Here is a 128347-nt window from a genome sequence, read left to right as displayed (position 1 = left end):
TCTCTCTCTCTCTCTCTCTCTCTCATGCTAGCCATGTCAAAGTTCAAAAGAAACTTGTTCCAAATATGGTCAGGCCCGCATGTTGGCCAACAAAACAATTCAGAGACAGCATGTGTTCCCAATTCTACGAGCCACATTCACATTCACATTCACATCCACATCGCATTAGTGGCCACTGCCAGACAACGGGTATTTAAATCAATCAATTGGATCAAACCCATTGAAAGATATTCTTTTATTCGCCATTATTCCTCTCCATTGAAAGCTGGATTATACGGGGAAATGGTTCGACTTCGTTAACCCTAGGCTGGGCTTTGCTGTGCATTTCAGAGAGTATCCATAATAATACACAACACGAGTCAACAAAGTTTTCGTATAATTCCACAGGCAGTAAAAAAGAAATAAACAAAGAAATATGAATATATATTATTATTCTCATTTTTTTTATTATATTATATTATTATATTTATTCCCATCTGCATGAAATTTAATCATTAATTAAATTTAAATTAACATTCATACATTCTTAGTTGAAAATAGATACAACTCGTACTACGATAATCGAATTAGGAATTCGAATATCCAATGGATATGTTCGAACATGTGAAAGGAAGTCCGGTTTGCTCTACATACTCGTAGATTCTCAGTTCATAGTACGAATATTATTCTTAGCTCGGTTGAAGTATGTACCATGTACAGATTGCAGACAGATATCAAATAAAAATTATACTTTGAGAGTATTTATTGTTACAACCTGTGAACTATGGGCAAATATATCGATTACCCTTTGTGTAATTTTTGGGATCTTTTCCATTCTTATATTTGAACAGTTTTTCATCCAAAATAAATAAATAAATCTTCTTGGCTATAAAATATTATTTCAACGAACTAAATTTCTGTAAATATATATTCAAATTTATCGCTAAGCTATGCTTCAAATATTAAGTATACGACGAAATCATTAACCCAGAAAATTATCCCAAAATCACTTATTACATTTAACTGTTTTATACCCGTACTAAAAAAAACGGTTAAATTCAAGTCTGAGTTACCAGGCGCACAGAAATCAGCAGAAGGTCGCTGCTCTCTTTAAATTCTCTTTTTTTCTCGTTTCTCTTTGTATTTCGTTGCTCTCCTGTTTCGCTCTACTTTTTGCCATTTTCTGCCTCCACTTTCCACCGCTCAAATGGCAGAAAACCGTTAAATTCAAATCTGAGATACCAGGCGCACAGAAATCAGCAGAAGGTCGCTGCTTATTTTAAATTTTCTTTTTTCTTGTTTCTCTTTGTATTTCGTTGCTCTATTTTTTCGCTCTACTTTTTCCCACTTTCTGCCTCCACTTTCCACCGCTCAAATGGCAGAAAACCGTTAAATTCAAATCTGAGATACCAGGCGCACAGAAATCAGCAGAAGGTCGCTGCTTATTTTAAATTCTCTTTTTTCTTGTTTCTCTTTGTATTTCGTTGCTCTCCTTTTTCGCTCTACTTTTTCCCACTTTCTGCCTCCACTTTCCACCGCTCAAATGGCAGAAAACCGTTAAATTCAAATCTGATATACCAGGCGCACAGAAATCAGCAGAAGGTCGCTGCTTTCTTTAAATTCTCTTTTTTTCTTGCTTCTCTTTGTATTTCGTTGCTCTCTTTTTTCGCTCTACTTTTTCCCATTTTCTGCCTCCACTTTCCACCGCTCAAATGGCAGAAAACCGTTAAATTCAAATCTGATATACCAGGCGCACAGAAATCAACAGAAGGTCGCTGCTTTTTTTAAATTCTCTTTTTTTCTCGTTTCTCTTTGTATTTCGTTGCTCTCCTTTTTCGCTCTACTTTTTCCCCTTTGCTGCCTCCACTTTCCACCGCTCAAATGGCAGAAAACCGTTAAATTCAAATCTGAGATACCAGGCGCACAAAAATCAGCAGAAGGTCGCTGCTTATTTTAAATTCTCTTTTTTCTTGTTTCTCTTTGTATTTCGTTGCTCTCCTTTTTCGCTCTACTTTTTCCCACTTTCTGCCTCCACTTTCCACCGCTCAAATGGCAGAAAACCGTTAAATTCAAATCTGAGATACCAGGCGCACAGAAATCAGCAGAAGGTCGCTGCTTCTTTAAATTCTCTTTTTTTCTTGCTTCTCTTTGTATTTCGTTGCTCTCTCTTTTCGCTCTTCTTTTTCCCATTTTCTGCCTCCACTTTCCACCGCTCAAATGGCAGAAAACCGTTAAATTCAAATCTGAGATACCAGGCGCACAGAAATCAACAGAAGGTCGCTGCTTTTTTTAAATTCTCTTTTTTTCTTGTTTTTCTTTGTATTTCGTTGCTCTCCTTTTTCGCTCTACTTTTTCCCACTTTCTGCCTCCACTTTCCACCGCTCGAATGGCAGAAAACCGTTAAATTCAAATCTGAGATACCAGGCGCACAAAAATCAGCAGAAGGTCGCTGCTTTTTTTAATTCTCTTTTTTCTTGTTTCTCTTTGTATTTCGTTGCTCTCCTGTTTCGCTCTACTTTTTCCCATTTGCTGCCTCCACTTTCCACCGCTCAAATGACAGAAAACCGTTAAATTCAAATCTGAGATACCAGGCGCACAGAAATCAGCAGAAGGTCGCTGCTTTTTTTAATTCTCTTTTTTTCTTGTTTCTCTTTGTATTTCGTTGCTCTCCTTTTTCGCTCTACTTTTTCCCATTTCCTGCCTCCACTTTCCACCGCTCAAATGGCAGAAAACCGTTAAATTCAAATCTGAGATACCAGGCGCACAGAAATCAGCAGAAGGTCGCTGCTTTTTTTAAATTCTCTTTTTTTCTCGTTTCTCTTTGTATTTCTCTGCTCTCCTTTTTCGCTCTACTTTTTCCCATTTCCTGCCTCCACTTTCCACCGCTCAAATGTCAGAAAACCGTTAAATTCAAATCTGAGATACCAGGCGCACAGAAATCAGCAGAAGGTCGCTGCTTTTTTTAAATTCTCTTTTTTTCTCGTTTCTCTTTGTATTTCGTTGCTCTCCTTTTTCGCTCTACTTTTTCCCATTTCCTGCCTCCACTTTCCACCGCTCAAATGGCAGAAAACCGTTAAATTCAAATCTGAGATACCAGGCGCACAGAAATCAGCAGAAGGTCGCTGCTTTTTTTAAATTCTCTTTTTTTCTCGTTTCTCTTTGTATTTCGTTGCTCTCCTTTTTCGCTCTACTTTTTCCCATTTCCTGCCTCCACTTTCCACCGCTCAAATGGCAGAAAACCGTTAAATTCAAATCTGAGATACCAGGCGCACAGAAATCAGCAGAAGGTCGCTGCTTTTTTTAATTCTCTTTTTTTCTTGTTTCTCTTTGTATTTCGTTGCTCTCCTTTTTCGCTCTACTTTTTCCCATTTCCTGCCTCCACTTTCCACCGCTCAAATGGCAGAAAACCGTTAAATTCAAATCTGAGTTACCAGGCGCACAGAAATCAGAAGAAGGTCGCTGCTTTTTTTAAATTCTCCTTTTTTCTTGTTTCTCTTTGTATTTCGTTGCTCTCCTTTTTCGCTCTACTTTTTCCCATTTCCTGCCTCCACTTTCCACCGCTCAAATGGCAGAAAACCGTTAAATTCAAATCTGAGATACCAGGCGCACAGAAATCAGCAGAAGGTCGCTGCTTTTTTTAATTCTCTTTTTTCTTGTTTCTCTTTGTATTTCGTTGCTCTCCTTTTTCGCTCTACTTTTTCCCATTTCCTGCCTCCACTTTCCACCGCTCAAATGGCAGAAAACCGTTAAATTCAAATCTGAGTTACCAGGCGCACAGAAATCAGAAGAAGGTCGCTGCTTTTTTTAAATTCTCTTTTTTTCTTGTTTCTCTTTGTATTTCGTTGCTCTCCTTTTTCGCTCTACTTTTTCCCACTTTCTGCCTCCACTTTCCACCGCTCAAATGGCAGAAAACCGTTAAATTAAAATCTGATATACCAGGCGCACAGAAATCAGCAGAAGGTCGCTGCTTTCTTTAAATTCTCTTTTTTTCTTGTTTCTCTTTGTATTTCGTTGCTCTCCTTTTTCGCTCTTCTTTTTCCCATTTGCTGCCTCCACTTTCCACCGCTCAAATGGCAGAAAACCGTTAAATTCAAATCTGAGATACCAGGCGCACAGAAATCAGCAGAAGGTCGCTGCTTTTTTTAAATTCTCTTTTTTTTCTTGTTTCTCTTTGTATTTCGTTGCTCTCCTGTTTCGCTCTACTTTTTCCCACTTTCTGCCTCCACTTTCCACCGCTCAAATGGCAGAAAACCGTTAAATTCAAATCTGAGATACCAGGCGCACAGAAATCAGCAGAAGGTCGCTGCTTTTTTTAATTTCTCTTTTTTTCTTGTTTCTCTTTGTATTTCGTTGCTCTCCTTTTTCGCTCTTACTTTTTCCCATTTCCTGCCTCCACTTTCCACCGCTCAAATGGCAGAAAACCGTTAAATTCAAATCTGAGATACCAGGCGCACAGAAATCAGCAGAAGGTCGCTGCTTTTTTTAAATTCTCTTTTTTTCTCGTTTCTCTTTGTATTTCGTCTGCTCTCCTTTTTCGCTCTTCTTTTTCCCATTTCCTGCCTCCACTTTCCACCGCTCAAATGTCAGAAAACCGTTAAATTCAAATCTGAGATACCAGGCGCACAGAAATCAGCAGAAGGTCGCTGCTTTTTTTAAATTCTCTTTTTTTCTCGTTTCTCTTTGTATTTCGTTGCTCTCCTTTTTCGCTCTACTTTTTCCCATTTCCTGCCTCCACTTTCCACCGCTCAAATGGCAGAAAACCGTTAAATTCAAATCTGAGATACCAGGCGCACAGAAATCAGCAGAAGGTCGCTGCTTTTTTTAAATTCTCTTTTTTTCTCGTTTCTCTTTGTATTTCGTTGCTCTCCTTTTTCGCTCTACTTTTTCCCATTTCCTGCCTCCACTTTCCACCGCTCAAATGGAAGAAAACCGTTAAATTCAAATCTGAGATACCAGGCGCACAGAAATCAGCAGAAGGTCGCTGCTTTTTTTAATTCTCTTTTTTTCTTGTTTCTCTTTGTATTTCGTTGCTCTCCTTTTTCGCTCTACTTTTTCCCATTTCCTGCCTCCACTTTCCACCGCTCAAATGGCAGAAAACCGTTAAATTCAAATCTGAGTTACCAGGCGCACAGAAATCAGAAGAAGGTCGCTGCTTTTTTTAAATTCTCTTTTTTTCTTGTTTCTCTTTGTATTTCGTTGCTCTCCTTTTTCGCTCTACTTTTCCCCATTTTCTGCCTCCACTTTCCACCGCTCAAATGGCAGAAAACCGTTAAATTCAAATCTGAGATACCAGGCGCACAGAAATCAGCAGAAGGTCGCTGCTTTTTTTATTTCTCTTTTTTCTTGTTTCTCTTTGTATTTCGTTGCTCTCCTATTTCGCTCTACTTTTTCCCATTTCCTGCCTCCACTTTCCACCGCTCAAATGGCAGAAAACCGTTAAATTCAAATCTGAGATACCAGGCGCACAGAAATCAGCAGAAGGTCGCTGCTTTTTTTAAATTCTCTTTTTTTTCGTTTCTCTTTGTATTTCGTTGCTCTCCTTTTTCGCTCTACTTTTTCCCATTTCCTGCCTCCACTTTCCACCGCTCAAATGGCAGAAAACCGTTAAATTCAAATCTGAGATACCAGGCGCACAGAAATCAGCAGAAGGTCGCTGCTTTTTTTAAATTCTCTTTTTTTCTCGTTTCTCTTTGTATTTCTCTGCTCTCCTTTTTCGCTCTACTTTTTCCCATTTCCTGCCTCCACTTTCCACCGCTCAAATGTCAGAAAACCGTTAAATTCAAATCTGAGATACCAGGCGCACAGAAATCAGCAGAAGGTCGCTGCTTTTTTTAAATTCTCTTTTTTTCTCGTTTCTCTTTGTATTTCGTTGCTCTCCTTTTTCGCTCTACTTTTTCCCATTTCCTGCCTCCACTTTCCACCGCTCAAATGGCAGAAAACCGTTAAATTCAAATCTGAGATACCAGGCGCACAGAAATCAGCAGAAGGTCGCTGCTTTTTTTAAATTCTCTTTTTTCTCGTTTCTCTTTGTATTTCGTTGCTCTCCTTTTTCGCTCTACTTTTTCCCATTTCCTGCCTCCACTTTCCACCGCTCAAATGGCAGAAAACCGTTAAATTCAAATCTGAGATACCAGGCGCACAGAAATCAGCAGAAGGTCGCTGCTTTTTTTAATTCTCTTTTTTTCTTGTTTCTCTTTGTATTTCGTTGCTCTCCTTTTTTCGCTCTACTTTTTCCCATTTCCTGCCTCCACTTTCCACCGCTCAAATGGCAGAAAACCGTTAAATTCAAATCTGAGTTACCAGGCGCACAGAAATCAGAAGAAGGTCGCTGCTTTTTTTAAATTCTCTTTTTTCTTGTTTCTCTTTGTATTTCGTTGCTCTCCTTTTTCGCTCTACTTTTTCCCATTTTCCTGCCTCCACTTTCCACCGCTCAAATGGCAGAAAACCGTTAAATTCAAATCTGAGATACCAGGCGCACAGAAATCAGCAGAAGGTCGCTGCTTTTTTTAATTCTCTTTTTTTTCTTGTTTCTCTTTGTATTTCGTTGCTCTCCTTTTGCGCTCTACTTTTTCCCATTTCCTGCCTCCACTTTCCACCGCTCAAATGGCAGAAAACCGTTAAATTCAAATCTGAGTTACCAGGCGCACAGAAATCAGAAGAAGGTCGCTGCTTTTTTTAAATTCTCTTTTTTTCTTGTTTCTCTTTGTATTTCGTTGCTCTCCTTTTTCGCTCTACTTTTTCCCACTTTCTGCCTCCACTTTCCACCGCTCAAATGGCAGAAAACCGTTAAATTCAAATCTGATATACCAGGCGCACAGAAATCAGCAGAAGGTCGCTGCTTTCTTTAAATTCTCTTTTTTTCTTGTTTCTCTTTGTATTTCGTTGCTCTCCTTTTTCGCTCTACTTTTTCCCATTTTCTGCCTCCACTTTCCACCGCTCAAATGGCAGAAAACCGTTAAATTCAAATCTGAGATACCAGGCGCACAGAAATCAGCAGAAGGTCGCTGCTTTTTTTAAATTCTCTTTTTTTCTTGTTTCTCTTTGTATTTCGTTGCTCTCCTTTTTCGCTCTACTTTTTCCCACTTTCTGCCTCCACTTTCCACCGCTCAAATGGCAGAAAACCGTTAAATTCAAATCTGAGATACCAGGCGCACAGAAATCAGCAGAAGGTCGCTGCTTTTTTTAATTCTCTTTTTTCTTGTTTCTCTTTGTATTTCGTTGCTCTCCTTTTTCGCTCTACTTTTTCCCATTTCCTGCCTCCACTTTCCACCGCTCAAATGGCAGAAAACCGTTAAATTCAAATCTGAGATACCAGGCGCACAGAAATCAGCAGAAGGTCGCTGCTTTTTTTAAATTCTCTTTTTTTCTCGTTTCTCTCTGTATTTCTCTGCTCTCCTTTTTCGCTCTACTTTTTCCCATTTCCTGCCTCCACTTTCCACCGCTCAAATGTCAGAAAACCGTTAAATTCAAATCTGAGATACCAGGCGCACAGAAATCAGCAGAAGGTCGCTGCTTTTTTTAAATTCTCTTTTTTCTCGTTTCTCTTTGTATTTCGTTGCTCTCCTTTTTCGCTCTACTTTTTCCCATTTCCTGCCTCCACTTTCCACCGCTCAAATGGCAGAAAACCGTTAAATTCAAATCTGAGATACCAGGCGCACAGAAATCAGCAGAAGGTCGCTGCTTTTTTTAAATTCTCTTTTTCCTCGTTTCTCTTTGTATTTCGTTGCTCTCCTTTTTCGCTCTACTTTTTCCCATTTCCTGCCTCCACTTTCCACCGCTCAAATGGAAGAAACCGTTAAATTCAAATCTGAGATACCAGGCGCACAGAAATCAGCAGAAGGTCGCTGCTTTTTTTAATTCTCTTTTTTCTTGTTTCTCTTTGTATTTCGTTGCTCTCCTTTTTCGCTCTACTTTTTCCCATTTCCTGCCTCCACTTTCCACCGCTCAAATGGCAGAAAACCGTTAAATTCAAATCTGAGTTACCAGGCGCACAGAAATCAGAAGAAGGTCGCTGCTTTTTTTAAATTCTCTTTTTTTCTTGTTTCTCTTTGTATTTCGTTGCTCTCCTTTTTCGCTCTACTTTTTCCCACTTTCTGCCTCCACTTTCCACCGCTCAAATGGCAGAAAACCGTTAAATTAAAATCTGATATACCAGGCGCACAGAAATCAGCAGAAGGTCGCTGCTTTCTTTAAATTCTCTTTTTTTCTTGTTTCTCTTTGTATTTCGTTGCTCTCCTTTTTCGCTCTACTTTTTCCCATTTGCTGCCTCCACTTTCCACCGCTCAAATGGCAGAAAACCGTTAAATTCAAATCTGAGATACCAGGCGCACAGAAATCAGCAGAAGGTCGCTGCTTTTTTTAAATTCTCTTTTTTTCTTGTTTCTCTTTGTATTTCGTTGCTCTCCTTTTTCGCTCTACTTTTTCCCACTTTCTGCCTCCACTTTCCACCGCTCAAATGGCAGAAAACCGTTAAATTCAAATCTGATATACCAGGCGCACAGAAATCAGCAGAAGGTCGCTGCCTTTTTCAAATTCTCTTTTTTTCTTGTTTCTCTTTGTATTTCGTTGCTCTCCTTTTTCGCTCTACATTTTCCCATTTGCTGCCTCCACTTTCCACCGCTCAAATGGCAGAAAACCGTTAAATTCAAATCTGAGATACCAGGCGCACAGAAATCAGCAGAAGGTCGCTGCTTTCTTTAAATTCTCTTTTTTTCTTGTTTCTCTTTGTATTTCGTTGCTCTCCTTTTTCGCTCTACTTTTTCCCATTTGCTGCCTCCACTTTCCACCGCTCAAATGGCAGAAAACCGTTAAATTCAAATCTGAGATACCAGGCGCACAGAAATCAGCAGAAGGTCGCTGCTTTTTTTTAATTTCTCTTTTTTCTTGTTTCTCTTTGTATTTCGTTGCTCTCTTTTTTCGCTCTACTTTTTCCCACTTTCTGCCTCCACTTTCCACCGCTCAAATGGCAGAAAACCGTTAAATTCAAATCTGAGATACCAGGCGCACAGAAATCAGCAGAAGGTCGCTGCTTTTTTCAAATTCTCTTTTTTTCTTGTTTCTCTTTGTATTTCGTTGCTCTCCTTTTTCGCTCTACTTTTTCCCATTTGCTGCCTCCACTTTCCACCGCTCAAATGGCAGAAAACCGTTAAATTCAAATCTGAGATACCAGGCGCACAGAAATCAGCAGAAGGTCGCTGCTTTCTTTAAATTCTCTTTTTTTCTTGTTTCTCTTTGTATTTCGTTGCTCTCCTTTTTCGCTCTACTTTTTCCCATTTCCTGCCTCCACTTTCCACCGCTCAAATGGCAGAAAACCGTTAAATTCAAATCTGAGTTACCAGGCGCACAGAAATCAGAAGAAGGTCGCTGCTTTTTTTAAATTCTTTTTTTTTCTTGTTTCTCTTTGTATTTCGTTGCTCTCCTTTTTCGCTCTACTTTTTCCCATTTTCTGCCTCCACTTTCCACCGCTCAAATGGCAGAAAACCGTTAAATTCAAATCTGAGATACCAGGCGCACAGAAATCAGCAGAAGGTCGCTGCTTTTTTTAAATTCTCTTTTTTTCTTGTTTCTCTTTGTATTTCGTTGCTCTTTTTTCGCTCTACTTTTCCCCACTTTTCTGCCTCCACTTTCCACCGCTCAAATGGCAGAAAACCGTTAAATTCAAATCTGAGATACCAGGCGCACAGAAATCAGCAGAAGGTCGCTGCTTTTTTTAAATTCTCTTTTTTCTCGTTTCTCTTTGTATTTCGTTGCTCTCCTTTTTCGCTCTACTTTTTCCCCTTTTCTGCCTCCACTTTCCACCGCTCAAATGGCAGAAAACCGTTAAATTCAAATCTGAGATACCAGGCGCACAGAAATCAGCAGAAGGTCGCTGCTTTTTTTAAATTCTTTTTTTTCTCGTTTCTCTTTGTATTTCGTTGCTCTCATTTTTCGCTCTACTTTTCCCATTTGCTGCCTCCACTTTCCACCGCTCAAATGGCAGAAAACCGTTAAATTCAAATATGAGATACCAGGCGCACAGAAATCAGCAGAAGGTCGCTGCTTTTTTTAAATTCTCTTTTTTTCTTGTTTCTCTTTGTATTTCGTTGCTCTATTTTTTCGCTATACTTTTTCCCACTTTCTGCCTCCACTTTCCACCGCTCAAATGTCAGAAAACCGTTAAATTCAAATCTGAGATACCAGGCGCACAGAAATCAGCAGAAGGTCGCTGCTTTTTTTAAATTCTCTTTTTTTCTTGTTTCTCTTTGTATTTCGTTGCTCTATTTATTCGCTCTACTTTTTCCCACTTTCTGCCTCCACTTTCCACCGCTCAAATGGCAGAAAACCGTTAAATTCAAATCTGAGATACCAGGCGCACAGAAATCAGCAGAAGGTCGCTGCTCTCTTTAAATTCTCTTTTTTTCTCGTTTCTCTTTGTATTTCGTTGCTCTCCTGTTTCGCTCTTACTTTTTCCATTTTCTGCCTCCACTTTCCACCGCTCAAATGGCAGAAAACCGTTAAATTCAAATCTGAGATACCAGGCGCACAGAAATCAGCAGAAGGTCGCTGCTTTTTTTAAATTTTCTTTTTTTCTTGTTTCTCTTTGTATTTCGTTGCTCTATTTTTTCGCTCTACTTTTTTCCCACTTACAGCCTCCACTTTCCACCGCTCAAATGGCAGAAAACCGTTAAATTCAAATCTGAGATACCAGGCGCACAGAAATCAGCAGAAGGTCGCTGCTTTTTTTAATTCTTTTTTTTCTTGTTTCTCTTTGTATTTCGTTGCTCTCCTTTTCGCTTCTACTTTTTCCGATTTCCTGCCTCCACTTTCCACCGCTCAAATGGCAGAAAACCGTTAAATTCAAATCTGAGATACCAGGCAGCAGAAATCAGCAGAAGGTCGCTGCTTTTTTTATTTTTTTTTTTCTTGTTTCTCTTTGTATTTCGTTGCTCTCCTTTTTTCGCTCTACTTTTTCCCATTTCCTGCCTCCACTTTCCACCGCTCAAATGGCAGAAAACCGTTAAATTCAAATCTGAGTTACCAGGCGCACAGAAATCAGAAGAAGGTCGCTGCTTTTTTAAATTCTCTTTTTTTCTTGTTTCTTTTTGTATTTCGTTGCTTCTCCTTTTTCGCTCTACTTTTTCCCATTTGCTGCCTCCACTTAGATTTGAATTTAAGTTTTCCATTTGAGCGGTGGAAAGTGGAGGGCAATGGGAGGGCGAAAAAGGAGAAAAACGAAATACAAAGAAAACAAGAAAAAAGAGAATTTAAAAAAAGGTAGCGACCTTCTTCTGATTTCTGTGCGCAGTTGAATTAACGGTTTTCGCCATTTGAGCGGTGGGAGTGGGAAAGGAAGAGCGAAAGAAAAGGAGAGCAACGAAATACAAAGAAATCAGAAAAAAAGAGAATTTAAAAAAAGCAGCGACCTTCTGCTGATTTCTGCCCGGTATCTCAGATTTGAATTTAATGGTTTTCTGCTTTTTGAGCGGTGGAAAGTGGAGGCAGCAAGGGAAAAAGGAGAAAAAAGGAGAGCAACGAAATACAAAGAGAAACAAGAAAAAAGAAATTAAAAAAAGCAGCGACCTTCTTCTGATTTCTGTGCGCCTGGTAACTCAGATTTGAATTTAACGGTTTTCTGCCATTTAGCGGTGGAAAGTGGAGGCAGGAAACGGAAAAGAAAGCGAAAAAGGAGAGCAACGAAATACAAAGAGAAACAAGAAAAAAGAGAATTTAAAAAAAGCAGCGACCTTCTTCTGATTTCTGTGCGCCTGGTATCTAGATTTGAATTTAACGGTTTCCTGCCATTTGAGCGGTGGAAAGTGGAGGCAGCAAGTGGGAAAAGTGAGCGAAACAGGAGAGCAACGAAATACAAAGAGAAACAAGAAAAAAAGAGAATTTAAAAAAAGCAGCGACCTTCTTCTGATTTCTGTGCGCCTGGTAACTCAGATTTGAATTTAACGGTTTTCTGCCATTTGAGCGGTGGAAAGTGGAGGCAGGAAATGGAAAAGAGCGAAAAAGGAGAGCAACGAAATACAAAGAGAAACAAGAAAAAAAGAAAAAAGCAGCGACCTTCTGCTGATTTCTGTGCGCCTGGTATCTCAGATTTGAATTTAAGTTTTCTGCCATTTGAGCGGTGGAAAGTGGAGGCAGCAAATGGGAAAAAGTAGAGCGAAAAAGGAGAGCAACGAAATACAAAGAGAAACGAGAAAAAAGAGGATTTAAAAAAAGCAGCGACCTTCTGCTGATTTCTGTGCGCCTGGTATCTCAGATTTGAGTTTAACGGTTTTCTGCCATTTGAGCGGTGGAAAGTGGAGGCAGAAAGTGGAAAAAAGTAGAGCGAAAAAACAAAGCAACGAAATACAAAGAGAAACAAGAAAAAAAGAATTTAAAAAAAGCAGCGACCTTCTGCTGATTTCTGTGCGCCTGGTATCTCAGATTTGAATTTAACGCTTGTATGCCATTTGAGCGGTGGAAAGTGGAGGCAGAAAAGGGAAAAAGAGAGCGAAAAAGGGAGAGCAACGAAATACAAAGAGAAACGAGAAAAAAAGAGAATATTAAAAAAAGCAGCGACCTTCTGCTGATTTCTGTGCGCCTGGTATCTCAGATTTGAATTTAACGGTTTTCTGCCATTTGAGCGGTGGAAAGTGGAGGCAGGAAATGGGAAAAAGTAGAGCGAAAAGGAGAGCAACGAAATACAAAGAAACGAGAAAAAAAGAGAATTTAAAAAAAGCAGCGACCTTCTGCTGATTTCTGTGCGCCTGGTATCTCAGATTCGAATTTAACGTTGTATGCCATTTGAGCGGTGGAAAGTGGAGGCAGAAAATGGGAAAAAGAGAGCGAAAAGGAGAGCAACGAAATACAAAGAGAAACGAGAAAAAAGAGAATTTAAAAAAAGCAGCGACCTTCTGCTGATTTCTGTGCGCCTGGTACTCAGATTTGAATTTAACGGTTTTCTGCCATTTGAGCGGTGGAAAGTGGAGGCAGAAAATGGGAAAAAGAAGAGCGAAAAAGGAGAGCAACGAAATACAAAGAGAAACGAGAAAAAAAGAGAATTTAAAAAAAGCAGCGACCTTCTGCTGATTTCTGTGCGCCTGGTATCTCAGATTTGAATTTAACGGTTTTCTGCCATTTGAGCGGTGGAAAGTGGAGGCAGGAAATGGGAAAAAGTAGAGCGAAAAAGGAGAGCAACGAAATACAAAGAGAAACGAGAAAAAAAGAGAATTTAAAAAAAGCAGCGACCTTCTGCTGATTTCTGTGCGCCTGGTATCTCAGATTTGAATTTAACGGTTTTCTGCCATTTGAGCGGTGGAAAGTGGAGGCAGAAAATGGGAAAAAGAAAGCGAAAAAGGAGAGCAACGAAATACAAAGAGAAACGAGAAAAAAAAAGAATTTAAAAAAAGCAGCGACCTTCTGCTGATTTCTGTGCGCCTGGTATCTCAGATTTGAATTTAACGGTTTTCTGCCATTTGAGCGGTGGAAAGTGGAGGCAGGAAATGGGAAAAAAGTAGAGCGAAAAAGGAGAGCAACGAAATACAAAGAGAAACGAGAAAAAAAGAGAATTTAAAAAAAGCAGCGACCTTCTGCTGATTTCTGTGCGCCTGGTATCTCAGATTTGAATTTAACGGTTTTCTGCCATTTGAGCGGTGGAAAGTGGAGGCAGAAAATGGGAAAAAGTAGAGCGAAAAAGGAGAGCAACGAAATACAAAGAGAAACGAGAAAAAAAGAGAATTTAAAAAAAGCAGCGACCTTCTGCTGATTTCTGTGCGCCTGGTATCTCAGATTTGAATTTAACGGTTTTCTGCCATTTGAGCGGTGGAAAGTGGAGGCAGAAAAGTGGGAAAAAGTAGAGCGAAAAAGGAGAGCAACGAAATACAAAGAGAAACAAGAAAAAAAGAGAATTTAAAAAAAGCAGCGACCTTCTTCTGATTTCTGTGCGCCTGGTATCTCAGATTTGAATTTAACGGTTTTCTGCCATTTGAGCGGTGGAAAGTGGAGGCAGGAAATGGGAAAAAGAAGAGCGAAAAAGGAGAGCAACGAAATACAAAGAGAAGCAAGAAAAAAGAGAATTTAAAAAAAGCAGCGACCTTCTGCTGATTTCTGTGCGCCTGGTATCTCAGATTTGAATTTAACGGTTTTCTGCCATTTGAGCGGTGGAAAGTGGAGGCAGAAAATGGGAAAAAGTAGAGCGAAAAAGGAGAGCAACGAAATACAAAGAGAAACGAGAAAAAAAGAGAATTTAAAAAAAGCAGCGACCTTCTGCTGATTTCTGTGCGCCTGGTATCTCAGATTTGAATTTAACGGTTGTCTGCCATTTGAGCGGTGGAAAGTGGAGGCAGAAAATGGGAAAAAGTAGAGCGAAAAAGGAGAGCAACGAAATACAAAGAGAAACGAGAAAAAAAGAGAATTTAAAAAAAGCAGCGACCTTCTGCTGATTTCTGTGCGCCTGGTATCTCAGATTTGAATTTAACGGTTTTCTGCCATTTGAGCGGTGGAAAGTGGAGGCAGAAAATGGGAAAAAGTAGAGCGAAAAAGGAGAGCAACGAAATACAAAGAGAAACGAGAAAAAAAGAGAATTTAAAAAAAGCAGCGACCTTCTGCTGATTTCTGTGCGCCTGGTATCTCAGATTTGAATTTAACGGTTTTCTGCCATTTGAGCGGTGGAAAGTGGAGGCAGGAAAATGGGAAAAAGTAGAGCGAAAAAGGAGAGCAACGAAATACAAAGAGAAACGAGAAAAAAGAGAATTTAAAAAAAGCAGCGACCTTCTGCTGATTTCTGTGCGCCTGGTATCTCAGATTTGAATTTAACGGTTTTCTGCCATTTGAGCGGTGGAAAGTGGAGGCAGAAAATGGGAAAAAGTAGAGCGAAAAAGGAGAGCAACGAAATACAAAGAGAAACGAGAAAAAAGAGAATTTAAAAAAAGCAGCGACCTTCTGCTGATTTCTGTGCGCCTGGTATCTCAGATTTGAATTTAACGGTTTTCTGCCATTTGAGCGGTGGAAAGTGGAGGCAGAAAGTGGGAAAAAGTAGAGCGAAAAAGGAGAGCAACGAAATACAAAGAGAAACAAGAAAAAAAGAGAATTTAAAAAAAGCAGCGACCTTCTGCTGATTTCTGTGCGCCTGGTATCTCAGATTTGAATTTAACGGTTTTCTGCCATTTGAGCGGTGGAAAGTGGAGGCAGAAAATGGGAAAAAGTAGAGCGAAAAAGGAGAGCAACGAAATACAAAGAGAAACGAGAAAAAAAGAGAATTTAAAAAAAGCAGCGACCTTCTGCTGATTTCTGTGCGCCTGGTATCTCAGATTTGAATTTAACGGTTTTCTGCCATTTGAGCGGTGGAAAGTGGAGGCAGAAAATGGGAAAAAGTAGAGCGAAAAAGGAGAGCAACGAAATACAAAGAGAAACGAGAAAAAAAAGAATTTAAAAAAAGCAGCGACCTTCTGCTGATTTCTGTGCGCCTGGTATCTCAGATTTGAATTTAACGGTTTTCTGCCATTTGAGCGGTGGAAAGTAGAGGCAGCAAGTGGGAAAAAGTAGAGCGAAACAGGAGAGCAACGAAATACAAAGAGAAACAAGAAAAAAAGAGAATTTAAAAAAAGCAGCGACCTTCTTCTGATTTCTGTGCGCCTGGTAACTCAGATTTGAATTTAACGGTTTTCTGCCATTTGAGCGGTGGAAAGTGGAGGCAGGAAATGGGAAAAAGTAGAGCGAAAAAGGAGAGCAACGAAATACAAAGAGAAACAAGAAAAAAAGAGAATTTAAAAAAAGCAGCGACCTTCTGCTGATTTCTGTGCGCCTGGTATCTCAGATTTGAATTTAACGGTTTTCTGCCATTTGAGCGGTGGAAAGTGGAGGCAGCAAATGGGAAAAAGTAGAGCGAAAAAGGAGAGCAACGAAATACAAAGAGAAACGAGAAAAAAAGAGGATTTAAAAAAAGCAGCGACCTTCTGCTGATTTCTGTGCGCCTGGTATCTCAGATTTGAATTTAACGGTTTTCTGCCATTTGAGCGGTGGAAAGTGGAGGCAGAAAGTGGGAAAAAGTAGAGCGAAAAAGGAGAGCAACGAAATACAAAGAGAAACGAGAAAAAAAGAGAATTTAAAAAAAGCAGCGACCTTCTGCTGATTTCTGTGCGCCTGGTATCTCAGATTTGAATTTAACGGTTTTCTGCCATTTAAGCGGTGGAAAGTGGAGGCAGAAAGTGGAAAAAAGTAGAGCGAAAAAATAGAGCAACGAAATACAAAGAGAAACGAGAAAAAAAGAGAATTTAAAAAAAGCAGCGACCTTCTGCTGATTTCTGTGCGCCTGGTATCTCAGATTTGAATTTAACGGTTTTCTGCCATTTGAGCGGTGGAAAGTGGAGGCAGAAAATGGGAAAAAGTAGAGCGAAAAAGGAGAGCAACGAAATACAAAGAGAAACGAGAAAAAAGAGAATTTAAAAAAAGCAGCGACCTTCTGCTGATTTCTGTGCGCCTGGTATCTCAGATTTGAATTTAACGGTTTTCTGCCATTTGAGCGGTGGAAAGTGGAGGCAGAAAATGGGAAAAAGTAGAGCGAAAAAGGAGAGCAACGAAATACAAAGAGAAACGAGAAAAAAGAGAATTTAAAAAAAGCAGCGACCTTCTGCTGATTTCTGTGCGCCTGGTATCTCAGATTTGAATTTAACGGTTTTCTGCCATTTGAGCGGTGGAAAGTGGAGGCAGAAAATGGGAAAAAGTAGAGCGAAAAAGGAGAGCAACGAAATACAAAGAGAAACGAGAAAAAAGGAGAATTTAAAAAAAGCAGCGACCTTCTGCTGATTTCTGTGCGCCTGGTATCTCAGATTTGAATTTAACGGTTTTCTGCCATTTGAGCGGTGGAAAGTGGAGGCAGAAAATGGGAAAAAGTAGAGCGAAAAAGGAGAGCAACGAAATACAAAGAGAAACGAGAAAAAAAGAGAATTTAAAAAAAGCAGCGACCTTCTGCTGATTTCTGTGCGCCTGGTATCTCAGATTTGAATTTAACGGTTTTCTGCCATTTGAGCGGTGGAAAGTGGAGGCAGAAAATGGGAAAAAGTAGAGCGAAAAAGGAGAGCAACGAAATACAAAGAGAAACGAGAAAAAAAGAGAATTTAAAAAAAGCAGCGACCTTCTGCTGATTTCTGTGCGCCTGGTATCTCAGATTTGAATTTAACGGTTTTCTGCCATTTGAGCGGTGGAAAGTGGAGGCAGAAAATGGGAAAAAGTAGAGCGAAAAAGGAGAGCAACGAAATACAAAGAGAAACGAGAAAAAAAGAGAATTTAAAAAAAGCAGCGACCTTCTGCTGATTTCTGTGCGCCTGGTATCTCAGATTTGAATTTAACGGTTTTCTGCCATTTGAGCGGTGGAAAGTGGAGGCAGAAAATGGGAAAAAGTAGAGCGAAAAAGGAGAGCAACGAAATACAAAGAGAAACGAGAAAAAAAGAGAATTTAAAAAAAGCAGCGACCTTCTGCTGATTTCTGTGCGCCTGGTAACTCAGATTTGAATTTAACGGTTTTCTGCCATTTGAGCGGTGGAAAGTGGAGGCAGAAAGTGGGAAAAAGTAGAGCGAAACAGGAGAGCAACGAAATACAAAGAGAAACAAGAAAAAAAGAGAATTTAAAAAAAGCAGCGACCTTCTGCTGATTTCTGTGCGCCTGGTATCTCAGATTTGAATTTAACGGTTTTCTGCCATTTGAGCGGTGGAAAGTGGAGGCAGGAAATGGGAAAAAGTAGAGCGAAAAAGGAGAGCAACGAAATACAAAGAGAAACAAGAAAAAAAGAGAATTAAAAAAAGCAGCGACCTTCTGCTGATTTCTGTGCGCCTGGTATCTCAGATTTGAATTTAACGGTTTTCTGCCATTTGAGCGGTGGAAAGTGGAGGCAGGAAATGGGAAAAAGTAGAGCGAAAAAGGAGAGCAACGAAATACAAAGAGAAACGAGAAAAAAAGAGAATTTAAAAAAAGCAGCGACCTTCTGCTGATTTCTGTGCGCCTGGTAACTCAGATTTGAATTTAACGGTTTTCTGCCATTTGAGCGGTGGAAAGTGGAGGCAGAAAATGGGAAAAATAAGAGCGAAAAAAGAGAGCAACGAAATACAAAGAGAAACAAGAAAAAAAGAGAATTTAAAAAAAGCAGCGACCTTCTGCTGATTTCTGTGCGCCTGGTAACTCAGATTTGAATTTAACGGTTTTCTGCCATTTGAGCGGTGGAAAGTGGAGGCAGGAAAATGGGAAAAAGTAGAGCGAAAAAGGAGAGCAACGAAATACAAAGAGAAACAAGAAAAAAAAGAATTTAAAAAAAGCAGCGACCTTCTGCTGATTTCTGTGCGCCTGGTATCTCAGATTTGAATTTAACGGTTTTCTGCCATTTGAGCGGTGGAAAGTAGAGGCAGCAAGTGGGAAAAAGTAGAGCGAAACAGGAGAGCAACGAAATACAAAGAGAAACAAGAAAAAAAGAGAATTTAAAAAAAGCAGCGACCTTCTGCTGATTTCTGTGCGCCTGGTATCTCAGATTTGAATTTAACGGTTTTCTGCCATTTGAGCGGTGGAAAGTGGAGGCAGCAAATGGGAAAAAGTAGAGCGAAAAAGGAGAGCAACGAAATACAAAGAGAAACAAGAAAAAAAGAGAATTTAAAAAAAGCAGCGACCTTCTGCTGATTTCTGTGCGCCTGGTATCTCAGATTTGAATTTAACGGTTTTCTGCCATTTGAGCGGTGGAAAGTGGAGGCAGGAAATGGGAAAAAGTAGAGCGAAAAAGGAGAGCAACGAAATACAAAGAGAAACGAGAAAAAAAGAGAATTTAAAAAAAGCAGCGACCTTCTGCTGATTTCTGTGCGCCTGGTATCTCAGATTTGAATTTAACGGTTTTCTGCCATTTGAGCGGTGGAAAGTGGAGGCAGCAAATGGGAAAAAGTAGAGCGAAAAAGGAGAGCAACGAAATACAAAGAGAAACGAGAAAAAAAGAGAATTTAAAAAAAGCAGCGACCTTCTTCTGATTTCTGTGCGCCTGGTATCTCAGATTTGAATTTAACGGTTTTCTGCCATTTGAGCGGTGGAAAGTGGAGGCAGGAAATGGGAAAAAGTAGAGCGAAAAAGGAGAGCAACGAAATACAAAGAGAAACGAGAAAAAAAAGAGAATTTAAAAAAAGCAGCGACCTTCTGCTGATTTCTGTGCGCCTGGTATCTCAGATTTGAATTTAACGGTTTTCTGCCATTTGAGCGGTGGAAAGTGGAGGCAGCAAATGGGAAAAAGTAGAGCGAAAAAGGAGAGCAACGAAATACAAAGAGAAACAAGAAAAAAAGAGAATTTAAAAAAAGCAGCGACCTTCTTCTGATTTCTGTGCGCCTGGTAACTCAGATTTGAATTTAACGGTTTTCTGCCATTTGAGCGGTGGAAAGTGGAGGCAGGAAATGGGAAAAAGTAGAGCGAAAAAGGAGAGCAACGAAATACAAAGAGAAACAAGAAAAAAAGAGAATTTAAAAAAAGCAGCGACCTTCTGCTGATTTCTGTGCGCCTGGTATCTCAGATTTGAATTTAACGGTTTTCTGCCAATTGAGCGGTGGAAAGTGGAGGCAGCAAATGGGAAAAAGTAGAGCGAAAAAGGAGAGCACCGAAATACAAAGAGAAACGAGAAAAAAAGAGGATTTAAAAAAAGCAGCGACCTTCTGCTGATTTCTGTGCGCCTGGTATCTCAGATTTGAATTTAACGGTTTTCTGCCATTTGAGCGGTGGAAAGTGGAGGCAGCAAATGGGAAAAAGTAGAGCGAAAAAGGAGAGCAACGAAATACAAAGAGAAACGAGAAAAAAAGAGAATTTAAAAAAAGCAGCGACCTTCTGCTGATTTCTGTGCGCCTGGTATCTCAGATTTGAATTTAACGGTTTTCTGCCAATTGAGCGGTGGAAAGTGGAGGCAGCAAATGGGAAAAAGTAGAGCGAAAAAGGAGAGCACCGAAATACAAAGAGAAACGAGAAAAAAAGAGGATTTTAAAAAAGCAGCGACCTTCTGCTGATTTCTGTGCGCCTGGTATCTCAGATTTGAATTTAACGGTTTTCTGCCATTTGAGCGGTGGAAAGTGGAGGCAGGAAATGGGAAAAAGTAGAGCGAAAAAGGAGAGCAACGAAATACAAAGAGAAACGAGAAAAAAAGAGAATTTAAAAAAAGCAGCGACCTTCTGCTGATTTCTGTGCGCCTGGTATCTCAGATTTGAATTTAACGGTTTTCTGCCATTTGAGCGGTGGAAAGTGGAGGCAGCAAATGGGAAAAAGTAGAGCGAAAAAGGAGAGCAACGAAATACAAAGAGAAACAAGAAAAAAAGAGAATTTAAAAAAAGCAGCGACCTTCTTCTGATTTCTGTGCGCCTGGTAACTCAGATTTGAATTTAACGGTTTTCTGCCATTTGAGCGGTGGAAAGTGGAGGCAGCAAATGGGAAAAAGTAGAGCGAAAAAGGAGAGCAACGAAATACAAAGAGAAACAAGAAAAAAAGAGAATTTAAAAAAAGCAGCGACCTTCTGCTGATTTCTGTGCGCCTGGTATCTCAGATTTGAATTTAACGGTTTTCTGCCATTTGAGCGGTGGAAAGTGGAGGCAGCAAGTGGGAAAAAGTAGAGCGAAACAGGAGAGCAACGAAATACAAAGAGAAACAAGAAAAAAAGAGAATTTAAAAAAAGCAGCGACCTTCTTCTGATTTCTGTGCGCCTGGTAACTCAGATTTGAATTTAACGGTTTTCTGCCATTTGAGCGGTGGAAAGTGGAGGCAGGAAATGGGAAAAAGTAGAGCGAAAAAGGAGAGCAACGAAATACAAAGAGAAACGAGAAAAAAAGAGAATTTAAAAAAAGCAGCGACCTTCTGCTGATTTCTGTGCGCCTGGTATCTCAGATTTGAATTTAACGGTTTTCTGCCATTTGAGCGGTGGAAAGTGGAGGCAGAAAATGGGAAAAAGTAGAGCGAAAAAGGAGAGCAACGAAATACAAAGAGAAACGAGAAAAAAAGAGAATTTAAAAAAAGCAGCGACCTTCTGCTGATTTCTGTGCGCCTGGTAACTCAGATTTGAATTTAACGGTTTTATGCCATTTGAGCGGTGGAAAGTGGAGGCAGAAAATGGGAAAAAGTAGAGCGAAAAAGGAGAGCAACGAAATACAAAGAGAAACGAGAAAAAAAGAGAATTTAAAAAAAGCAGCGACCTTCTGCTGATTTCTGTGCGCCTGGTATCTCAGATTTGAATTTAACGGCTTTCTGCCATTTGAGCGGTGGAAAGTGGAGGCAGAAAGTGGGAAAAAGTAGAGCGAAAAAATAGAGCAACGAAATACAAAGAGAAAAAAGAAAAAAAGAGAATTTAAAAAAAGCAGCGACCTTCTGCTGATTTCTGTGCGCCTGGTAACTCAGATTTGAATTCAACGCTTGTATGTCATTTGAGCGGTGGAAAGTGGAGGCAGAAAATGGGAAAAAGTAGAGCGAAAAAGGAGAGCAACGAAATACAAAGAGAAACGAGAAAAAAAGAGAATTAAAAAAAGCAGCGACCTTCTGCTGATTTCTGTGCGCCTGGTATATCAGATTTGAATTTAACGGTTTTCTGCCATTTGAGCGGTGGAAAGTGGAGGCAGAAAGTGGGAAAAAGTAGAGCGAAAAAAGAGAGCAACGAAATACAAAGAGAAACGAGAAAAAAAGAGAATTTAAAAAAAGCAGCGACCTTCTGCTGATTTCTGTGCGCCTGGTATCTCAGATTTGAATTTAACGGTTTTCTGCCATTTGAGCGGTGGAAAGTGGAGGCAGCAAATGGGGAAAAGTAGAGCGAAAAAGAAGAGCAACGAAATACAAAGAGAAACGAGAAAAAAAGAGAATTTAAAGAAAGCAGCGACCTTCTGCTGATTTCTGTGCGCCTGGTATATCAGATTTGAATTTAACGGTTTTCTGCCATTTGAGCGGTGGAAAGTGGAGGCAGAAAGTGGGAAAAAGTAGAGCGAAAAAATAGAGCAACGAAATACAAAGAGAAACGAAAAAAAAAAAAGAATTTAAAAAAAGCAGCGACCTTCTGCTGATTTCTGTGCGCCTGGTATTTCAGATTTGAATTTAACGGTTTTCTGCCATTTGAGCGGTGGGAAATGGAGGCAGAAAGTGGGAAAAAGTAGAGCGAAAAAGGAGAGCAACGAAATACAAAGAGAAACGAGAAAAAAAGAGAATTTAAAAAAAGCAGCGACCTTCTGCTGATTTCTGTGCGCCTGGTATCTCAGATTTGAATTTAACGGTTTTCTGCCATTTGAGCGGTGGAAAGTGGAGGCAGAAAGTGGGAAAAAGTAGAGCGAAAAAATAGAGCAACGAAATACAAAGAGAAACAAGAAAAAAAGAGAATTTAAAAAAAGCAGCGACCTTCTGCTGATTTCTGTGCGCCTGGTATCTCAGATTTGAATTTAACGGTTTTCTGCCATTTGAGCGGTGGAAAGTGGAGGCAGGAAATGGGAAAAAAGTAGAGCGAAAAAGGAGAGCAACGAAATACAAAGAGAAACGAGAAAAAAAGAGAATTTAAAAAAAGCAGCGACCTTCTGCTGATTTCTGTGCGCCTGGTATCTCAGATTTGAATTTAACGGTTTTCTGCCATTTGAGCGGTGGAAAGTGGAGGCAGCAAATGGGAAAAAGTAGAGCGAAAAAGGAGAGCAACGAAATACAAAGAGAAACGAAAAAAAAAGAGAATTTAAAATAAGCAGCGGCCTTCTGCTGATTTCTGTGCGCCTGGTATCTCAGATTTGAATTTAACGGTTTTCTGCCATTTGAGCGGTGGAAAGTGGAGGCAGAAAATGGGAAAAAGTAGAGCGAAAAAGGAGAGCAACGAAATACAAAGAGTAACGAGAAAAAAGAGAATTTAAAAAAAGCAGCGACCTTCTGCTGATTTCTGTGCGCCTGGTATCTCAGATTTGAATTTAACGGTTTTCTGCCATTTGAGCGGTGGAAAGTGGAGGCAGAAAGGGAGAAAAAGTAGAGCGAAAAAAGAGAGCAACGAAATACAAAGAGAAACAAGAAAAAAAGAGAATTTAAAAAAAGCAGCGACCTTCTGCTGATTTCTGTGCGCCTGGTATCTCAGATTTGAATTTAACGGTTTTCTGCCATTTAAGCGGTGGAAAGTGGAGGCAGAAAGTGGGAAAAAGTAGAGCGAAAAAATACAGCAACGAAGTACAAAGAGAAACAAGAAAAAAAGAGAATTTAAAGAAAGCAGTGACCTTCTGCTGATTTCTGTGCGCCTGGTATCTCAGATTTGAATTTAACGGTTTTCTGCCATTTGAGCGGTGGAAAGTGGAGGCAGAAAGTGGGAAAAAGTAGAGCGAAAAAGGAGAGCAACGAAATACAAAGAGAAACGAGAAAAAAAGAGAATTTAAAAAAAGCAGCGACCTTCTGCTGATTTCTGTGCGCCTGGTATCTCAGATTTGAATTTAACGGTTTTCTGCCATTTGAGCGGTGGAAAGTGGAGGCAGAAAGTGGGAAAAAGTAGAGCGAAAAAATAGAGCAACGAAATACAAAGAGAAACAAGAAAAAAAGAGAATTTAAAAAAAGCAGCGACCTTCTGCTGATTTCTGTGCGCCTGGTATCTCAGATTTGAATTTAACGGTTTTCTGCCATTTGAGCGGTGGAAAGTGGAGGCAGCAAATGGGAAAAAGTAGAGCGAAAAAGGAGAGCAACGAAATACAAAGAGAAACGAGAAAAAAGAGAATTTAAAAAAAGCAGCGACCTTCTTCTGATTTCTGTGCGCCTGGTATCTCAGATTTGAATTTAACGGTTTTCTGCCATTTGAGCGGTGAAAAGTGGAGGCAGAAAGTGGGAAAAAAAAGAGCAACGAAATACAAAGAGAAACAAGAAAAAAGAGAATTTAAAAAAAGCAGCGACCTTCTGCTGATTTCTGTGCGCCTGGTATATCAGATTTGAATTTAACGGTTTTCTGCCATTTGAGCGGTGGAAAGTGGAGGCAGGAAATGGGAAAAAGTAGAGCGAAAAAGGAGAGCAACGAAATACAAAGAGAAACAAGAAAAAAAGAGAATTAAAAAAAGCAGCGACCTTCTGCTGATTTCTGTGCGCCTGGTATCTCAGATTTGAATTTAACGGTTTTCTGCCATTTGAGCGGTGAAAAGTGGAGGCAGAAAGTGGGAAAAAATAGAGCAACGAAATACAAAGAGAAACAAGAAAAAAAGAGAATTTAAAAAAAGCAGCGACCTTCTGCTGATTTCTGTGCGCCTGGTATATCAGATTTGAATTTAACGGTTTTCTGCCATTTGAGCGGTGGAAAGTGGAGGCAGGAAATGGGAAAAAGTAGAGCGAAAAAGGAGAGCAACGAAATACAAAGAGAAACAAGAAAAAAAGAGAATTAAAAAAAGCAGCGACCTTCTGCTGATTTCTGTGCGCCTGGTATCTCAGATTTGAATTTAACGGTTTTCTGCCATTTGAGCGGTGGAAAGTGGAGGCAGCAAATGGGAAAAAGTAGAGCGAAAAAGGAGAGCAACGAAACACAAAGAGAAACGAGAAAAAAGAGAATTTAAAAAAAAGCAGCGACCTTCTGCTGATTTCTGTGCGCCTGGTATATCAGATTTTAATTTAACGGTTTTCTGCCATTTGAGCGGTGGAAAGTGGAGGCAGAAAGTGGGAAAAAGTAGAGCGAAAAAATAGAGCAACGAAATACAAAGAGAAACAAGAAAAAAAGAGAATTTAAAATAAGCAGCGACCTTCTGCTGATTTCTGTGCGCCTGGTATCTCAGATTTGAATTTAACGGTTTTCTGCCATTTGAGCGGTGAAAAGTGGAGGCAGAAAGTGGGAAAAAGTAGAGCGAAAAAATAGAGCAACGAAATACAAAGAGAAACAAGAAAAAAAGAGAATTAAAAAAAAGCAGCGACCTTCTGCTGATTTCTGTGCGCCTGGTATCTCAGATTTGAATTTAACGGTTTTCTGCCATTTGAGCGGTGGAAAGTGGAGGCAGAAAGTGGGAAAAAGTAGAGCGAAAAAATAGAGCAACGAAATACAAAGAGAAACAAGAAAAAAAGAGAATTAAAAAAAAGCAGCGACCTTCTGCTGATTTCTGTGCGCCTGGTATCTCAGATTTGAATTTAACCGTTTGAAAGCAAAGATGGGGACGGTCGGTCGGTCTCCTGACTCAACAAGGAGTAGATCCATGTATTCGTATTAAGAATATAGTATTAAAATCGTTGGATTATCACCTAATAGCTGACGTGGATGAATCGATCTGGAGAGTTATCTCTTGCTGCCCTTATTTTGTGCCCCAGCCTAGCCTGATCTTCCGCTATAAAACAGCACCGTTTATTTCGTATTTAAAGATGAGCCCACGTAGCAGACCCAATCTAATCAGATTTTATGTGGGGCATCGGCATCTGTCCGATGGCCGCTTTCACTGACTTCCTTCGACTGCCCATCGAGCGGTGGTGTGGCCCCAGGGGATGTGATTAATTTATGTTTTCTATTATTTTGTACTCTACTCTACTCTCTCTCTCTGTCGCATTTTGGCTAATCTAATTTATGTTATTTTTGCGTCAATTATTTAAATTTTCCAGAGCTACCGTTCCCGATGTAACTCCCAAGGCATCCATCGCGGCTGCGGCTGCGACTGCGGCAACGGCTACGTGGTCCAGCATTTCAGATGCGGTCCAACATATTTGCGGCCCATTATGTGCGACATAAACAAATGTTTTAATAACCAAATTATGCAAAGAGCAGAAGCGAGCGTCTTCAGCATCACCACAACCATCACAACCACCGGCCCAAGAACGCAATGTATTCATTAGCACTGAGCAGGCGGATGAGGCGGAGGCGAAAAGCGCGAAAAAGGAACCCAACCAACAACAAATTGCGGCGAACGTGGCCCAAGAAGTTATTTCATGCTAATGGAAATGCATAAAAAATACATAAATACTCATTAGGCCCGTGTGTGAGTGTGGGTCTGGCTGTCTGTCTGTACGAGGGGGGACGGGGCGGGGGGTCTTACGAAGAAAGTCACCCCGCGACTCGCCGAGGTCATCATCTCATCTCATCTCTCACCTCCGGGGTCAATCTATTAGAAAGTTACTAGGGAAAGTTCTATATTCGGACCGAGTCTAAGAAATCCGTTCTCGGAATTGGCACAATGATCCACTTGTGGCGAAAATAGAAATCGCTGCAAATGCACCATAATTATTTCTTTCTGGGTGAGCGGTGCTTGGGAAGCTCACATGAACTAGTTCTAGCCCGGCGAACAGAGCTCTAATGTTTGCCAAATTTTAAGAGAGTCGATTTTTAATATAATTTTAATTTTAATTTAAGCCCAGAAGACCAAACGTTTTATTTGAATAGAAGATGCCCCATTCAGTTTAAATTCTACTAAGAACGAATGTTTTTATGCACCCAAGTCTGAGTAGCAGATGTCCAATTGGCAACATGAAAGAAGCGGATACTTTTTTCAAACAGAATAAATATTTAATGACTATTTTCATTTATTAATCACATCAAGAATTTAAGTCGGAAGGAACTAGCTCTTCGAACTGCTCTTGGCGGCTATTAAAATTAATATTCATTTTGCCTCAGCCGAATATTTCATGTGAAAGAAAATCATTGGATTTGTATACATATTTTGCTTGGAATTGATTAGTTTTAATTTAAATTTAACATGATAAAGTTCCAATAATATTAATATGGATTTTTTTACACCCAATGAATCTATTAGAAATTGTATGACCAGCAGTATAATGTTTTAAAAAATTACAAAAAAATAACGAAAGTAAAAAAAATTGCACTGAAATAAATTTAGAACATAATATGATATTTTATTATTTTTTGGGCATGGTGCGTTGCGCATTTTGGAGGATTTTTATTCTATATTGCCTAAATATATACCATTCCCGATCTGCATGAGTAGGTGTATTGATATAGAAGTGATAGTATAGAAGTATAGAAGTGAATTTGCAACTCTTTTGTACAAATTGGTCAGATTGGACCACTTGAATTGATAAAGGAACGATCGGTAAAAAAAATTGGTTTTGTAAAAAAAAATTGCTCAATAAATGTTTTCACATAACAATACTTTTCTGAGATCCGTTACTACGGGTTAAAAAATATGCTTAAATTAAATATAATTCTGATTGATTTACACATGTGTAAATAATGTTTAACTTGTGTTTAATTTAAATGTAAAAACTTTAAAATAAATACAGTATATGTACTTAATTGGTAGCAATTTTAATCCATGAAATATATTTAAATCAAATATTTGCGTCAGTTTAGAAGTCGTATCACAAACATAACTGATACATTTTTCGCTCAAAATGTGGCTATAGAGCCACATAAATGGAAAGCCTCACAAGAGGCCATAAAACGATGGGTTATTTAGTGTAACTTAAGTGGATTGGAAAGAGCTGTGCCCATTTACTTGTTTACAACTAAGTGGCACAACAATTAAGCCAAATTAATTCACAATATTTCGATAGTGTCGCATTCCCATCGCGCCCAGCCCGAACTAGTTCTTTGAATTATTGTTGAGTCTAATCACGGTTTCCAGATGATTATCCGAAGCTAAAAAGATGGCCCCCGATCGACCTGCGACCTGCGGTCAACAAACGACAAATTGATTTACAGCCCCCAGCTGGCCCGCGGAGAGAGCTCCGTTCGTTCGTTCGTCCGTTCGTTCGTGCCGTCCAAGAGCTTTGGCGCTGCTCTCCCACCACTCCACGGGAGACTGTTCAGTGGCTCTCCCGCTCTACCGCTCAACCGCTCTGCCGCGTGCCAGCGGTTTTTGGCTTTCAGCGCTTTTTGGCTCTTTTGGCAATAAGTGATTCTAGACGGCACATAAAAAGCTCGGGTCAGCGCGCACGCTCAAACAGTTCAGCAAAAGATACGTCTGTCTGTGGACCCCAACGAGGCGAGCGAACGAACCCCAAAGATACCTCAAATATCTAACTCCAGTGTGTGTGTGTGTGTGCGTGAGAGTGTGTGCATGTGACTGACAAGAACCAGAACAAACGCAGCGACAACTACAGAGACAGAGACAGATACAGCGACAGTTACAGCGACAGTTACAGAGACATGGCCAAGATCGTGCTGTGCCTGTGCCTGGCCCTGGCCCTGGCTATGTCCCAGGCCCAGCCCCAGGCCCAGTCCCAGCCACAGCCACAGGCTGCGGTTCAGACCGTCACCGAGGCGCCCGTGTTGGTGGAGCAGTCCACCGAGTCCCCCATAGCGGATATGGCCCTGATTGGTAGGCAATGAGCATCCCCACAGCCGCATCCCCGAACCAACTAATTTTTTTTCCCCTCTGTGTTTTTTTCTTCCCAAATTTTTTTCATGTGCCAAAAAACCAAAACCTTGTGAATGTTTTTTTTGTTGTTGTTTGTTGCTTGATCTTTTTTTTGCTGTGATTATGAAAATGTGCACAGAGGATGCACCCATGGCGCCAAAGAGCCCCACGGAGAAGCCGCCGGTGGCTGTGGAGGTCGTGGAGCAGCCGCAGCAGCAGCTGCAGCAGCCCAAGGCCGAGGAGAAGGCCGCCGTTCAGCCCCACACAGTGGCGGACTTCATCATCCATCCACTGATCGCGTTCAAGCCACGGCAGTCGGCGCTCGATGAGCTGCAGGGCAAACAGGCGAATACCGGCGGCAGTTCCTCCCCCGCCTCGCCGGGCACCTGGCTGTTTGGCATGAATCCCGCCCAGGGTCTGGGCTCCTCCTTCTCCACGCTGGCTGGCTCCGTGTCCGGCTGGTTCAACGATCGCCTGGCCGCCGCCGGCCAGCAGCTGCCCGGCCTGGTGGACACACCCGTGCGGGAGTCCACCACCACCAGCAGCACCACCAGCTCCACAACGACTCAGCGTCCCGATGTTGTGGTCCGTCTCCAGCAGCGTCCGCAGCGGGGACAGCGTCCAGCCAATGGCAATGGCAACCGGAATGGCAATGGCAATGGCAATGGCAATCGTCGCCAGCGTCCCAATCGTTTCAACGATCGGCCCAACAACAGCAACAACAATCGGCTGGACGACTCGTTCGAGGATGACTACTACGACGAGGATGACTACTTCCAGGGCAACCGCTTCGACGAGGAGTTCGACGACGAGGAGGCCGATGACTTGGCCCTCAACGACGAGCAGTCCCTGGAGCAGTTCGAAGATGAGGACGAGCAGTCCGTCGAGCAGCAGCAGCAGAAGCGTCGCCCCCAGCAGCAGAAGCCGCGCCGCAAGCAGCAATCGCAGCAGGTCAGCTCTCAGCGCAAGAAGGTCACCCAGCAGGAGTCAGTGGCTCCTGCCCCAACGAAGCGTCGCCAGCAGCAGGCACAGAGCAAGCCCCAGCAGCAGCAGCAGCAGCAGCAGGAGGATGATGATGAGGAGGCCGAGGATGATGATGAGGAGGAGGAGAACGACAACGAAAACGATAGCGATAGCGAGAACGAGAACCAGAGTGTGGACGATGACAGCGAGGAACAGTTTGTGGCAGTGCCAGAGCCGGCATTGTTCGGTCAGTCGGGCACGCGTCGCTCCCAGAACCAGCCCAACTTCATTCAGCGCGGCCAGCAGAGCCTGATCAGCCAGATCCGGCAGTTCACCCGTGGCCAGAGCCCCGGCGAGCTGGGCACCGTGCTCCGACGCACCTCCCAGTCGGGCGGTGGCTCCGCCGGTGGGTCCCTGAAGGCGCGTCGGCCCCAGCAGACGACACTGCTCGTCAACCGCAACGGACAGACGGTGTACGTGGCCCCAGAGCTGCTGAATCTCGGCGCCGCCTACCCGTACGCCTACGTGCCCAGCCAGGCCAAGAAGCAGCGCGTGCCCGTGGGCGCCTACCCCCAGCCGCCGCTCACCGTGCCCATCCGGCGGCAGGGACGGCCCACGCAGTACATCACCATTCCGTGGAGCCAGCTGGGTCTGTCGCCGCCCGAGCAGCAGTCGATGGTCTCCCTGGCCGAGGGCATCCAGGCCCAGCCGCTGATCCTCAACATTCCCCAGAGCGCCATCAATCCGGTGCGTGGCTCAGCATCCGCCACCCAGCAGCAGCAGCAGCAGCAGCAGCAGAAGAGGAAGAAGCGTCCCCAGCTGACGGCGTCGGCGGTGCCCCTGCTGGCCGAAGCCTCGCTGATGGACATCTTCCAGCCACCCCAGATCCCGCCCTCCCGCACCGGCTCCACCAACAAGCCCATCGCCAACCAGCCCGTGCTCATCGCCGCCAAGCCCGTGAAGGCCGCCGGCAACTCCGGAGCCGCTCTCCTGCCCACCCGCATCCGTCCGGGCACCATCGTGGAGAAGGCGCCCGCCGTCGAGGCCATGGCCAGCGAGATGCAGCCAGCGAGCGTGGAGGCCGGCGAGCAGAAGCAGAAGGAGAAGGAGATGATGGTGCCGCTGGCCGTTTCCACGGAGGTGCCCCTGGCTGGCGCTCAGGCCAGTCAGGACCAGGAATTCATCCTTGTCGGCGATGACGATGAGCCGGGTCTGACGCGCCATGTGCAGCCCGCCTACGGAGATGCCCGCTATGTGGCCTATGGCGACTTCCATCCCTACTTCGATCTGCTGCACCAGAACCGTCGCTTTGCCCTGCGCAAGAGCGGACGCTCCCTGGAACCACAGACCGAGCAGAAGTTGGTTGAGCAGGCTGCCAAGGGGGAGCAAACGAAAGAGGAGCCCATCAAGGAGGTAGCCAAGGAGGAGCCAGCCAAGGAGGTAGCCAAGGAGGAGCCCATCAAGGAGGTAGCCAAGGAGGAGCCAGCCAAGGAGCAAGAGCAACCAGCAAAGCAGGAGGAGCAGCTCCCAAAGGAGGAACCGAAAGCCGAGTCCGTCGCATCCGATAAAGTCTCCGTCTCCGAATAATTGTAGCGTTACGAGAAACGAAAAGACCTAAGAATGAATCAAGAAATGAATAATGAATAATGAACAACAAAAAAAAAAAAAGAAGAAAAATAATCAACCCAAAAAGCGATTTTCAATCCACGTGAAACTTCAAAACGAAAAACCAAAAGAAATAAATTTTTTTCTATTTTTTTTTGCGTGTGTTGTTGCCTGAGAAAAAGCCCAAGTCGTAGAGCCCGCCGCCCCAAAGAGATCTGAGAGAAGAGAGAAATTGATTAGCATAATTTCAGGTATTTTGTGTTCTTTTTGTTTTGTTTTTGTGTTTTGCCAGTTGAAAGTTCAAGCCGAATCGGGGCCAGGGCATTGTGTTGTTGCTACTCTTTGCGAAGTCGCTCCAATGGATTGCGATGTGTGATAGTCGCGTCAAGTGCGTTGACCCTGCGCATAGAAGACGCCAAAAATGTAGATAACAAAACGATAACGATCCCCATCCCATTCCCCACATTAATATTAATGGGGCTCGGCTTGGCCCGTGCGCTTTGACCGATTTATATTTTGTGTTTTCATTCTTTATTCTTCACCTTTTTTTTTTGTTGTGTTCGTTCTTTATTGAACGTAATTAATTCCATAATTAATATTGGCTTGGAACGAAAGGAGAAAGACCTCGCTGGAAAGGTCATGCATAATTAATCCGATAGATCTATTCACTATGCGATTTATGCACAGATTAATGCCGTTAACCAAGCGATGTGATGGGATGTGATGGCATAACGGTAGGGTAGGCCGTGTGGGTACAGTTGCGCGCAGCCAAACGCTGAGTTTGGCTTTCACAGCGCAGCAGCGCAAATAATTCTTTTAAGCTGCTTTTGGGGAGTAAAGTGTCATAGCAGCCAGCTAGGTGATATAGGATATCTGGCAGCCAATTTCGCAGCATTGAAAGCTTTGAGCGAAGGAGCGAAGGCCATGAAGATCGAAGGGAAGAGCTTTGAATAGAGAAAATAATTTGCGCAGAAAAGTTCAGTGCAAGCTTTAGCTCAGGAATACTTCAGGCAGTTGGGCAGTGGCAATATCGACTTGGCTTCCAGGCCCAGCACACACACACACACACACACACACACACACACACACACACACATACATAAGAAATTCTTTTGCAGCTCTGCTCACCGTTCACACCAATCATGATGAACGAGCCCCGAGGGCAGCATTTAGCCCTCTGCCGGGACCGATCCGAGACTCGAGCATGGCCCCCCCTCGGGCATGCACACTCAGTGCTGGATCGGAATTTGCATAATCATGCTACGCCTGTTGAGGCGGCAATCATTGGGACAGTATTAGGCCAACATGCGAGCTCTTGAAGAGCTTCGATCTGCGCAGCCGAAGCCGAAGCGAGGCCCATAAAAGAGCGTTGACAACATTATTCCATTCGTCACAGAGGGCGACTGGCCGAGGGCTGGGGGGTCATTATCTCTCGGTAAATTAATAATTCTATCCCAAAAGAAACAAAACCAACAAACAAAAAAAAATAGGGGTGAACGCTCAGCCAAGTGGTCGGTCGGTCGGTCGGGCGGTTGCTGGAACATTATTTCCAATTTCGAATTTGGAATTTGAAATCTCATAAAGAAATTCAGCGAGCCGCCTAACAGTAAACATTCATTCTAATTCATATTCAGATTGAGATTCATGCATGTGCAGATATATGTAGATATAAATTCGGATTCGGATTCCCCAACGAAGAGGTCACCATCCAAATTGGTTTTCCATAATTAATTCCCGATGCTGTGCGAAAAGAACCCGCTTTGAGTCTCTGTCGCTGTCGCTGTCGCTGGCTCTGACTCTGACTCTGGCCCGGGCGGCGTCCATTGAACTTTCAACTTTCTGCGCGGTCCGCAGCATCGACTGCGACCCCATCATCGGCATCGGCATCGGCTTCGACTTGCCCTGCCCAAAATGTTGGGCCATAACTAAGGCTTTAATCAATTTATTAGCCATTTGGCAGAGCCGGACAGCAGCTTTCTTTGTGCCGTTTCTTTTTGCATATGCTTCGGCCCGTCCCAGGCAGACGACTATTGGCCGCTGTGACCCCGAGACCCGACCCCACACATTCATATGGAAATTAACTCCAATTCACCTCACCGCTGCCCGTTCGCATTAGAAATTTCTAAGATGCGGCAGTTTTCTCCGACGACTGTTGCCAAGCGGATTTGGCTGAGCCCAGCAGCCAAAATGAATCCGTTCTATGCCATTTCAGGAATGTCTCTCAATTGAAGGCTGAATAAAATATATTTCGATCAAATATTCTGCTTGTGCGGTTTAATTTTGGGCAGGGCTGTGGCTGGGGTGCCGCGAAATTGGCGATTAGCTTACAGATCGGATGGTCCAACAATTCTACAAAGTGGAAGACAAACATGAATCTGTTTTCAGCACTCATGGAGGTTAATTAGGATATTTCTTTTGTATTCCTGTTCCTATTCTTAGATCAAGTGCCAGAGTCCAGCCAGATTAATTATGCTTATGCGAGAAGCAAATACGCAGTTGAAATATTAAATATTCATATAGTTCAACGGTGTAGAATAATGCCAAGAGATCGCTTCTGCGACGCCCTTCCGCCTCGGCTGGCAGTAGGAGGAATAACCCCAGAAATAACCTCAGCTGATTGATTTCCCATCGTAGAACCCTCATCGTTATTCAAAGTGCATATTTTGATATGAATGGCGGATGATTTAAGGTCACTCTCATACGTGATAACAGCCCGAAGAAGCTGCTGCCACTGCGAGTATGTTGGTTAAGTCTCCGCCTCAAAAATAAACATAAATTTATTGCACAGACCCACAAAGAACATGAAGCGATGCGGGGCATCAATCCATACGTATTTTGCGGCTCTGAATGGGAATTCCAGGTCAATTAATGATCTGGTTTTGAGGGAAAATATGCAGAAAAACACAGGCATAGATATTCAATAAACTTGCGATGAAAACCTCAGGTAAGTCACAAAATCACCTCTTCCTAAGTTCGTTTTTTATGCTTTCAGCTTACTTAAGAGCCTCAAAAGAGTTCGGAGTGGCACCCCTGGAAGTTAGTTGGAGACAATTGACAATACGGATGCTTGACACGAGACCAGAAGATCGGCAGACTTGGCCTGTTGCTGGCCTGCAGCTCAGAATTTGGGCTCCCAATCCTCTAGACTAGCCACAACCAGTGCCCATGCCCATGCCCGTACCCATGCCCATGCAGATGATGATGAATCCTCGGATCTGGCATTTCCCGGCCAGCACCAAGCTGATCCAAATTGGGGGAATGTGAGGGGAAGCCATTACCTTGCAAATCTCTTAGTCTTAGCTAATCGGAGCTACTCTTATTTTTTTTAAATACTTTTTATTGTAATCAAGATTATAATATATCGAAAATAAATAAAATACAAGAAATATTTAAGTGCTTCACAGAGTGTGCATCTACGACTATTAAAATCTTGATCTGTGAGTATAAAATAAAATCAAACCATCGTTTTATTGAAGTGCAAGGTATATTCGCATTCCAAAAGCTATCTGCAGTTGTATCCCTTGTTGGGTTCATTGCATGGGAAACGGGAGTCTGAGGCTGACAGCCCAAATTATGCTGAAGATACAGATCTATTGGTGGCCCAACTTGAAGGGAACATAGCGTCTCAGGTCTGGTCAATAAATACACAAAATCAACACAGTTTCCATTCTATAACCGTGCAAAAATATATTTTAAAAAAGTTTAAAAAAATTGATTTAATGAGCGGTAATGGATTTCTGCCATCTTTTATATGCTGGAAAGTTTTTTGTATCGCTGCTCTAAAGACAGAAAACAAAATGAAGCTTATCTACAAGAATTTGTCGAGCAAAAACCACAATGAAAACTCTTTAAGCCCCTTTGTCACTGAATAGAACCATCAATACACTAAACAAAAGCAGACGTACATGCATAGATAATATACGAGCATATGTACACATCTATTCGGTTCACGTTACCGTCAGTATTTGGCCTGCCCTTTGATAGAGACCATCACGAATACTTAATTCTCCCATTGAGGGCCTCAGGGGCAATGGAATTCACTCCACAGATTATAATTAGTGCAAATATCTCACATTGCGGTGCATTTCAATCAGGAAGTGTCCGAGATACGAGTACCTGCAGATCTGTAGCGTCGGATCTGATCTGTACGAGTCAGCCGATTGGGAACGAAACCCCAGGCAGCAGCGCCAAAACATAGGATTCTGCCCCGTGCTACAGAGTGATATATAATACACACCTATCAGCAGCCATTCAGCAGCCATTCAACAGTCCATCTAAGCCCTTTGGAGACGCTCAATTGTCGAATGTTTTGCGACTAATCTTAGGGTGTCCATAAACCCATTGGCACTCTTGGTCCCTATATTTTTGCTTTGTCTCGGATCATTTTCGATCGCTTTTTCTGGCTATTCCTGCCGGTCTCCGGTAATTTCTCTTCTTTTGTATAAGCCATGATTGCAGGTCTCCTCCCTTAAAGCCTCCCCCCTGGCTGGAGCCAGCTGTGGCTGGGCTAACTTTGGAAAAAATAATTCATAATTCAAATAACAATAACAATGAGGGGCTATCAATCAGCGGAGGGAGGTTTCTGCTTGGCAGTCGCTCGCAAGGGGGTCACGGTAGCCACACGAGCAGCGTGCGAACACTTGGCGGCACATCTTGGCCATCTTGGCTTCGTGTCTCTGGAATTTGTGGTGTGGTAACCCAGGGGGTTGGGGGGCAGAGCAGCGAGAGAGCACTCTTGAGCAGTATATGATCGGTGGCCTGGGCTGGTGCCCCAGCAGTTTCACATGCGTCGCTGACCTGGGCAGCAGGTCCATGACTCGGCCCATTGATTGGGGAGGCTCTCATGGCTTGTGGCTTGTGGCTTTGGGCTTGTGGCTTTGGGCAACTCTATTCTTGGATCTTGTGTCTTGGATTTCTATCGTCATTTCTATCGGTGCGTGTCTCTGATTGTTTTGTCATTAGCATGACGCTGGAGTTGTGGCTGTAGCTGTAGCTGTGGCTCTGGCTCTGGCTTTAGCCCGTGGGTTCATCGGCGCGGATTTGGGTCTCTGGTCATTTGACTTCAACTTTTGCTTATTTATTCAGCTCGAGCCGCAGCTCTTTCTTTTGTTTTGGGGTCACTGAACCACATTTATACCCATCCACCAAATATTTTCAATCTTTTCTTTTCCTATTCTCGTTTTATTTTTCTTTTTTTTTTTTTCTTTTTTTTTTGTGCTGGTCAAATTTCGCCACTTGAAATTATGCCGACATCGACCGCAATTATGCCCAATTCTGAATATTCAGAATATTCTGATTCCATCTCCATCTCCATCTTTCTCTTCTCTTCGCTCTCTCCTATTCCAGAGGCCAGAAGAGTTCTTTCGGCCGGCGGCCAGAACTTTTTCGCATAAAAACCTAATGCCATCGCAGCGAGCTGTACAGTTCTCTGGAACTTTGCTTACAATTAGGACCCATCCCATCCCAACCCAACCCAACCCACACACACAATTGCTGATCTGCCACTGAGGATCGCCCACGCCTTCCACCGCCACTTGCACATCCACGCAAAATGTCCAAGTGTCTTCTCGCCGCTCTCTTCGCACTGAGCTGCCTGCTGGCCTTGGCCCTCGCCGAGCCACGCCTCCAGCAGCGCCAGCTCCTCCGCCAACAGCAACAGCAGCAGCAGCAGCAGCATCCGTACTTATTCCTGTCCATACCCAGGGGTCTGCCCAATGCTGGTGCCGTTGTCAAGGGCTTTGAGATTGTTGAGGAGGCCGATGACGATGACAACGACGACGACGATGCTGTGCAGCCTGTGCCCCAGGACGATGATGACAATGACGATGATGAGGAGCAGCAGCAGCAGCTCAGCGACGATGATGAGGATGAGCTGGAGCACCAGCTGGGCCTCAACTTTGCCCGCCACGGCCAGCTGGTTCTCCTGAACAGCCAGAACCAGAACCAGAAGCAGAACAAGAACAACTTCCAGGAGGACGAGGATCTCGAGGACGATGAGGACGATGAGCCTGTCCAGGCGCTGGCCAATCTCCGCAAGACGCCCAGCCACAGCCTCAACGGCCAGCAGCTGCTGAAGAACGCCAAGCCCACCCAAATGGTGATCCCACGGGATCAGGCTGGTGCCATCATGGTGCCCGACGGCATCATCGAGATCGAGGGCCAGAGCGTCATCGATGAGAAGACTGGCAAGGCCGCCCTTCTCGTGCCCCGTGCCGCACTCGATGCCATTCCCGACGGCGCCGTTGTTGCCCTTATGGAGCGCTCCGCCGCCTCCGACACCGACTCCGATGCCGTTGAGGAAGAGCGCGCCAATCGCGTCGTTGTGCGCCGCCGCAAGAATAACGGACGTCGCAATGTGCGCCGTCGCGGCTCCAACGGACAGCGTCGTCGTCGTCGTGGCGGCAACCAGAGACGCCGCACCGGTGGCAACCGTCGCCGCAACGTTCGTGTTGTCCGTCCCAGTGGCAACCGGCAGCGCGGCCAGCGCCGCCGCGGCGGTCAGGTCGTCCTGCAGGGCTAAGGACGCCTTTAGATCGATCCATCCCTTCTCCGACGATCACCGTCTCTATAGTATTATAGTTAAGAGCTAAGCCGAACCCCTGCACCTGCAACTGCAACTGCACCCGACCAGAAATATGCGAACAAAATTGATTACGAAATAAAATGTGATATGAAAATAATTGTTGTTTATTTATTTATTATTTATTTATTTAATAGCTTACTACAAGGCTTAAGCCTTGATGATTATTTTTTATTTTATTATTTATTTATTTATTTTTTATATATTTAATAGGCTTTTTATAAGGCTTAGACCTTATAGTAAGTGATGATTATTTTTCATTTTATTATTTATTTATTTTTTATTTATTTAATAGCTTAACTTACTATAAGGTTTAAACCTTATAGTCAGGGATGATTATTTTTTTATTTTATTTTATTATTTATTTATTTATTTATTTAATAATTTAATACAAGGCTTAAGCCTTATAGTCAGTGATGATAAACTAGCAATGTCTGCTGTGGCCTTCAGCCAGATTAAATGTAATAATTTGACAAATGTGTTTTTCATTTTTAGAGTAGACATAGACATTTTTTTGTCTCTTAAGACTTGACAATTAAAACATATTGTATGTACATTTTATTTTTAAATAAATAAAAAATGAAATCTATTATTCGTATACATAACTGATGTTTATTTGTCATCCCATTCCATTGTGGAGGAGGAGTGCTCACACTTTGTCCAAGCTACTAGTATTTATTTTTGGATTGCACACAGATGGCATATTTTACTTACAAGAAAGTAGACTGTGCTGCAGACATTTTACACCTTTTAAAGGAGAGTTATTATGGGCAGTCTTTGTGTTGTTTATTTGCACAACAGAACCCTACAAGTCGGTATGCAGCTTGGCTGTGGGTACAGCTTATTCGCGGATTGCCAACTTGTTGTATTTATTTTGGAAATCTATTCAGGGAAGGACTTTCCCTTAGCGGCCCTTACCGGCCCTTACCGGTCACGACTTTCCACAGTTGCAGGTTCTGAGCTACAGTTTTGCTTTGAGTCTGAGTCAATTAATTATAAAATTTATGCACAAAATTGATGCCTAAAATGAATCTTACAAATTTAATGTTTGAAGCCAGAGCAACGAGGCCTTCAAGCTGAAGTCTGAATCGATTCATGGACTGATATCTAAGCTGGCAGCAAAGTAGTTGATCTGTGGAGGATCTGCTGGTAAAATATAGATTTTATATATTAATGGTACCTATATTTATGTTACTATGGCATCATTCTAATAGATTAATTGGGGTAACGAATTATGCGCTAATCCCATGCTGCATTAAATTTTTACCCACATTTCAGAGGCTGCATAGAGAACCTCTTATTAAATTTGAGGAGGAATTTTAATTTTATTAACACTTCCGCGCCGGGGGCTCCGAATAAATATCATCTGAGAACTTAAAGAAAATATTCATTATAATTCATTAGAAAATATGTAGATCTCCTCTGTAGATTGCCCTTTGCGATCACTTGATCGATCACTTGTTTCTAAGTCTAGAATTTATATTTCTTTATTTCTAATTATATTATAATTATATTATAGTTAAAGCAGGTGACACAAGTCATGTGCTGACCTGAGCTTTACGTTCGCCAATTAGTTTCCATATCGATCAGCAGCAGGACTGGTCAAACCCTTGAGAGTTCCCTCTGACTATTGGCACAGTCACAGACCGTTTGGCTTCGGGGATACGAAATAATAGTTCTGAAATAATTGCAATGAAGAGGAAATACGAGTGCCACCGCTGGCATGGATATGGATGGACTGTGGCTGTGGCAGTGTCCGCAGTGTGCGCAGCTAAGAAATCAACTGAGTTTTTCTTCTGTCCGACAGAGTCAAGTGCGAAATATATTTGGCCAGCTGGTAGGCAGGGGTCAAGCTCTTCTTTTGGTTGCCGTTCTCCCAAGTTCTTCGACGCTTTACAAAGTTGAGTTCTCAAATCTGACGTTAATCAATCATGGAAAGATTGTTTTGGCAAGAGAAATGTGGGGAAAATTAGCATAAGACTGTTGCTGCTGCTGCTGCTTTTGCTGCTTTTGCTGCTGAACCATGAACCATGAACCATGAGGGGGGGCCTGTTCTCTTTGACCCGCCTGGGGCTAATAGCTCCTCGGCCCACTGCTAATAGCCCTGCCAATGGCGGGGTGGACGAGGAGAGGAGTGACGGCCATCGATCAACGGATTCTTTTTTGACCAGAACTCTGACTTTGACGGGCTATATAATCGGCGGACACTCGTCAGTTGTCAGTCAGTTGCGAGTGCAAGCTCAGAGACAACAAGTAGCCATCCCAGCCAACCCAGCCAAGCATCCCCCACCAGGTCCTTGCCACCAAGAGAACGAAAAAGAAAGCCGAACCATCCCAGCAATGCACTGCCTGCTACAGCTGAGCTTGGCGCTGGCGCTGTGCGCCCTTCTGGCCCCGCCAGCCACCCTTGGTAAGTCCTGCCCCGAGCGAGCCAAAGGCTGACACTACAACCCTTGCCATCCCATCCCATTCCATTCGCAGCCGAACGCCGTCAGAGCTACCGCCTGGGCGTGCGCTCCACGGGCCGGCACGAGAGTGGCCAGCCGGAGGGCAGATTCACTTCATCCATAGCCAACAAGTTCAGCTCACTGAAGGGCACCACGACAACGACCACACTGACTCCCACTACGACCTCAGTCACGACCACGCCGACAACGTCAGGCACCTCCTCGCCCACAACCTCGCCCACCACTTCGCCGGGCACATCGTCAGGCACCTCGACCACAACGTCCTCGCCCACATCGGCGACAACGGCACCGACGACCAGGCGGGCCTTCGGCAGTGGCATCGACAACGAGGGCTCCTACGAGGAGCTGGCCCGTGCCTACGATGACGAGGACGAGGATGAGGAGCAGCCGGGCAGCGGCAAAATGCAGGACGACGACGACGACGACGATGGCAGCGATGACGACGATGACGAGTTCTATGTGCTGGCGCCCGGTTCCGGCCACAATGCTGTCCAGCAGGGCGGCGGCGGCGACAACTCGAACGCGGCAGCAGCCGTGGAGCGACCCACCGAGCTGCAGTGGCGCCAGTACCAGGTGGATCAGCGCAACCGTCGGCGCATCCAGCGCCTGCAGCGGGAGCACAACCAGCGGCTGCGCGCCCTGCTGCGCCGCCAGCGGCTCGCCGATCGGCGCAATGCGAAGCGCGTGCGCCGCATCCAGCAGCAGAACCGTCGCCGCTCCACGCGCCGCAATCGTCGCAATCGCAACCGCAGCAAGGCCCAACGCCAGCGTCGTCGTCGCAACAACCAGAGCCGCCGTCGCCGCGAGCAGAGCCAGCGCCAGCGTCGCCGCCAGCGCCTGAACCAGCGTCGCCGTCTGCGCCAGCTGATGCGTCGTCGCCGTGGCGGTCGTCGTCTCATCCGTGCCTAGGCTCCGCTCCCAGCCCCCAGCCCCGCCCCACTTTGACCCACCCAGCCAGCGCCTGAAATAAAATGACTTTGTATGCAAAACAAAACAATTTTTTTTTTTCCTCAATGGAAGATTTTCAGGGATTAGAGACTGGGGAACGAATGGGGGGAGATTGCATTGGGTTAAGGCGGTACTTGGAGAGAGAGAGGAATTCCTCCTCACCCCAACTCACTTGGTCTTCTGCTACAGGACCGTTGTGGTGGAGATTGCATTAATATTAGAGGAATTTTTTTTTTTTAATTTTTTTTTTTTTTTTAATTTATTTTTATTTTATTACAAAGAAGATCTCTCAGAGCAGGGATGATCAGGGGATGAGTTTAAGCACGAGTACGACGTACGATCTTCATTTTTTATGTGGATATCAGCGATTGCAGGAACTAATTTGTAGCTTTCAATGTGGGCAGCATATGCCCACAAGAGTGTCCACGAGTGCCCAACCGAAAGACACATTAATGGGGACTGTTCGACGGTTGCTGAACGGTTGCTTTACGGTTCTCTTGGGGTCAGTCCGAGCGGTTCATTGACATCGACTACACTTTCGCCCTTAGGTGTTAGCACAGTCTGCGGCAGTCTGTGGCAGTCTGAAGAAATTCTGACTCCATTGCCATCTACGCCATCTCAATGAATATGCAAATGCTAATCGATGGATCGATTCGCGAGGGGCTATGCAAATGGGCAGCCCATCCGATCCGATCCGATCGCTGCTGAGGTTACGAGATGGTTCTGGCCAAGGGGTCAACAGATTCGCCGCCTTGGCTCTGGCTTTGGCTTTGACTTTGGCTGTGGATTATTTATGGCCTTATGCAAAACGACTTACATCGACTTGGGCTTTCTTGGGCCCTTTCTTCGGACCAGAAACAGGGCCCCCGCCCTCCCAGCGCTGTTGCAGGTGCCATCTCTTTCCCACTTGAGGGGGGCATGTGCGATTTGTTGCTGGCCAGAGTTACAGCTGGCGGGGCAGGCGAAGGGCGGTGTAGGGCAGTGTAGGGCATCGGCGTTGTAAGTTGGTGACATATAAATATGCCAGGCTGGGCCCTTCCAAGTCAGTCACATCGAGCTCAGCAATCGAGAGAGATTCGCACAGAACAGTTTTCGCCCCAGCCGCAGCCAAAAGCCCCATAACAATCGTCCAGGACATGCATATGCTCAAGGGATTACTCGTAGTGGTCTGCCTGGCAGCCATTGCCAGCGGTAAGTTGTGACAAACCCCCGCCCCGCCCCGCCCCGTCATCAAGGCAACCCTCTGATTGAAACCACTTACAGCCAAGCCCCACCAGGCCAAGAGCGGCCAGAGCTACCAGCTGTTTGGCCGGCAGCAGCGCGATGAGCCCGCCGCCCAGGGTCGCCTGAGTGCCACCCAGCTGACGACCATCCTCAACAGCCTGAAGGGCAGCGCCAGCAGCACCACAGTGGCGCCCACCTCCACCAGCCCCACGGGCACCACCACCACCACCATCTCGCCGCAGTCGCCCACAACCACCACGAGCACTTCCACCACCAGCCCCACAACCAGCCCCACTGCCACTGGCACAACATCGCCCACAACCACAGCGGGAACCACCCGTCAGCTGGGGGCCAGCGATGACGACGCAGCGGAGGAGGAGGCGGAGCACTTCAATGACCACCAGTTGGCCGGCTTTGAGCTCGACGACGATGAGGAGCAGGACGATTCGCAGGTTGTGGCCGCCGCCGCCGCCCGTGCCACCCGCAACAGCTCCAGCCGCCGTCGCCAGAATCGTCTGCGTCGCCAGCGCCGCCAGCAGCTGCGCAAGCAGAACCAGCGCCGTCGCCGCCAGCAGCAGCAGCAGCAGCGTCGTCGCCAGAAGCGCCGCCAGCAGCAGCAGCAGCGTCGCCGCAAGCAGCAGCTGAATCGCCAGCGCCAGCGTCGCAACCGTCGCCAGAACCAACGCCTCACCAAGCGCTTCCGCCAGGCCACGCCCAACAGGAACCGCCGCATCCGCGTGCGCAACTAAGCCACCCACAACCCCCCAATGGCAGTCCAGTGTAATCCCCCCCGTCTACGAATAAAAAATATACCAGCCACAAACTTTGCAACGGGTGCTAACAATGGGAGGGAACTGATCCAAAGGGATCCCTCACTGATTGACAGCTCAGGAGAGCTCAGGACAGCTCAGGCATTGGGCTCATCAGGGGCAGCTCATGGCATCAATCAAACAGGTGGGGATGTGTCTTCAGAGTCCTCTCACGGCCCTATCTAATGGGTATAGGAAAAGGCTCTGCCGCTCTCTCACAGTGGCTGGGTTCCGTTTAGCCCACGCAAACGCACTGCAAAGCATGTGAGTGTGTGCGTGCGCAGGCCTTCATGTGAAACGATTTGCGCCGCTTAATGCAGTGCAATTAAATCACAGAGAGGGCGGCTCTTCGCCATGTACCACTTCTCCAACCAATGCAATTAAATCGCAGAGAAATAACTCAATAAATTCGCAATAAAAGCGGCAGTTCACACTGACACTTGCTGGCGTTGTGGTGCTCGATTTGAGTTGATAATTCCAGGTCACAGATCGTGTCAGATGTGTGCGGGCCACACCAGCATATTTCCATATGTAGTTCAGCCATCAGTCAGCACTCGGACACAGTTCTAGCCACTGGAGCGAGGGTCAAACTAGTTCAACCACAAAGGGGGGCGCTGGAAGCCCCAAATTTATGCAAAAACTTTGTTTAAAATTTGCAAATTCGCGAAAAGAAATGATAATGAGAATTTGTTGGCGCTGATATTTGCAGACTCTGAAGGCTGAACCGAAGCGTTCTGAGTCCGGGGTTCGGGTATATAATCCCGAGTGGCCGCTGGCAATGTCACAGTCAACCAGCGACCTTCCCTCGGGCAGAGCAACAGGCACAGCAGCAGCAACAGCAACAGCAGCAGCCCCCCTCGAGCCAGAGATCCACAGAGCAGTTCCAGCGGAAAAGGATTAGCCCCCCCCCACGACACCAAGTCGAGCCATGAAGTTCTTGTGTTGCGCTTTGCTTTTGGTAGCCACAACATGCCTGACCCAGGCGGCCGGTGAGTGACCCTTTTACGCACACCTGACCTGACAGCACTTGACATCAACGTCCATCGTCGGGTTCCATTTTCCATTCGCCTTTGCAGTGAGACGCAGGGATGTGGAGAATGCCGGCCAGCCGCGATACCGTCTGTTGAAGCAGCCCAGCCAGGGGCTGGAGGGCCGGAGTCTTAGCCAGCTGCTGGCCCTGAAGGGCGGCTCTTCGCCATGTACCACTTCTCCAGGCACGACAACCACCACTATTGGGCCAACGGGGCCAACAACAACCACGGGCACTACTTCTACCTCTACAGTACCAACCACCAGTGGTACTGGTTCTACTACCAGTGGGACTGGGAGCACGAGCACTGCTCGTGCCTTTGCGGATTCGCCCCACGACGCTGCCCAGGAGGATGACGACAACAACGACGACGACAGCGAGGACGAGAAGTATGTGGGCGCCTACAGGGCCAGTGCCAGCGCCGGCGCCGACTCCGATGAGGACGATCTGGACGATCTGGCCAACGAGGAGGATGGCTTCGGTCCGGTGGTCGGCTACCAGTTCAATCGCGCCAACTCTGGCCTCCGTCGCGGCAGCAGCAGCCAGTCTGGCTCCAGCTCCGGCTCCCAGGTATCCAACAGCGCCGTCCTGAAGGAGTTCGAGCTGCGCCGCCAGCAGGACGAGAACAAAGCGCTGCGCCAGCGCTTGAAGGCAATGCGCAGGCGCAACGCCCTGAACCGTCGCCGCAGCCAGGCCAAGCGTCGCAACATGCGTCGCCGCCTCAACCAGAAGCGCCGCACTCAGGCCCGTCGCAACCGTCTCAGCCGCAACCGGTCCAACCAGCGCCAGCAGGCCGCTCGCCGTCGCCAGCGCCGCAACAATCAGCGTCGCAACCGCCGCAGAGGCAGTCGCCGCGGCTAGATCCGCATCCCCATCCGCATCCGACACTTTGACCTGTATCCAGTGCTGAATAAATCGAATATGACAACAACGAAACTCTCTCTCTCTCTGGTCGAAAAAAAAACAGGCACCCCAAGCCCGAGGAATCCTTCACTTCACTTCATCCATTGATCCCTGCTTGGGCACATTTACTTGGGGAGGGGACCCACTCGGAGTCGATCAATATAGGGAAAGGGTACTGGAAATATCTACCATCCATGGAATACCATGGCATAATCACCGCAAATTTAGTAACAATCAATAGAAGGGGGGAGCGGCCAAGCGTGCTGTCTGTGTGTGGAGTGGAACGGTTGTGGGGAAGCAATTTATACTGGGACGACGGGGTCTAGCATGTTCCACTGGTCAAAGAATATTTTGTAGAGCTGCAACTCGCTCAGCTCGGGCTTTAACTGCTCCCTGTCCTCCCTCTGTGCCGGCCTGAACAGGCGCGCTAGCAGGCTGCCGCCTGCTCTGGACTTTGCCAGTGCGGGATTCAGCTCCAGAATGCGCTCCTCGCTGTCCACCAGGGCGAAGTTGTAGTGCACGTCCATGCCGATGGAGGTGTGGCGCACCGGCACGCCAGCCTTCCACAGCTTCACGATGACCGGACCGTACACCCAGATCATTCTGGTGCTGGCGATGATGCGCACCTTGACGCCCCGATCGTTGGCATCGCTTATGAAGGGGCCCAGCTCGGGTATGCTCAGCGACAGCAGCGCCACATCGATGGCCACCTTGGCCCGGTCCATGCACCGCCTCAGGTCCCGCCTCCAGCACGACTTGCAGCACTCAATGATCGGCTTCAGTTCCGGCCAGCGGCTCGGCACATTGAACACGACCACGCCACAGGAGGCCAGCTCCGCCAGTGCGACCCTCCTTTTGCACCTGCCCTGGCTGCGCTCGTTGACCAGCTTCACCCTGCAGATCAGATCATCGATTGGAGAGCTGTGCCCAGCCACTGCTGCCTGAACTCACCCAACGGGCAAATACCGCGCAGCCCTTTCCAGACGGAGACATCTCAAAAGCAGGTGCAGGGCTCGCAAGAAGCTGTGGCCAGGTGTCGGTTAAGTCAGTTGGGGGCGGAGGCAAGTTCTTCTCCGTCCGGGCATCTACTTACATGTGGCAACCAAAGGCAATGGCATATCTCGCAATTAGCAGCATTTTGCTGCAGAAGAACAACCAGAAGGGAAGGGACAAAAATATATATATCGACATGAAGCCGATTCGAATGTTGGAACTTTGGATTATGGGCAGGGCGGAGCAGGGCAGGGCGGGGCAGGGGGAGCTGTGTGACAAACGAATTAAAGGGAACTCGATGCCAGCAGAAATACTCGTGTATGAGCCGTGGGGTGTGTGGGGTGTGTGGGTGTACAGTGTACACCCTTTGACCCGATTTTGTTTGGCAATTAGAAATTCGTTGAATTTGTTTTCACTTTTCGAGCCCGTGGAGTACCCCTCCGCCTGCCTGCCCGCCCGCCTGCCTACCCCTGTTTAGAAAGCGAGCCTCCAAATAAATCTGCGAGCCGTTCCGCTTAGCTTCAGCCAGGGGGGACTGGGACTGGGACAGGGTCCGCAAAAGATGAACAAGCAGAACGAGAGGTTGACGATGACGATGACGGTGAAGAACTTTGCTGAGCGGGCTCCAAAATAGCTGCAAGGCAAAAATACCAAAACGGAGACTGAAATTCAATTCAAATTCAATTGTGAATTGAATGAATCTGCGCGAATGATGGGCCTGTGACTGTGACTGGAACTGGGCCTGGGCCTGGTCTGTGGGTCTCTCTGGGGGTTTAGCTGCCGCTGCCGCTGCTGCTGCTGCTGCTGCTGTGTGTGTGTGTGTGTACATAGGCAAAAGTACACACACATCGTGTGGCAGTGCCGTTGACTCCCTTGGCAATTTACCGTTGCCCAGAGCCAGTTGTGGAGGTACTTTAAAGTCATTTGCATTTTGGTTTCGGGTATTGGATCTCGGCTCTTGGCTCTTGGGTTTGTATAAAAGGCATCCAGCTGGGGCGGTAATGTATCAAACATTGATTACCCATCCGGGCGAGCACACACGACTCCACCTCCACCTCCACCTGCACCTCCACGAGTCGACGCCACCTCCGTTCGGGCTGCTAGAAAAGTTCTCTGCCACAGAGTAGTTTCCAAGTGAAAGAAATGAAGCACCAAGTGTCGCTCCTGGTCCTGCTGGCTGGCTGCTGCCTGCTGGCTGCTGGCCTCGTCCAGGCCGCTGCCGGCCCGGAGAAGGCCAAGTCGACGGCACAGCTGCTGAAGGCAGCCCGCCGCAGCTCCTACTTCAATGAGCCGGCCCTGGCCAAGTTCAGGTCCAACGATGCCGAGCTGGCCGCGGCCCTCGACCAGAAGGCCGACCAGGATAAGCTGAGCCTCGGCGGTGCAGCTGGGGCGGCAGCAGCAGCAGCAGCAGCAGCTCCTCCACGGGCACCAAGGACGCATCGAGTGGACGGCTCTTCCTCAAGAAGTTCCTCATGTTCAAGAATATGTTCAGCAGCAGCAGCCAGCCGGTGATCCCCATCATCATCACCGGAGCTGGCACTGGCACCACCGGCACCGCCACCAACACGGCCAGTCCCACGGTGACTGTCACATCGACGGGCACCATTCCCACGGCCACGGGCACCGTCACCACCTCGCCGACGACCACTGGCACGACCGGGACCACTGGTCGCCAAGGGGATGGCATCGCCTATGGAGCCGATGCGGAGGAGGACGATTCCGCTGATGCGGATGAGAACCAGGCACAGGCCCAGGCACAGGGCTATCCCGGCGCCCTGGCAGCCAATGCCGAGCTGCTCGACGAGCAGGCCCTGGAGGCGGCCCTCGCCGCCGGCGCCCAGGAGTACGAGGTTGTGACCGATGCCGATGTCCAGGGCACGGGTGCCGTTGCCGGTGCCGGGGCCGGGGCCGGGGCCACCGAGAGCAAGGCCACCCAGAACAATATGATCAATCTGCGGCGCAAGGGCGCCCGCCGGGGCCAGCAGATAAGCGTCCGCATCCCACCCCGCTACCGTCGCTACTTCAAGAACGGCCAGAAGGTGATGCTGAACACCAACCGTCGCCCCAACAAGCGTCGCGTGGTGAGGAAGCGCCTCCCCAACAGGAAGCTGCAGAATCGTCGTCGTGTGAACGGAGGCGGCAATAAGAAGAGGATCAATAACAACAGCAACAGGAACAAGAACAGGAACAAGAACAAGGGCAACAAGCGTACACGCATCACAGCCGTCTAAGCGGGTTATCCCCCCCCACACCCCCCCCACGAAGCTCCAGCGGAGATCATTGATCCCCTTCCCCACACACATATATATATATTTTTTTTTTCTAATTTATTGTAGCTAATCTTTAATTTGAAGCCTCCACACACTCTTTTTGGGCATACACAAGACAAAATAAATGAATTCCTTTTGAAAAGTACTCGAACTGGCACTTGACCCACATTTGGGAATCATTTTGGCAGCTCACAGAATGATGTGGCTGAAAATACATAGAGACATACATTACATATGTACTTATGTATGTATGTATATGTATGCCCCCGCAGGCATACTTTTCGTATTTAAGAGAGTGGCCCGCCTGGGGCTGAGAACAAACATGGATTGCCTGCCGTTCCGCCAATTGCTGATCTTCTCGATCTTCGTCGTCGCTTCATTCGATGGCAGCACAGCCGGCTGCAGTGGTGGCAGTGGTGGCAGGCTCCGGCTGAGAGCCAGCGATGTGGCCCTGGCAGAGGCACAAATTGATCTCAGCCAGCTGAGCGATAAGCAGCTGCGCCAGTTGCTCCAACAGCTGGCCGCTCTGCAGCCAACCAAACAGGAGCAGCTTGAGCTAGAGCTAGAGGAGCAGGACTTGCAGCAGCAGCAGCAGCAGCAGCAGCAGCAGCAGCAGGAACTTGCAGCAGCAGCTGGACTTGCAGCAGTATGAGGACGATCATCGGGGCAGCAGTGGAGCCTGGAACAGGGTGCAGCGCATCATACGTCGCCAGCTGGTGCGCATACCGAAGCGTTATCTGAAGAAGCTGCTCCGGCAGTTCGGACTGGCGCGCAGCAACGAGGCGAGCAATGTGAGAGCTGTGACTCGGGTGCACCAGGCCGATGAGTACTATCTCATACCGCTGGAGTAGCTAATAAATAAATACAATGATGGCCGAGACGAGTACTCAATATGGAATAATTGTTTTTGTTTTGGGTGTTTTTTGGGGGACATTTTGTTGGTTCAGAACTGAACTTCTGCCGCTGATCTCTGCTCATTCTCCTCGTTCTTATCGTTCCAGCTGTTTGCTAGCCGAAAGCTTAGCTAAGCTTTGGTTGGTTCTGTAGTAAAGCTGCCCAGCATAAAGCTCGCCCAAAAGCTCGCTCTCTCTGCATCTAGCTCTCTCTCTCTTCATTCTGTCTATTATCTAACCCAAAACAGCTGATCAGCGATAACGATAACTAATTCAAGCAGAAATCAATCCGAGTGGCGTGTTGTGTTTTCCGCCTGTTTTTTTTTTGTATTATTAACAGCAACTGCAGCTCGTGGCATAATGACCGGCGGAATACTTGCGGGAAAGGTGGCACTGGTCACAGGTGCGTGTGGCAGCAGTTTTCTTTTCTTTTGTTTTCTTTATTCCTACTCAACCCCGTTGTACATTGCAGGTGCCGGATCGGGCATAGGGCGTGCCACCTGCCGCCTGCTGGCCCGCGACGGAGCCCAGGTAATTGCCGCCGATCGCAATTTGGAGTCTGCCAGGGAGACGGCCAAGGAGCTGGGAGCGGAACGCGCCGCCGCCCTCGAGGTGGACGTCTCCTCCGCGACGAGTGTCCGTGGCGCCGTGGCCGAGGCGCTGCTCAAGTTCAAACAGGCGCCCAGCATTGTGGTCAATTCGGCGGGCATAACGCGGGACGGCTACCTGCTGAAGATGCCCGAGCGGGACTTCGACGACGTGTACAGCGTCAACTTGAAGGGCACGTATCTGGTGACCCAGCACTTTGCCAAGGCCATGATCGAGCAGCAGCTGCGGGGCGGCAGCATTGTCAACCTCTCGAGCATTGTGGCCCGCATGAACAATGTGGGACAGGCGAACTATGCGGCCACCAAGGCCGGCGTCATCTCCTTCACGGAGGTCGCCTCCAAGGAGTTCGGCAAGTTCGGCATTCGCGTCAACTGCGTCCTGCCCGGCTACATTGACACGCCCATGGTGGCCGTTGTGCCGGAGGCCGTCAAGCAGCAGGTGGTGCAGCGCTGTCCCCTCGGCCGCCTGGGCCGGCCCGAGGAAATCGCCGAGGTTATTGCCTTCCTGGCCTCCCAGAAGGCGGCCTATGTGAATGGCGCCGCCATTGAGGTCACTGGCGGCCTCAAGTGATCCCACACAGCAGCTGGCTGCGACTAGAATTTTGCATTTATTTGTTATAACATTCAGAAGTTGTTGCATTCTTAATAGAACCGACCTTGTGATGATCTAATCTAATGATCAGCGCGTAATCTCTTTAATCGCCTCACAGCAAAGAAACCAATCAGCCCATGAACTGAACCCATCTGCCACCTGCCTCCAGCCACCTGCCACCTGTTGCTGCTCTGCTCTAATTGGAGCGAACGTGCGGCGCGGTGATCGTTGCACCGCCATCTATGGGCGTGCTTCTGTACTACTTGTGGAGCTTTCAAGAGCTGATTAACAGCACAGGCGAACAGTTCTGTTAAGCAATGGACACTTTAACAGTGCTGTGCTCTGTTAAATGTTGGACTGCGTAACATTAAAGATCCAATTTGTTTTTGATATTTATGTACACAAATATAATTATTATTATTATTATGTTATTAAGTGATTAAAAATAAAAATATTCAAAGGAAATACTTCCACGCTGTTTTTTTTTTATTTTGTTTTAATTGCGGGCATGCCCATTGCATACTTATAGGCCGCAGTGCAAAATAAAAGTAAATATTGGTGCATAAATACATACATATGTGTGCATTTACACACCACACAGATGACATCCACAGATACTGCACTCGAACGATGGAAAAACAGATCTCCATTAAATGATAAAACAATTAAAGCCGAAAATCGATTTAAAATCGATTTTTTTGCATTAGCACAAATCATTTTTGTTTTATTTATTTTAGTATTTTTGCAGGCAGCAGGAGACCAGGCAAGTATGAATTATCTCTGGTTGGGGCACTTAGATATATCCATGCCGGTAGATAAGTAGCTGGACAGTTTTAATTACTTTCTTGTATTTATTATTTTATTTATGTTGTGGCAATTATGATTCGAATTCTAGATTCGAACTCTGATTTTAGTAGACGAGCTGAAATAATAATCTAACAGTCAAACTCAAACTCACTCTCTCTCACTCTCTCTCACTCTCTTTCCTGTTTTGTCTATCCTTTTTGTGGGAGCCATGAAACCACCTTGATTGCCTCGGGGCCCGTGTATCCATCGAAAAGCGCGACCCCGACCCAGCGACCGAGCCAGCTACCGAGCCAGCGACCATTCAACCACAAAAGGACCATCGAAGTGGGAAATGGAATGTGTGACACGGCTTGTTGTGGTCATTGGGGTGGCACGGGCTCCTTTTGTGGGTGGTGTGCATGTGGATGTGGAACCACCGAAATGTACAATATTAATATATTTCACAATTCCCCAGCTGCTAATTAACTCAGTCGGAAAGCGTAAACATGCACACACACATATCTAGATACAAGGCTGTCAACTGACACATACATATGTGTGTGTGTGTGTGTGTGTGTGTATTTTTTGGGGGTGGGTGAGGTTGAGTGATGAGGGGTAGCTGCAGAGTGTAAAGGGGTGGCAAGGGGATCCTGGAGCTGTGGTCGTGCGTGCAATTTAAATAATGAAGACATTTTATTAATTCAAGAAATTCAACTCGCCCATACTTGAATACGACCCAGGCAGCCACCCCCTCCGCACACACACACACACACAGAGAGAGATACTTCCTAGATAGACACACAGACACACGCGTGGAGTAGCAATTACAGCGGCAGCCCAACATTAAGCAACCTCCAACCACACAAAACTTGCCAGGCATTTGGGGTTATGGCCCGGCCTCAGGCCACCCAACGAGCAGCCATCAGGCAGACACCCACCCCCCCAATGGCTTTCTGGTGCGTTTCCCATTTCCCCTGCTTCGTTTTTAGTGCATAGTGAAAAACAAAACATTTGCTAATCATATAAAGGGGGTGGATGGGGTGGATGGGGTGTGCAAAAGTCCCGGCATGGCCTCTACCTCACTCATAGCCGTCTCTCTGTGGCCGTCTCTTTCCAGCAATTAACAACGCAGTGCGACACAAGTAGCGACGACAAGCCAACACTTGAGCCGTAAACCAGACCCACACGACCCCAGGAACCAGGAACCAGGACCCACAATTCTCCCAGACCCCCCATCCCCGGCTCAGCAGCACCGACCCAAGACCAAACCCACTCCATGCGACAGCCCCAGCCCCAGCCACTGGCACTGGCAGTGCCTTGGCACTTGCCATATCTCATGTTAATGAAATCGTAACTCTTCGTGCGCCTCGTGTCCGTTTTTTGTCCCCTCTGCTGTCTCTGCTGTCTCTGCTGTCTCTTCTGTCTCTTCTGTCTCTTCTGTCTCTGCTACTGCCAAGGATGATTCCCCTAAAAAGAGACAAAAAGAAAAGCTGAAGCTGAAGCTGCGGCTGAGACTCCGAAAAGGATGTCCTCAGATCGCATTGCTGCTCGGTGATTAAAGCGATGAAAGAAATGCGCACGAATACTCGTACACCGGACAATGGTAGACTGGCAACGCTCTGAGATTGGAGCAGGAGGAGCAGCTGAGCAGGAGGAGGAGGAGCAGCAGGAGGCAGGCGGCAGGAAGTCATGTGCGAACAAAAGGTGCCACAAAAGATGCCAACCTGTCAACGGTTCGAACAGTAAGTACTCGGATGGTGAACCGATTGAAGGCTCACAGAACTGGCTCCCTGCTTTCCATGCTTTCCAATTTATTGCCATTTAAATTCCTCTTAATTCCATTCTTTTACAGATCTTTGTCGATCCGAATCGATCCAATGGCACCGATTTCTGCCTTCTATATCTTCCTACGTGTGTCCTGCGCAAGAGAGAGAGACGAGAGAGACGAGCCTTCCTTTTTGCAGTAGCCTCTTTGCCTCAGGCATGTCCTTCCTTGGGAGCTTTCACTGTGCTCTGCCAGCTCCCCCTAGCCCATAGCCCGAAACTCTTTTCGCCCCGTCTACGTGAGTGTTGTGCGGCCTGCGATCTCACGTGAGTTCAGGTTGCAGGTGTGCTCCCCGAAAACTATACGGGCAACAAAGAAATGCTAATTAACACAGCTAACCGCAATTGCAACTTCCTACTGACTAAGTGCACGTATGACCCGAGACCCGAGTCCCGAGTCCCGAGTACCGAGTACCCACTCCATGCCACTCAATTTCCAGCCACCCTGCCCGCCGCACACCCCCACCCAACATGTGTGACAGCTTCGAGGGTCGCTCTGTGACAAAGGGCAACTAATTTAGTTTAATGGGCGTCGTGCGCGACTTTGTTGCCACAGCCGCAGAATTTCTTGCGGCCAACACTCGGGCCCCCCCCTCCCCCCCGACAGTGTGTGGGTGCTGCATGGACTGCTGGTTTGGGGTGGGGGTGTGGGGTGGGTGTGCTCTTGTATGTGTGTGTGTGGCTCAGAGCTACCCTTACGCACTCTCATTAAGCATTTTTAGTCGAGCTTTGCGAGCCGTTTGTTTGCATTGTCAACTCTGACCCCCCACCCACCAGCCCAGAACTGCGAACTCCGAAAGAGAGAGAGCGGGAGAGAGCTGGAGCTGGAGCTGGAGCTGGATGGAAATGGAAGTTCGACTTCGACTGGCCATAAATTAACACACACATGGCTGGTGGTGTTGCTGGTGTTGGTGGTGGTGCTGGTGCTGCTGCTGGCAATGGTGGCCTGCCAACATTTTAATTTCACTTTTGTTTGTTTGATTTTTGGCTTTTTGCAGTTTGCTTGACAGTTGGCCCGGGCCCAGGCTGGGGCTGGGGCTGGGGCTCTGGCTGACCGGGCAACTCAACTCCCTTTCCGGTCTGTGTCCATGTCCATGTCCATGTCCTGGTTCAAATTAAAAAATGTTTTTTCCCGCTTATTTGTCTTTGGACTTGGACTACCAGCCAGTCAGCCAGCCAGCCAGTTGTTGGTGTTTGGCCCCAGCGCTTTGATGTCAACTTCCGAATGATTTTTCCCACTTGGTATGAAGTTTCTTTTTTGTTTTGTTTTCAATACATTTTATTTAACTCTTTTCTTTCGTGTTTAACTTGGTGTGTGTGTGTTTTTTTTTTTGTCATTTCTTTTTTTGTAGCCTATTTGTTTTTATTTTGTTTTTATAATTTGCATTTTGTATACGTACACGAAAAAAAAACACTTATATTTGTTTGTCGCTTAATTGGCAAGCGAGCTATCCACAAAATACTCGTATCCATGATAAATACATATAGCAAGACAAAAAAAAACTAAACTGGATTTTTTTTTGTTTTTTTTTTTTTTGTTTGAATTACAAGAATTAAAAACACTTTTCTTGCTGCCATTGAATTGTTCGCTTATCAAAATATAATGCTTAGAGTCTATGCAAAAAAAATTGTATGTATGTATATATAAGTGTGTGTGTGTGTATGCATATACTATGTATGTAGAGCTATATGTATATATGTATGTATGTATATTTAAGTATATTTAGTTATGTAGATGTGTGTATGATTTTTTTGTTTTTTTCGTTTAAGCTACAACTAGGATAATTAGACCGTTATACACTTAGAAGTACACTTAGCAACGACAATTGAACTGACGAATTGAATACATTTTCTTCTATCTCTTAGTTAGCTGCTTGGGCAGGGGCGTTGTGTGTCGGTGTGTGGGTGTGTGGGCGTGTCATAAGTTAAGGCGACTGTCAAAGATCTAACATCTTTCATTTGTAAGTAGGTTTATCTCTATCGGCATATCCCTATATCGAAATACTTAACGTACGCTTAGTTATAGCTCCACAAAAAAAAAAAAAGTATTCTATATGTATTTAATTATAATATATATATAATATTTAATTTAAAAATGTAATTGATGCGAGCGCCGTGTCTGGCGCTGCTACTACTCCGACTTAAATACTATCAGGTACTTTGGCATATTTTTTCGCTTAAATACTACTATCCACTCAACTGCATTTCTCTCTGTCTGTCGCGTCTGTTTATATATACATATGTACTGTCTATACTCTATGTAGATTTTATAACATTTAGCATATAAGTCCATGTGTAATTGAACTCTTTCTGTTTCTGTTTCTGTTTCCTATTCATGATTTTTTTTGTAATATATTTTTTTTTGTGTAGCATTTCCTGGGCATTTGTTTGAGGTGTGGAAAATGGTTTCAAATAATTGTATTAAATATTCCAGATAGATTTATATATCGGTATTTAAAGGGTAGAATAGCTGGGGGGAGGACAAGATAGAAGTGAATCATAAATTGATGAAAGACAGCAAAGGAACTGGAACATAATCAAAGGAAGAAAACAGGTACAAGCATTGAAGATATAAATAGATAAAATAAAGGAAAGATACATAGATGGAGTGCTAGATATTTCCAAAATATGTGTGCTTAGGGAAGAGACTCTGCCATCTTCCATCTTCCATCTTGAATTCCAATTAATTATGAAATGAACCCTTGAACAAATGCCCTCGCCTTGCCGTTTTTTTCTTTTTTCTCTGGGAAAACTCAACAAGTTTCCCCTGCAGCCAACTATTTATGTATTTTTTAAGGCGTTTCTTAACACTCTCCCTCTATCGCTCGCTCTCTTGTTCGATTTGTAAATGCCTAACACTGATTCTTTGAAGCTTAGTCTCTGTTTAGATAGAACTGCGCTTAGCCTAGGTTGCAGCCGAAGCGCAAAGCACACTACGGCTCGAAAAAAGATCATTCATCACCTATGCTAAAGCTAAAATACATTCCATTATTATTCCATTCCATTAGGGCTGGACTGGAGATACCGATTAGAAAACGAAGAATTAAACGGATGCCAAGGGTGTGTGGTGTGTGTGTGTGTGTGGTGTGAGCTCTCTCTTTCTCTCTCTCTCTAAGCTAAATCTTTAAGTTACTCGATTCGAATTTTTGGTTGCTGAAAAATCTTCCAATGGCGCTTACGCCCCAATCTTACCCCATTGAACGATCCAGGACAGGCGCCGGCTAGAGCACAGCATAGCCCTTAGTGTCCTTTGAGATCAGTCTTCGAGTGGGCTGCTATATCCATCGCCTCGATCGCACTTAGACCGCTGTGGGTGGCGGCAGCAGCGAGGAGTTGGAGGAGCGCAAATAGGGATTACCGTAGATGGCGCTGTAGCGCGGATCCACGCTCAGGGCCATCGAGCTGGGCACCACCACATGGGTGGTGGTGGCAGTGCTCTGGTTGCTGCAGCTGCCATTGGGCGAGGAGCTCACCACCGAGGCCGTCGTCGACTGCAGACTGGGCAGACCGTTCTCCTGGCGTATCTCCCGGGATCCGATGATGCTGCCCGTCAGACTGCCCCCGCTGCTGTTGGTCAGGAAGGTCATGGGCAGGCTCTGGCCGGGCGGCTGTTGGTGGTGCGCTGGCTGGTGGCTCTGCTGCGGCTGCTGCTGCTGCTGGTGCTGGTGCTGATGCTGCTGGTGGCTCTGCTGCTGCTGCTGTAGCTGCAGCTGGTTCTGGTGGTTGTTCTGCAGGATGGTGGAGCTGCCATTGGACTTGGTCGAGCACGTCGTCAGATACTGGGGCGGCGGGCTGTAGTGGGTGCTGTAGTCGCCGTAGGGCACATATCCCCCGGAGATGTCCACCTTGAGGTCGCTGTAGTTGGAGGTGCGGTCGCCCGGCTCCAGCTTGCAGCTGACTCCGCCGTTCTTCGTTATCTGATGCTCGCTGATCACGTCGGCGGGTGGCAGTTTGGTGCGCTTCTTGCACCTCAAGTAGACCACCACGAGAATGGTGAGCACCAGCAGGAAGCCCAAGGCCGAAGTGCCACCCACAATTGTCACCAAAAGGGAAACGCTCTCTGTGATGGAAACAAAAGAAAACGGGGAAACGGTCGCAGATGAGTAAGGGAATCGCAAAGAATTAAAAAAAAAATATTAATTTTTATGATCTTAAAATAAAAATTGATTTATGAATTTCATTAAAAAAAAATCAGAAATAAAATATCTTATTTTCATTTTGTATTTTTCTAAAAATGCATTCTAAACGAGAAGGAATGTGCGAGTCGCTTCTGGGGACGCGACTCTACTTATACCCGTACTCAGTCAGCATAGAAATTTGTGAGCATGGACAGACGGACATACAGACAGAGACTCGGCTATTGATGCTGATCAAGAATATATATACTTTATGGGGTCGGAAACGTTTCCTTCTCTGCGTTGCACACATCCACTTTTACCACAAATCTAATATACCCCTTAACTCTTTTTTGAGTACGGGTATAAAAATTATTATAATGTAAAAAATTAAATAAAAAACCTATTGTTGTCCCATTAAATTTAAGCTAAATCTAGTTCAAAATTATAATTATATTATTTGGCATAAATAAATAATACAAATTGAAACTATCTTTTTTTTTAAATTTGGTTTAACAATTTAAAAAAAAAAACAATTAAAAGCTTGAACAAATATTTGTTCTCAATTTGTATTTTAAAAGTTAAAAAAATATAAGTTTGTCCTGTTGCAGGATGCCCCTTGAGCAAGGACACCATTTTCGACTTTTTCGACTATTTTTGTTTTTGTTTTTAACTCGTAAATATTATTATGCGTGGTCAGTGGTAATTTTTAAGTCTGGGCTTAATCTGGGTACTCACTCTTGGCTTGCAGCTGTATCTCGGCGACGTCGTTGCCGTAGTCGTTGACCACCGTGCAGTTGTATTTGCCGTAGTGATAGGCCTGGCTGTCCCGGATGATGAGCGTGCTCTTGACGCCGCCGGGCACCGCGTCCACCAGTATGGAGTAGTCGTGGCCGGACTCGGAGCTGATCTCCTGTCCGTTGAATGTCCAGGAGACATGACGGGCCCGGGGCACGCTGCTGGCGAAGCACTCGATGCGCGCGGTGTCGCCCACCAGGCCGTACTGGGTGCGCTGGGAGCCGATGGCCGGGGAGCCCTTCAGGTAGACGTAGGCATCCGCGGAGATCTCCGCGTAGCCGGGCACATTCACCTTGCAGTAGTAGCGTCCGGCCGTCTCGTTGCTCACGCTGAAGGTGAGATTGGTGCTGGTGCCGACCACCCGATCGCTGGGATGCTGGATCCAGACAATGTCCGGCTGCGGATTGCTGTCCACCTCACAGCTGAGCGACACAACACTGCCGATGTCCGCCTCCAGGGATTGTGGCCGTTGCCGGAAGCTGGGTGCATCTGTTTTGGCATTGGGTATGGTGGATTGGGAAGATGGGAGAGATGGGAGAGATTGGAGATGATGTGGGCTTCTGTCTGGGGTAAGAGGGCCGTGTGTACTTACAGCTTATGTCCAGGGTCTCGCTATCCTCGCTCTTGCCCACGGAATTCTGCACCTCGCACTTGACAATGGCATCGTGGAACTTGCGCGTCACATTGCGTATGATCTGCACAGTGAAGAGGGACAGCAGAGACAGAGAAAGAGACAGAGAGAGAGAGAGAGAGATATCTGGTTAATAGAGAGCTTCAGCTATGAGCTAGCAAATTGTGGGAACGTTAGGCCTTTCCGGTGCAGGCCTAACTGGTTCCAATAATTGCTATCCGTCCCCCATCCTGGCTTGGTTAACATTATACAACGCAGCAACAGTGGCAGCAGAGGCAACAGCAGCAGCAGAGGCAACAGCAGCAGCAGAGGCAACAGCAACAGCATTTTTATCGCAATAGTTGCTCTAATTATGCGCCTCGCTTCTGGAATGTCGACCAAGACCAGGCATTGGTAGGGGTATGGGGTACGGGGTACGGGGTATGGGGGTACCATGGGAGCGGAGCGCCACTTACCATCTCAGTTTTTTGACCGCCTATAATTGGTTCGTCGTTGATGTACCAGCGATAACGGACATCGCTGGGATTGGCATCTGCCCGGCACTCGAGTCGCACCTGGGCATGCTCCACAATCCGCTGGTGGGTTCCCATCGAGGAGGAGCTGCCAGCGAGACCAAGACCGAGACCATGGCCGCCTCCTCCCATCACATTCACCTTGACTTTGGGCGCATACTTAACCTGTGATGGAGAACGAGAGAAAGAAAGAAAGAAAATCGAAGATGACGTTAGTTTTTCGGGGGGTTAAGTCAATCAATCGCACACTTGAGGGGCGCCACTCGAGGGCTTGACATCTTCGTCAGGGATTTGTCAGCTGTGCACACACCTGACACTCAACACTATGACAAGTTGGGGGCTGCCGATGCCGATGCAGATGCTGATGCTGGGCTCTGGGCTCTGGGCTATGGGCTGTGATGATGGGACCTTTTGTTTGGCTTGAATCATGCCTCACTTTCACACTCTGATGGCTGGCATGGCCTGATGGCCTTCGCCTTTATGCTTGAGGATGAATTAGCCCGTCAGTGTCCATGTCCATGTCCAACACAAAAGCCCCATTCAGGTTACCGTTCTGGGGCTCAGATTGGGCGGTTGGGCTGCAGAGGGGAGGTCTGCATAAATGGGTTTCCGCATCATGCTCCCATCACGTAAAATTGATAGTAGGCTCAGAGCCAAAGAGCCATGGAGCCATGGAGCCCATAGCCCATAGTCAGACGGCGTTGACTGCGACGCGTCAGCGTCCATAGATAAGGCTGCCCCCCCGAACATCAGGCACAGGTTGAGAGCTGCAGGGTGCAGGGTGCACCCCTCCTACCCCTCTCGGACATGCAGAAAACTGCAATGACCTGTGGGAAGGGACCTGTCTGTGGGCTTGCAGGCCTTTGCTTTTGCTTTTGCTTTGCTTTGGTTTGTGATTCAGTGGGGGTGGGTTCAGGGTGGCTCAGGGGGGTTTCGTTTGGTTTTTCGCTTACCTCGACACGTATTTTCGCCGAGCGATAGGTGCGGTCGGCTGTGTTCTGTGCCTGGCACGTGAAATTCGTGTTGTGGTGCTCCTTTTTCGGCGTCAGCCGGAGCACCGACTTGGCGGTGTAGCGGCGCAGATCGGGCAGCGGTATCACCGTGTACTCAATGTTATCCGTTAGCACGTTGCCCAGGCCATCAATCCATGTAATCTGCGGGGGATGGGGGGTGAAGCGAGCACGGGCCACGCATTGAAATCAGGTTAGATCAGGCTGGTTACGCGCAATGTACACATGCGGCTTGACTTTGGCTGCTGCCACATGCCACATGCCCTCAGATTCAGACTCAGAGTCAGAGTCAGAGTCAAACTCACCTCAGCTGCTGGCTTGCCGCCCACAGAGATGCACTCAATCTCCACCTTGCGATCCTCGGTGGCATAGATGACATCGCCCTGGGTTATTTTCGGTGCCTCCGGCGGCACCAGCACCGTCAGGCCGGCGAATGTTGACCGGATGGCCGGCTGGCCCTCGGGGCCGGGACTCACTTGACACTGGTAGCGCGCATCGTCGTCCAGCATCACCGGATAGATGTCCAGCGAGTAGTCGCCCTCCTCGTCGCTGCCCACCATCGCATACCGCTCGAAGCCGCTCAGATCCCGCGAGGTGCCCAGCCCGAAGTCGTCCTTGGTCCATTGCAGGGTGCCCTGCTTGTTGATGACGCGGCAGGGCAACGTGACGCGTGCCCCCACCACGGCCGTCTGGTCCTGGGGCTCCATGGCGAATCGCTGGTTCTGATAGCTCGTAAAGGGCGATGCGTGGGCCGGCATCGCCACTGACGTCAACAGCAACAGCAGCAGCGGCAGCGGCAGCGGCAGCATCATCGCGTGTGTCTGCTGCATCGTGGGCGGCTGATGCGTCATCCGCGTGGCTGCAACAGACAGAGGGGAGAAATGGCAAACATTATTGCGGTTGAGTTGCTGTTTGTCTTGGATTCGCGCCCTAAAGGTTTCTATGGTTTCTTAAGGCCCATAAAAAAACATTTCAATTTAATACCGTAGCGATATTATTTTCCAAATATATTTCATTAGCTTTAATTTGCTTTAAGTATTAATATTAAAATCAGCTAAAGTACATTTGTTCGGTATTTATTTTTAAGCTATGTTTTCCTTTTTTATTATATCGAGTATCTCCTATTGGGAAAATGATTATAGAAAAACCACAAAATCTTGCTTATATATTCAACTTAAAAAAAAACAAATAAAAATTCCAGAAGCTTTAATCCATGCCGGCAATTTTTTTATATTTATTTTTAACCCCTAGCGCCTTAATTTATAAGTATTTATATGCTTGTCGCGCTAGGATGGAAAATACAAAATACCCCGGAATGCCGTAAAACAATGCCAGATGCCTTTTATTTATATTAAAAATTTGAAAAATTAGAAAAATGCACATCCCAATAATATAATAATACCAATATAATATAATACCAATTTTGGCAGAATTTTGCCAGCTTTTGGTAAGCCAAGCTCAAAAGTCACTTCTAATTGTGGTAACGTAACTTCAGTTCATATTTTGGCTTATATTTTGTTCCATTTGTTTGCTAGTTAATAGCTGCGCAAATGGGAATAAGACTCTTTTACAAAATTTGACGCCAGCATGGAAATTCAAATACTCGTATTCAATGGCATTCTCTCTCCCTCTCTCGCTTTGAAAGCATTGGCGGCAGATGGATGCCCCAAGTCGTTGGCTCTCGTTTAGCCTTGATATTTTTTGTAGCGGATTAAGCTTGCAACTTGAAGCAAATCATTTTGATTTTTGTTGCATTTTTGGCAATCATCTAGCGATTATTATTTAAACCGGAATCCACTTAGCTCGAGCCTTGAGCAGGCGCCTTCAAGACCCACCACAAACACACAGAAATTTGTCTTTTCTTCTTGTTCACATGCTCGTATCTATTTGTTTATTTATTTGTTTGTTTGTTTGTTTGTTGTACATTTTTTTGTACCCCTTTGTTAGGGTTTCTTACTGTATGTTTTTATTTTATTGTTTTGTGTTTTTTTTTTTATCGCGTTTCGCTCGTTTTGTTGTACAAATTTTGTCGGGGAAACGGAACAATTGCTTCAGGGTCTTATTACTTATTATTGCGTTTATTGTGCGCCGTTTGCTGTTTTTGCTGTGTTTTTTTTTCTGTTTCTGTTGGTCTTGCTGTTTCTGTTGCTGTTTCTGTTTATGTTTTTGGTTCGCTGTTAGCGCGCGTGTTTTTTTTAATACTCATTTTTATTTTCATTCGCATTTTATTTGGTTTTATTCATGTTTCTGCAGGCTCTACTTGCAGGCGGACTTGTGCTCTCTCTGTGTGTGTGTGTGGAAGTACGTGAGCGCCAAAGCGAATTACATTCAAATTAGTCAAAGCAGCTGCTCGTGGCGAGGGGGTAGGAAAAAAGACTGCGAGTGGCAGTCGGACTGCAAGTGGGCTCCTCCAGAGCAAGCGCCACCGCAACAACAACAGCCAAAAAGGCTCAAGCCGAGAGGAAAACGGGTTTACGATGTGTAAAAATCTCGCTGAATATTCAGCCAAGGAATGGGCCAAATATTCGTGTGTAAAACACAAGTATTAAAACCACACAAAAACACAGATATGAAAATGTTCCAACGAGCCGAAAGTGTGGGGGGGAAAAACGAAGTGGCTGGTGGGTGGTGGCTGGTGGGTGGGTACTCCAGGCACACGAGGCTAAGGGTGCCTTTGGTCTGTGCGGTTTAACCACTTTGTGGACAGAAAATACTAGAGGGGGGGGGCGGGCAGATCCAATGGCAAGCGAAGCAAACTAGAATTTGCTTTAGGATTTTGCTAAAAAAAAAAAACACAAAAGCAGATTCAACTAAACATTCAGCTGACAATCTGCATTTGTTTATCAATAATCTTAAGCCACAGTATGTGCAGGAACAGCCCATCTATCTACACTCCCACCCAGCACTCGGTTCCATCATTCTTTGCGTAACTCAATCTGAGAGCATGTTCTCACCGTTCCCTGCCACTCACTCACTTCCAGCAAGTGCTGGAGCTACAGCACAGCTCCACCTTTGGCTCCCCCACACAGCTCTACTCGAGTGCCATTTGGGAGATTTGCTTAATAAATTGCAGCTACAATATATCGTATGAAGCACAATCTCAACCAATCAACCGGCACTACCACTACCCTACCCTGCCCCACCGTACACCGTACACCTCCACCCCACCACACCTGCCAACACACTCGCAAAAAAGAGCACTGGCAATCGAATAGCTACACAAGGATTGGGTATGAACAGCAGTAGATTTTACATCTTTTAATTAGTATGAAAATATTTAATCTAAATATATTTAATATTTAATCTAAATATATTTTATATTATAATATTTTATATTTATAATAAATATATTTTATATTTAAATTAAATATGTTTCATATATTTAATATTTTCATATGGAATAGCTACACTAAGATTTGGTATGTACAGCAGTAGATTTTAGTTGGAGTGTGGAATGGGTAAACTTTTACAGCTTTTAATTGATATGAAAGTATTTAATCTAAATATATTTTATATTTATAATAAATATATTTTATATTTAATCTATTTAATAATATAATTAATATTTTATATTTATAATAAATATATTTTCTATTTAAATTAAATAATATTTCATATATTTATTTAATATTTTCATAGTTAGATTAAATACATTTTATATTTATAATAAATATATTTTCAATTTAAATTAAATATGTTTCACATATTAAATTAATATTTTCATATTAAGATTAAATATATTTGCTATAAATTTAATATTTTATATTTATATTTTATATTTTTTTTTTTTTTTTATATTTTATTTTTAAGATCAAAGTTAATTGTATTTAATTGCAATAAATTCGTATTTGAAACTTTATATATTTGGGTGTGTATTTTCTTTCTCTGCTATGCCCCCTTTCTCACAGTGTCAAAGTGTTTCCCTTTCTGTAGCTGTCGTCGTCTTCGCCTGTCGCTTCGATGTACAGGTGCTGGCTCCACTTGAATTTTCTCACGCATTTTTTGTTTTGTTTTGTTTTTGTGGTTTTCCTGTAACTAGCATTTTACTATTTCTGTTTTTCTGCAGGTACACTTCTGTAGGTATGTACATACAGTCTGTGGGGCTTTTTGGAGTGGAGTTTTATTTCTATTTCGCTTCCGTCTGGCGCTGGTGGCTGGGCCTTTCGACTAATTTCGTTTTCTTGTACGCTATTATTTCGTTTTTATTGCATTTATACGGAAATTGGCGCCCCCCCCCTCCCCGTCACACACGCACACACATGCACAGAAATTAAACGAAATTATAACACAAAATAAAAATAAAAAGATAGAGGAGCAGAAGAGCCGTGCAGAAGGTGCACAGCGAAGGTCCGTAAAAAATAGCCCCAAAAAAAAAAGAGAGAAAAGAAGATGCAAACGGAGGCAAAAGATTAGCGAGCTTCCGTTCCGGCCACAAAACGGAACCTAAAGGGGAGGGGGGGCAGCAGGTAGGGCGCCCCTGGAAATGACTCGAAATTAGAGTTGGATTCCAAATCCACATGAGAGGCTGTGGGAGAAATCCCAACTGCAGATGGTGATGATGATGATGATGGAAATGATGGGCCCAGACGAGGCAGAAGATGCTGGGGATGCTACGGTAACTTATGCTGCTGCTGTTGCTGGGATTTGGGATTGGTACTGGCATTGGGGATCGGGGACTGGGGACTGATGACGCTGCGTTTGGTTAGGTAATTAAAGGCGATTATAGACACGCTATGTCCATCGTTGGTGAGTTTTCTTTTTGCTGCTGCTGCTGCTGCTGCTGCTGCTCTCTGCTTTATGGGCGATAAAGATTCGGTTTCAGCAGCTCTTAGGCTAGCGCTTGGCGAGGAGGTCGGGGAGTAGGCTCTGGCGGTGTGGGATGGGGAAATTGATTATCTTTTTTCGATGGAAATTACCACCGAACGATAAATGATTGGCAGCCGAGTGATTTTCAAGGCAGTGGACTGCTGTCTGGACTGTCTGGGCTTTGGAGACCTTCTAGAACGAGTTGTCCATGGGTAATCTTTAGTCCTACTTGAACAGAGTGAACAGCATCCTTTCACTGCGCTTTTCCTTTACTGCAAGTGTGCCCAGCCATCGGACTTGGATGGGCTGTGTGTGGGAGTGGGCGCTGGCTAACAATACAAATCACTTCACTCATTGGCCATGCACAGTAGCCTGGCAGCTGGGAGCTGGGAGCCTGGAAGCCATAGCAGTAGCAGCTGCAATTGGCCTCCTCGCCCTGCCATGCTCCCACTCCCTCTGTCTCTGCCCCCTGCCCCTTTTCTCTTTTTCTCTAAACTCAAACAAAAAACTAAAACTCAAGTTGTGGGGCCGAGGCCCACCTGCTGGCTGGGGAGTGGACGGTGAATGCCGAATGCCCAAAACTTTTGCCCAAGTCCAAGACCAAGTCGAGGCGACGCAAGGCAAGGCAAGGCGAGTGTTCAATATAAATTTTTCAAAGTTATTTGTACCAGGTGGGCCTTTCTTTATTGATTTATGTGAGCCACTCTCGACGTGCCTAGGAGGAGCGCGAGCAGCGCGAGCAGTGTGGGTAGAGCCATAAAAGGGGGAGAGGCACAGGCAGAGGAAGAGGCGGCGAAAGCATAAGATAAACTGTAAATGACAAAAGTCTCTCTCTCTCTCTCTTGCTCTCTCTGCTGGCTATCGAAGGAAGCTGCACATCCGCTGCAGCTTGCATCTAATAAACGAACCCGAAGCCGAAGCCGAAGCCAAATCGAATCGAAACGAACTCTGAAAGCCGAAAGCCAGAACAGAACAGAACAGAACTGACGAACGATAATAATGCGGATGGTTGTGGAAACTGGTTGCCAGCAAGGGGGGAAATATCGTAATTAGCTTCAGCCGATCGGCAGATCGTCAGAGATGATGCAGAGATGCTGCAGGAGTGTGGCTGCGGCTCTCTTTGCGTGACACGATCCCTGGGCCCTGTGAGCCTGTGCGCCTGTGGATCCATCTCTAGAGGTGCAGTCGGGCGTTGCCTTAGCACCTGTTCCCCGGTTTCCAGTTCCAGGTTGCCCGGTTTCCAGTTCCAGTTGCAACTATAAATATCACAACAGATGTTGGCATTAAAGGATGCTGCCATGCCACGCATGCTGTATTGCTGCATGGCTGTATGGCTGTGCAGCTGCAGCTGCCCCATGGCATCTTATGGTCAGCGATGGACAGCAATGGGGAGCGATGGCTGCCCCTCTGAGGCAGCTGCCAAGAGTTGCATGCTTGCAAAAGGAAGCCCACTGGCCGAGGGAAGTTGCTGCCACAGCCACTGCCAGCCACATTGCCACCGCCGCCGCTTCTGCTGCTGCCTGCCTGCCTGCCTGCCTGACTGACAAAACAAGCAACAATCTCCTGAAGCTGTGCCTGTGCCTGAGCCCCAGCCCGAGCCCGGTGCCCCTGCTGGGGCTGCCGTATCGATTGGATTTCGAGCAGAGCCACAGCCACAGCCACGGGCCCCGAGATTTATGTGTGATAAGCGTCGCCTGAAAATAATTACTGTATCTGTGTATCTGTATCTGGGTCTGGTTTGGCTTGGTCTGGCATCCAGCGTCGAGCATCGAACATCGAGCGACGGGCGACGGGCGAGCCGAACGCCAGCGAAAATTGAAAACTGGAGCGGAAAGCGCATGGAACGGAAATGTTTTTGTTTTTTTTTTTTTCTCTTTTTTTTTTATATATCTTCTTGTTGTTTTCCCAGTGATTGGCATTTGGCGGCTGCTCGGTGCCCACCACACCAGGGGGAGGTGGAGCGTTGATGGTGGGGGGCGCCTCTAAAGTGCCGGATTGCGGCATCAAGCGGGTATTATCTTGGGAAAAGGCGAAGCAATCAGCTTTTGTCTGCAAAACAGTTGCTTGCCGGCGGGATAACGATCAATCTTTATTGACGATTGACGATTGACGAAAGCTGTGCACCAAAAACAAAACGCATGTGCATACGAGTATGTGTGTGTCAGAGAAGTGTTTGGATGTGTGTGAATGCCACTCGAATAGCTATGCGATACAGCCAGAGGAGAAATGCCGAATGTATCCAATATATTTGCACCGAATAGAGGCATTCCAAAAAGTTTTTCATTAAATATTTAATATTTAAATTAAATAAAATATTTATTTATAATAATTTAATATTAAACTATTTAATTTTTAAATTAAATATTTAATTTTAAATTAAATATTAAATATTTATTTATTTATTTATTTAATATTTAAATTAAATATTTCATATTAAATATTTAATTAAATATTTCATATTAAATATTTAAATAAAATATTTAATTTATAAATAAAATATTTAATTTTTAAATAAAATATTTAATATTTAAATTAGATATTTTTATAAATGAATTTAATATATTTTCAACAAATTGAATCTACTATAATTATTTTAAAGTGTTTTACTCTGTAGATAAAATATCGTCTGCATTGAAAAGACTTTTTAAGAATTTTTTTTTATACGGAAATCAAAATGAATTATATTTGATTTCACTTTTTTTCTACTCAAAATTCGCATTTAAATGTTGGTGCATTTCGTTTTCCTGTGCCATTTACGCTGAGTGTAGAGAATGTCCCACCGGTACCTAATAGATGGCATATTATTTGACATACATATGTATGTACATATAACAGCTAATAGATTTGAACTCTCATCCATCGCCCACCCATGAGATCTGTTTAATTTGGTCTCAGAACTAATCAACTGTCTGTCAATAGCAGTCTGCTTTTAATAAGGAGATACATACATACATATTTATGTACATATGTATGTACATTCTGACTCTGCAAGCTCCAACTTTAACTGCCAGTTAAAGTGTCGACTGTACTTGAAAGCCGCAACGAGGATGCCTCAATCTGTCTCCCTCTGACTATCTGTCTTTCACCCTTCTTTCTCTCTCTCTTTCTCTCTCACACACACACACACACATGCAACAGAGCCGTGGCTTGACTGGCCTTCGGGGACCGGTTAACCCTTCACCAAACCAAAAAAAAAAGTGGGAAAAAAATCGGAGCACAAGAAATTGGGGAGAAGTACGAGTAAGGCTACTTAAAGGACTTTTGCTGACAAAATGAAAATGGCAACAAACGGAAGAGGCAGTGCAAAGAGGATGAGAGAGAGAGAAAGAGGGAAGTGAAGGGAAATGGTATAAGGGATATTGGTCGGCCAGGACCCAGAGTTCGGCAGAGATTAGGACAATTAAAAAAGGGAATGCTTAACAATTAAAATCAATTTGTGCGTTAGTGTGTGTCAGCCCAGCCTCTCCGTCTCCGTCTCTCAGCCGCTCCTCCACTCGCTTTTTGACCGTATCTCCTTCTGGGGCTCCTCCTCCCCCAACCACTTCTCGGTGATTCTGTTGACAATTTGTTTGCTCGAACAAATCAACTAAAAGGCAACGGCTAAGTGGCAAAAGGAGAAAGCCAAAGCCAAAGGCAGATCCACAGCCAAAGTCAAAGGAAGGGGAAACGAAGAGGGCGAAGAGGAAACGAAGAGGGCGAAGAGGAGCCAAAGAGGATGAGGCCGAACAATGATGGCTTCCAGGGATTCAATTTGGGGCGCATTCGCCTCTCTCTTCCTTCTGCATCCCCGTCTGATTAAGAGACCAAAAGGAGCCCAAGACAAATGTGTTTGTGTGTGTGTGTGTGTGTGGGCCCCCAAGGCAAAAGCCTGGCTAAATGGAGTACCGGGATCACAGAGAGCCCGTGCCCGAAACCGAGCCGAAGCCCAAGCCCGGGTCCAGTGTCAATAAAAAGGCAACGGCCAAAAAATAAACTTAAATCGCCTATTAATGGCCCACACACACACACACACACACACAGACAGACATATTCAGAGCCATTCAGTGGAACTTGGGGGCCAAGTCCTTGCCAGGACTACAAAGTCAGCAAAAGTTAACACAACAGTAAACGCCAGATAAAAAGGTCATCGCTCCCATCCCATTTCAGCGGAAAACTCAATCAGCAGATACAAAGGCGAGAAGCGCAGTACTACTCCAAGCAAAACCAGAAAAAAGGGTGAAGAGCTCTTCCAGTTGTCAACGATACAGTGTTGGTAAATGTAGGAAGTTCCTTAAGAAATAAAAAAAATTATAATAAGTCCTCCAAGGATTGAGGCTAGTGAGCAAAAGTGTTTTGGGATTGAATTGAAAGAGTTCTGTGTGCCAGTGTTGGGTAACTGCACATTAAAGCTATCACGTAAGCAACACTATACATAAATGGTTAACTCTTCGAAGCAAAGTCACAGTTAAAACATAAATTGATATATAATTTATTGAGTGTTATGCAGCACTGGTCAACACATGCTACATGTTAGTGTTTCTTTTCCAAAAATAAAAAAAAAACCCCACCAAAAGATTAATGATGCCAAAACGAAACTCGATCGCAGCTCAGATTTCATAAGTTAAATCAATTTAATTTTGAATCAATTCGAGGCACCGCTCCCCCGAGCCACCAAGCCACCGACCAGTGTTGGCTAACACGGCTAGCATGCCTTTCATATCAATATGTACCGAGCAAATGCCCGGCCCGACGACCAGTTAAGTTATTCATCAATTCTTTTGCAGCTCCGGCCGCAGCCGCAGCTTCAGCTCCGTGTGTTGATGGAGGGGGATAGGATAAGACGACGGAAGGCTAAAGAAACTACGAAAAAAAAACTTGTTAACCGTGTATAATTAAAGCATCTGGAATCGATCTGACTCTCATTAGCATAATTCTAACATAATTCCTGACATGGCCGGGCATAAAATTATGAAACGAACCCATAGATGTAGACGACAGACAGACAGACAGCCATCGCTCGCAGTGCCCAGCAGCAGCCCAAACTCCAAATAAAATCATAAGAGAAAATGATGACAGACGAGCAGGAAAAGGTGTATACCCCTCACTCGTACACTCTGTGGCATTGTGGATTGTGGATTGTGGACTGGGGGCTTGGTGTTTGGGGCTTGGAGTTTGGGGATTCGGGGAGAGTCAGAGCCACAATGAAAGTTGCTTGGCCACATCGAAGCTGAATTTCAATCAGTAAATTGAACACCTGAACTTAACTGATTTCGTGGTTGGTTTTTTTTATTTTTTTTTTCTGTTGTTCTTCTTCACTTCGATGTTCGGGGAGAAGATGTGTGTGTGTGTGCCGCGACAGCAACAAAAGGCTAGGGAAGAACAAGTTGAGGTCGGGCAGCAGCAGGAAATTAAGCCAGGCCAAGAAAAGATACTCTGCTCTGGGAGATACACTGTCACTGCAACAATGACAAGAAGAAGCGGCTCTCAAAAGCGGGGCAGTCCGGCCAGCAGCTGTCGTCTCTCGAACAGAGTCTTTGGGGTCTGTCTTGTGATTGGGCTCGGCATCGGCTAGAGGTTCGGGGTTCGGGGGTTTTGGTTTTTGGGTTTTGGGTTCCCCAGTTCGATTTCGACTTCGGCTTCTCCACTTTATTTTAGCATTTTTTTCAAATTCATGTTTATGGTTTTGTATTACAAGCGATCTGTGCCCGTGCCTGTGCCTGTGCCGGCGTCTTTCAGCCGAGAGTCCGAGATTTGTATAACTTTGAGCCTTATTAACATATTTTATGCTCCATTCGAGTTCCATTCCAAGTCCAAGTTCGCCCACACACATATCCAAGCATTTTTTATTATTTCACTTCATTCCGTTGCGTTGCGTTTCGTTTCGTTTTATTTCTCCTCATAGCGGAGAGCGTGTGGGCCGACGCTTTGACATAGATCGATCCAATCCAAGCCACTAGCCACCAGCCGGAGATAGAGTCGGAGTTGGAGCCACGCGATTGGCAAACAGAGTGAAAAATGTCGATGTCGAAATGGAAGTCTCGGACCAGCAGCAGCAGCACCAGCTCGAGAGTTGTTTCTGGAACTCGGGACTATACGAGGAGTAGGAGGATCTCTGAGACAACCAGCCAGGCTAAGCATTAAAATACAAATATATGTATTTACCAAGAACTAATAACAATAAATAAATTAAAATGTATATATAAAATAAAAAATAAAAAAAATGTATATAGTATAAAAAATACAAAACAGGAAAAAAAACATTCAAATAATATAATAAACTAGTAAATTAATTCATAAATAAATAAAATTAATAAATAAAATAAATAAATAAATAATTAAAAAATATATATATATATTAAGATATAAATAATTACTAGGTAGCGTACAAAATTATCCCAAAATTGATTAATTAAATTAAGCCGAGAATATCTTTTTTTATGCTGACTAGTAAACTAAATTTTAAGTTTTTTCTAAACTTGTGCCGCAAGAACCAATTAATAAACAATAAAAAACTGGCTACCTACTGGTTACACAAATTCAGTAGATCTTCAAGATCCATTGACAAAGTTCCCATGGCTCCCATAACTCCCCTAGTTTACCGCTAAAATACTCACATATTTAGTGTTTTCTTTTCAAATTATCATCCATCCCACCTAAGCATGCTCGTAATGCAGCAAACGTTGCGACAACGACAGCGACAACGACAATTGCCTGACCAGAAAATCTGTAAAATCTTCACTTGACAGCTGTCACAGGTTTGTTTTTTTTTTTGGGTACCCTGATACCTGGTTGGGGCACCACAAAAGCCGAAAGAACGAACAAGGGAACGTAACGTAACGAGAAGAATAAACAATCTTGGCCGGCTGCTACCTCATCTGTGGCTCTGTGGCTCTGTGGGCTCTCAATGGGTTATTCCTTTGTCCGTTTTGGGGGCCCTGCCTTCATGCGGCTAATTGAGTTATACGAGTGTCCCCCATCCAGAGACCCAGCCACATGACACTGCAGCAAGTGCAGGGCCCCGGAAGAGCCGAAAAAAAAAAAAAAACGAAGAGAAGCAGAGAGCAGGGAGAGAGGACAGAAACCTATTTTAAATCGTACACAAAAAATATCCACAAATACAAATCAATTCAACAATAAATAAGAGCCACCAGATGCGAGAAGAAAGAGACCTTTTTCCGCCGTACAGACACAGGCACAGGTACAGGTACAGGCACAGGTACAGGTGGGGCTCCCCCACTCCACTCCACTCCACTCCGATGCCCTATTCCTCCATTCTGCTGTGTGGGGCCACACAAACAAACAAAAAACTTCGACTTGGTTTAGTTGGTGCATTCAGTTAGAGGCGATGCGATGCGATGCGACGCGACGCGACTCTACTCAATTCGACTCGTATTGAAACGTGTTAGAAAAGAGCAATAATAATGAACACAGAGCCAGAGCCACAGACAGAGCCAGCGAAAAGGTGCAGAGGCAGAGAGACTAGAGACTACAGACAGGGAGACCCACCAGATGCAAGTGTCTCAGATACAGATACAGTTTTCCCCGATTCCGAATCCGATTTTGGTTCCAGCGACCCACTCAGAGTTGTCAGGTTTTTCCTTTTTCGTTTGATTGCTTTGTGGTCGACCGTTATATTGGTGGGTTGTGTGGGCGTTACCTTACCCTTCCCCTTCCCCTACCACGCGCTCTCTTTCCGTGTGTGGCTTGCAGCCAGCCAGCCACATGCACCAACAAGCTGCTGCCACAACTGAGACAACTTCCACTGGCGACACCTTCAGCCTGTCTGTGTCGACTAAATCCGATTATAACTAATTATTATGGACGCGAAACTCGAGGCGGTGCAGGGTTGCCACACTGATTTCGGTTCGCCAAGGGCTTGGCGTGGGCTATGCTTTGTGTCTTTATTTTCTCGCTGTTTCTTTTACAATTTTGTTTCGTGCTTTTCGTATTTTTATTATTACTATTCGACATTGTGTAATGCCACTCGCATGACCGTAACAAAAGTGCTTGAACCCATACGATACTTGTACTGGGAAATCTCCAGCCAGAAATCTTCCACAAAGAAGAATTGTGCAAGATTCAAAGAGTACTTAAGTATTATGGGAATACACGGGAATACGGGCGGAAAAAAGCCCTGACAATCGAATTATAGCAATTGGTTTGCAATTTGCAGTGGAAATTAAATTACAAAAATTAAATTGTTTTTACTTGCATTTCACCTTTGGTATTTGATCTAAATATATTTTATGTGTGGAACAAATATATTTCATATTCAGATTAAATAAATTTAGTACCAAATTTGGTTTATCTATTTTAGATTGTTTTATATTTAGATTAAATACTTTTTAATTAATTTATCTTTATAGTTTATAATTCATATTCAGATTAAAAAAAATTTAGTACAAATTTGGTTTATTTATTTTAGATTGTTTTATATTTAGATTAAATACTTTTTAATGCATTTATTTTTAAATCAAAGTGAAATCTATTTAATTTTACCTTTTTTTGATTTAAAACCGAATACTTAATTTATTTGTGGCTTCTTTTTAATATGCCATTTTATCTGTCAGAACTTCCAGCTCATTTTCTTGCCTGAACTTTTGGTAAATAACTTCTGTCTGATATGCAAATATTCTCAATAAAAACTGCTGCCACTTTTCGTTATTTCTTTGAATGAATTCCCCCAAATATTATTGCAGCCTTCTGAATCTTATAGTTAGATTTACCTCTTGAGCAGAGTTTCTCTGGTTCTCTGGCTGTTGCGCTGTTTTGTTTTTATTGGTGCTTCGTCTGCCGTTGGAGATCTGCAAGGAAAACAGAAAGGGGTAAATTCAGATGGATATAAGTCAGATTATTAGTTTAATTCCCTGATTCCTGTTGTGTTGTGTGTTTCGACTTTCGACTTCTGGCTATTTGTTTTTTTTTTTCCAGCGGATTCTCTTGTGCGTTTAATTGTTGTTCAAAATGCTTCTTGTTCATTGGCAATGTTTTTGCTGTTGTTCCGCTTGTTCGGGCTGTGGGACTCGTTGGCTGTTCTGTGTTCGTTCGTTCGTTCGTCTTCATCATTTGGCCATAAACACGCACAGGCCGTGTTTGGCAGCGATGGGCTTCCGCATTCATTGCTCTTTTATAGGGCACAAAATGTTTATTAGACATAATGTACCCCACATACCCAGAGTACTACACCCATTCCAGTCCATTCCATTCCATTCATTCATCCTGCCCCGAAAAACTTGTCGGGAATCACGCATATTTCGCATAAAAAGTCAACAATCGACATTTTTATGCAACTTTTCCTTTATCAACCCCACCCCCCCGAACCACCCATCGTCTGTGTGTGTCACTGCTGTGTGCTGGGTGAAAGGACCTTTGTCTGTGCCTCCTTTACTCTACTTAATTTTCTATTATGATCTTCGGTAATTGTTGCAATGAAAATATATTACGAGCAAATGGTTGTGGGACTTGGGGGAGTTGGAGAACGGCTCTCATTTTTTTTGTATATTGAAAAAGGATCGACTGAGATCCAGATACATATGTACATATGCATGCATGTACATATGTATTTGTATTTTGTATTTCCAATGGCATGCAAAGGCCTGCAACAAAAAATTGAAAAATTGATTGAAGCATGAGACCGACCCCCAAACACCTCCAGCCAGAGCTGAGCGGAGTCATATAAGTGTAACCACAAATATGTTGGTAGCTGGCAGCTCCCCCCGCCATCCCTCTCACACCTGAGCCAACCGACTGCAGGCCATGATTCATGGAACATTCTCTACGATTATTCCTTTTGCATGCCTCCAAGGAGCAAGCAGGAGTGCCAGTGTGCGAGGGTTAGAAAAAAGATATATGTAGGTATACACAGGGATAGGAACAGGAACGGGGACAGGAACCGGGACATGAACGGGGGACAGGGACAACATGCAACACAATAAAAATAAATATACAGAGAGCGAGCCGAGCAGCAGGAATGAATGAATGAATGGAAACAAAAAAACAGAAAAGAAAGTACAAAACGTGTGTGGCACGGAAAGCCAAAGCCGAATCAGGCGATTGTCTCTTTTTCCAGCTGCTGCTGTTGCTGCTGCTGCTGCTGGTGGGGGTGGTGTGGGCAGGAGGACTACAGGAGGTGGTGCAAACGCACTCCAGGACATGGCAGGACAGGACTACAAAATGGATGAACGTGGCAACAAGCGTTAAGTGGTTGCCTGTTTGTCGCTCGTGTACTTGGAAATGTTTTACAAATTCAACGGCAGTCGGAAGCGAGTGGGTGGGGAGCGTGGGCCGGGTATCAAAATGGGAATAAATAAAAATATCGAAATCAACTCAGAGTTGTGTGGAGTTCTGGGCAGGGCGTTCAAGGGGAACCCAGCCAACCCGCCCCAGCTGCTGCGTCAGCTGTTTCCTACCACCCCCCCACAGTACACATATCCCGTCAGATCCCGTCAGTCAGCTGCTGTCGAAAGTGCGCTAATTTAACGATTTACCCAGGAAAAAAACAACCTCCACAACGGGGGATGGGATGGGATGGGATATGCCGTGGGGCTGGGGGTTCCTCCAGATGGTAGACAATTGCATGACTCATACGGGGCGAGGGTGGACTGCGATTGGGTTCGCCTTTTGCTGATGTTTTTTCTTTTGGGGGTTGTCCGAGAACTGCTGCTGCTGCTGCTATGCGTTTCTACTCGTTAAAACTAAACAACAAACAAAATCGAAACTTAAACTAGAGCACAAAGGCAGCTGGAACCCTCAAAGGTGGGGGGTTGTGTGGGGTGGGCCATGGGGGGGTTGCAAGGGTGGCTGCATAATGAGTCATAGCCCAAAAATAACCCAAAAAAAAAACCAAATGAATTATTTATTAGAAACATTTTCCCGTAGCATTTCTAAGCGAAGTGAGTTCATTTTATATATATATATTTTTTTTATATTAGTAAAGACAAAAAAAAGGCATAATAATAATATTAAGGAACTGCTGAGAGCACATTTAAAATAAAAGAAATTCAGAAAACAAATAATGTTAATAATTACATTAAAAAAAAATGTAAACTAAAATGAAATTTATAATATATTGCACAAATATTTATTTATTAGTTTTCCATTTAAATAAGTAAATAAATAAATAAATTTACAAACTAAAAAAAAATATTCTAAAAATCCTTTTTCTCTTAAACATTCCACAGACAAAAAAATTGAAAAAATTGAATAAATGTGCTAACGGAATGGTGTTTGTTTTTGTTTTTGTTTTGTGACTTTAGAGAGTACAAAAATAATAATAATAATAATTATAGCTTTCCGTTTATTAATATTGTGAGTTAATATCGATGGGATAACGCTGCCGCCATAGGCCATCCATGCGATAATTGATGGTTTAATTGATTGATTGTCTGTGCAACAAAAAACCAATGGAATATTTTCTGCAAAACATTGTTTTATATACATTGTTGCTGTGGCTTTTGTTGTTGTTGAATTTGGATAACAGCAAAATTCTATTAGCATGTAAAATGTGATGGAACCTACCCCGAACGAGAATGATTTGCGACCGCCCCCACAAAAGTTTCCTCTAATCAATGTAGGGAATTTAGTTGCAATCTGATTGAAAGATTTTCTTGTGAAATTCAATGGGATTTCTGCCCTCCCCCAACCCCCGCCTGGCTCCAGGGCTAGCACTTTCCTGTGCAGATCTCGTTCTGCAGCAAATTTCGTTCCGGAGCGTACGGCGTGTCCGGCTATCGTCGCTCACTGGCATCTCGTGAGAGTTGTTTGGCCACACACACAAGACCACAAATATTTCATATGCTGGCCAGCACCCCTGCCCCTCCCCCTGCGCCTGCTGCTATCGTATAACCTCTCAGGCCACGGCCCCGGTCGCTATCCTAGGCGGCAGGCGGCAGAGGGAAAAGTTTTTCGGCTTATCTAAATGCCATTTTATTTTATTTTTTTTTTGCTGCTTCTTCTGCTGCTGCTGCCTGGGCTTGTTCTTGTTTATCTTGTAGATACATCTTTGACGGAGCCGAGCTAGAGGGAACATTCTGCGGTCAGAAGTTGTCAGTTGATAAAAATGCTGTGGCCAGAGACGAAGACGGAGACGAAGAAAATAGAGTCAACGATAGCCAAGTGGAAGTGGAAGCCCAAAATCCACTTTGGCTAAATGTAAATATTAAATTTGCGCATAATAATAATAGTATGAGCCAGGGACAGAAGCGGTAGAAGGGGCAGCTGGAAAGGGATGGACATGGACATGGACATGGACGGCAGAAAGACAAAACTAAACCAATCGTCCAGTAACTGCCAAAAACTAAAGTGAATTCTCACAAAGGTCTTTCTCCCGACAGCAGGCGAGGGGCAGTGGGGCAGTGAGGCAGTGAGGCAGTGAGGCAATGAGGCAGTGAGGATCCAAGGGAGGACATGAGCTCGTCGAGCCATAAAAAGCTGACTGCGGCAGGGACGGGACTATGAAGTGCCAGCAGAGCCGCAACGAAGGTCCTCCTCTCTCTATCTCTCTCCCCGGACTCGGACCCGCAATTGACGCGCGCGCCACGTCCGCGAACGAATGCACAGAACGGGCAGCGAGAAGGAGCACACAAAAAAAATGGAAGACGACTCCATAATAATTTTATGCGCTTCCAAAAAACTTCCGTTCAGTCATTGCGTTGTGCTTCCGCCGTGGAGTCGCGAAGGCGAAGACATCGCACATGGTTTACTCCCACTTCTAGTTGTCCTCCGACTACTCCAACTGCTATTTAGAGCTGCGCTTGGAGATGGCAAAGGGACAAAACTCACGAGCTGAATACGGCACAGAAAAGATGGAACAGAAAGTTTCATCTAAAAGTTCGCCACCCTCGAAATATTATGCCATCTCCTTTTGATATTTCTCTGGCACGAGTTTCATTTGTATTTCATTTCAAAAATGTGTTCAAGAACAAGAACATCGTTTGTTGGTGCGGAAATGTGATCAATATCATTTTTTAGAGGCAAGGAAGTCCAAGGAAGTTTTGACTAAAATATTGTTGTATTTCTATGCATTTTATATATGTTTATTCAATTATTAATTTAAGGCTTAATACAAAATATAAGCTGTGATCTTTGGCTCTGCTGTTTATATAAATTCCTCCAAAGCAGATCTCCAGCTATCGAGACCGTACGATCACGCGTCCATCTCCAATCCCTTCGCGTAGCTCCCAGCCACCCTCTTGAAATTCGGATGCCAAATTGCCATAGAAATTTTTTGTAGATATTTTCTTCTTTCTTTTGGTTCATGTTTTTTTTGTTGTTGTTGTTGTCTGTTTTCTGTTTTCTGTATGTTGGTTGCCTGCTTCACTTTACTTCTGGCCCGTCAAGCTTTTCCTTTATGGTTCCTGTTCGGTCGCTGCTTTGGCTTGATTTTTCCCCTTTTCCGAATGCGCGAGGGGCAGAACAGAACAGGACAGGACAGGAGAGGAGACTGTGACTGTGACTATGGGTGTGTGAGTGGGTTGCTGAATGAATGAGCGAATGAATGAATGAATGTTCAACTGTCACTTCCGTCAGGCGGGCCAGCCAAACACCCACCCACCCAACCACACCCACACACCCACACATCAGCATACATTCCTTACTCCATGGCAAGGAAGAGGAAGAGGAAAAGGAAAGGCAAGGAGCGAAGGGTTGCAGCAACAACAACGACAACGCGTCAACATTGTTGTTCCTGAAAGTGGAGAGGGCGAGGGAGAGGGCGAGGGAGAGGGCGAGTGGGAGGGAGAGCAGTAACACGAAGCGAATACGAATAGACTTCTGCGTCGAGGCTTCTGATACTCTCTCGAATCACTCGAATATAGTCAGCCGATTATCGACACCTGGCGAACCAAAGCCGCGAGAGTCGCAAAGTTGCGCCATGGATACCCATGGATTTTTCACCGAGAGCGTGGAAATTGCAGCAGGAAATGCTATGATTTAAATTTTAGCATTAATGTAAAAATATTCGATTTAAATATATTTAATGGGCATATCAAATAAATACATTTCATAATTAAATCAAATAAAAATAGATTTAAATTATATATCTAAAATATATTTTCCTTTTATATTCGAATGAAATCGTAAGGAGCCTCCATTTGGGCAGTGTATAATGACATATTCAAACGCAGCGCGAACTTGACGACGCCCCAACGGAGTAGAGATGTTCCACGCCAAGAAGCTACTTGGATTGGTTCGGGGGTAAGCGAAAGAAATGTTGCAGGGTGCGGCAGGGTGCGGCAGGGTGGACATGAGAAAGAGCGCAGGAAGTAGAAGCGTTGCCAGACATTTTGACAAAGCTGACGACAAGGACATACACTTGTAATAACATGAAAAGGATATTGTAAAACATTTTCATAAGTTATTTCAGTTTTCTTTTCTCTTGGCTTGACTCGAGTTCAATTGCTGCAGGAAAATGTTTTTGCCCCCCCAAGACGGATGGAGGGGCGCGAAAAAACAGAATCATTTACTGGAATGGCAGGGGGTGGGGGGATCATCTACATATATAGTCATGGAGATGGGAAAAAAGACTCCTGCCACATGCCACTCAATTAACGTTTTGTTGTACCCTGTACCCAATTAAAAGAGTTCCTGCCATTAAATTTCTATTGAATCGCACAGCTAGTTACCCCCTGTCCCCCCTTCGCACCACCATACTCCCTGCTTTGTGCGTTCAATCCTATATCCCCTCATTCTATTCCAATTTCTAGGCCATATGGCATAAATTTCGCCTTCGACTTATTCCCAAAAACTATTGTGCGGCATTCAATGGCCAACAATAAGGAAATTTTATGCCCATTTGAGCTCAGTTTTGCTGGATCTCTTCTCCCCCCAGCCCACCCCATTTGTGCTGCTGCGATTTTAGACTAATTTGATGTTTGTCTCCATTCCGCGTGGCCTGTTCTTCCTTTCTTCTCCTTCTTTTTTTTGTTTTGGGCCGCCTGCCAACCCTCGCAAAGCGTTGGAAGGGTGGGCCAGCAAAAGCCCGGAACGGAATCACACATGACCGGGGCCGTAAGAGCAATCTTCCCCCCTGCCTCACTGCCTCACTGCCTCACTGCCTCCCTGCCACCCACGCCACTTATTGACTTGAGGAGCTACCAGGGGGCACACTTCAATCGGCTGCTGCTGCTGCTGCTGCTTCTCCTCCTCCTGCTGGCTCTGGTACAACTTTTCCCATCAATGACTATTAATTGGCATTCTCGATGGGATCTCTCTATAAAACGTATCGATGGGTGGCAGTGGCAGGGGCAGGGGCATGGCTGCTGCTGCTGCTGCTTCACTTGCATTAAGGCGGCGCCATTAAAGCTCATCAAAAATGCAGGCCAAACCCCAAATGGGGGAATGGGAGGGTGGGTGCCTGTGAGGGAGGCACTTTAAAATGCCGCTCTCATAGATTTTCATTTTCCATTTGCACTTTGTACCCCTCCCCATCCCCATCAGCATGAGCATCCCTGAAAAGTGCTGGAGCTCTTCAGCTGCTGCCTCTTTCTGCTTCACTTATTTTTTTTTTGGGTCAGGCCCCCCACCCCCCATTCCATGGCCCATCTGTGCTCCCCCCCTCGCTGGCTCCTAATGATGATAGCTTGACAAATATTTATTGCTTAAGCATTTGAGTGCAAATATTTTAATTAGTCTGGCGACAAGACAACAAGCAGCGGACACACGATGAACGGAACGGAAAGGGACAGAGGACAGGGAACAGACGGGGGGGGGGGTCATGCTGCTAAAAGAAGAGCCAAGAACCAAGAAGCTGATGGCTGTGGATCTAAGGCCAGAGGCTGCTGCTGTTGCTGCTGCTGCTGCTCATGACTGGGAGGCTGATGGCTGGGAGGCTGATGGCTGAATGCTGGAAGCCGCTCTTCATCGCCTGATGAGGCTTAATGAACTGCAAAGCGGCTTTCAATTGTCTTCAATTAACCAAATTAACCAAGGGATAAATTGTTTTCCATTCCTCTCACTGCCTCGCATTTTTCCCCTTGCCGCTTCTCTCGCTGCGATGACTCGAGAAATTAGTGGAAAAAATTAGCTGTGAGATGCAAATCTTTGATGGATTCCAAGCTGAAGCGTAGTCAAATCGTTTCGCCCACCGGTTTTGGGCTACTTTACTGCCATCAAAGGGGCAGATGCTTTCTGTTCTCGCCCTGCAGAATATTTCAGACAATTCCAAGAACAAAAAAAAAATGCCCTTCAGACAGCAACAAAAATTAAAATGTGAAATCAAAAATAAATATGAAGATGTTTTGCATTTACTTAAAGTTTCTGTTAAAACGAATTAAACTTTTCACTTTTACATTTACATTTAATGGTAAAATCGTGTTATTATTTATTGAAAAAAAGGCGAATGTTAAAGCACTGAACAAGAAGACAGCCAATCAGCTTCTTTTACTTCTCTTTTTTTTGTTTGTGCTCATGGGGTGCAAAGCCCAAAGGGCTACAGGAGTACAGGGGTGGGGGGGGGGGGCTGCCTACCAGGCATCATCGTGGGGAGCCTTCCTGCGCCAGTCAAATCAGTGGCAACGCTACAGCAGAAACTGTCAAAAAGGCTGACAGCTCTCAAGGTGAGGCGGCGAGGCGGCAAGGCGGCAGCACCGAAACATAATTTGTGGCATGCAAAGAACTAACAAAGCGACAGCAGCAGCAGCAGCAGCAGCAGCAGCAGCAGCAGCAAAATCAAAAAGAAAGAAAACTGAAATTGAAAAGGAAAAATAAGTTTCGACATGCTGACGAGGACGCGTCAAAACGATCCAACAAATGTTGGGTGCCGTGCCCCAAACGCCAGGAGACGGAGGCCGTGCCACGGCAATCAATATCTACAGCAACAGCAGCGACAGCAACAACAGCAACTTGCGACATGAGCATGTTGCACTTCCGTCGGCCTGCCCCTGCACCCTGCCACTCCCACCCCACCGCTCAGCCTGTCGATTGTTTCAGACGTTTTCAGCAATTTGCAATGCCAGCAAATTGGGCCAAATTATAAAATCAAAAAAACAAAACAAAAAAAAAACAGCCCTACATATATGGAGCAAAAAAAGACAGCCGATGCCCGACTGAGTGATACCCATTAAAAGTGATTGAATATTCAGCATTTTTGAACAAGTGAAATTGCCACGGCTTAGCCTGCCTTTTTATGGCATAGCCCTCAACGCCACAGGGTACACAGGGTATATACCAAGAAGTAGCAGCAAACTGTGAAGAATCAGGAGCTGGTGCCAAGGAAAAGGTTAGCCCAGAAGCGCCCAGCAGCAGCAGCCAGCAGCAAACGGAACCAAAGCCCAGAGCCAAAGATGAAACTTTTCTCTGGCCCTTTTTTGTTTTGTGTTGTTTTTTAATGACAAGGGACAGGTGCGTGTGCCTCGGTGTATCTGTGAGATACAGATCCGAGCCGCTGTGTGTCTGTGTGGAGGAGCTTCTGGGGCCGTGGCAGTGGCATCATTGACACTGCAGCCTCGAGGCAAATCGAAGGCACAAATACTAAGTGAGGAAAACTTGTTTCGGTTTTTGTTAACCCCCCCCCCCAACCCCCTCTGAATGTATATATTTATATAATCTTTTTGTACTAAATGGCCTACGACTGATAATCGTTTTGAAGTAATCATAAATCATGCAAAAGTCGGTAAGAAGAGCTGAAAAGATGAACAGACTGGAGGCAGAGACTCAAGCAGAGCATTTGAGGGGGGAGTGGGGGGATGGTACTATCAGTTTGATGGTATGGTAAAGATGGGAAAAAGTCAATTAAGGTCTGGTGGCCAGGTGGCCAGTTCTAACGCAGAAGAAAGTGTAAAGCATTAAGAGGAAATCATTTAGAAAAAAATAAGCCACATTTTTTTTTCATTAAATGTATTACAGAATATTTAAGAACAAAAATTAATAAATATAAACGTTTTGAATTTTTCCTTAAATGAAATAGTTCTTTGATGGAAAATAGTTGCTTTATTTTAGGTATAGAAATTGTTGAAAAATAAACATTTTTTTATGGATATAATCCTCAAAGGAAATCTTCATCCAATGACAGAGATCTTCCCCCAAATAAGCTTCGATCTTTTGCGTAAAAAATCTATTTTAAAATTCAGCCAGAGAAGTTCTATTTGGATAGCTATAATAAATGAATAATAAATATTTGCCGCGATCACAGCCACTTCTTACATAGTTCTCCCCGTGCATTAAATGGTTCTCAAGCTACGATAAATCTTGGCATAGCCTAAGGAAAATCCCATACCCATTTCCATGCCCATTCTGCATTCGATTCCACGGATCCAGCGACAGCACCACCCACACACCGCAACAGGGAAAATGTCAGAGGCTCGAGACCGAGGCTGATTTCAAAGCGTGTGGCCCCTAACTGTATTTATTAAACAAAACAACAACAAAACAAAACAAAAAATAAAAGGTCAAAGTTGAGCTGCAGCTACTGTTGCTGGCTAAACTCTATGTTGAGTGGGCAGGGGAGGGGGGTATTAGTGCATTTTCCAGCCCAAAAAAAAGGAATATATAGAATATCCAAAAGGTGTGCAGCTGGCCACAAATAAAACAGTTAAACAGAATTGCTACTCACAGTCGGCGTATTATTGGTTCCCTGCCCGAAAAGATATTCGGACTTATCAGTCGACGAGTATTACTATATAGATCTTTTTGCAGGAACAATCGCGTGCACTCGGCCACTGCATACTATCTCTCGCTCTCTCTCTTTCTATCTCTCTGTGTTATTTTTAATTCTGTTTAATTTCTTTTTAATTTCTGTTTAATCCATTTAAGCCGTTCACTTCACTTTCCTTCACTGGTAATCCACACCAAAAAAAAAACATATATTTCTTTTTTGGGGTTTTGCACTTGTGTTTATTTTATTTTTTTTTTTTTTAAATATTACGAAAAAAATTATAAAAAAATTAAATCAATTTTGCAGCTCTTCTTGTTGCACCGAACTGACATTTGTTTATGCCACTCAAAACTCTTGCTGAGGTTCGTTCTTTGGTTTAAATCTTTCCACTTTTAATCAAATTTTTATTTTGCAAACTTCACTCAATTATCCAAATATGAAGATTTTATGCTGTTCACACCACTTCGATAAGTTGTCTCTGTATTTTTTTTAAGTTTTTTTATTTGTTACTTTTAAAAATAATATTCATGCACGAATGTTTGCAAACAAACAATTTACGCTTCACGATAAACACGACGAATATGTTTCGAATACACCCGCAGCCCACAACGTGAATGGACGTGTCTCGACCATGTCACTACCAAACATTTCTGAGATACGAGATACATTGGGGCGGCAAGGCCGGCTTTCGAATCCGCCCGCCTTCAAATGTTGCGCGGCAACAAACGCGTGTTGCTAACGAAACGAGCGGGTATGGCCAGCAGGCAAAACGGCCCACGAAATACGATACACGCAAGGCAGAGCTCACCCTCTTTTTCCACATGCTGTGCTGGTTTCATAGCACATTGTTGATCAAACACGCTGAGGTGCGGTTCGTGGGACACTGAAATGTTGCTGCGTCGCATTTTCTCATTGCCCATACCTTGCCATAGCCCGCAGGTTCGAGGTTCGAGTTGGCCGGAGCTCATTTTTGCGTCACGCGTGCGAGTTTCAATGCTGCTGGTTCGATGCCAACATGCATGACGCGAAACACATGTTGCATGGCAGATCGGTTGGACAGCTGTTGGGCCACTGTTAAACCACTGTTAACTGGCTGTTTGTGGCTGTTCTTGTGCCAGAGATAAGAAATTGATAAGGAATCGTAGCGGCGGAGAGGAGTGGATGGATGAAACTTAAGTGGCGGCTGTGCTCTCCCTATCGCTGGCCATCTGGCAGCGGCTGTGCACCTTAATTGCCAACTGATTTGCTGTTAGATGCGCCACTTTCCGCGCCGCAGTGGAGTGTGGACCACCAACAACTGGAGGAGCTCTGCAGAGGTCAATGCTGTCATGACACCTCCACTGCGCCGTCAGCAGCAGCAGCAGCTGTTCGCCTTTTTGGCAAATCACCCACATCACGCTACCCCGCTCCCCTACCCCCTAAGTGTTGCTCCCCTCTCAGGTAAGCAGTGTGCTGGCTCTCCGTTTGGGTTAACCTCTGGACTGGACTGTGTGTGGATTGCAGCGACCGCATTAACATATGGTGCAGCATTCCCGTTTTTTGTGGGAAGTGGAGCTTTGATCAAGGGTCGATCGGTCGATCCACGCGTATAACGCCAATTTGATCTGGCGCTGTGGGAGCCAAAGAATGGTTTCCTTTCCTAGTATACTTGTTAATCAATCGACTGCATGATGCGTCGATTCAGAAATGTTCCATAATTGAATCGATACACAAACATAGTGACATGCCGGAGCGAGCGGGTCGGGGGGGAGTTGTGAGATTGGGGATGAGCAGTACCGAAAGATGGAAAGATGAGAAGATTGCAGCAGCAGTAGCAGCACCCAAAAATAAACAACTTATTCGTAGTGAGGGGAGGGGAAATTTATGGCACGATTGCTCTGAGCGCAATTTAAACTACGCGTGTGAGGGCGGGTGTGAGAGCGGGAGACAGGAATCTTAGTGCTGCTCGGCGACGGTGGTGTTGTCGGGGGCGGTGGCGGCGACGGTGTGATGAAGTGTCGGGGGGCAGCGTTGCGCTCTTTTCCAATTTTCTGCTTATTTCGGTTCGGTTCGGTTCGGTTTGAGTTCTCTTTGGCGCTGCTTTCTTTCGGGGATATTTTTCGACTGCCTCCCTCCTCCGGCCCCTGCTTTCTTTTTCGATGGGTAATTGTCCCGTAATTTATGGCCGCCGCATGGGAATATCAATGCGTTCTCTTCTCTCTCTCTCTCTCCTTCTCTCTCTCACGCTCTCCCTCTTGCTCCTTCACTCACTTAGCTCTAAATTTACACAAAAGCGACAGAGCGACAGAGCGAGATGAATGCACATGTGTATGTATGTATGTATGTGTGTATGTATGTATGTATGCATATATGTATTTATGCATGTATATATGTGACTCCCTCTCGCTCCCTTTATCTGCCTGTGGATAAGAAAATCCATTTCCAATCGCGGCTTGCCAACCATTTTCCATTTATTGTTTATAAACAATCTCAGAACTATAATAAAAAAAAACAAAATGAGCAAGCCGGAGAGCCTACCCCCGATAACAAGGAGCAAGAAGATCCCATAAATTGTGGACCCACACGATAGGGTTCCACCGAACTGGGGCCTGTACGTAGTTTGGAAATATTTCCCATTCGAAATGAATGCATAAATAAAAAATAAATGCGCTTTTTATATATTCAACGGGCACAATCTGCAGCAATTAATTGCCGAAAAGTTACCAGATTATCCCTAACTAAAGTATTATTAGGAGAATATATTTCCCCCACCAGATCTTGGAATTGGAAAGCCAGTCTATATTTTGCCAGGGCATATTTTTGTGAATTTCTTCTGTTGGGCATGGGAGGGGGAATCTTTGTTCGTAAATCTTTTAGTCCCAATTCGAAAAAGTTCCAAGTTATTTTCTTTGTCCGCAGCTGTCAGCTGGCGCTCTTTAATCTATTGTTAGACCCCGCAAACGGTCCTCAATGCGCCCCCTCAATCCAAATCAATTTCAATTCCATCAAATCAAATCGGAATCCTTTCCGTCAGACCCTAGCCCTGGCCCTAGCCCTGGCCCTAGCCCTGGCCCTAGCCCTGGCCCTGGGCCCACTCGCTCCCCATCATTTAGTTGACAGTTTTTGCCGCTCATTAAGGGGGGGGGGGGACTTTCAAAAAATAGGAGGGCTACGCCGTGGAGCCAGAGGGCCAGAGAGCCCTCTCCATGGCAACTGCATTGTCGAGCCATCACTTCCTCTCGGTGCTCGGTGCTCAGTGCCTGCTCATCCTCCGCCTCCGCCGCCGACTGCTTTCATCTGTCGTGTCGCTTTTCTTTGCTTTTCATTTTCCTTCGCTTTTTGCTGTCGCTGTTGCTGTTGCTATCCCCCGTTTGGATTTTCCATCATTGTTGCCTGGGCTGCTAAATATAAGCATCAGACGTGTAAGTTACACTCCCTGATCTGCCTGCCTGCACACCTCCCCTCCACCCAGCCAGCCAGGCAGCCAGCCAGCCAGCCAGCCATTCCGATCCAAAGTCCAGAGTCGCACATCCCATTGCCACTCCCCCTCCCACTCCATCACCACTCTCCCGGACAGCTGTACGCCGTTGAACGTCGGCCGGCTCTTGGCACGCTTCTCCACTATATCTCCCCCCACCAGCCAGGCCAGGCAGCCAGCCAGCCCAACCCCGAAATGCGATTCAAGGGCAGAGTCGCTGCTGCGCTGAGACACCGCCAATCTGCAGAAGCTGCAGAATCCGTTGCCGTTGCCATCCCAGTCCCTCCCGAGTCCCTCCCCAGTCCCTCGTCGAACTATTTTTGAACGTCCGGCGTTTTGGCACTACGATGCTGCTGTTCCTTCGCTCTGTTCCCCTGGAAATTCGGTGTACACACTCGTATACACAAATTTGTTTCGTCTTTTTTGTGTTGCTTCTTTTTGAGGGATACCCAGGACCAAAGGCAGCGGCTGGAACTGGTTTGACACTGATAAGGCAAGAAAGAAATGTTGCTGTAATTAATATATAGATTCGTAGTTCAACAGATGGAATAACTCTTCTGAGTTGATGATTGTGAAACCCCCACAAAAAAAAAAATTAAAGAAAAATGCAAAGAAAAACCGTGGCTAGAAGTCGCTTGGGCATGGCGATGCCTTACAGAGGATATCTCCGGTCGAGATTCGATCAATCTAATCGGATGTATACCCCCCCCCATCCACCATTCCCCCCCAACCCCGGTCACTGCACAAACAACCCTGAGAAGACGTGGGCCCCCGCCCGACCAGTGCCAGCCATGGCAGCAGCGTCTCTTTTTATGTGTGTTTACTGTGAAATTTATTTTTAATTTCGACGACGCGCTGTCCCTGTGACTGTGACTGTGACTGTGCCTCCCCCCCCCGGTACCCTGCTCCATGCTACCAAAGTAACTGTAAAAACAGAAAAAAAAAAAACGAGAAGGAACAGAAAGGAAAGGAAAGGGAAAACATTTAAACAGGATGCAGTGCCGTCGGGAAATGGTGCGGGGCGCAGTCCCACCCAAAGCGAGCGCCAAGTCATGCCCAAGCTGGAGCTGAAATTGCTTAAAAATTGCCAGACAGTGCAAATATGTTCCAGGGATGGGGTTACGCAAAAAGGGAAGGGGTGGGGTCGCACCAGAGGGGTGCCAGCCCGGGGCATGATGCTGCTGCCCCAGCATCAGCCACAGATCCTACCAGAGCCTCCCCCTGCAGTTGACAGCAGCGGCGGCAGCAACAAATAGTTTTTCTGCCTCCCAAAAAATAACAAAAAAAAAAAAAAAAAAAACAAGAACCAACAGAAGCTGGCTTTGGGGGGTGCCGAAGCCACTGATACTCTCGCAGCTCAACTAATTTATACAGTATTTATTATATATTATTATTCATAATATTACTGACCAAAAAACGAACAACTTTTCCGCACAAAGATTTGTTTTGTCATGCGACTCCTTCCGTGGCAGATATCCTCCGGAAAGTGTATACAAAATGCGGGCATATAAAATAAAATAAAAATATAACGAAATACAAAGCGAAAGAGATGAACTTGGAGAGACCCCAGTAGGCAGCCATCCCCCTGCCCCAGCGCCTGCCCCACACCATCAACGTGGTGTTGCACCCTGCACACAGGCGGAGAGAGGGGCGGCAGGCGGGCAGGCAGCTGTCAGTCTGGGGAGCATTAAAATGCAGAAGCATTTCATTTGCCGCCGTCGCAGACGAAATTCAAAATCAGCAAATTACGTGCCAGGGCGGCGGAGAATGGCGGAGAATGGCGGCGTCCCATGTAACTAACACTTTGCCAGTCACCTCTCACAGCAGCAGTCCGTGCAGTCCGTGCAGTACGTAGCCCCAACTATACATAGAGACCTACCCCCAAAGCCCCAGCTCGATGGGTTGTGTGCTCGCCTAAGACGACATGTAATTATCGTTCAAACGGGCCCGAGAAGCGAGCGGCAGAAAGTACTTGTAAAAAGGGGGTGACAAAAAGAAGAAGAGTGAAGAGTAACCTTAAGGTTAAGCAGTGACTTGGAGTCACCGTCAATTGATTAATAGAATTTCCAAGGAACTTCGTCACTTCACTGGGATGGACGTAGGCGGGAGCCCAACAACAGAAGAAGAAAAAGTGTTTCATTTCAAAAGAAATTCCAAGTTCAATGCGCGATTGAAATGAAAGCAGAGAACGAGAGAAATTGGGCAAACGTAAACCGTGAATGGTTCACATGAGTCACAGTCAGCTGATCGCGCTCGAATTGAATGTAACTGAATAACCCCTTTGCATTGCCTTTATCAGCATCGCATCTATCTCTATCTATATGTACAATTATCTTAGCTTTCCTTCTCTCCCACTCTCTTAAATTAAATTGAATTAAATTCAAATTAAAATTCAATTACATTTTTTTTGTTTTAAATATATAATTATAATTATAGAATGTAAGTATTAAAGAAGAAAAAAAAACCACATTCCACCTATGGTTTATCCATGATATTCCCTTTGTGTAAATCACTCACAAAATCACTGAATTTTGAGTGTAGGAAAGTCACTGTTTATTTTGAGACTTGAAACCCAAGGAGTATTCGTCGCTCTCAGACTTTCCTCAACCTCTTGCCCCCACCTGCTCCGGGCAAGGGCTTAATAAGCCCAAATGAAAAGCACCTTCGATTCCTGGGGGCCATTGGGAACAGCTGTTGGTAAAGTGGTGGCTGGCACAGGCACAGGCACTCTACCTCCCACCCAACATCGAAATTGCTTGTTAATGAAGTCAGAGACCCAGTCTTAGTGCTTCCCCCGCAACCGTTTCCAGAAAGAGAAAGAGGTGGAGCTGACAAGTTAGGGTGGGGGGGATTGGTAGGCAGTGCTTTGGCCTCCTCTCGTCCAAGTTCATTTAAATTTTTCCCGGTCTTTCCAGCTGTCCGGCGTCCAACCAACTCCTGACGATTACTTTCGCTGTCTAAATAATTTGCACAAAAATAAATACAAAAAAAATAATAAAATAAAAGAAAAGAAAAATAAAAGAAAATCACACGTAAAATCCTGCTTGTGGGGCTGGACGCTTCCAATACCCCTGTGCAACGATCCTCCAAATGGATAACCATGGGATATAGTGATCTCAATTAGATCTAGCAAATTGCCAAACCCTTTTATTGCTACGCTATTTTTCGTGCCTGAAGCTCCTTTTGCGCCATCATACCCTGCCTCAAGGGTATCAAATGGGAGAGGAGAAGCATACAAATAATACGGTTTTGGGTGATACGGGCAGGCGGCCGGCTCAAGGTGAATGGCGCAACGGTAATTAGTTAAAAAGCAGCTGCCAGCGACTCGATGAGTCGTGACTGTTGGCTGACTGGTTGCCCGGCCGACGTCTGTCGAGGATTGGCGGTGGACAGTGCCCCGGAGAGGGGTGTGTGGTGTGTGTGGTGTGTGGTGTGTTGTGTTGTGGTGTGTGGGTATGGGGAACTCCTGTGGTGCGTGCACCGGTTTATAGCACGTTTGGGAGCCAACCCGTCGCTGCAGTGGGAGGGAACTGGAGTTGGAGTTGGAGCTGCTGCTGCTGCTGATGGTGGTGGTGGTGGTGGTGTGTGCACTTGACCGGCTTCCTGCCGCCGTTCGTTCGTTTGACAAAAGTGAAATGTAAGTAATTAAAATTGGCAGCATTTTGTCCTGTTCATTTGTAATTCGAAACTCAGACTGGGCCTACCTCTGACGCCGCTCTCTCTCTCTCTCTCTCTCTCTAATCTTTGGCTTTTGCCTTTTGCCTAAAAAGATGAGAAAAAAAAAAAAAAAAACCAAATAAAAATCTGAAATGAAAGCAAAGTGGCAGACGGCAACGTGGTGAAGTGGCCCGGCCCTGTCTCAGCTCCCGTCATCATCAGTCTCAGGGCCCCCCCTACCCACCAGTTACCCCCCCAGTCACCACCAGTCACCACCCAGTCAGCCAGTCACAGTCACAGTCCCAGGTCCACACTCAGTGGGTCTCGTTCCCCGTTTTCCATTCCATCAATGAGCTACGTGCCTTTTCGGCGATTTTGCAGCCTCTTCGCGCTGCCAGTCGAACTCCAAATAATAATAATAATAATGAAAACCCAAAGTAAAAAACACACCAAGCAAATAACCGAAATATAAAAAATATATACATCATAATAATAATATTAATACAAGCGGCGAGAGGCAAATGCTCAACAATGGGAAAGCAGAACAAAAAAAAAAAAAAGGAAAAGAAATCGAAACAGAAATCGAAACAGAACGAAGTGAATGGGAAATCGGAATTTTGGGCGTTAAGGGGAAATTGAAACGATTTGGATTATTATTTGAATAATACGAGCAACAATACACAACAAATATCAACGAATAATACGAATGTGCAGACAACAGATCTTTGAAATATGTAAATTGGAATTAATTTCGATGCAACAATTAAATAAATAAATAAATAATAATTAATAATAATAATATAATAATAATAATAATACGATAATAATATAATAATAATAATAATAAATAATATAATAATAAAAACAATAAACAAATAAATAAATAGAAAAAGGAAACGCTCATTGAAACGTTCAAAGACCCAACGAAAACTGAAAGTAATTAAAGATTAAATAAACCAGCTTTAATCAGTTTCAAATTGATTTTTGAATAGACATAAATACCATGAATAATATAAACTATAAGCTATATTATAGATACAGTCCCATTCCAACGAATAAATCGTGTAATTTGCTCTAGAAATCCTCCCTCCAAATGAATCAGTTTGCGCTAAACAAACTCCGTTCAACTGCAATGCAATCATTTGTTCTCGAATGAGTCTCACTGTGTGAGAGAGCGGCGAGTGGAATGAATGATTGATCATATTAATAGATAACTCAATCAGACATGCATTAAACGAATACAGCCAGCAATTTCCAGCATTTCCATCCATCTCTCCAGCGTCTTCTGAGATGAAGATGCAAAGGCAGATGCAGTTGCAGTCGATGGAGTGTCGACTCCACTGCACTCCTCCGATCCCAGCGCAACTCCTCCTGCCGAACCAGGAATGAATATTGTATGTATTCAACCATTGTGACACTCGCTGCGTAAAAATCATGTAAAATAAATGAAATTGTCATACTCGATGGGTTTGATGGCAGCAGAAAAGCAAAATGGGGACTCAAAGTGACGACCAAGACGAAGACGACACACAGACACGGACCCAGACCCAGACACCAACATCATGATGATGATGGGGGATTGGATGGGTTGGGGAGCTGTAGCTGTAGCTGCAGCTGGAGATGGTGTTGGTGTTGGTGTTGGGGCTGAGAGCATGAGTGGATGGATGCTGCAGGCTGCAAGCTGACAATGACGTTGACGTTGTCGCACTGATGAGTTTCAATGAGTCAACTCAAAGCCCCCCCACCCCGTCCCAGCAACCAGACTCAGACCCAGACGCAGACCCAGCGCCAGAGCCAGAGAGTTCACTCCCCGAGTTCTCCCCATCCCCCCATTCCGAGAAAAATCTCTGTTCAATCTGAATCGGGCAAAAGCCTCACTCCCTCTCTCCCTCTCTCCTCCTTCTCCAGCTGCTTTTTTCTTTTTTTTTTTTTGTCTGTAATTATTACCAGGCATTATCATCGCTGCCTGATAAAAATAAAGTACGAGTAATCTCCCCAGCCCAACCCCAACCCCAACCCCTTCGAAATTGTCACCAACTTCAGTATGGAAGTTTTTCTTCTCTCCTCGTCGTCATTTCATTGGATTGCTTCATGCTCGGAAATTTATTGTTATTATTAGGCGAGGAGAGCATGGGGCGATTGATACAGGGCAGGGACTTATGTATACAGCAGTATCTGAGGGGGGGGGGACTGGGGAGTTATTTTCATCAAAAATATATATGTATGTATGTATATACATTTCGCTGCTGAGATCGTGGCTGAGTAACAATTTATGTGAAAATTCATAATTGGATTATGGCATTTGGAGCTCTTGGTTAGCGGTCGTTGGCGTCTCCGTCTTCATCTTCATCTTCATCTTCGTCGCTGCCTTTGAGGGGGTCCCAATCTCCAATCTCCACCTCTCACTTTTTTTGGTACCCCCTCCCCTTCTTCTTCTTCTCTATCTGTGCAAGTGACAATGAACTTGAAAATGCGCTGGAAAAGCGCTTAAGGGGCCACCATGACGTAGCTCGTGGACTTTGTTTTGCGGTTTTTCTGATTTTTCTCTGCACTTCACTTTGCTTCTTTTTCTCTCTCTTTTTGCTTTGTTTTTTTTTTTTGCTTTCCTCACTCAATTTTCAATTAAGTTTTTCAATGGCCAAGGGGTGGGGGGGGGGGACTTAATCTGCCAACTGACAACTTTATTAGATGCTCTACCCAAACAGATCAAGTTTATGCATTAGCTTAAATAGTTTTCTTTACTTTCCCCCAAAGCAACAAACCAGTTATCCCCCATGAATTTATCGCCCCCACCACCTGGCGGTATCTAAGAGCTTATCAGCTTGATTTTGGATACACGAGAGGACTTGTTGACTTAACGTATGATAATGATTGATCGACGGTGACCTGGGCTCTGATCTGTATTTGGGGTTTATAATGTTTCCAATTTAAATATATCCTTTTTTTTTTTGTGCGGTTCATTGAACTATTTGGTGACATCCCAAGGCATGGGTTTTTTTTTTTGCTACCGCAAACGAAAAGTCTGTCGGAATTGTAGCTATGCATGCATGAAAATCCCCATAAATCCCATGCATAAGCTCATTAAACTATGCAGGTTTTTTTTTGCTATATACATATATTTTTGTGTAGAATTCCTGTGCCATTTTTAGAGAAATTGTTGGCAAATTTGATGCCGCAGCTTAACCCCTCTGCGCTCGCCCGATCAGTCAGAAAGGGTTGGACAAGATGGCAGCAGCATAGATATGTATGTGGGGGGGCGGGGGAAGGCCCGTCATCGATTACACCTTCGCTGGCTCAACCCCAACTTTGGTTTTATAGATGAAATATGCATGTATTTAAATGCGTTACAATAAATTTTTGATTTATTTGCGACGCCACTGACTGAATTTTAAATGACAACGATTTATTTCAGATTTATACATAACAAAATAATGAAAAAAAAATGGAAAAAAAACCCCCACAACAGAACAGAACAGTACAGCATAGCAGCATAAAAATCTGTTGAAAAAAAAGAACTGAGGAAAACAAATTTAAAGCAGCTGCCATGCAAATTGAGTGGATTGTGTTTCGGGTCGCCAAAAAAGTGTGGACTGTACCTTGTTCTATATAGAATGTGGTTGCCAGCTTAAAATATATATCATTGCCAAATACATACATATATACATACATATATGTACATATATAAATGATGATTTCGATGGCTGTCTTTGTCCATCAGTTTTTATAATGAAAAGAAAGAACGCAACAAATTGGATGAATGAAAAATTGTTGGACATGTTTCACAGTTTTGGTTGATATTAACTTTTATTTTCATTTGATTTAATTCGTTGCAATTCAATTTATTTGCTATCGTTAGTTCTGAATCTCTTCCCCGCTCTCTCTCTCTCTCTCTCTGTCACTGTCTCTGTAGCTGTATCTGAATCTGTTGCCATACAAAATATGTTGATAATTTTATAACTTTTTGTTGTTGTTGCAGTTGACTTTTAGTACGAGTACTTAGCTTAGCGGGTAACTTAATTAGGCCCGGGCATGCCACAAACGGGGGCTTGTATGTACGTACAACACCTAAGCGCAGCTTTTACTTTTGGCCTGGGAAATTCCGTGCACTTTGCGCAACTTTCAATGAAAACAACAAATTAACTGAGACAAAAAGTGGTGTTCCCGCTTCCGCAGCAGCAACAACAACAACAACAAACAACCAAAAACTACAAATTATCAAAGCAAAAGGCGATGGAAATGGTGGAAAAACCTCCAACTCCGGCTCCAGCTCCACAAATCCGACAACATGAGGGGCAACATGAGGTAAGGTGGACCCTGGTAATTACGCCGTTAGTTGGGTCTCAGTTTTGCGTTGGTTTTGTTTTTTTTTTCGTAATTTTTTAATTTTTTTGTACTTCTTTTTTTGTATTCACATGGAAAAGTTTGTGATTTGTTAGAGATGAGGCGAGGCATCGAAAGTGGGTGAAAGAGGTGGCAAATCATATCCAAATCCCCACAAAATTATTTTTTTTTTTTGTTAGATTTTGCTCGCATATTAATTCATGGCAGTATTAAATATGAGAAAAAGAATTCTTTGGAAATTGTTCAGTAAATTTATATTAAATTTTAATTTAACATCTTAAATTTATAATTCATTTTAGATGAACTAAACAAAGTTGATTGATGTGTAAAATGGAAAATAAACTTTAGCTTACCAATATTCTTATATATGTATATTATATATATATTTATATATATTTACATATAAAATAAATATTATTATATTATTATTATATTTATATATTTATTATTAATATTCTTATATATTTTATTAGATAACAGCAATTTGTTTCTATAACTGCAGGGCATTCCGAATGTATGTAGATGGGAAGTCAAAATTGTAAAGCTGACAAACATAAATTTGGAAATATAAAAATCCCACTTAATGCCAAGAAGACTCAACACATGCTAACCGCATAAAATCTGTGAACAAAATTGGAAATAATCAACCAACCACAGAGATCCCCCACATAACCCCCAATCCCACACGCACAGATACATAGAGAGAGTGATAGGGAGATAGAGAGTGAGAGAGAGGGAAATCTTAAGTGCTTTGTCTAAATATAAAACGCCAACAAGCCCAGCTTGCACATGTACACTCTTAAGAACTCAGTCCCTCAATGAGGATGGCTGGCTCCCTCACTCCCTCAACATTTTCCGACTTTTTGACTCTCTCTCTCTCTCTCTCTCTCTCAGTCTCTGGGCCTAAAAATAACTGCAAATTGTCTAGAATTTACAACAACAGGCATTCCGAAAAAGGGAAACCAGAAAATTGTCTACTTGCCTGTTGAGTAATTCTACGAATGATCTCCATGTCTGACTGTCTGGGAAATGGTTTTCCCTGTTTTCCCTGTTTGATGAGCATTAAAGACATCTAATGAGCATCATTAGTTTGCCTGTGTGCGTGTGTCTGTATCGTTGTATCTATGTATCTCTGTATCTACCACATACTCTCGTAAGAGCTGGCAGTGTGGGTCGAGGCAGACGATAAGATTTTGTTTGTAATGAACTGGAAAAGGTCGAGACGTGATCTGGAGGCAGGAAAAGAGAGACAGAAAAGGATCTAGTTGCCTTCTTTTTTTTTGTTTTGTTTTTTTGTTCATTTGGGAAACAAATTTTTGTTAATTTTATGTTCGAAGCCCAAAGCCGATGCCGATGCCAGCTGGCAGAGTCTGTTTGACTTTGATCGAAAGTGTTCTCACCAGCCCCAAGATCATCTCGGTGCCCTTTCTTCTTCTCCTGCTCATTTTTTTTTTTAGATATGTCAATTGGTTGGAAAGTTCCGAAATTTGAATGATGATCGAATGGGTTTCGATTAGATCTGTGGGCTTGTTGCTCCAATCACTCCTCCAGGCCCCGGAGTACCCTGTGGCACTGTGTGTGTGGGTGGGTGGAAGCAAACACTAAAGGTTATTATGTGTGTACCTCCCTCAGTCTCTCTCTCTCTCTCTCACTCTCTCTGTTTTGCTGTCTTGTTTTTCTCTCGGGTTTGTTCTGGTCATCTTTGACCTCTGCCGCCAGTTCTTGGGATCTTCCGGCCCCGCTTGACATTTTTACGATCGCCCTTTTCTGTGTTCTGGTTCTCGTTCTCGTTTCCAGCTTTATTGTCTCTTTTTTCCACTGCTCTTTCTCTGTGTTCTCTTTGGTTGTGTGTGTTTTCTATCCTTGATATTTTCATTAGTAATTAAATAAAATTTACAATAATTTCTGGCACACCTCTCTGCCGTTCTCTGGCCGTCTTGGGTTTTTTTTTTTTTGGCTGGAATTTGGTTTTTCTCACACGCTTAACTCTTGTCTCCGGGGGGCTATTAAATACTATCTTGTCCGAGTGTCTCCCCACCCTTTATAGTTGTTTCTTTCTTCGCTTATTGTTATTACAGCACACACACAGAGAGAGAGAGAGAGAGAGAGAGAGCTAGAAAGAGACAGGTAGTGTTGAATTCACACAATAAACATTTGAAATCCCATTTCTTGTTTGAATCTCTCGCTGCCTGCTGTCCTCCTCTCCCAGCTTCCGCATCAGTTAAAAATAATGACAATTGAAATCTCGGAAAACCCCAGAATAAAGTAAGAGGAAGAGGCAGACGCAGAAGCAGAGGCTGACTGGTGGGGGGGAGGGGGGCAGAGATCTGCTTAGGAATAATTTTCTTGAAATATTATTTCAAAATATATTGAAAGATGCAACTCTTGGGATCATCGCAAGACTTTTGAATGTACACACTTGAAATACACTTGAATATTCGTTGAAGGCAAATTTTGGAATTGTTTTGGATCATATAACAGAAATCTTCAAGCAAATGCGAGTACGAGTCCCAGTCCGAGTCCGAGTACTCCAAAGTGATCTATGGAGCTGGTTTAAAGGGAATTGTATTACAAATATTCCGGAATGCAATAGAATGAACAGCTGTACAGTTCCAAAAATATTCTAGCATTTTGCTAGCATTAGTCAGCTGCATTTGATGCGTGGAAAATGTTTTCAAATATTTCTAACTGGCTGCAGTGGGTCTCAGTTCAATCTACCTTTCTATGCTTTCTATCTAAATTTGAATCTGAATCTGAGTCTCTCGCCACAGCGCAGCTGAGCAGCTGAAGCCATCCCAAAGCGATCCCATCCATCATAATCTGGGCTGTTGTTCCTCCTCGGGGCTGGGGCTGGGTCTGGGACTGGGGCTGGCAACCATCATCCACTTGAGCCGCATTCCTCGACTCTGTTCACAGTCAATTGGCAACCTTGTCCCGCTTGAGAATTGTTACAATCTTGCCACACCTTGCCACACAGGTGCCACTCAACCCCCCCCCCCACCACCATTTCTTTACCTCTTCATCAGCTCTTTGTTTCGCCCCCGTTGGAGTGTACATAGTAAAAGTTATAAAATTTTTGCATAATTTGTAGGCCAGAAAAAGTGGCTCAAGTGGGCCAGAGAACTGGGGGATCCGATCTGCTCCGATCCGATCGGCTGTTGGCTCTAACCTTGGCCGAAACGGAGTCACTGGCATGTGGGAACCATCCACAAATACAGAATCCGTCTCTCGTCTCTCGTATGTGTATCTGTGACTCTGTGGGAGCTGCAGCTAATTGCAGTCGCAGATTTTGCCCATCGGCGGGGTGTCAATTAAATTCACTCGCCGGGTACTACTAATACTAGGTGCAACAGCAGCACATGTGGACTGCAGCTGCTTGCCACATCCACATCCACATCCCCATCTCTCGTTCTTCGACTGGCAAGAAGGGGCCACAAAGGTCAGTCTGGCCCAGGGACAGAGGGAGTGGCTGTGTCTCATTTATGAACGCGAACAAGTGCACCAGCACCAGCAGCAGCGATGGCATCCCATCAATGCACTTTATTCCATTTAGTTTTCCATTGCGACATTTTCTTTGGTACTCCGCGTTGAATATTTTCTCAGTTCTTCTTTCGGTTTTGTCATTCTATGGCGATGGGAAAAAATGCAGACTAGCGACAATTTGTAATGCGATTAATGCGGCTGATTAAGTTTGGCTCTGGGCAGAGCAGCAGAAAAGTCACAGCCCGCGCACCACGCACGGCCTGCGTCTTTATGCTGGAATTTCACCGGAAAATATCATTTATTGCATTAAGCAATGGTAAAAGGTTTTAAATATAGATTTTAATTCTGCTTAATAATTGTCTCATTCGAGTGGGTTCCAATATATCGCTTTATTTTTTCCTATTTGAATGATTTTCGAGTTGCAAAATATGTTTGAAATTGAAATTCCAATGAAACTGCTGCTCCAAAAGTTCACATCCGACGCTTCCGATAATGATCCGAAAATCGCCGGAGTAAAAATTCAATTTCCTGAAATAAAGAGCTCAGAGTTCTCAAAGAGTGGCGTCTAAAAATAAAATTCTTGCAAAAATTAATTCGATATTCGCTGTAGCGTCTTAGAAGGGCGGGCAGGGTAGATCTGCAATCGCTTAATTCCTTCTTGTACCGAGGCAGGCCCTGTGCTGTGCCGCCGGGTTTCGGTTCGATAGGGAGCGATCCTCTGCTCTCGCAGCAGAGGAACCCGAGACACAGCTGCTGCTGCTGCGTGTCTCTCCGCAGAGGGAGAGTAGAGTGGGAAGAGTGGAGATTGAAACGAGTGCAAACGCACGAACTGCATTCGTGGCTGGATTTCTTTTTCATCATCTTTACACGGTCCCTTTGCTCTGCATCTCTGCCGCTCCCGCTCCTGCTCCCGCGCGCGTATCTCTTTCGCTCTCTGGTGCAATGTGCTGCATTTCCGGTAGCTGCAACAGGATCGACAGCGACAGCAACAACAACAACAATAGTGAGACTCAAACCTCTGTGCGTGTCTTACGCTTGTGCGTGTGTCTCAGCGCATCCCGATCCGCTCCGCGCCGCTCCGCTCCGCCACTCCTTCCACGACCCACCCGCTGACCAAGAGCAATATATTGCATTCCCCCATCCCATTCTCACACACGCACACAGCGTATTGCCATCCCTTTTACACAGACGTGCCGTTTGCTCGCTGCAATTGATTTCGCTGCATTTTTTCCGCTCTTTTGTTCTGCGCACAACATTTGCCTTGCCGCTCTCTTCGTTTGCTACCCACCAAGCAGAGGGTATACCGTTTCAGAGCCAATCCTCGCCAGCAGGGAAAATATAGACGAAGAAATTTGTGTGTTTAATATATATCACAGATCCAAAAGAGAGAGGGAACTCAATAACTGGTTGATGGATGAGCAGTTCAACAACGGCAGCTAGTAAATAGTAGTAGAGCGCAGCAGCAAACATGCGTTCGTGTAGGGTATTCCCGAGTCGTGCTTGGCTGCCGTTCGTGGCTGGTTCGTCTCTTATCTAGTATTGTGTGAAGTCACTTTGTACCTGTGCAGGCCCAATGCCCTATACCCACATACTAGACACACACATGCATGCATTTGCAAGTGTATGTATGTACCTGGAGCTGTGTGTTTCTGTTTCTGTACCTGTACCCCCCCCTGTGGTCTTTGAAAATATTTTCGTTTCTGTTTTGGACCCTGGCGACGGCTTCCTGTGAGCCCCGGTGTCGGTTCGTATGTCTGCGCTTCTGATCCTGTGAAAATTACACACACTAAAGTGTAATTAACAAACAGAAATGAGGCTGCCGTTTGGGATTAGATGTACTAGACGTGCCCCGTCTAGAATCCTTGGCATCTTTAGCATGTCATTGTCGGGGTTCCCCCTACTCCCGATCCCAATTCCATTCCCACAAAGCAACACACACAGAAATACTGAAACTGCCGGGGACAGACACTCGGAATCATAATTTGCCTTAATCTATAATTTCTGAACGAGGCGAGACATCAGATCCAGGAGCGATGCTGCAAAGTGGTTGCCTTGCGTGTGCGACCTTCTCTCTCTCTCTCTGTCTGAGCAATTAATGTGTCCACTTCTTGGAGGAGTTGCCAGTGGCCCCTTTGCTCCAGCCTTTACCTGCCACTGCCACAGCCACAGCAGCATCTGTCCGGCTGCTACATTTTCATAATTCTCACCTCACCTCGCCTCAACTCTTTGCGCCTCATTATGAAAACAAGCCGCCAGAACAACAAATCACAAATCACAAATCAAAGAGATTTATGCCGAAGGAAACAAAAAATTCAGTTCAAGAATAAGTACGAGTAGGCAGCTGAGTGAAAAGTATCGAATGCATTTCCAAATTGGAAAATACCAAGTAAATAAGTGGGTACAGCAAATAAATATTATACAGCATAAAAAAATGCAGCTACGAAAAGTTATATTTTATTAAAAGAGATCTGTTTTTTTTTTCTCTTGTCCTTGTGTGAATTTATTCGCTTAGCTTTGAATATTAGGAACTTTAATTTTCAAACTCAAACTGGTAACCTCAATGCACACCCTCAATGACGACAGCCAGGACACACAATTGCCACAGAAATTCCCTTTGTCCCACTGAACAATAATTCAGCAATTAAGCCACACATTTATTTTGATTAGCATTGCTCCCCCCACCTGGCAATTGCCGAACACTGTACAATTCACTATTTTTTTTTGTTGTTTTGTTTTGGTTTTGGGTTTGGTTTTTGGCACTTGTTTTGTTCTGCGAAAATTTTGGCTGGTGCCAACGGGGCGGGCAGGGGAGGGATTCAACTGGATGACACTTTCGGGTTAGCCATAAATTTCCAGGCACTTGCATAATTTTGAACAGTCTCCAACTGCCGCCGCACCTGCATTCAGTTTCTCGTTAGATATAGCTGGCCACATAAATACAATAAATTAGTTTTTGAATTGAAAACATTTCGCTGAATATTTTTCATTTTCAATTCGGCTCTTCTGTCCTTTTGTCTACAACACAGATTCATATTTAATCAAATATTTTAGTGGTATATTCCTTTCCCTGGCCATATAATTTTCCCACTCCACTTTACATCCGCCTCTCTACATGCGCGTACATAGCATGTATTTATCGTACTTTTCCCGCTCTAACTGTTTCTACTTTTAATTAATTTTTATTTTCGCTTAATCATTCGAAAAACATTCCCCAAAAACAGGCCGTGTAATGTGACAATGGGGGTTAAATTCGGGGTTTGGAGTAAGAGCATTATGGGGCTAGTGTTGGGGGCGGTTATATGTTACATATGAAAAATATTTCTAGTTTATGGATTCATTCATTTTCCTCTACATTTTCGCCACATTTGGTCAATAATTTGTGCAATTTGAGGGCTTGTTACATACATTGAATAATTTCGTATTGATTTTCCCAATGGTCAATTGGGGTGAACCCAAGTTGCAAATGTCCAGTCACCAGCGAAGCTTATTTGGAAAAAATATCCCAATGGAAGCCCCAACGGATCGTAAATGAATCTCATTTGGGCTAATGAATTAATCAACTTCATCTATGTATATAAAAGATCGAAAGGGGGTACGAAGCTATTTCTGGATGATGTCCTTGCCCACAGGCATTATTGTATCAATTGGCAGCATCTATCATTCATTTGAATGCAAACTGCTTGAGTGGTCAGGGATTTTTTTTGTGTTTGGCCTCAGCCAACACAACACAACACAACACCCTGCAACTATTTCAATTAAGGTGACCAGGTCTCAGCAATTGTCAGCCAAGTTGGGCATTCAATTAGTTTCGCATTTCTTTGCTGGTGACGATTAGGTTAGCCCCCGCCCCCGTACCTCATTACTGTCACGTGCTCGGGCAATTAAGCCAGGAGACAGCGACAGGCAGTCAGTCAGGCAGACCGACTGAAAGACCAAAAGACTGACAGACTGAATGAATCAACGAAAGAACGAATGAACGAATGAACGACTCACTGATAGACAGTTGGTTGCTGCTGCTGCTGCTGCTGCTGCTCGTATCTCCCCTGACTGTCTTTCTGTCTATCTCTCTGTCTGAGGGCAAGTGCTCTGCTCTGCTCTGCTCTGTTCTGTTCCATTGTTGCTTGCATAATTTTGTGCTTATCAAACACTAACCAAACAACCAGCCCAGACCAGCCCAGACCTGCCCGGCCCCCCGAAAAAAGAGTGGTGGCAAAGGTACAACTTTGGCCTGCAGTCTGGGGTCTGGGGGGGTCTGGGGAGTTGCAAAGGACAATTTTCGGTTGGCTGACTCAGAGCTCGGAGGGTCGCCGGGCACAGTCTCGTAGTCGTAAAAGCAGTCGCAGTCGCAGTCGCGTGCCCAGACGCAGGTGCACTGATTACCGTCGTCTGACTCATAGCCACCCTGTGTCCTTGCTCACCCGAAGACAGAGATCCCTTCTGAAGCATTTGTCAACGTCATGTCATGGCGTGGGCGGCACGGTTGGGTCGGGTCGGGTCGGGTCGGGTCGGTAGTCGCCTTGACTCCAGGGGTAGCAAACGGGGCTGGCTGGCTGTCCCTTCCAAGGATTTCTTTGTGTTTGCTTTACCGTTGTTGTTGTTGCTGCTGTTGCTGTTGCTGTTGTGCCTTTTTCTGCATCATTCACTTCCGGTCCGTGGCTGCAACGTGAGTCACTCGGGCCCGCTGGCAAACAGTCAGATGTTTTTTGGGGGACGGGGGCCGAGGGAAACCCCTTTTTCCACTATAGTGTGTGTTTTTTTTTTGTTTCTGCTGCCTGCTGCTGTCTAATGTCCAAATGCTAATTGGCCACGCCCATAAGCTTATGACCCAGCCAGAAGGAGAAAGGAGCACCACCTCCACCTCCACCACCATCATCATCATCATTGCCAGCAGCAGCACCACTGTGGTTGGGGGGGTGGGGGGGGGGTGGGGGTTTTGTCTGGAAGTCAGTCAAGGCTCTTGAAAGTTCGAGCCGCATGTCACACGGGTTTGTTGCCCCAATGCTGACGGCACTGAACAGCAGGGCAAACGAAAGGTCTTCGGCTTCAGCCTCAATTGATTCAATAGATCGAAGCAGCCAAACAGAATTTAAGCATGGGAATCGCTTAATATGGCTACTAACTATCTGGCTTAAATATTTCATTCGACTAGTTAGATCCCTTAATCTAATAAGTGCCTCAGTCCGTTGCCCTTACCCCGCTGCCTGCATAAATCATTTATTTGCTTTATTATTTATTTATTATTTATTTATTTTTTATTTATTTATTTTTTATTTATATTTTATTTATTTATTATTTATTTATTTTTTATTTATATTTTATTTATTTTTTTTTATTTATTTTTTTTTTTATTTATTTATTATTTATTTATTATTTAATGGCTGGGCAACAACTCTGGGATGCTGCAACTCACCAAACAAATGTGAAAAGTGAATGTACCCACGCACGAGAGTATAGTTGAGAGTGTTCAGACACTTCTAATATTTTCTAATATATAAAACTATTTTTTCCTAGACTAATTCACAGCTTAGGTTCCCCCAAACTTGCAGCAATCGAAGATGGCAAAAGAATCTGATAGAATTTCACATATAAAAATTGACATGCCCATAGGTCCTGAGAAGTCCTGAATTTTAGGAGCACAAAATGGTGTAAATGCCTTGTATAAAACTTGATGCGAAACTTGATTTCCAAACAGCATAAACACCCACTTGTGTAGCCCAGTGTTTGGCTGAGTTGTGAAGAAAAGTCCAACAGGCAGCAGCGGAGGTGGCATGCCAGCCGCAGGATGCCTGAAGGATGCCAGAACATGGCGGATGTGGCATTTGGGGCTGCTGTTGCTGCCGCTGCCGCTGCCGCTGCCGCTCTGCTGCTGGCTCCTGTGGCTGGTGTTTTAGCACGGAAAATTGCAAAGCACGCTTGATTTACAGTCATTAAAAGGGGTCTGTTGCACCTCCACACACACACACACATCCACATCTACATTTACATCCTACCTCATCATCTTCGTCCTGGCTTTGCCTGGATCCTCCACTTCCCACTGCTGTCTCCTACTGCTGCCATTGCCGTTGGGCGGCTGCTTTGGCAAATTGGGGGCTAGACGATGGGTTTTGTGGACTGCCACGCCCCCGGGTTGCAGGCACTCATATGTGCCTGGCGGTGGCATTTTAATTGGCAACACAGAATGACGACAACATCGTCAGCAGCAGCAGCAACGGCAGCAGCAGCAGCAGCGGAATACCCAAAGACGGAAGCGCACATCCTTCTGCAGCCGCTGCATTTCCCCGGGATTATTTTTCCACTCACACACCAGCAAACACCACCCCCACCACCCCCACCCCCCCCCCCCCCACACACACACACATTCTGCTCTGTATTATTTTTATGTGTTTTTTTTCTAGCTTTTTTTTTCCGAGTCGTAGTATTTAGCAGAAAGCGTGAATGAATGAAATGCTGACTTCATTCATAAAATTAATCGCAGACGAGAGCGTAGCACATAGAGGCTGTGAGTAAGAAAAAAAAACGAAGAAAAATGTTCTCTCAATGAAATGGATTAGTCAGCAAATAGAAAGAGAGAGAGAGAGCCAGATGAGGTGGGGTTGGTGGGTGCTGCTGGATGGGAAAACTGCAGTGTGGAGAACAAAAGCCAAGAGAAAAGCAGGAAGCTGTAGCCAGCACGACAATAAGGACCAAGACCAAGACGTGGTCTCATTAGCGTTGGCCCAGACGGACTGGCTGCAAGCCGAGTGCCCCCCCCCCCACTTCCCATGCTGCATGGCAGAGATCTCCCCAGATAAGGGAGCTGTATCTGTACGTACATTTGGGTAGGATACTTGGCTTTTTGAGTTCCATTCGTGACACGTTCGAAATGCAACAAGACGAGGCAGTGATTTGAGTGCCAGCAAATAAATAAATAAATATAAATATAATATGTATAAATATAATATAAATAAATTAGCTTCCATGGGTCAGACATTGCATTTTAAAATTAAAAATTAAAATAAATTACAAAGTGAAATTGCCAGACCAATTTCCAAACTCATTCTATCCAAAAGTTGCTGTCAGAAAGTGCTGGGGTTTAAGTAAATGAACTCTTCAATGCTGGCAGGGTATGCTCTCCCTTTTTTACTACTCCAAACAGTAGCTTAAGGTAGCTGGAAATATAATCAATAGCAGTTTCGCACATGCTGCCAGTTACTTTCCCGTGTTTCATTCATTCAGCATTCATCATTCACTCAGATACTTCCCAAGCCAGATCTTCATTTGGCAACGCCTACCCTACCCCAACGAGGTCTCGTGTCGGTAAGGATCTTCCCCAGGCGAGAGTCTGCCAGAGCATCCGGGCTCTGTCCACCTTCTGTTTGTCTCTGTTTTCCTTTCTTTTTAATTTACATTTCCTTTTTTGTTTTTTTTTTGCGTGTGTTTTTTGTTCTGTCTGCTTCATCTGCGACAAAAACAAGTTCTTCTTTCTACTATTTGCCAGAGCGAAATGTTGGTACACTCTATTGACAGTTCACTGCACGACACTTGACTGTTTGAGTTGGCATTCAAAACAACTCACACGCACACACAAACACACACACACTCACACACAGATACAAAACAGAGATACGTTGGGGGTATCCTCCCCCCCATTGCAACGGGCTGAACCCAACTGCTGCAACACTTTTTAAACAAATACAAACAAACAACTGACAGCTACCGCACTTTCTTCTCATTCTCGAAAAACCGAGTGGAGTGGTGGGGAGTGGTGGGGAGTGGTGGGGAGTGGCGTGGCATGGAGCGGAGTGGCGTGTTTCGGTGGGGACAGTCGGCGACACGTCGCTAGGAACAATGCAAGTTAATTAAAGCGCAATTAAACACAGTCAGACAGACCAACCAACCGACAGTCAGACAGACTAGACCGACAGCAAGTCCAACAGATGGACGCAGTCAAGCAATGGGAAAAGATGCAGCTGAAGCTTCCAGCTAACGGGCCAAAGGGCTGGCTGAGGTCAACTGGAGATGAGCTCAAGCTGAGTAAAAAAAGCAGCTAAAGATACATAAGATAGCTGAAGGACAGCAAAGGCGAGGAGAGGCGTGGGAGTGAGGTGCTGCGAAACAAAGGAAACAAAGGAAAGAAAGGAAAGCTGCATGCCTGAAGAGGATTGACCAGGGATGCCGATGCCGCTGAAGAAAGCACCCAAAAGGGTCCCCGAAATCCAACAATTATCCAAGATTTTAGCAAGCTGACTCCACACAAGATTGCACCGATCATCAATGGGAATTTAATCGCAACTTTTAATGAACCCAAAACGAAGTTGAAGTCCTGCCGCAACAGGAGGACTGCACTTCCCTTTGTAACTCAATCATTAATTGAGAGGAAACTTTTGTGCCGTACTTCCCCCGAAAATCCTGCTCATAACCGAATCGTGTCTAACCTCACTTAGGGCCAAAGCCTAACCTCAATTAATTTCGTGCTCTTTGGGCAAACGTTTTTTTTTTGTTGTTGTTGTTTTCCCTCCCCCCCCCAATTTCCAGTTAAGTTGAAACGAAAACCAGAGACAAATTTTAGCCCAGATGTTGACCGCAAACATTTGACCAGCTGCCTTGAGCTCTTCTTTGGCAGTCTCCGAGAGCAGCGGGGGACTGGGCAAGGGACTGCCTTGCCTTGCCTTGGCTCAGCATAGTTCTGGGGGTTCATAGTTCTGAGGGTAAACTTTTGCCCAGTTGTTTGTAATTATTTATAGCACCTCACAGCAGCTTGCTCTCCTGCTTCTGCTCCTGCTCCTGCTCCTGCTTACTCGGCAAGTTCTTTGATTCTGTTATACCCGTAAGAAGTGCACGTAGTGCAGAGAGATGCACTGGGACTGGAGGGGGGGACAACAAATCCAAAGAATGTTGCAAATATTGTGCACCAGACTTTTGAGGCGAAACCTCTGCTGTTGTCAAAATAAACAACAGCACAGGAAATAAAACACACACAAAAAGGAAAGAAATACCAAAAAAATATCAAAAACTTTTCGGGCCACAACCGAAGCCCAAATAGAAATCTTTAAGGATGCAACCGCCTGCCAGGAGGAGGCAGGTTTAACTGGACCGAGTTGTCTGGCAGGTGCATGCGTCATCATTGTTGTGTAAAGGCCAAAGTGTGCGGCCACAACAGCAGCAACCAACAGGCAAGCAACCAACCCACCAAAAGTTGTAAATAATTTCGGGTTTGTCGACTTTTGGGGCGAAAAAGTTGCCCAAACAACCTGAGCCTCCAAATATCAAACGTGCATTGGAGCAGAAGCTGCCCCCAAGGAGCTGACATCGACGTTGACGGGGGCGGGTAGGCGGGCAGGCGGGCAGGCGGCACTCGTAAAGAGAGAAACTGGGTAATTGGGAGTGGCAACACGCCCTCATCGGCCAACTGCCATGGCAATTACACGTCTCTGAGCTTGCCACCGCCTTTGACAGGAGAGGTGCACACAAATTAGTTGTGGCAGGGCACCACCAAGACGCCGAAAAGCCAACGGAAAAACGGAATACGAGTACTCTCACAAGTATATGCAATACTCTGTACTACCACGAGAGCAAACAAAAAAAAAAAAACAAAACAAAAAAAAAAAGAAGCTGAAACCGAAACCGAAACACACCAAAAATAAAGACAAAATCTTTGTCCCCCTCTGCCAGCCCCCTGCGATGAGCGCGTTGCAGCGTCCGACCGTAACTGTCATCCTCTCAAGTCGGCCAAAAAGATCGCAAAATGTTGGAAAATTGAGGTTGGGCCATGAATGCAAGCTGACGTCGCGCCACTGTGGTTCAAAGTTGCCCTAAAATTTCCAACAAACAAATTTTTACTTCTTCAATTCGATGAGAGAAATACATAACACAGAATTATTTCTGTTTGTATAATCTGTGGACAACATACAAAAATATATCGCACTTACCAGTTGAATGTTTCCCTCAAGTTGATCGTCTGCTCCATGGCATCTTGCACCACTGTGTCGCCTCCGTTGCAGTTTCTTGCAGTTAGCCGCTTGGATTTGGCAATTGTTGCTTTTGTTTTTGGCCAAATAAACCAGTTTCAGCACCGCAACAAGCAAAAACTTTCAATTTCGAGCCGCCACTGAAAAAAAAAACAAAAACAAAACCAAAAAAAAAGGTTAAATGTGAGAGAGACTCCAAAAAGCAGAGACAATGGGGGCTACCAAGTTGGATGTCTCAGGAGCATGGCAAGGGGACTGGACTGGACTTCAGCTACAGCTACAGCTACAGCTTTGGTTGCGATTTCGGTTTGGGGCTAGTGTCTTGGCTTGGCCTGAAAAGCCGCTGATAAGAGCGGGCAGGGCAGGCCTGCCAACTCGAAATCGGTTTCTGGGTTGGGTTTGGGTTTTCCCCTCGAGTTTCGCAGATTCGGTTTCAGTTTTTCTCGGTTTTTCTCTGTTTTTCTTGCGGTGCTGTCTTCTGATAAGATTTTTCGGGCTGCCTGCGCATAACAAATTATCTGAGAGTGGACATGGCGCGAAGGTGAATTGTGTGTGTGTGTGTGTGTGTGCCAGGGAGTGGAGAATTTTCAGTGGGAAAGCAAAGCCAGCGCGGGAAATACACGTAAATGACTCCAAATAATATCCAACAGAACATTATCTGCTTAATGATTTAATAATTAAATTTAAGTTATTTAATTTAATTTAATATTTTTCCCACTCTCTGAATTCTGCAGCTGATCTTTCGCAACTTCCTCAGTTGCTCACAGTCTTGGCAGCGTGATTAAGTTCTCGCAGTTATCGCAATTATTCAAGTGTTGTCTAAGCTTCTTTTTCGACCACCTGCGACCTTGGCTGAGGACGTTGCAAAATGCAAGACCGCCCGCTGAGAATACCCACCCGGCCATAATACGTTGTATATATAATCAAAATAACGTTTGGACTCCGCAACCGATTCCCACACAAGTCGCAGACAATGTAACAAATCGCTGTGCTACTTTAAATGGTCCACTAAAATATATCTTAAAGTCATCTTAAGATGCCATATAAAATATGTCTTTAATATCAGCTTAAAATATTTCAACAGTGATGCGGGGAGGGAAGGCTCATAAAATATTACCCCAAAAATGAAGATCATTATGATAGAGATGGGTGACGACGATGATGATTATGACGAAACTGAATCACTAACCAACAAAATTTGCATTCTGATTCGGATTCGGAATCGGAATCGGATTCGGCATCGGAATCTGTATCTGAATCAGAGTCTGGGCCCGGGAGTGATTTACGATCCGTTTGCCAAATTCGAACATTGACAAATTCCATTTGGCACGCTGCCATGGGTTAACTCTTTGATCTCGGCTCCAGTCTCCCCACACTCAGAAATATAACAAATTGTTGGACCCAACTTTGGCGCGCGGCTCTCTGATTAATAAATTGTGTTAACATTATTTTCATTTACCAAACAACCAGCGGAGGAGACCCTTCTTATCGGCAGCCACAGAAACCCAGTTTGATTTGCCATTGCCGGTCATAAATTGTTTTTTTTTTTTAGTGTCTTGTCTGCTATTTGCATTCAAATTAGAAAAATTTCCAAATTAATTTTTGATACGAAATGTTGCTGCTAGAAGATTGATTTCCCGTAGATAAACAATCGAAACGAAAATCGAAAGACGAACGATGAATGGAGTTTTTTTATGGAGATCACTCTGCAGGCTGCCACTTTTATATAATATTCTGTTTTAATTTGCAGACTGATTTTTTGTCGCGTAACAAATATTTCGCCACAGACAAAACGATATCCAAAACTATTTGGGATTTACTATCAAATTAATCTTGTGTGTCGCCTACGAGCGGAGCGGCATTCACATTCGATTACAATTTGTATAATTGATTTTCACAAAGAGTCTGCCTCCCCCTCGAAAAAAAAGAGACACAAAAAAAATGTATTTATTAGAATTTTCAATTTGTTGGCCATTTAGTTTCAATGTCGGACGAGCCCTGACCAAAAACGGCAGCCAAAAGCCAAAACCAAACCAAAACTGCAATACAAATAAAATCAGGTAGTCAAGTGACAGCCAGAGAGACTCAAATGAAATGCGCAAAATAATACAATCAACGAAATACGAACGCACAAAAGGTGAGACCAAAAGCGAAGATGAAGTTTGACTTGATTCGAGTTGAAATCGGCAACACAATAAAATGCGTTTATAATTTTTAGATTAATATTAAGCATTTTGAACAGTAACTGGCAGAAATGACTTCAAAGTTGACCAAACAGCGTGTGGCACCATATAAAGATATTGATGGGCGAAGCAGCTGCAAGTCGACGTTGAAATACGCTTTCGATGGGAGCATTATTTACATTATGCCATGGAATTACAAAGCCCTTTGTTGGGCTTTTTGCAGTGCTCTTGTCCAGTTTCTTTGATCAAGTAAAGCTGATGGCTCAGTCGATTGTACCCGGTTGCAGTTTGGTTCGCGGCAGTGTGGCGCAGACACGATAACTTGTTTTGATGTTTGCTGCTATTGGTATTAGCATTTTCTCTGTCATTTGATGTTTTGTGTTGCTGGCATCAACAACAAAAATAAAATCGAATGCAAACTTATGACCAAGAGTTGTGGGGCAGGTTTTTATTTTATTTTTATTTTATTTTATATTACTTTGTTTTGTTTTGCTTTGCTTTGCTTTGTCGCCGGCGCTGAAGACGCAACGCCCACGCGACCAACATTTTTGCCTTGTCTCTGGTCGGTGCCCAACTCTGTCTGTCTGTCTATACATATGTACGGCTATATCGCCTAGTGCCAGTCCCCCAGTCTTGTCTCGAGTCGCTATTTATTCAGTTTTTTTTTTACTGGTAGGCATACGTCGCGGGCTCTTGCTTTTTGATTTAAAATACAAAAGCTCGTTGCTGGCACATAAATAAATACAAATAAAAATACAAAAAAAAAAATCCAATCTATCCGACTGTATAGGTGGTGTTTGCATACACAGCAGCTACTTGAGTGTGTGTGTGTGTGTGTGTCTATGGAGGGGGGGGTAAAAACAAGAAGAAATAAAACCAAAGTGTTACACGACAATTCGCAGGTGTCATTGAGAGTTGCAAATGATTTGGCGCCAGTTTATGGCTTCAACTGACAGTTAGCGGGGGTGCAGGGGGGCTAGAGGGGGTAGGGGAGCCAAGCGTCTGGCAGTTGCGTATCTCAAAATTTTGCTGGCACTGCATTTTCGACTACTTCATGTGGTTAGACTTTGTCCGTGGCTCCGGCGACAGAAGACAGGTGAAGACTAGATTGAGTTCCATTTGCACGGATAACACATTGTCTGCTGTGTCTCTTTTTGAACACTGTGTTTGACCCAGTACAGTGAGTTCCCCAGCTGACAGTTGGATCAATTTTTAAAGATTTATTTCATTGGATTCGCAGAGCAGTTTCATCGCCAGAGGTACCCAAGTTAAATGAGTTGGAATCTCACACCGCCCGAAACGTTTGAGACACAAATTCCGGGAAAATGAATTAAACCAAATGGCCAAATGGCGACCAAATCAAGTTAATTTAGTTTCATTTTAAGCAGAAACTTCCGTTTTTTTTTTTTGCTCCCTCAAAGTTGGGCAAAGAAACTTTCATTCGATGTCCATCCCCTTCCCATGCCAAGCTCATCTTTTTGATTATTATTTGTTGTGTTTCCTCCACCTCCACCTCCTTCTGCCTTCTGACTTTGCTCTTTTCTCAAGAACTCGGCAGCTGAAGTTCGCTTGGCGATGAAGTTCATGGTGACCCAACGAGAACTAACGGCAGTTGGTTGGGGTTTCGGGCTTAGATTTCTTGTTTTGGCAGTTGGCGCTCCAAAGCGCAAAGCGCAAATTAAAATTAAAATAAATAGCAATGGAAAAAGATGCGCTACCAAATATTCTTTTTTCGCCTCTTTCGTATTATTTTATTGTATTTTATTTATATTCACTTTCCGTCAGCTGCCTCTGTCTGAGATGAGGCCCCAGATCTGCCTCTGACGGTCAGTAAACTTTTGCCACTGCCTTTTGCTGTTTGCTGTTTGCCTCTCGGGTCAGGCGCTTCTAATTAAGATGAATTAAGCAAAATCATTTCGATTAGAACAAAAAAGAAGTAGAGAGAGAGGCACGAACGGAAGTTTAGCTTCGGGGCCCGAAACTATTGGATACCCTTGCAGATCGTTTGCATTGTCAACTCAACTCATCTGTCTGGAAAATAATTTTAAATTGCGAATAAATAAATAAATAAATAAATAATTGAAATAAATAAATAAATACTACCACATATTATTTTGTATGTAAATATTAAATTGGAAAAATTCGTTGTTTGTTTTTAGAGCGTTTTCTGTTGCAGTTAATTATATATGTATATAGAGGGATGCCCATCTGGCTTATGCTATACACAAATCTAGTCAAAATCAATGTACCCTCTGCAAGGGTAACGCAAAAAAGGCACAGGCAGAGATGGAGATGATGAGGAAGCCGTCTCGGAGCAGCAGCTATGCCCAGCTAACTGTTCTCTGAGGCTTTTGATGATGAGCCGATGGATGACCACGGGAAAATAAAACCCACAGCGTTGACAGATGCCCACAGTTGTTAAATGGCACGGAGATTGTGTGTGGAGAGGAAGTATAGTAAGTGCTGGTGCTGGAGCTGGAGCTGGAGCTGTGCCCCATAATTGCTGTTAACTTTGAGGCATAACTTTATTAGGTTGCTCGTCGCAATGCTGCCAGCTGCCGGCTGCCTGCTGCCTGCTGCATGGCAGCAACAATTGAGCTCACCAGCTTAAGTAGTTCCTGTAATAAATATGGAATGTTCACATATGGTAGTCTGAGCCGACACTGAGAACAGAAATATGAATTATAAAATAAAATAAACTATAGAAAAAATAAAAATAAAATAAAAAAAATATAAATAAAATAAAATAAATAATATAAAATAATGTAAATAAATACAAATGGTAATTATATTTACATATATAAAATCGATGAATTTATTTTTATTAAATTCTTGCACATAACTATGGCACTTTTAAATATTAAAATAAAAAAAGACATGCTGAAACTTCAGCTGTAGAATTATAGGCAATGCCAGCCCATAGTAAGCTGCTGTTGGCAATAAGTTTAGAAAGTGGTTGGCACATTTGCCAAAAACTCTTGCACTAAATCCATCCACTTGAAGCGGCGGCGCTCACTTCCCAGGAATCTGGCGGCTGGCCCGCACTTGAGGCATGTTCAGCTCGTACGCGTACAAGTGTACGCTGCCTGGGCTGCCTCCCAAGTGTACGGTTGCGAGTACGAGCACTCGCGGGACTATGAGAACTTTCCGTCTTGTCGAAGACGAATGAAATTTCCCTCTTGTTTTGTTTTGCCTGCTTATTGTTGTGTGTACTTTAATTAATTAAGATTTATAAGCGAAGGCCGACAAACGAACGCAATTCAGCGGAAATTTAAATGCAAAGACCAAGAGACTGAAACACCGAAGCACCGACGACAAGCGGTCTCTGCTCATTTAGTCTTTGGAGGCTGGGGCAGTGTCTTCGGGGGGTGGGGGGCTGCTGTGCGAAAAATCTTCATATAGTCGTCTGACCCTCCACGGAACTTTGCTGGACCCTCCCTCCGCACCTTTTTCTTATCATGTTGCCTGCCGCCTCTATGGCTGTTGCCCTGTATTTAATTTAATTGAATTTGCGCCGCCATCAACGACCGACGATGACGACCGACGCCAACGACGACGACGAAGTCGGAACTTAACGAGGGAAACGTGGCACCGACCAACGCAAGAAAATCAACAAAATGCTGGCCAACTGGAGACCTCATCTACGGTTACGGTTAGGGTTGCGCTTTTAGACAGACAGAGAGACAAACAGAGAGAGTACTGCATTGGGCAGGGTGGAAGGGAAGGCATACATACGTGTACGGCTACGGCTACGAGTACGGGGTAATATGATAAAATGATTACACATCCGCCACAAGTTTAGCACTGAGACATTGCTCATACGACACGATGTTGTTGTTACTGACGCTGACGCTGTTGCTGTTGCTGTCCCTACTCTACCTCTGCTCCGTTGGATGGGCTGGCAGCCGGAAATCGTGTTTTAGTCTTAAGCCAAAGACTCCAACCACCCGCAAAAACCCCATCTAGAGAGACAGAGCCACAGCGCCACGAAAATGAACACCGGTGGCGGGGAGTGGCCCCCGGGGGTCAGAGAGATGTTGTGTCCAATGCAATTATGAAAATTTACGAGTTTTTTGTTTCAACAGACAAAGTGCGTTGTTTTCTTACTGCTGGCAAAGTCCCAGTCTCTACCCACCGCCTTACTTTTTGCCTCATTTTGGTGAAAATAATTTACGATCTGGAAAAGTTTTCTCTTAACTTAACGCACAAAAACAGCACGGAAAAATAACCAAGAATTAAACAGCAACAACAACAACAACGAAAACAACGAAAATGGAGTGCAAAGCATTAAGTTGAACGTCAAAATAAATACTAAAATCTAACGAAATGTTGAATATAGTTGAATATATTCAGCACAGGATTTTGCTACAATTTGCAAGTTCTCCAAGCTTTAAATAAAATTAAAGAAATAGTTTTCCAAGCAATTGCTCGCCTTTGAACTTTAAACTGATTATCTTTAGTCAATTAAAGTGCACTAAGTATATTTTTATTTACAATTTCTGTTACATACAAAACACACATTAAATGTTTAAATGTGAAATATTTTTAGGTGGTTTTTGGAGCTGCTCATGGGATGCATATTTGTTTTAAAATAATCGCAAGGTTGAAAACAGTAAATAATGTGCCCCAAATTCAGCGCAGGAACAATCAATTGTCAGTTGCCCGCCGTCTGGGGACTGTGACTGGATATGCCTGACCAGTCGATACCGGAGCAGAGATTGAGGCATGGGTACGGTGCCCCCCTGCCACACGAATGGGGGGCGCATTAAGCTTGCATGCCTCAGACAATTTTCTCCTTCTTCATTTTGCTGTTAATAATTAATTATATAATTGCGAGCGGACCAACAAGAAGGGAAAAACAAAGAAGACACAAGATGTGTATATAAGAACCAAAGGTAAAATTCTCACGCTTGTCTCGTTGAGGTTATTTTGAAATATTTATTATAATTATGGGTCACTCGATATGCTAGTGGTGGTGGTGGGGCAGACCGATGTTGTCCGGTGTTGGGTCTCAGTTGGTTCTGGCCCGATTTGGTGTCTATTCTTAGGATCTTTCGAATCCCTTGCAAAAAATAATCAATAGGCATGCGTGCGTCTGTTTTCGGGGTTTATTTTTTTTTTTGGGTGTGGGGGGGTCTTTTTGGTCTAACAAATTGTGCGAGCCAACAAAATTGACATAACCAGACAATGATGTTACGCCCACATCTATATGGAGCGGCCTGGCACGCCCACGATTCAGGGCAGGTGCCAGAAATGGAACAAAATGAATCAACAAGGTGGAGACACTGAAATAAATTTCATTTCGTGCAATTAATATTTAAAGGTGAAGCACCTGAGAATAAGTGTAATATATATTATTTATTCATTTTTCTATTCTTTTTTATTATTTTATTTTATTAATATTAATTGCCGAGGAATCCAAACAATTTGAATGTGACTGATTCAAATAGAACATCCCAAATCTGTGCACGCCCATCCATTTGGGATTATAAAATAATTGATTAATTTAAATTGTAATATTATTTGCACAAATATTTGAAGTATTTGCGCATTTGCATTAAAATTAATAATAACTGACAATTGGCAATTAGACGGGCACTAAGCTGCCAGCAAGTTAAATATGCAAATTGTAACTATAGAAATGTGCACTCAATATGGAGAAGTTTCAGTGGAGTGACGAGCATGATCTTTGAACATTCATCACAGAGTATTTAGGGGGGGGTGGGAAGGGCGCACTCCTGTTGATTCGTTGGGGAGGATTGAGGAGGGACTGGCAGGGCTGCGTGGTCGTTTGGGAGGCGTTGACATTAACCAAAATGCTGGGCTACATTTCGATTTCAATTATGCGCAATCATTTTTCAAGTTCGCATCGCTGCCTCCACGCTTGTCGTCGGCACGCGACAGAAATTAATAATTGAGCAGCAGCCAGGGCAGCCAGGGCAGCCAGAGCCAGGGTTGCCATTGCCATTTGCTAAATTGAAACCAGCAGCAGTGAGGATGATGCTGCGGATGATGATGCTGCTGATGATGATAGTCCGATGGTGGTGTTGGTGTCCAAATCAATTTCGTTTCACTTTGATTGTATGCAAATCTTGTGCTGGGGGAGTTTCCAGAGTGAGAGGGCGATGCGTTTTGTGGCCGCTGCATGTTGCATGCAAATTAAGTGCAACACTTGTTGCCTGCAACTGCGTGAGCAGCCAGCACCCAGCAGCCAGCACCCAGCAGCCAGCACCCAGCCATCAGCTATCACCCATCATCATCATCATCATCATCAGTCGCTGGCACTTTCCCATTGTTGGACAGGAAATGCAACTGAAGATTTGGCCCCCGTCTTGCTGCTGCTGCTGCTGCTGCTGCTCCTGCTCTTTGATAGCCGCTGACACTGGCTCTCAATTTGAGCAACAGGATGCTGTTGGTTTTGCCAAAGAAAATTAGAGGGAGGCTTTCGCAGCGCGAGACATGTGCAAAACTTTGGGAAAGGAAAACGAAAATTGTCCGTTTGATGATGTGCTGCGATTGCAGTGCTTGAAAGGAAGTCTCTCCCAGCCCATAGAGGCTGGGCAATCCAGCATTTAGCAGCTGTCCCCTGTCCAGTCGGCCTGGCCATAAGAACACAAATAAGAACCCACAAATTGTATAGAAATTCTCGGTGCTTTGCTTAACTTTATACCCTACCAGATGAGCTTTTAGCAAAGCCATTTTGCCCCATTTAATATTAGCCATAAATCGTGGAGATTCTATTGTAAGTTATGAGACACAAAAAGCAAGCAAAAAACTGGAACAAAATGAAACGAAAATTGAATCAATTAAATCATAATATTCCAGTGCACAAAATCCACTCCAAACACGAGGAATGATCAATGGGTTCGGGACTCCACTTCCTGCTTGTTGTTGTGTCATTAATAGTGGGGCCACTATCAGAGGAGGGGGGCGGGCGGTGAGCGGCGAGGTCATTCAAACCACGGGACGCATTTGCAAAAAGCCACACAAAAAACCGCATGAAATCACATAAATTAAAATAACTCTATTAACCTGAACAAATTTATTATTTTGACCAAAGGATTTTTTTTGTTTTCGGTTGCGTTGTGGCTGGGGCGACAGCGGTAGCAGGAGCAGGGGTTGGTATAGGGATTGGGGCAGTACCAAGGGGCGGTCTCGGGCTTGGGGGCTGTTGCTGGTGTTGAGTCGGGGCGCTGGGTATGGGGTGGCCAGTTATATATGGATTTTGCTGTGACAATGAAGCGCGTGACTTAAACAAAGAGCACCGCAAAAGAAGAGGCGGCTTACGAATAAATAGAGAGTGGGGGAATATGACAAAAAAAAAAAAGAAGAGATATACGAACACTGAAGGACTGACAGAGACGGCGGAGCGGTGGAACGGGAGGTGTACTCTGAAAGAAATAGTGGGATGATATAGGACGAAGGAACGGGACGGGACGGGACGGGACGGGACGGGACGGGAGAGACTGAACACAGAAAATCCTGTCCCATTTTTAGTTGCTGCTTTTGTTATGGAACGTTTTGCACTCCCCCCCTCTCTCTCTCTCTCTCTCTCACTCTCTCTCTTACTCTCTCTCCCTGTTCTTTTATGCTTGAAAAAGGTATTGACATTTTGGCTAGATGTTTGCAATGCGCCAAAGGCAACTTCTGAGCCAGAGATTAAATATTAAAAAATAAATAAAAACAGCGATAATCGTGTAAAAAAAAACTATGCAATATTTTCTATAAGATTAAATATTCAAGGCTTAAGTTGGATCAATCTGAAAGGGTAACAAATGCTTCGGCACCTAGGGATGGCCTTTTGTTGCCTGTTTTTCGTTGTCGCTGCGAAGGCAAGCGGCAAAATTTATTACCCTTACCTCCTGCTGTGGCGCCTCCACTACAGTGGCCAGCCCACACCACCCCCCCACCCTTTAATTGTGCGCCATTTAAGCACCTGCTGTGAATCGGGGGCAGAGCAGAGCTGTCCCTCGATGGAGCTGCCTCTCCTGGGTGCCACCCAACCCCGGCCAGACCTCACATGTCCATACATCATTGTGCCGCAGAATGTTTATGACCCTTATGGCATGCCCTGCCCGATACCCCTACCCTTAGCAGCCACATCCCCTACAGTATGCCCATATTTTTCTACCCACCCCAACGAGCATTTAATAGTTTTGGCGCGGCATTTTCTCGTAATGCTTTATTTATTTTTAATCATAGAACAAATACGAGCAGCCACCGCCCCACCCTGTCGCCACAGTGGAATCCACCCGATCCGATCCAGTTGCCCCCTCGCAAAGGCAAAAATATGGCCCATCATTTGTTCAACGATATGTGCAAACAATTGGCGCATTAAAGCCAAAAGCGGAAAATAAATTTTCATTCAATTGAATGGAACAGCAGCAGCAGCGGCAGCAGCAGCAAAAAAAAAAAAGTGCTCAGAGCACGTGAAAGAGATGGGCCAAGGATAATGGCTAGAGTAATGACTTAGGATCATAACCCAAATAGGCCGTCCAAATAAATAAACTTAAGCCAGAGTTTACCTGCAGCTGAAAGGTAATTTCCCCATTATTTTCCATCCTCCTCATGGGAAGTTTTATTTAGAAATAGCAGCAGAGAACGCTACAAAATAATCGAGTATATAAATTGGAGCAGAGCTTCAAGAACAAAATACAAAATAAATAGTTACATTGGAGAATTCCGGATTTCAGCTGTCACCTCTTGAGCCATCATGCTGCCAGTTTTCTCGGTCTCTTTTCTACATTTCTTCCATCGAATGGAAGTTCTCTTTGGTTTCAGATTTATTGCCGGCAGCATTTTATCCATTTGGCTGAGACATGTAACAATTATCATCATCGTCATTGTTGATGTTTTGTGTATTTAAATAGCCATTTGATGGGAGTGACTGCATTTAATTCCCGAGCTCTGATCCATGGCCTATGGTCTGTCATATGCAAAGTCAATTAATCAATCATGTTTGAAAATGCTCAAAGCGAACGTTTTACTCCTCTGATATTTTTTGTTCTCTATTTTTATATGTAGTTTAATTTGTGCTTGTAAATGGTTGAGTTGAGTAAATGGAAAATCAGAACCAAACAAAATCAGAACATCAAATGAAATTGTCCAAAATTATGATAAATGTTTCTATGCGAAAATTGAGTGTACAAATTGTGGAAATGATTGGCCAAGACCAATGGGGAGAATCAGACAACTGGAGAGTGAACAATGTGGAGTGCCAAATGGTTAAAAGAGTGGAAAATCAGCGAGTAAAATTCGCGATAATGGCCAGAATTTAATCTACCATATTCGTCATTTAAAGTTATATTTCTCGTGCATAATATTAAAGAAAGAAAGCTGCTCAAATAGACAACTGATTCACGGTTGGTTAAAGTCATAGATAAATTATCATGGCAACCAAATCCCAACCCAGTTCCAATCCCAATCCACTTCCACATCCTCTCTCACTCTCTCTCTCTGCCGCCGCTCTGGATGTTGCCATAGTCACAGGCTGAGCTGCGAAATGAGAAACAGAAACCGCATTTGTTGCTGCCATTTTCGCACCTTCCTTTTCTTTTTATGATTTCCACACTTCCATTTCCCATTTTCCGCCCGTTACTTGTTTTTTTTTTCCCCCTCTCTAATTATGCAATATTTTTTTTTTGCTTGTGGCGTTTGCTGCCTTGCAGATTTAGCGACAATTTCCTGCTTATGTGGGCCATTTTGGCGCAGCCTTAAATATTTTTCCTAGGCTTTCTTGCTCACTGTTTTTGCATAATTGATTCGATTGCCTTTCGCTGCTTCTAATGCCAGTGGTTTAGTGGCGAGTCGCTGAACTGCCATCATCAAATCGGAGGTCTCCCAAAACCCAACTCTTGTCATGATCAAAGCACGGAAAACAGCCCTCAGACACAAATTTTAATCACAACTTCCTGCATGAATTTATATTTTTATCTTTTATAGTATTTCCCTTTTTTTTTTTCTCGCTCTGCGTTGTTCATTATTATTTATATTTTTAGTCTTTTTTCTACCATGTCTTGGGGTTTTTTTTTTCTGTTTGATTTGCTGCCCGTGGGCTGGGCGTGGGAAAAAGCTAAAGGCGCTTGGCTCTCGCTTGTGGCCCCGGAAGACCTCAAAAGTGGGATGTGGTGGGGGCGGGGGACAGAGAAACACATTAGAATCATATGCGACAAATTGTACGAATAGAATGGAATAGTTCGGCAGGAAATGCCGCATATAGATTGGGGCAAATATTTAACTATTTTTTACACACCGTTTTACCTGTAATTATAGTGGCACTCGAGCAATTTTAGTTCGCTTAGTCCGATGTGGGCAGGACGATTGATTTTGTGGGTTGTGGGTGTGGTCAGCTTTAGGCCCATTTTGTCCACAGGGGGTGGGCTTGTTTGGTGCTTGCGCATAATTCATGTAAATCGCGAAATCGCAGCGCGACAATCGCCAACGGGTTCTGGCCAACTCTCTCGCACACCCGCTCTGCTGCGATGTCCCCAGCTCCTCCTAATACGCATAAATTTCAGCATCTTTATGTGTTTGACTGCCTGCTGCTGTCCACTGTCCACTGTCCGCTGTCCACTGTCCACTGTCCGCTGTCCCCTGTTGTTGGCTGATTGCTGATGGCGAACAAAACTAAACACTTTTAAGCTCATAAATTTTGGCAGCACAAAAGGCCCAAGCAAATCAAAACAAAACGCACAACCAAAATTGGCTGCCATTGGACGAGCCGCCGCAGCGGGATAGAAAGAGCAAGAGAGAGAGTGAGTGGAGTAGAGTAGTGTGCAAGAGAGAGAGAGAGATGGTGTATCTCATTTGAATATTGATATGATTTCGATTTTGGTTCCGTGGTCCGTGGTCCGCATTAATTAAGAGCCAGAAATTAGCGCTCGTGTTGCGCGCGTGCGCAGAGCAAGTTCATCTCGTATCGGTCTTGCATCGAACTCATATATGTATATGTATACCACCTCAGCTCGTATTGCTTCGATCTGCGATCGAACATATAGCACTGTCCGCCACTTGACATTTTCACATTAATCCACTATCGATTTGCGATCCATTTACATAAACAACAAATAAATATCTGACTCTCATCAGGCCTGGCCATAAATGAGGCAATCTCGAAGCCCGGACCTGGGGCCAGCCAGAGTATGCACCACATTTGGGTCAGTGAAATGGGAAAGACCAGCTAAAGAAAAGGAATATTATTTATTGAATGAGTAAAAATTAAATTATTTGTAAGCTTAATTGTGACTTGCCGCAGTTCCGTTTCCTTGCCAACAAGGATCTATTGGGGCAGTAGCTTTATTCTTGGCTTATTTTAGCAACTCTTCAAGCGTTAGCCATGAAAGCGTAAACAAGGGAAGGTTTGTTCCAAGTGGAGCTTGGAGTGTGGTTTTAATTTTCATCGGATTTTGTTCATGTCGCCTGTCGGCTTTAAACATCAGCTGCTTGGTTAGATATAGCGAGTTTTTGTTCAATAAATTGTTCGGTCAGCCACGGTCTAGTGTTTGTTTAGAAGACATTCTCTGAGCCCATCTAAAAAATCTTTAAAAAAAAAAAAGAACCTCCATTTATTTACATATATTTACTTTATGTCGATGCTGTTGCTGCCCAATGTTTATTAAACACTTCCGCCTTCTGATCAATTTTTCCACACCAAACAAAGACCGCGTTGAAAGTGGGGAACTATGCATTGTAATGTTATATATGTAATATGTATTTAAATTCAATTGATTAAAGCCTTAGAAGCAGTGCTGGGGGGCTAAACCTAACATCAATTAGTCATGGAACATTATGTACTTGCGAGTGTGTTGGTTCCTTTAGCTTACTACATGGCAGAACTATGTAACATAATTGCCAATTACATATTATGCTCGTATGAACTACAAATAATAGTCGAGTCTTTTCGTTATGCTGCTCATGCAATTTAATATTCCTTTTTGTGTAGTGACATCGATTGATGTGATTTTATATAATGGTGTAAAAGTTATTTGTGTAAAATGTTGTATAATTTGTATTTTAATTGGAGGTAATTAAATTGTACTATAATTGTGCGACATGGCGATCTGTTCGCCAGGAAAATGTCTCGTAGCTCTCTCTTTGTTTGTTTTGTTTTTTCATTGTTTTTTTCATTGTTTTATTTGAAGTGCATTTGGATAGAATGTGGCTTTTGGATGCACCGTGTAGTATGCCGATTGCTGCGATTATAATTTGAATTAGGATTAGGTTTTTGTGGCTTTTCTGTACTCACCGGCACGGGGCATAGCACCTTCAATTGAAATTTGTGTATTAAGCTGTCTACAAAATGGCAAAATAAAAACAAATGTATGAAAATATTTGCACCAAATGGCTGTGCAGCAATCGCACGTACCTTTTCGGGTGCATGGCCACGGGGGCGTCCCTTGGGCTTCCATTCGTTCAGTTCCGCACATTGAGAGATTTTGTCATAGGCTTCAGTCTTGAACTTGTTGTAGATGGCCGGCAGCTCGTCCTTTTTTGCCTTGCGTGGCAGCTTGGAGATGCGCCGGGCGATGGATTTCAGAAGGCGAGCCGAGCAGCGGGTGTAGTAGCCCAGTGTGCGTGTCCAGTACTTCTCGTCGAGACTGATGCCAGTGCCCTCGGCCACGCCCTCGCCATCGCCGTTGAGCAGGTTCAGCGTCAGGTAGAGCGAGGCAGCAGCAATCTCCGATGGCTTATAGTGGGCCATATCGTAATCAAGCAGCGACAATTCCACAAAGTACTTGCACATGCAGATCTGCCTGTCCGTAGCAGCGGCGGCCTTGCAGAAGCGCTGCAAAAAGTTCATCGGCAGCGGACGTGACAGATCAAACTTGATTCCCTTCAACACCTTCAGCTCCATCTGACGGAACTGGGCGACCGTGTAGGTATTTTCGGTGATTTTGGCATACTGCTGTAGACTTATCTTGGAGTGCTGCTCATATTTGCTGGCCAAGCATAGGGCCGTTAGGCCCAGCAGCTGGAAATCGGAACGCTTCGTGTTCTTCACCGCCTGCAGATAGCGATCGATAATGGCGACGGTCAGCTGAAAGATCTCGTCGTCCATTTTGAAATAGAAGTGCAGATCGTTGATCCAGTCGATGAGGGTGGCGCGCATCTTGCCCGTCACAGCCATCTGCCCGGCCAGATGGTTGACGCGAATCGGCTGCATGGCCTCCAGCCGGAAGAAGTTACTGTAAATATCGTTGACGTACGGATAGACGCACCAGAGGTCCTCCTTGTCGTCGGCATCGATATCTTTGATTAAATCAAAGGGCCGGCCGGAAAAGGACAGGTCGTTCACCACAGTCGGGGCACGCCCGGCCATGCCGTTGCCGACAACCTGCAGCTCCATAATAGTCCGTGTCTTCGGGCCCTCCTGCGGAATGGCCACGATGCCGCGATTCTGCAGATCGACCAGGGGAGCACGTTTCACGGCTGCCTCGGTGGACTTCAGTTGGCCTTGGTCTGCATTTTCCGAGTCGTTCATTTCGGCGAGCATTTTCGTGCGAAACTTTTTTTAAACAGATATTTTTTTCCAATTGGGTTTTTCTTTTTTTTGCTTTTGTGAGCCTACAACCTTTCGCCAAGTTAAATGAAATATAAGCTACTGGCCGTTGAATATTTATATTCTATTCTTTCGTAACTTACGCTCGAGAATCACTGCAAGGACTGGCTAATGTTTAATTTAGGAAATGCACAAATTTTATTAGCTCAATTTGCAAATTGGTTCAGCATGAACGGCACTTTTCTTTTTAGTGAGACCAGCGACAATGTATCGATAATACCCGCAGAGCAGGCGCTAGGGAATTTCGGTGCCATTCTACTTGGTAATCGGTATCTGAATACCGAATGGAATGAGGGAATGAAGCAACAAACTTAAAATATCAGCAAGCTAACTTTGTAAATCAACAAAACTATGAAAAAATTTTATTCTTATTATTATTATTATTATTATTATTATTATTATTATTATTATTTTTTTTTTTTATTTTTTATTGTGTTTTTTCCATATTATTTTCAGGCATTTCTTATTATATTTATTATAATTATTCTATATTATTTTCAGGCATTTATGTCTAGAGTTTATCAAAGTCTCATTCTCACACTAAAATCTCGCATCAAATTTGTGCTCATGAACTCATGTACTAAAGTACTTTTTTTAAGGATTATATGCAGTTGTTATCCTGTTCCCTCAGCCATAATTTGTATGCGCAAAAACTGTATTTTTTATTTCCCATTATTGGTAATGCCAGAAAATGGCATAAACGACCTTTAAAGCGCAAAAATATTCGTGCAGCGTATAAAATTTGGTCACACTAGCCTACAAAATTCCAATTTTTGTCTGCTGCATGCATTTCTAACAATAATAATTAAAAAAAATAAATTAAAACATTGTTTCACCTTCCAAAACAGGGATGATATTCGTATGGAACCGATAAAAGATCTTTTCTGTTTTACGACGAAGAAATTACTGGTAAAATAAATAAATAAAAATAAAAGTTTGGGGGCAGAAACTGGCAATTGGGCGTACAAAAATATATGTCAGGCGCAATTACAGCGCAATCAACTTAATTACTTTGAATAATTAAAGACACAGATGATGGAAATTAAGTTCATCGTCAGCTGAGGAGGGCTGAGGGCTGGCAGGCGCCAGCTGACTCAACTTGTCAGAGAAGAGAACATCTTCTGGCTATACGATGAGATCTGGTGGTCTGTCTGCCACTCATTCGGTGGAATCGCTGAAATCGGTGAAAATGCAAACAGTTGCGTGGGGTGGAGGGGCTGATTAGCCAATGGTCGAGGGCGTGGCTATAAAAAGAATGGCCCAACGATTTGTTGCGGAGCAAAATACCCAAACAAAGACTTGGTCTCAGGGCATCCAGCGAGAGGGATCAATGAAAAGCAATGAATGAATGAATGAATTAATCTGGGGCTGGCTGGGCAGAGCACAGTGCTCCCTTTTGTGGGTGCCCGTGTGCCTCAATTGAGAGCCGAGGCTGGGGGCAGAAGCTGCCAAATTGCCTCATTGTTGTTGCTAAATTTAAATGAATACGAGTGTGCATGCAAATGAAAAAGCAGCCCCGATTCCCATTCAAAACTCTAATACGAGCACAATAAAAGAAAGCAAGCAAAAGGGCGAAACCGGGCAAAAAAAAAAAAACAAACAAAAACTCATTTAACTAATAATTGCCTTGTTTTGTTAAATTTCTCCCTATGGGTTTTGCCTTTTGAATGATGTGGGGAAATCACATGGTAAATCGAGTTGGGTAGTTTGCATAATTTAGTGCATGACTGATAGAAAAATTTCAAGAAATAAATATGCCAATAAGATTTTTCTAATTGCTTCAATAAAAATAATATAAATAAAAAATAAAATGTATGACTACTTATTTTTTTATTTATTATTTATTTTTTAGTTTTATTGTTTTGCTCTAACAAAATTAATATTAATATGGAAAACTGAACGAAAGCAAATAATGCTCTAGCTGAATAATATACCTTAAACTTAAAACAAACAACAACAAAATTAAACTGTGTTATTGTTAAAATATTATTTATATTTATATATTTTTTATTTATAAATATTATTTATTTATATTTATATATTTTTATTTATATATATTATTTATTGATTCGATGATAAGCCAACTTCTGATGATAGCCATTGGAGGTCCTTGAGAAAAAGTGCAGCATTTAGTTGGCATGAGAGTCCGACTGAATGCTGACATTTTTCCGGAATGATCAATGGCACTTGCTTACCATAAAACGCCAGCGATAATCACAGAAAATCTCGGCGTAATTTCAATGGCTCTCTCTTTTTCTCCCACAGAGACAAAACAAAAAAAATAAAAGCAATCTCGGTAACAACAGTTACTCAACTTGGCTAACTGCTAGTCAGTGGGGCAGACATTCCGCCAGTTAGCCCGTCCAACAGAGCCACATGGCAAAAAGCATTCAGTCAGTCAATCAATCAGAGTTTGACCAGGCCAGGCCAGGCCAGGCCAGACCAGAGCAAAACTTCTTCTGGCTGTGTACAGCTGATTTTTCTCACAATAATTTGTAGTCCGCTAGGCTTTGTCAGAGACACCTGTGCGAGCCGAGTCCAGGGGAGTACGCCGTTCGGAGGTGGCCAAATATGAGCAGAGCCGAGTCCCAGTGCCCATAAATCTGTGGAGCAACTTTCCAGTCGACTGCTTAACAATTTTCAACACGCGCACAGGCGGCCAATGAGCGAAACTGAGACCAAGGAGCCACACCTGAGATTCTGTACTGTCTGGTCGTAGGCCATGGGAACGGCCTACGCTCCATATATTGTATACTATACCTATACTATACTTACTACTTGTGAAACGGACAGCGAACCGAACCGAACCGAACCGACCACGATAATGTGTAATAGTTCTATTAGTCGCATGTTGGCGCGTCTCTGGTTACAGCTAATCTCTTTCGCTACCAACTTTGGCGCTGTCTCTGGCGCTGTCTCTGGCTCTGGCTCTGCCTGCTAAACGCCTCTCATTGAACCTCCCATGAGAACCAAGAACCGGCTGGCAATGGGCACTGTGTACTGGGCATTAGCAGCACTGCAGCAGCAGCAGCAGCAGCAGCAGCAACACCAACAAATTTATCGTCTATTTTTTGGCCTGAATAGTTTATGGCTGGCGCCTCGACGACGTTACCATCGCCTTCGCCGATGCCGTGGCTCATTGCCCAATTTGGTGCGCCTGCCGAACCGGTTCGTTGTTGTTGGTGTTTTTTTTTTTTTTGGATTTTGTTTGCCGTTTTGGAACTCGTTAGCTTTATGGGGCACAAAGGCAGCAAGGCAGCCAGGCAGCCAGCAGCCAGGCAGCCAGGCAGCCGTCAACGGTTTGATTTCTAATTAAAACGGAAATATGTATTATAGGCCACGGATAAGTCGCACAAGACGGGCCAAGTATGTTCCATGATCGTCACAATTGTTGACATTTCATTTCGGCCTGCTGCACAATTTCCCAGTTGATTTAAATGGCAGATTGATGAAGATTCCTCCGGATTAATGATTAATGTAAGCATTCAAATATCGAACCATCAAACCCCACAGAACCCGAACCCGATCCATCAGTCAGCCCCGCTGGGTATCCATCCAAAGTTCGATTCATTTGCGGCATAGAAATTAGACATTGTCAAAGCAAGACATTTATCGTTTATCCATTCGATTCTGTGTGTCTATCTCAGCCTGTCATCTATCAGTTTTCATTGCCTCACGAGGCCCAAAACTATTTACGAGCATCGATCGGGGAGCAGGGGGTTTGTGGTTCAGGGCGGGGATATTTTTACAATTTTTTATGGAACGTTTACGAACTCCAAAATCCGCGTTTGCCGTAGCATTTTATGGCACCTGCCATGAATCGGCTCCACCTCGTATAATCTTTTTGTTCAACTTCAGGCCTCGCTCCTCGCCTCTCCTCTCCACTGCTCGCCCCTACAAGCCGTTTCCAGCAAAGAATAGAGTTGTCCCTGCGTTTTATAGCCACTTTATCGCACTTCCCCATAAAACTGTCAAATTTTCTACAAATGAAATGCATTTGACAAACGGCTTGGCTTGGCTTGGCTTGTTATTTTCTTTGGTCCAGGGGCTTTCACTCGTCAAAGGGTGGGCCAAGAGAGGTAGATCGCGCAGGGGAGCGACCATGGGGAACGACCCACGCATTTCGAGCAGCAGCTTACCACCAATTCCATTGTTGGGGAACCAACAAGCCAACCAGTCCAATATCAAATCCAAGATCAAGTGTTGGTCCGGTCTGCACAGCTCCATGGCTGACATGGACTGCATTGCCTGGAAAGTGAGTAGAGTCTCGGTAGAGTCCTGGCAGTGGCTGGCACCGGTTCTTGGCTGGCGCTGACCGGTGAGATCTTGATGCGAAATTGACTACTCAAAGCGACACTTGGGGCTGTGGTGGTGCAAAACCGATACTATTAGCTGATGAGCCCCACATTTAATGGCAGCAATCAACCGACCCCTTCACACACACAACTCTGGAGCAAACCACACACATACATACATATACATTTAGGCAAGAAGACAAAGAGAATCAGAGAAAGCTACTGGTGATGTACCCGCAACTGTCACCGATAACTTCAGGCGCTGTGTGGCTTAGACAGCCCTGCA

At 44.6% G+C, this 128347-nt stretch overlaps 11 protein-coding genes across 13 annotated transcripts; 8 read left to right on the top strand and 3 right to left on the bottom strand.

The window, feature by feature from the left end:
* Positions 1-27993: 27993 nt before the first annotated feature.
* Positions 27994-30754, top strand: LOC111067021 (putative uncharacterized protein DDB_G0271606). Its single transcript, XM_022356032.2, has 3 exons — positions 27994-28005; positions 28066-28165; positions 28344-30754. Exons 1-3 carry the CDS (start codon positions 27994-27996, stop codon positions 30752-30754), a joined length of 2523 nt encoding a protein of 840 aa, XP_022211724.2.
* A 5569-nt stretch (positions 30755-36323) lies between these two features.
* On the top strand, positions 36324-37292 carry LOC111067020 (transcription elongation factor SPT5). The gene is made up of 2 exons (XM_022356031.2): positions 36324-36782; positions 36858-37292. The coding sequence occupies exons 1-2, from the start codon at positions 36324-36326 to the stop codon at positions 37290-37292; spliced, it is 894 nt and encodes a 297-aa protein (XP_022211723.2).
* A 2400-nt stretch (positions 37293-39692) lies between these two features.
* LOC111067019 (PH domain-containing protein DDB_G0287875) lies at positions 39693-40729 on the top strand. The gene is made up of 2 exons (XM_022356030.2): positions 39693-39762; positions 39834-40729. The coding sequence occupies exons 1-2, from the start codon at positions 39693-39695 to the stop codon at positions 40727-40729; spliced, it is 966 nt and encodes a 321-aa protein (XP_022211722.2).
* A 1175-nt stretch (positions 40730-41904) lies between these two features.
* Positions 41905-42741, top strand: LOC111067017 (probable serine/threonine-protein kinase irlA). Its single transcript, XM_022356029.2, has 2 exons — positions 41905-41959; positions 42032-42741. The coding sequence occupies exons 1-2, from the start codon at positions 41905-41907 to the stop codon at positions 42739-42741; spliced, it is 765 nt and encodes a 254-aa protein (XP_022211721.1).
* Positions 42742-43729: 988 nt separating this feature from the next.
* LOC111067016 (uncharacterized protein DDB_G0287625) lies at positions 43730-44692 on the top strand. Its single transcript, XM_041595509.1, has 2 exons — positions 43730-43790; positions 43878-44692. Exons 1-2 carry the CDS (start codon positions 43730-43732, stop codon positions 44690-44692), a joined length of 876 nt encoding a protein of 291 aa, XP_041451443.1.
* Positions 44693-44957: 265 nt separating this feature from the next.
* Positions 44958-45988, bottom strand: LOC111067061 (mitochondrial cardiolipin hydrolase-like). Its single transcript, XM_022356088.2, has 3 exons — positions 45828-45988; positions 45686-45757; positions 44958-45628 (listed from the first exon to the last, which is right to left on the bottom strand). The coding sequence occupies exons 1-3, from the start codon at positions 45923-45925 to the stop codon at positions 45037-45039; spliced, it is 762 nt and encodes a 253-aa protein (XP_022211780.2). The 5' UTR covers positions 45926-45988; the 3' UTR covers positions 44958-45036.
* Positions 45989-46870: 882 nt separating this feature from the next.
* Positions 46871-47958, top strand: LOC111067015 (mucin-19). The gene is made up of 2 exons (XM_041595508.1): positions 46871-47037; positions 47112-47958. Exons 1-2 carry the CDS (start codon positions 46871-46873, stop codon positions 47956-47958), a joined length of 1014 nt encoding a protein of 337 aa, XP_041451442.1.
* Positions 47959-48319: 361 nt separating this feature from the next.
* LOC111067014 lies at positions 48320-48848 on the top strand. The gene is made up of 2 exons (XM_041595507.1): positions 48320-48595; positions 48636-48848. Exons 1-2 carry the CDS (start codon positions 48320-48322, stop codon positions 48846-48848), a joined length of 489 nt encoding a protein of 162 aa, XP_041451441.1.
* Positions 48849-49163: 315 nt separating this feature from the next.
* Positions 49164-50174, top strand: LOC111067045 (estradiol 17-beta-dehydrogenase 8). Its single transcript, XM_022356067.2, has 2 exons — positions 49164-49293; positions 49363-50174. The coding sequence occupies exons 1-2, from the start codon at positions 49251-49253 to the stop codon at positions 50067-50069; spliced, it is 750 nt and encodes a 249-aa protein (XP_022211759.1). The 5' UTR covers positions 49164-49250; the 3' UTR covers positions 50070-50174.
* A 4841-nt stretch (positions 50175-55015) lies between these two features.
* LOC111067047 (irregular chiasm C-roughest protein) lies at positions 55016-83794 on the bottom strand. Its single transcript, XM_022356071.2, has 8 exons — positions 83099-83794; positions 73278-73355; positions 60072-60625; positions 59710-59910; positions 58700-58921; positions 58206-58308; positions 57554-58102; positions 55016-56760 (listed from the first exon to the last, which is right to left on the bottom strand). The coding sequence occupies exons 3-8, from the start codon at positions 60615-60617 to the stop codon at positions 56000-56002; spliced, it is 2382 nt and encodes a 793-aa protein (XP_022211763.2). The 5' UTR covers positions 60618-60625; positions 73278-73355; positions 83099-83794; the 3' UTR covers positions 55016-55999.
* A 38317-nt stretch (positions 83795-122111) lies between these two features.
* Positions 122112-123967, bottom strand: LOC111067051 (G2/mitotic-specific cyclin-B-like). 3 transcript variants are annotated; one of them, XM_022356075.2, is made up of 4 exons: positions 123850-123967; positions 122573-123771; positions 122453-122499; positions 122112-122399 (listed from the first exon to the last, which is right to left on the bottom strand). In XM_022356075.2, exons 2-3 carry the CDS (start codon positions 123698-123700, stop codon positions 122491-122493), a joined length of 1137 nt encoding a protein of 378 aa, XP_022211767.1. In that variant the 5' UTR covers positions 123701-123771; positions 123850-123967; the 3' UTR covers positions 122112-122399; positions 122453-122490. The 3 variants fall into 3 exon arrangements, with proteins under 3 accessions (XP_022211767.1, XP_022211765.1, XP_041451472.1); XM_022356073.2 differs by having other exon boundaries at positions 122573-123778; positions 123850-123966; XM_041595538.1 differs by lacking the exon at positions 123850-123967 and having other exon boundaries at positions 122573-123811.
* Positions 123968-128347: the final 4380 nt, after the last annotated feature.

The sequence above is a fragment of the Drosophila obscura genome, unplaced genomic scaffold, assembly GCF_018151105.1.
Source record: "Drosophila obscura isolate BZ-5 IFL unplaced genomic scaffold, ASM1815110v1 contig_73, whole genome shotgun sequence".
Lineage (NCBI taxonomy): Eukaryota > Metazoa > Arthropoda > Insecta > Diptera > Drosophilidae > Drosophila > Drosophila obscura.
This window is presented reverse-complemented; position numbering and strand designations above follow the sequence as displayed.

Excerpts from the sequence above, each read along its gene's own strand:
- LOC111067021 (XM_022356032.2), top strand. Across the intron at positions 28,166-28,343 it reads AGCGGATATGGCCCTGATTG|AGGATGCACCCATGGCGCCA; the intron begins GTAGGCAATGAG and ends AAATGTGCACAG.
- LOC111067020 (XM_022356031.2), top strand. The coding sequence starts at position 36,324 with ATGTCCAAGTGTCTTCTCGCCGCTCTCTTCGCACTGAGCTGCCTGCTG. Across the intron at positions 36,783-36,857 it reads ACGATGAGGACGATGAGCCT|CCCACCCAAATGGTGATCCC; the intron begins GTCCAGGCGCTG and ends AAGAACGCCAAG.
- LOC111067019 (XM_022356030.2), top strand. The coding sequence starts at position 39,693 with ATGCACTGCCTGCTACAGCTGAGCTTGGCGCTGGCGCTGTGCGCCCTT. Across the intron at positions 39,763-39,833 it reads GGCCCCGCCAGCCACCCTTG|CCGAACGCCGTCAGAGCTAC; the intron begins GTAAGTCCTGCC and ends TTCCATTCGCAG.
- LOC111067017 (XM_022356029.2), top strand. The coding sequence starts at position 41,905 with ATGCATATGCTCAAGGGATTACTCGTAGTGGTCTGCCTGGCAGCCATT. Across the intron at positions 41,960-42,031 it reads CCTGGCAGCCATTGCCAGCG|CCAAGCCCCACCAGGCCAAG; the intron begins GTAAGTTGTGAC and ends AACCACTTACAG.
- LOC111067016 (XM_041595509.1), top strand. The coding sequence starts at position 43,730 with ATGAAGTTCTTGTGTTGCGCTTTGCTTTTGGTAGCCACAACATGCCTG. Across the intron at positions 43,791-43,877 it reads ATGCCTGACCCAGGCGGCCG|TGAGACGCAGGGATGTGGAG; the intron begins GTGAGTGACCCT and ends TCGCCTTTGCAG.
- LOC111067061 (XM_022356088.2), bottom strand. The coding sequence starts at position 45,925 with ATGTCGATATATATATTTTTGTCCCTTCCCTTCTGGTTGTTCTTCTGC. Across the intron at positions 45,758-45,827 it reads ATTGCCTTTGGTTGCCACAT|CTTCTTGCGAGCCCTGCACC; the intron begins GTAAGTAGATGC and ends ACCTGGCCACAG. Across the intron at positions 45,629-45,685 it reads GCGCGGTATTTGCCCGTTGG|GGTGAAGCTGGTCAACGAGC; the intron begins GTGAGTTCAGGC and ends TCTGATCTGCAG.
- LOC111067015 (XM_041595508.1), top strand. The coding sequence starts at position 46,871 with ATGAAGCACCAAGTGTCGCTCCTGGTCCTGCTGGCTGGCTGCTGCCTG. Across the intron at positions 47,038-47,111 it reads CCGGCCCTGGCCAAGTTCAG|CTGGGGCGGCAGCAGCAGCA; the intron begins GTCCAACGATGC and ends TCGGCGGTGCAG.
- LOC111067014 (XM_041595507.1), top strand. The coding sequence starts at position 48,320 with ATGGATTGCCTGCCGTTCCGCCAATTGCTGATCTTCTCGATCTTCGTC. Across the intron at positions 48,596-48,635 it reads TGCAGCAGCAGCAGCAGCAG|TTGCAGCAGTATGAGGACGA; the intron begins CAGCAGCAGCAG and ends CAGCAGCTGGAC.
- LOC111067045 (XM_022356067.2), top strand. The coding sequence starts at position 49,251 with ATGACCGGCGGAATACTTGCGGGAAAGGTGGCACTGGTCACAG. Across the intron at positions 49,294-49,362 it reads AAAGGTGGCACTGGTCACAG|GTGCCGGATCGGGCATAGGG; the intron begins GTGCGTGTGGCA and ends TGTACATTGCAG.
- LOC111067047 (XM_022356071.2), bottom strand. The coding sequence starts at position 60,617 with ATGACGCATCAGCCGCCCACGATGCAGCAGACACACGCGATGATGCTG. Across the intron at positions 58,309-58,699 it reads GCGGTCAAAAAACTGAGATG|ATCATACGCAATGTGACGCG; the intron begins GTAAGTGGCGCT and ends TTCACTGTGCAG. Across the intron at positions 56,761-57,553 it reads GATACAGCTGCAAGCCAAGA|AGAGCGTTTCCCTTTTGGTG; the intron begins GTGAGTACCCAG and ends TTTCCATCACAG.
- LOC111067051 (XM_022356075.2), bottom strand. The coding sequence starts at position 123,700 with ATGCTCGCCGAAATGAACGACTCGGAAAATGCAGACCAAGGCCAACTG.